The following is a 121,896-nucleotide window of genomic DNA, read 5'->3' as shown; positions in this document are numbered from 1 at the left end:
GCCCTACAAACATGTAAAGCTTCCTATTCATCCAGTCCTGTGCCCTGGTACTCACTTGATGCAAGCTCATAACCCAGTGAGCACTTACTCATTCGGACACTCAGGCCTTTTGAAACGGTGCTGCTCCTTGCTGCACTGTTTCAGACAGCTGTCTAGACTTTCCTGCATGTGGATGAGACTGGCAAAATATTTCCTGGAGAGGATGGGCCAAAATCTCTCTTGGTAGTAGCTCTATCTCCTTTTTTTGGATCACCTCTCCCAGAAATGCTCCTGCACCTCCTGTTCTCATTTGTGACTACAGCTATGATTTGGATTAAAGCTGTTGCAGTTTCTCCCTTATCAGTATATTTCTAAGTCACACAAGTGCATCGCTTTTTGACAGTTTCCGAATAATTTCACTGTTCATTATTCTGCTGTGTAGCTAAAGGCAGGGGAAAATCTCCCAGTACTAGAAGTAATACATTTGTACACACAGTCACTGAGTTGTGCATGCAAACAAGGTGACTGGCAGCCTAAATAACACCTGCGTTTGCTAGCACTTATGGTACAGCATCGACAGATTTGCACGTGGTAGGCAGTGTTAACAGCCCTCCTATATTTCCTGAGGCGTGGGAGAGACCATTCTCTAAATAATACTAGCCAAAAGAAACAGAAACCAGGAAAAATGCAAAGCCTGTTTGGTATGTTGGCATGAATTCAAATGCTGTTAGGAGAAAAATCCCAGCACTTCAAAGGTAAAAGCTTTCAATTTTAATTCAAAAAGCAGCTTCCCAATTCAAATCCATGGCAGACATCAAATACACTGCTGATTAGGCAAGTAAGTATGTAACTCTTCCTCCCAGGAGTGTCACTGGCTTGAAGTGAAGCACTGAAGGTCATTATCCATTATTCACAAGAGGAAAATTACGTATTTATTCCCTTGCAGCTCAAATAAATGCTGCACATTTATTGTGCACAGATGGGCCCTATTTAGGGTAACACCCCACCTTGCCAAGATAAGGTTGCTAGATGCTCTCAGGCCTGGTCCTATACACAGCAGTGGTATCAAGCCCCTTCCCACAGCTTTAAGCACTTGTTCCCTCCCCAGTGGCCTGTTCCAGCTGCTTGCCTGCCAAGGGTTCTGTTCACCCTTATACTGTGGGACCAAAATGATGGCTTACCTCAGCTGCAGATGGAGCTTGGCTGGCGCCAGGGGGTTTCTGACCTGAGCAGCCATCACTGTGCCAGGCAGAAGACAGCCAAGAGCGCAGGTTAGCAAGCGTCCTCTTCCCCCATCTCCTAAGGAAGGTGTGGAGTAAGGTAGATACAAAATGGAACCGTGTCCCCCTGGCTTTGAGGCATGCAGGATGTGATCTGCTGAACTGCATCTGATTTGCAAGTACTGCTCTGGTTTTGCAGATGTAATACATGTGATAGAAAACTATTCCATCTACTTCGGGTCAGTCTCCCCAAAAAATGTGTATGTTTCATTAATTATAGCTATTGCTGAACTCAGCAAGCAATTGCATAGTACTAACTCTGTTGCTGCTTTTAAACCTTTTCGATAAGCTGAAGTCCGTTCAACCCATTCTAAATTGCAGATCCTCCAGGCATGAGCCCCAGTGACAAGCACATAAGATTATCAGGACAAAATTCAGCTTTCAGTATGTCTTGTTTATTGCAAAACCTAACAATTGCTCTCTTAAATGAATTGGAAAATAAACTTTCAAGCCTGTTCTGGTCCTTATACACGGTAACTGCTGCTGTAATTATGTCTTTAGAAACTGTAAACTCACTGGCAATACTGACTTGCACTCTGAGGGCTTTCATATTGACTATTTAAGTGGCTCATTGGTTCAGTTTACCTTCAACTCTTTAAGCTAATAAAGTAACACAGCTGGGCTGAGATAACGTAAGGTTTATAAAAGCTCAGTCAAAATTAATTTCTGGACCTTAACAGGTATAGAGGCTATGATCTAAGTGTAGATATATTTATATAAATAATATATAGGTATATTTAGCTTTGTTTGTATTAGGACATAAGTTCCATCTATTTTTCGTATCTTGTCTGTGTAATTTACAACACAGGAGATGGCCAAGCTGTAGTATAATGTGTAAATCATGGCATACCATTATTTTGGCAGTAAAGCTGGCAGCAGTTGCACAGTCAGCTTCCACCCATGCCTTCCCAGCTATTTACACTGGAGCTGGCAATGCTGGAGTTGTTGAGCTGCAGACAAGCAGCTACACAAAGTGGGTAAGGATCCGTGAGAACCAGTGAACAGAGCTTGTGCAGATTACAGGGCCTGTATTACAGAATCACAGAATCCCAAGGGTTGGAAGGGACCTCAAAAGATCATCTAGTCCAACCCCCCTGCAAGAGCAGGGTAACCTACAGTACATCACACAGGAACTTGTCCAGGCGGGCCTTGAATATCTCCAGTGTAGGAGACTCCACAACCCCCCTGGGCAACCTGTTCCAGTGCTCTGTCACTCTTACAGTAAAGAAGTTCTTCCTGATGTTAACGTGGAACTTCCTATGTTCCAGTTTACACCCATTGCCCCTTGTCCTATCACTGGATATCACTGAAAAAAGCCTAGCTCCATCATCCTGACACCTACCCTTCACATATTTGTAAACATTGATGAGGTCACCCCTCAGTCTCCTCTTTTGCAGACTAAAGAGACCCAGCTCCCTCAGCCTCTCCTCATAAGGGAGATGTTCCACTCCCTTAATCATCTTTGTGGCTCTGCGCTGGACTCCTTCAAGCAATTCCCTGTCCTTCTTGAACAGAGGGGCCCAGAACTGGACGCAATATTCCAGATGCGGCCTCACCAAGGCTGAGTAGAGGGGGAGGAGAACCTCTCTTGACCTACTAACCACTCCCTTTCTAATGCACCCTAAGATGCCATTTGCCTTCTTGGCCACAAGAGCACATTGCTGGCTCATGGTCATCCTCCTATCCACCAGGACCCCCAGGTCCCTTTCCCCTTCACTACTTTCCAGCAGGTCAACCCCCAACCTGTACTGGTACATGGGGTTGTTCTTCCCCAGATGCAAGACTCTACACTTGCCCTTGTTAAATTTCATCAAGTTTCTCCCCGCCCAACTCTCCAGCCTGTCCAGGTCTCGCTGAATGGCAGCACAGTCCTCTGGTGTGTCAGCCACTCCTCCCAGTTTTGTGTCATCAGCAAACTTGCTGAGGGTGCACTCAGTTCCCTCATCCAGGTCATTGATGAAAATATTAAACAGCACCGGTCCCAGCACCGACCCCTGAGGAACTCCACTAGTCACAGACCTCCAGCTAGATTCTGCGCCATTGACCACAACTCTCTGCCTTCTTCCTTTCAACCAGTTCTCGATCCACCTCACTACTTGATCATCAAGCCCACACTTCCTTAGCTTATCTATGAGGATGCTGTGGGAGACAGTATCAAATGCCTTACTGAAATCAAGAAAAACTACATCTACCGCTCTACCATCATCCCTCCACCTAGTCACTTCCTCATAGAAGGCTATAAGGTTGGTCATACATGACTTCCCCCTCATAAAACCATGTTGGCTGTTCTTAATGACCCCCTCATCCTTGATATGCCTAGTGATGGAGTCAAGAATAAGTTGTTCCATCATCTTTCCAGGGATGGAGGTAAGGCTGACCGGTCTATAATTACCCGGGTCCTCCTTCTTGCCCTTCTTATAGATTGGTGTGACCTTTGCCATCCGCCAATCCTCAGGCACCTCGCCCGTTTCCCACGACTTACCAAAGATGATGGAAAGTGGCCTAGCAATGACCTCCGCCAGCTCCCTCAGCACCCGTGGGTGCATTCCATCCGGACCCATCGATTTACAGATGTCCAGTTTGCATAGCTGATCCCTAACCCAATCCTCATCTACCAAAGCAAACTCCTCCTTTGTCCTGACTCCTTCTGGGGCTATAGAAATCCGGGGCCCTCGGGGACAGTCTGCAGGAGTAAAGACAGAGGCAAAGAAGGCATTCAGCACCTCTGCCTTCTTTATATCCTCTGTCTCCAGGGTACCCACTTCGTTCAGCAGTGGGCCTATATTGCCTCTTGTTTTAGTTTTATTTGCTATGTATTTGAAGAAGCCCTTTCTATTGTCTTTAACCCGACTAGCAAGATTGAGTTCCAAGGAGGCCTTAGCTGTCCTAATTGCCTCCCTACATCCTCTAACAACTGTCCTATATTCCTCCCAAGCGGCCAGCCCCTCCTTCCATAATCCATAGATTCTCCTTTTCCACTTGAGTTTGCCCAGCAGCTCCTTGTTTAACCACGCCGGTCTCCTAGATCCCTTACTTGACTTCCTACTCATTGGGACGCTCCGATCCTGAGCTTGGAAGAAGCGGTCCTTGAATGCTAACCAACTATCTTGAGCCCCTTTACCGCCTAGTACACTTTCCCATGAGACTTCCCTTAGCAGTTGACTGAAGAGGCCAAAGTTGGCCCTTCGGAATTCCAGAACTGTGGCTTTGCTAGGTATTCTATTCCTCCCACACAGGATCCTAAACTCCACCATCTCATGGTCACTGCAGCCAAGGCTGCCATTGACCGTCACCACTTCGACCAAACCCTCCTTGTTGGCGAGTACTAAATCTAGCAGCGCTGCTCCCCTAGTTGGTACGTCCACCATTTGCATTAAGAAATTATCATCAATGCACTCGAGGAACCTCCTAGACTGTGAATGACTGGCTGTGTGAGTCTTCCAGCAAATATCGGGGTAATTAAAGTCCCCCACGACGACTAAGGCATGTAGTCGCGAGGCTACTTCCAGTTGCCTGTAGAAAGCCTCATCAACTCCTTCGTCCTGATCAGGAGGTCTGTAATAGACCCCCACAACTGTATCACCCGTGCCAGTCAGCCCCTTGATTCGTACCCACAGACATTCCACTTGCTCCTCATCCGACCCCGGACAGAACTCAATACATTCTAGTTGCTCTCTCACGTAAAGAGCAACTCCACCACCTCGCTTCGCTGACCTATCTTTCCTAAAAAGGACATAGCCATCCATGACCACATTCCAGTCATGTGAACTGTCCCACCATGTCTCTGTAATCGCCACTAGATCATAACCTTTAGCCCGCACACAGACTTCTAACTCCTCCTGTTTATTCCCCATGCTGCGTGCATTGGTGTACAGGCATTTCAGGGAGCCAGTCCTAGTACTCTTTTTCCCCTGCGGGACAGGGTCTAAAGAGCTATCCTTTCCCACAAGTGAAACAAGAGATTGATAGTCCTCCTTAGCCCGCCATCCTTCAATCCCTAGCATGTTCCTCTTGGGCTTGTCCCCAACAGGCCCAGTTAAATCCCCTCCCCCCTTCCTAACTAGTTTAAAGCCCTGTCAATAAGCCCTGCTAACTCCTGCCCCAAAACCCTTTTTTTTCTCTGGGACTGGTGTATCCCGCCTGTCACCAGCAAACCAGGTGTCCCATACAGCAGCCCGTGACTGAAAAACCCAAACCCCTGCCTTTGGCACCAGTCACGTAGCCATACATTAACCTGCAGAGTCTTCTTATATATCCCTTCACCCTCGCTTGCAACAGGTATGGAGGCAAACACCACTTGCGCTCCAGACCCTTTAACCAGCCGTCCCAGGGCCCTGTAGTCTCTCTTCATTGCCCTTACGTTCCTCGTAATAATTTCGTCACTGCCAACCTGAAAAACCAGCAGTGGGTAGTAGTCAGACGGCTGCACCAGTTCAGAGAGCTTCTTTTTAACATCTCTAATCCGAGCCCCAGGCAGGCAGCAGACCTCCCTGTGGGGTGGATCCGGTCGACAAATGGGCCCTTCTGTTCCCCTCAGAAGGGAGTCACCCACCACAATTACTCTTCTTTTCTTCTTGGTTGGAGAAGTTCTGAGGTATGTGGGTGAGTGACTAGCCCTGGGTGACTCACAAGATAGATTTGCCTCACCATCTCCATTCACCTGGCCCTGAATTTCCAAGACCTCGTACCTGTTATTCAAGGGCAACTGGGAGGGAGGAAGGGATTGTGAGGGTTTTCGCTTACCTCTCCGAGGAGGAACCTCCCTCCATCCATCCTTGTCCATTAAGCTCTCTCCTTCTGTCTGATGGTAGGAGGGAAGGGGATCCATAGCTTGTTGAACCACTTCCCTCTGCCCTTGCCTTAGGGTGTGGTTCCACCAATCTATTTCACTTTCACACTCTCTAATGGCTCTCAACCTTTCTACCTCCTCCCTCAGTTCAGCCACCTGCCCGAGCAGGTCATTTATTTGCTCACAGCGAACACAAGCAGTGTCACTGGCTCCCTCCAATACAAGTGCCAGGCTCAGGCATTCGCTGCAGCCAGAGACCTGCACAGCTGCATGTCTGCAGGAAGGCTCAGTCTGGATACCCACATTGGTACTCACTGCAGCTTCTGTATTTCTCCTCAGTATTTAATTTCTGGCGGAAATGATGCTGAGCATGCAGTCAAAACCAGCAAATCCCCTGGGAAGCTGAAGATACTCAGTTTAGTAGTTTTGGGCTGAATCTGAAGACAGCGCATGTAGCTCAATAGAGAACAATGTCTAGGGGGCTTCATGCTAGTGTGGACTAGTTGTGTCTGTGGGAGGTGAAAGTAGGGACCACAGCTGTAGGTAGTGCTCAAAAACTGTTCGCTAAATGGAGAGCGTGTGGCATTAAGTACCACATGCCCAGAGAAACCCTCTAAGAAAACAAAGAGCTTTGCTGCAATACAGGGAATGAGCTGGATCTATGAGGTGTCACCATGGCTATTACTCAAGAGACCCTGGTCACTTCTTTTCACCCCATCCTAGGAACCATGAAAAGCAACAATTTCCTCCCAGCCACAGAACACAAGAAATCAGTATTTAACAGTCTTCAGGTCTAGGATGCCACTAGACAGATCCCTCATTTTATATAGACCAGAAACTTGTGACAGTCATTTCCCTCTGCCATCTGAAATACTTGATAAGCTGACTGAATTTCTTTATTAACAGCACTAGTGGAAATTAAATTTCTCCTTCTCAGCAGCTGTGTTGGGGAAAGGATGTGGCAAGCCTCAGACTAGGCTGGCCTGCCCCTATTCATGTGTATTCATGTGGTCCCACCTGTGCAAATCCAGGACTTAACCCTGCAACTGCAGGTGAATAATGGGGGTTGAAGCCTGACCTGGTCTGCTTCGCACAATCATTTTAATATATTTTAGGCTTTTTCTAACATATATTCAGGCTACTCTACCAAAAAGGTTCAAAAAGCCTTTATGTACATATGTGCAGCAAAACTGCAAAGGTGAAACGCCTGATCTTACGGCATCCCTTTAACAGCAGGAGAGGAAAAATCTGATGTTTATAAAGTAAAAGACTAGTTTCACTGAACGCTTTGTCCCCTCTCCCAGGAATTACTAGGCAGCAGCAGTCAGGCAGGGTCCATGTCCACTGGAAACAAGCTGCACGCTCTTGTTAAACTGCAACAACTTTGGAAAAGACCTCTTTTCCAAACCAGGGTGGGCTCAGTTTGATGTAACTTTATTGGGTATCATCTCTGACACTTTCCCTTGAATGTGTACTTACTGAAAATGAGGTGTTTTCTCATGCTGCTGAGGAATACAGAAATGAGAACAACAGAAGAAAGCCATGTCATGATACATCATGGTAACACTTTACACCACAAGGAATAGAAGCAATATCTTCCGCATTTGCTTTCCAATTTCTAAATAGTGATGGTTTCTTATCTGGCAGTTAAGTAGTCATTACTCTTTTGAGAAAAAGTCCATACAGTAGGCAATCACGATTGAAGGAAAGGGAGAACTTAAAAATACGTACGTACACAAAGACAAGAAACATGTCAACACCACTTTACCACTTTTGTAGTTTATTGTGGAACTGAGTTTGTTTCTTTTACATCAAATATCCTCAATGGAAGAGGGGATATTGCACACAAATATCATAAAAGCACTACATATTACTTTCACTGAAACTAATTTTCTACTTTAGATATGACTGGATAGAATAGAAGTGATGCAAGATTATAAGACATAATACCATACACAGCTGCAGACTGACACAAATACCATTCAGAACAAGAGAGAGGAGGTGTGTGATGTGCTTCTCAGCCAGCAACAAGACTGTTTCTTTCCATAGTTTGGAAGACAATGGCTGCATGCAAATGCGTGAAAGCTTGTTTCAGATTTTCTCTTTTACGGTTGTAAATACAGCCCAGTCTTGAAGAGGTAGCTCCTGCCATCCGGAGCTCCTAGCTAGTCTAGAGCAGAGAAGCTGCTTTTTTAATTCCTTTTTTTTTTTTTTTTTCATTTTCTATATTTTTATGCGATTGTTTTATTTAGTTACTTTTTTTTTAGATTTTTTTTGTAAAGTCTTAACAAACAGACTTTTTTCTTTTTTTTTTTTTAAATTTTAAATAACAAACATTTTTAAACCTGGTGAATAATATAATTGTATTCTAAGAAATGCTTAACCCTAGTTCCTTTTAGTGTTTTGTTCAATTAAGTGAAAAGATGAAAGCTTACAGTTTCTTTCAAGTGTAAACATTATACTTTATGCTTTTCTAATAAATCCAGACCAACAAAATTACTATTTCTCTCAAAACATCATTACTGAGCAAGAATCTCTGGTGACAGATGAACAAAGAGAAGCGTAAGACAGTAATGCCCCAAATGCACAGTAAGCACTCATTGGAGCTAACTGGCTTGTGGTGGGAGCAATTGAAAATTCCATTAACTAATTGATTAAATCTTAGTAAATGAGTACTGGAACTCTCCTAAAATGTGTAAGCTATTATAGACGATTAAAGAAAAGAACATTCATATACACAGTTATCTCCACTCATCACAGTATGTAAAGTAAAAGAAAAAGAAAAATCAAAAGTAATTTCTATGAAAGATGGGGTGAAAATAGAGGTCAATGAAGTCAGGCCCACCACAGGACCTTAAAAAGGCATGCAAGAGAGGCCCTGTCCAAGTTCAGGAGTGGGGTGGGATCTCCAAAGTTAGTTATTTATTGTATTATATGAAGCAGTATAGTGATAGCATAACAATCATGACTGGGGATGCTCTTATGGGTAATACCACCATTTAAGTGGAGTGTTCTGTACACTCAGATATTGAATCTTTATAATTAGAGTAATCAATAACAAACCATGCTCCTAGAAATCTGTGCTGATCAACAGCACTCATCTTTAATGTACACGGTACATTTTGATGACTGCTACACTAAACTAACTGTGTAGTACTAGACTAGCACAGGTAGGTTAGTTTCACAGGCAGGAAAGGAGCAAGAGGAGCTAATGGAGGAGTTCATTGCTGTGTTGCACCCAGGTGCCATTGCTACTTGAAAAGGAATGGATGGAACAGGCATTACAATACCTCAGAATAGCCAGACTGGGGTTTTAATATTTTTGTAGCAGCAAAAAAGTGAATGTAATTTTTAGATAAGCTGTAACTGTCTAATTATTATTATTATTAAATTAAAACAAATGCTTGAGCCATCACAAACTTGCTTGGGGAGACTTAAGGCTTGATTCTGATTTCATTTGCAGTAGGACCAAATGACTGTAACTTCCCTGACTGTAGAGAAATTGCTCCTGGTTCACAGGAGTAAGTATCGTAAGTGAGATCTTTCTCAGGACCACTTCTGTACTTAAAACAGATTTTCTACCAAAGCAGAGATACAAACTGTTTCAGATATTGTGAGAAAAATCAGAAAATCTGTTCCCACCCTCTCAAAAAGTTTGAAATCTAACCTACATAAGAAAGTAGACAAAGCAGAAAGAATTGTAGAAATAGTACAACTATTCTGCCAAACACTTTGCCTATAACTTTGTAAACTACATATTACAAAAGCAATTTTAAGTGAATGATTATGAGCCCAGCAAACATGCTTGTTTTCACAACACATTTCCATCTGCCTTTTGTGCCATAGTCATTCCCTATTATTCTTAACGACTTAAAAGGTATAGCAATAAATAAAACAGCATTGCTAGAGATACCTAAAAAAAAGAGAAGACATGAAAAAGAAATCAAAACCCCCAACAACTGACAAACAGTAATTCACAGCATTAAATGGGCCTCAGGAGCCCACATAACGAGGACCCTAAAGCAGTATTTAAAAAACCCTCATAAAAGTTAGGAGTGCAAACTTATACCTATTAAACAAAAATATCCTAACAATGTAAAATTGAAATAAATTATAAGTAAAGAAAACAAAATGAGGTCATAGTTCACTACATTGTGAAACTTAATGCCAGTCTATATACAGACCAGCATATATCCCCATTCTGGAGGCTTATAAGCCTTCTTTAAATTCAGATTTGCAAACCTGCAACAATGTAACAAGATTTTTTTTTAATTGGGGTAAAATTTCTGAGACTAGAAAATCCAAACTGTCTTAAATTACTGAACAGTGATGCTGTTCCTCTGCAATCAGTGTAGAGAAGGAAAGGAAGGGCAAAGGGAAAGAGAAGCAAAAAAAGGGAATTGAAGGTAAGGTAAGGGAAGGGAAGGGAAGGGAAGGGAAAGGTAACAGAAGACGAAGGGAAGAGGAAATGAGAAGAAAGGATCAAGGAAGGAAAGAGGAGAGGAGAGGAGAGGAGAGGAGAGGAGAGGAGAGGAGAGGAGAGGAGAGGAGAGGAGAGGAGAGGAGAGGAGAGGAGAGGAGAGGAGAGGAGAGGAGAGGAGAGGAGAGGAGAGGAGAGGAGAGGAGAGGAGAGGAGAGAAAGAGTGACTTATTTATTTTAGCTTATTGCTTATTCTATCTTTTTCAAGATCTTGCGAGGGTTGAGAATGTAGGTTACACCCTTGTATTAGGCAATCAGCTTTTCAAATTCCATTTTCTGTCATCATCAATAGACTAATTTTACTACCAGGGTGCCCTTCCATCCTCCCCATCCCCCAAAAGGTATTGGCAGTTGATTATTTTCAATAAATTTTACCTCAATATCCATTCTCACTAGAACCTTAAATAACTTCATTCCTTACAAAACTACTAAAAAACTGCCTTCACCTGAAAATTTTTTGTTTGCATTTTCCTGTAAATGAAAACGCTTGTTAAAAATTCATCTATTAAAAATTTTGCAGCACTAAAAAAAAGGTTTCTGTACATTTGTTCCCGTATTCATTTTTAAATCAAACTAATAAAATAAGACAAAGGAAGGCTGAATACTGTACAGGTTCACAGGTAACCCTTTTCATCATTCTGAATGTTTCACTAAGTTTTGTAACTCTGATACTGGACACCACTTCAATCTTGCTTCGATAGTGCAAAAGAAGCTTTCCGGAAAAAGCTTGTCTTGTTGAGCTGTCCAGGTGCACCAAGGAAGCATTCACACAACTAACATATGTAATTCATAGCACCAAGCCATTTGACCAGTCAGATGGGTTTCTAGTACCACACATGCATGCTCACACTTCTTTACTGGTGTAACTATGATCCTATACAGATGTTTTATAAATTTTCTGTCTCAGCATTAAAAAATAAGTGCATCAAGTTTCTTTGTACATTCAAGTCACTTTCTAAGGCAAATTGTCTACTGTATGTACCGCTTTGGTATTTTGCTTCAGTTAATCGACAGTGGGCATGGGTGTTCAAGCATGTGGACTGGTCAATTCTGGCTGGAGTGAGTGGACTATCACCGGGAACATGCCTCAGACCATCAATTCTGCATGTTGAAAGAAGGGTTTTAGGCTTCTGGGTAGGGTGCACACTTGCGTGCGTATTTGGTTTATGATTGTTATGGTATGTCAGTATGCAGAGTTCAAATTAAAGTGGAAAACTGCTGATGATTATTTAGGTTGTACATCCCTTCCTAGCCATATTCTGTTTCTTTTTAATTTCAAGCTAACGTAATTCTGTAAAAAAGGATCCCCTTGCAATAGCTAAGATAGATAGATTGATACAAATTTAAAACTTTCTTTTCATGTGAGAGCATAAGCAGACTGCAGCAAGCGATACATCTATTGCCATGAGACTAATGTAGATCTAATTATTTATTATTTTCTCCTCCTACCCCTCTCTCTCTTTCTCTCTCTTTGTGTTTCTCTAGAGGGCAAATGCCTCTACCTGGCAGAAGTCAGTTGGGGTTGCTAGTGCATGGTTTCCAAACGTTCAGCAGAGATGAAACTGGATCTGTATTTTTGCAGTAATTTGAACCCTACTATGGGAATACTGTTATTTCCCTTAGCAATCAGCAAAGACTGAAAAACATTAGTGACTTGCATCACTGTGACACAGTATAGCATTTGGCAGGTATATAGTTCAGCAGTTGAAATAGTTGGGTTGAATTTCTAGAAAAAGTGTTTTCAAACGGACGAATTTCTGGAACCAAAGTTTAATCTTGTGTTGTATGTTCTCGTTCTTACAGTTCAATCTTGCATGCGGGAAAAGATTCATCTTGCATAACGACAGTGCTGCTGCTTGCCAAAACCATGATGTTGAGGTCCTGCTGTTTCTCATGGGTCTCCTGGTACCATTCGCGCATCACTTCTGAGTCATGGGTTGGGATTAAGGTCACCTGCAATAGAAAATAGGAGAAATCCTGAGGAATGGACAACAGAAACAGCTGATAAAAATATCTTTGTAAGAAGACCCAGGCCACAAGCATGTTTCCTTTTTAAAAAGAGCGGGTCTTTATGCAGTAAATACTTGGATAAACAGATGGATAAAAAGAAATAAATGAATATGTCAGTAAGGTAAAATGACTGCAAAGAAGTAGTTGCTTTTCTAAAATGCTGAGATGCAGCTTTCCAGAGAAATAGCAGTCTGTAGTCTGTAATCTGATACCTCTTCAGATTACAGCCAAATATTTTCTTTATTTCTTGATGGAAAGGCACATGAAGTTTCCAAGTGTATGTGACTGCATATGAACCACAAAACATTCACTTTTCTTTCCTACTTACAAACTCCAGCATTTCCAGCCTTGGATCATATACAGAATAGTAACATGATGAAAGAGCCAAATGGCCTATAAACCACCTCCCAGCTGTTTTATTCACTAGGAGCCAGTCAGAAAGGCCACTAATGGGGGAGCAGCTGAGAGCAGGGCAGTGCAGCTCTGTGCCTCACTTGAGTGTCCCCCCCCATCATCAGTGAAATGAGGTAGCCCAGGCTGGGGACCCCATTCCTTTGCAGCCACTATCTACTCCAGAGGTGCTCTAGCTTCTCGTAGCTGCTTCACAGAGAAGGTTAAATTTCCAGGTAGAGATACAAGTGAAAAGCCTACCTGTATGTTGCTCTCCCACTGTGCCTTGCCCTCCAGCAGGGAGTCCAGAACAGCCCTGCTTGGTTCCTCAGCTGCAGAATCGTTCCCGCTCACCACATAGTAGGATGACCGTACCCTCTTGAAAAACTCAACATCGACATTCTTGCTGTTGCTGTGGTTGGGAATGTACACCAGATCCAAATACACTGGAGGTCCTGGAGGCACTGCTGTGGATTTTGCCACCTTGGTATTCCCAGGTCCTTTAGAAAGCAAATAACAAAAGACTATGTCTCAGGCTGGTTAAAAACATGCCTTTATTAATTATAGTTGTAACAGCTGAGATGAAATGTGTTCAATTAGAGCATTACCCTCTCACATCTAATGACATGTTTCAACTTTGTTGTACTTGAATTACCACTGAAATGTAATGGGAGGAAAAACCTGGAAACCTGCAACTATATAATACAATAAAACCCCACTACTATGTAACAATAAATTGATTGGACAGTTCCCAGTAATACACTACTATAATCCAACAATTACTACACAAGGCTGTGATTACTGAATTGCCATTCAATAAATGGTGGTATTACTTTCCAGGCTAAGAAGTATAACTTTTTTCAAAGTTAAAGGTATGCACAATTATAAAACCTAGGGTCATAAAGGGAGCCATGCAGATCTGAAGCAGTCCCAGCATTTGGGGTATCAGCGCACAGCAAGATGTAGTAGCTGTTGATGTGCTCAGGCTGCCTTACAGGTGCATCAGGAAGCTACTACACATGAGCAGAAAGAGGGTCAAAGAGGCATTTGGCAGGACCAACAAACTCGTATTTCAGGGAACTGAAAACAAGTGTTTGCTTGCTGAATCCTCATTTACATACACAAATTAGCCGCCTATCACAAAAAGCAAGGAGGAAGCATGTTTCTGCTGCTGTACATAGCACTCTTTCTAAGAAGACCTTTGGTCGAAAGGAGGTTCAAAGTTTAAGCACATTAAAAATACTACTCCCCAAAACAAGCAGCTTTTGCTATGAAATGGATCATGATGTGAACTGAAAATCAGAATTTCATTGATAATTTAATCCAGACGACCACCATCTATGTTCTATTAGCTTCTCATGTTGCTACAGAGGATGAAGCTTGGTCAACAGCTGTCTGAGCAATACGTTATATTTAGGGTCACACACTGTAAAGCCAGTAAAGTCCATTAGACTTGTCTAGCATGTTCTGCTGTTCATTGTAGGGCAATATGTCAAATAAACATAATGATGGAATCGGTTGCCCAAGGAGGTTGTGAGTGCTCCATCCCTGGCAGTGTTCAAGGCCAGGTTGGATGAAGCCTTGTGTTGGATGGTTCAGTGAGAGGTGTCCTTGTCCATGGCAGGGGGGGTGGAACTAGATGATCTTGAGGTCCCTTCCAACCCTAACTATTCTATGATTCTATGATTCTATTATACGATAAAATTTACAAAATTTGAGTTTTTACTATTAGTTATGCTAAGAAATCTTTTATCATCTTTTATCTTTAAAAATCTGTGATGTGTCTTTCTGATTTGTGGATACCAACACTGCATAAAATATTAGATGCTACATTTTACACTTAAATATCATTAATCTAATAGAACCTTGTCTTCTAGTTTGGCATATACATGGGAACTATACTTTAAGGAAGAAGAATCTTATGTAAAGTGAAAGTGCTGGAAAAATGTACAGCACAAGGAACTATATTGCTGCTTTGAAACACATCTACTAACAGAGACATGCAAGTGATGGTGTAAGAAAGGAACAGCAGACCACTTGCTCAAATGGGGAAGCTGAAGACAGTTGAATGTTGGTTTGTTTGTACTGAATCCTAGACCCGCTCCTTGTAAAATAGCTTTCAACAGAACATTAGCCTTGACAACAGCAAAATCAAAGTATTCTCCAAACACTCTCTAACAAGACCTGCCGGAAAAAAACGATTAGCAAAATGCCTCCTTCAGTAATCTAACTCATATTTTGCTGCTATTTTAGAATACACAACAGTCATTCAAAATAACATTAACATTCTGTATGTTTAGTCATCACTGACAGTGTAAGACCTTAAATGGATTATGGGATGTACATGCTTGGTTCACTGGAAGTGCTGTTACTACTCTTATAATTTTTTAAACACTATTTAAAAATTAATCCCGCAAAGCAATAAGAGCATCCAATGGCAAATAGTACCTTTGGCACTCCACAATATTAAATTGCATTAATGTATGTTAAGAGAAATGTGCCTGCTTTTTTCTTAAAATGTATAAATTGGTTCATTTTGATACTGACTTCTCTTCACCTACAAAAGTGGTACTTCTTATTCTATTAGTTGCTTACCAGTTTAGACAGCTACTACTAAGTTCTTTATATTTTATGTACTGTTTGAGCCAGCTAACACATGGAGTTTTTTAAACTACAACAGTTAAAATTTGTGAATTTCATGCGTTTAAATGGGGCCTTTACACCTTGACTTTCTTTGGGAATTTGCTACAAACCACATTATCAACTGATATAAAGGCAAACTAACTTCACTGCAACAGCAAAGGAAATCTTAACACTAGGAAACTGCTGTCTTTACCTGTGGTTGCAGTCTTTGCTGACTTGGATACTGATGTATTTGCTGCATTCTTGGTGTCTTTGTCTTTTTCTTCCACTCTAGACTTTACTTCTGGGTTAGAGATATTTTTGGTTGCCTTCTCCACAGACTCCTTCTTTTTTGGAGAAGCTGTTTTGGAAATTTTGTCTAACGAATCTTTTATAGCTGGCTTTGGTGAAGCCACTTGTTTTGATTTACCATCACTTTTCTTAACAGGAGAAGATGACTTGGTCTTAGTACCCTGCTTTTTTGTCTTCGTCTTTTCTTTAAGATCCTTCTTCAAAGGTTTACCTAAATTCTGATCAACAGGCAGAGCTTCTGGATCAACCATGGAGACATCAGGGTGCCTAGGGGAAGGGCTGCGATCCTGCATTGGGACAGGTGGTGGGTCAATGTGTTTGTATGTAATCGTCTTGTCCGTCGGAATGGTTTCTGACTCATCTTCCGAGTCAATGTTAGCATCCGCAGTAATGGAAGGACATTCCTCAGTCTCAGGGGGAACATCTGAATCTGTCTGTGATGGTGCAGACTCGCTCACAGACGTGGGAGGGGTTTCATCACACTGCCGCCCTTGCTGCTTCCCCCCAGAAGGCGGCTGAGCTCCCCCAGACTGAGTTAATGGCTTGTCTTGATCTTGAGACTGTTCTTCACTTGCAAACCACTCAAGGGGGTTTGGGTTGATGAAGGAGGGTGAAAGTTCAGTCTTGGGATGTTTGTATTCACAAGAGGACACAAGGCATAGGTCAACATCTTGACGGGATTCTGCTACAGATTTTCCTGGAGTGAAACGTGCGCTTTCTTCATAGGAATAGCTAGTAGTTTCAGGTGACCTGGTGGCTCTCCCGGTTGTCTCAAATGAGTAATCTGTGGCTTCAGGTGAACTGGAGGCTTTCACAGTTGTCTCATAGGAGTAAGTCATCGCCTCTGGTGACCTGGTGGTTCTCCCAGTTGTCTCATAGCGGTAGCTAATGGCTTCTGGCGATTTAGTTACTGTTTTCCCTGTTGTCTCATAGGAGTAATCCGTACTATCAGGTGATCTGGTGGCTTTCCCATTTCTCTCATAGGAATAATCTGTGACCTCAGGTGATTTGGTGGTTTTCTCAATTGTCTCATAGGAATAATCTGTGTCCCCAGGTGATTTGGTGGTTTTCCCGATTGTCTCATAGGAATAATCTGTGTCGCCAGGTGACCTGGTGGTTTTCCCAGTCATCTCATAGGAATAATCTGTGTCGCCAGGTGACCTGGTGGTTTTCCCAGTCATCTCATAGGAATAATCTGTGTCCCCAGGTGACCTGGTGGTTTTCCCAGTCGTCTCGTAAGAATAATCTGTGGCCTCGGTTGACCTGATATTTTTTGCAATTATCTCGTAGGAATAATCTGTGGCCTCAGGTGACTTAGTAGTTTTCTCAGTTGTCTCATAGGAATAATCTGTGCCCTGAATTGATCTAGTAGGTTTTCCAGCTGCCTCATAGGTGTAGCTAATATCCCCTGGTGACCTAGTAGTTTTCTCTGTGGCCTCATAAGAATAGCTAAGTTCTTCTGGTGACCTGCTTTTGTCTGAATCTTCTTTTTCTGGGCTGAGTAAAGGCTCTGGACTGTGCTTTGTTAGGGGTTCCTGGTAACCAAATGCTTTGCCAGGAGACACCTGCAGTGACAATAAAGGCGCGTGACTGGCTGACGCTGCTTCTGCAATTGCAGGAGGTGAATCTGGAAAAGTAGGAGAGAACAGAGGAGAAGATTCCCTTGGAGTTAATGGAGATAGGTCAGACTTTGGTGACAGCTTTTCTCCTAGGCTCTGCACCTTTTCTGAGGTAAAAGAAGAATGTAGTGACATATCTCTAGGTGGAACAGCACCTGAAAAAGTTTCCTCTGGCAGTGGTGAAGCTACCTGGGAAGGTGTATGAGCTGATGAAGTTGAGGATGAAGCTTCAATTTGAGAAACTGAAATGATTTCTGAAATATCTTTCTCCTGAGAGTAAGATGACTGCTCCACAGGAGAAATCTTCCGTGCAAAAGTAGGCTCCTGTATATCTGAAGGGCTATAATCTACCTCTGTTGGTCCATTTTCAGATATGTGGTGTACACTAGTGCCTAAAGTTGGGTATTCTGGAGATTGCCTACTAAAGTCCATTGCTAAAGACTGCTCAGGGGACTCCTGACCGAATTCTACTGACATAGTTGACTGCTCAGGAGATCTGTGGTCACGCACTGGTGTTCTTGATTTTGCAGTTTTAGGTGAGAAATCTGGTGGAGAAATCGACATGGGCCTTGGGCACTCTTCCTTAGATGGAGACATTTCTGTTTCCTGAAAAGTTGTTGGTGTTTGTACAACTGACACTGAAAGGGAATCATCAACTTCGGTAGAGTGAGGAGATCCAACCTCAGCATGCAAAGAAGGAGATACATCATCTGTAGTTGGTTCTGGAAATGAACTAGTAGCAACAGATGCTGTAGAGACAGAAGCTACTCCTTCTATATGGGAATAGGTGTCTTCTGCTACAACTTCATCAACAGGAGTTGCAGACTTGTCAGAAACAGTGCCTTCAGAAATTGACATTTTGGTATCTTCTTTTAAAGAACCGAACTGACTGATATCTATTTGAGTAGGTGAGAGATCACCCGCCAACTTGCGCTCATCCAGGACCAGGGAAGACTGGGAGCTGCTGGGTTCTGTATCCTCCATTTTCCTTTCTAGGCTGAATCCTTCTCTAATTACCATAAACTCCATGCTTTTTTCATCTTGTTTTTCTTGGAAAAGGCCCACGGAGCTGGCTTCAGAACCTGGGCTCATCTGAACTGGTGATTTTTCTTTTTCAGATTTCCCCTCAGAAAGACTTCCATAATCTCTGGTGGGAGACTTTAAATCAGCACTCAAAAATGTATCATAACTGGTCTCTGAACCTATCAGTGGCGGACTCCGCAGAGGGGAGAGAACTTTCTCAATGGGAGATTCTGAATCTGGTACAGGCTCATCCATAGGGCTTATTCTGGGTCTTGCAGACTCATCTTTGACTTCACTGAATTCAAAGCAGACAGGAGCTTCTGTTGACTTTTCACTGGTTTCAGATGGAAGCTGACTGGACTTCTCATCAGTGGGAGACTGATAATAAGGTGTGTGGCCAGCACTACCAGCAGCAGACTGTGAGGGAGATGCTACTTCTAATGTTTTCTCTTCAGGGCTTGCACAGTGCTCTTCAGGAACTTCTTGATGTACGTCAGGCAATGTAGCAGTGGGGACAGGCTCAGATGAGACCTTGATCTCATTAGGAGTGAGTGAAAAGTTCACACTGCGTTCACTCAATGGTGTTTTGGCAACGGGTGATGGAGGGGACAAACTGTCAACTGGACTCTTTGCTGGACTACGTTTTCCACTAAGGTCTTCTTGATAGGGTTCTTTGATTTCTAGTTTGGTAGTGCCTTGGATTTCACTTTCTTTTTGCCGGTATACATCCTGGAATACAGATTTGCAGAATTTGTCCTCCTCTAATGAAGAAGGTGGAGAGATAGTGGATGCCGAGGCATTATAGTCTTTACCTTCTGTGGCCTCTGTTTTGGATCCTTCAGATAAACCATTATTAGCATCTGGAAGTGGAGAAAGTTTAGGTCTGCCAAACTCTTGAGAGTACAGTGATGTCTCATACTTGGTAATATTCACATACTCCTGAGAAGGTGATTCACTTTCCTCATTGTTAGTTTCATCACTCATGACATCTCGGGGTGTTGACATTTCATCCATTGGAGTTGGCTCACTGGATATTTCAATGGTAGACTGTGTGTAACCTGAAGTAGCAGTGAATTCCTCAGGTTGATCTTCTCTATTTTCTTCATCAGAAACAGTAGCTTCACTTTCTGAACCACCAGGTAATGTCTCATCATGGATGGAAGAGGCTGGTTCAACTGCTGGAGACTGGGGCTCTGAGCGTTTTGTCGGTGTAATTATGAGTAGGCCATATTTATCTTCAATTTCACCAGCTTCTGCAGCTTTGTCTACCACAGCCATCACATAATCTTCTTCAGCTTCTATTTTTTCAGTTTCTTCTTCATCTCTGATGTCTTCTGCTTTGTCTTCCTCATCTTCTTCAATCTCTTCAGTTTCTGCCTTTTCTATTGCTTCTTCTCTGTCTTCCTCAGCACGTTCATCTGATGCCTCATAATATGCCTTTTCAATATACTTTTCATCTTTAATGTTAGCATCTGCCTCAGCCATTATTTCTTCAAGTTTTCTTGGCTCCTCCATATATGGTCTTGTGGTGTCCAGTGATGTCTTTTCTTCTTCATTTTCTCGTTCTTCAGCTTCTTCTGTCTCTGCCTTTTCCTCATAATCTCCTGCTTCGGATGATTCTTCCAAGCCAGTTCCCTCATCTTCAAACTTTTCGTTGTCATCAACTCTGTTCTTTTCCACAGGCTCCAGCTCTTCAGGTGTCTGTTCAAGCTCACCCTCAGCCTCTGTGGTCGTTATGCCTTCATCAGAGGACTCAGCAGGTCCTTCATGATCTAATTTTTCTTTTTGTACTTCCAAGCCCTCTTTTTGTACAGTGCCAGTGAGTGTCAGTTCATCCTTTATAAGTACAGCTTGAGGTTTTGTTCCTTGTTTTGTTTCTACTTCTTCAGCTTTTAATTCCTCAAAATCCTTTGTTAAATCCTCCGGTGAGGACATAAGGGATCTCTCTGCTTCAAGTTCCTTTCCACTGGTGGCTATTTCTGCAGTTGCTACAGCTGCTACAGTTGTGGCAGCGACTCCAACTGCTGCAAGGGCAGCCTGTGCTCCACTGACTTTGATTTCCTTCTTCACAGTCTTAACTTTTCCTTTTTCCTTTGGCTTTCCAGCAGGCGCTGCTTCTTTTTTAGCAGGTTCCTCCTTCTTTTGCAGTTTAGGCTTTGCTGCTGGCTTTTTGGCTTCAGCTGAAATAGTGGCTGTCTTCTTTGTTTCTTTAGGAACCTTTTTGATGTCCTTTTTGGTTTCTTTTTCTTCCTTCTTAATTTCCTTCTTCTCTTCTTTTTTAGCCTCTTTTTTAACTTCCTTTGGTGGGGCTTCTTTCTTTACTTCCTTCTTAGTTTCCTTCTTCTCTTCTTTTTTCACCTCTTTTTTAACTTCTTTCTTGATCTCTTCTTTTTTGTGTTTTTCCTCTTTTTTGATGGGTGTTTTCTCCTCTTTCTTAGAAACCTCTTTCTTTGGTTTTTCTTTTTCCTCTTTCTTTTCTTCAGGTTTTGCTTTGACTTCCTTTTTAACTGGCTTCTCCTTAGACACTTTTGGTTTTACATCTGTAGTTTGTTTTTCAGGAGTTTCAGATTTTATTAATTGTTCTTCTTTACTTGTTATGTCTTTTTCTGCCACTATAGGTTTGGTCTCCACTTTTGCTGGTTTCTCTTTTTTAACTGAGACTTTTTCTTTGCTTTCCAACTTCTGAGGCTTTTCTGGTGCTGGACTAGGTTTCGCAGGCTCTGGTGCTTCTTCTTTAGATTCTTTTCTGACAGGCTTGCTTGGTGGTGTCTTTGCAGCAGGCTTGAGACTCTCCTTGCTGTCTGTTCGTTGTTTCAACTTTCCTTGTTTCATAGCCCCAGTAGCAATGTTTCCAGTTAGGTCTTTTTGTGTAACTGTTGGTTGTTTAAGGAAGTCCAGGTGTTTGAGTTTTTCTAGTCCTTCTAGAATATTATATTGGGTGCTGTTTCCAGGAAACAGAACTCGGATTATTTTTTCTGCAGGATTAGCTGGATGCCACACAATCAAGGATGAGACAGAGGTGAAGTAGGATAACGGAATGTCTAGTTCTTGGCCATTTGGTAGCAGGAATTCAGCTTTATCTCTGTTACTACCACTCCACTGCTGCATAAAATATTGCATCTCTTTGCTATTTTTGACGGGATTAAGGACATACATCTCAAGCTTGCCGACTCCCATTTTCTGAAATAAAATGATGGGGTCAATGGTATTTCCCATATTTCTGTGAAGAGGTTCTGGTTTCATAGACAATTTATTTAAGTACTGGAGAGTAAAACAAGCTTCTTCTACACTCCTTTTTACTCTGAAGTTAGGATCCAGGTTCTTCAGGTTCTCAGGTACATTAAGGAACACAACTCCTAAATCAGGTGAGATCAGATTTTTCATCCAGTCACTGTTGGTAGTAGACCCTTGTGACTGTTCCTCTTCTAGTTCAGCTATCTTTCGCTGAAGCATGCTATTGATTCCTGGCAGATTATCATCTCCAATGTGAGTGAGCAGAATGGAATCTACCCTGTCCAAGTGCCGGATAAGTTTCCAAAAGCATGATTTTCTTTCAGAACCTCCATTGATGAGCATGTTGAATCCATTCACTGCAAACAATGCAGAGTCTCCTCTTCCTCCTGGGAAAATGTAACAGCAGGGTTTGGAGAGTTTCAAGAAGCCTCCTGAGGTTGGAGGCTCCAAAATGTCAAAAGGCGATGGCACTTCTACTGATTCTGACAGATACTCTGTGAATTCAGAAAGTCCTTCCATTTCAGGCAATATGGAAGATGAGTTGAGTTTAATGTTAATGAAGTCTTGAAGGTTGTGTCTGTCAAGATTGGAATTTTTCCAGTCTCCTTCCTCAGGGCAGAAAAGAGTTAGGCTGGCTTTATTGGCTGGGTGTGTGGTGCTCAATAATTCACCAATCTAGGGTTATAAAACAAAAACACAAGAAGATGCATATAAATCAATCTTTTTTTTTTATGATAATTAAAGTCAGAATGTAATATTTCCTGATCAGATAGATGAAAACTTTTTCATTGCTTCTGCACTGGTGAGTACCCATTCTGGAAGCTAAAGGAAGCTGTTACCACACTTATTTTACTATTGCGTTTTTATTAAATACCAAGAAGAACCTTATTCCTGATTCCTACAGCCCAAAAGACAACAGTACCCCAAGGTTCCCCCTTCCCTCCTCTACCCTTTACAAAAGGTTGGTACAAGATTTGACATGAAGAGGCTATGACGACTATAAGGCTAATGCTGCCCAAGATGCCACTGTCTCTACAACTGGCTCATGAGTCTTCCTGCTGCCCCAGTCCCCCTAGAAAAGCCAACAAATATATAAGGGACAAAGCACATCCTCATATCAGGCAGAGAGTAAGGAGAGGAAGCCAGTGTCCTTCCCGGGGCAGCTGTCTTCCTCACCCCTGCTCTCATGGGATATATTCCACTGCACCATCGTTACTGCAATCTTTTTCTGCAGGCTGGCTCCTGAAAAGCCAGCAGCACTCCCACAACAGCACAACTGACTGCAGGAGAGCTTTCAGGAGCACCGCGAAATGAGTTATGCTTCAGAAATGAAAACAGTTACAAGTTTTGTGTTTCAGAGACCATGAGGCACAGGGCCAAAGAAAGAGCCAGGAAAAAATCGTTAGGATTAAAAACGCTCTTGTCATCATTTTGATTTTAAGCTCATGGACCACAAAAGTTGAAGCCTAGAATAACTCCATTAATTTTGACAGTATTTGATAACATACTGGTACCAAAATAAGCTGCTGAAATAAAGGCACAGAAAATAAGTTCTATGCCATAGTATGAAGAGCTGTTTCTGTTCCAGTCTGAGCTAAAAACCAATATTTGATGGTCCCTGATTAGCAGATGAACAAACATGAAAAAGTGTGACATACTTTACACTTTCTCCCAGTTCCAACTTTCTTTTGATTTTTTTATTTTATTTTTTTTAATGACAATTAGGGTAAATGTTGCCCATTTCTGCTCTATTTGCTCTTAACAAAGAGACCACCAAAATCATGTAAACTTCTTTTTTAAAGAAGTAATTCAGACATAGTAAGGCTATATGTCAGTGCAAAATATGCCAGCACTTCATCATGCAGAATAACACAACCTTCTCTGCAGAGAAGTAAGATGTAAGAACAGATTTCATAAAGATGATAGAGATTATGTTACAGCTGAGTAATCTGAAATTCCTGGACCACAGGCTGAATCAGCAGAAGAAATGAATATATAAAAATTTAATTATGTTTGATTGCATTAGACCTCTTCAGGTTTTCGTGTGTGTATGACCCCCTTTCTTCGTGCTATATAATTTATTTTCAGCATTTAAAAATAAGTAAAACTCAAAAAAGATGCAGTGGCTGTTATCCAAAGAAAAATAATCCAGCCAATACCTAAGTAAAGCAGATTTTCTATCTTCCTTTGTCAGCCCTACTCAGTATCCAAACCATTTGACAGGAATATAAATAAATCTCACCAGTATGTCAGATGTGGCTTTGTCTGAAAAGGAGCAATGGAAAAAAAACAAGCAAAACAAAATAAAAAAAAAGAATGCTGAAAAGGATGAAAGATAAGGAAAATAGGAGAACCATTTCTATTGTTTATCGCAGAAATAAGAGAAAGGGGCAGTACAGACCACAGGCCTGAAATAGGTCTAGAATCTCAAGAATACTCCTTATGCTATGTCTCTGATTATCAGGGAGAGACAAAAGTAGTAAATGATCACTTCCTTTGGATAAACAAATCTGAGTCTGTTGCACACATATGTAGATAACTTGAGTACAGACTGTTTCTCATTTTCTGGGCAAATTTTCTGGCTAGATTAAAAAAACATCGTAATACACTAGGCTAATAAATATACTGGGCCAAGGTTTGGGCTTGATCCTCTCCAGTTCATATTGTATCATACTTGGATTTCTGCTTCATACTCCTAAATTCTAATTCTCTTTGCTCCTAAGAGTTGGCACTCATAATGCAGTGTTAAGCTACAGATAGCATAGGACAATGAAAATTTGGAGAAAAATTATTCCAGACATAGATCATATCAGTTAGGAATAGCAAGTTCTGGAATACCTCAGATATGACCTCAATGGATTTGCATTTCAAATGGTGACACCAAGGATATCTACAGTTCAACTGCTTACGCTATTTGATAACACAAAGGAAACCACTGATCATTTTTTTCTAGCCCTATTTTCTAACCTTTTTCCCCATTCATAGACAACCTGAAATTTTCCTGGTAATGGGACCCTTCTTTAAAAAATGTCACATGCACAGACTGCAGTATGGTAAATGCAACCTTTCTTTGCCTTTGTGAAACCTTGTAGAAGCAGTGAGAGCCCAAGGCTTCAGAAGCAAAAAGCTGGAAGCCGACACTTTCAATGAGCCACGCCAGCTGGCTGTTGAGCCTGCTGCCAGCCACAGAGATGGCCAAGTGAGCCTTACTCATAGTCGAAAGGGAGTATGCCCTGTGTACCCACCATTGCAGCAAACCCTTGGTAGCAGAAATGCATTGCCAATCACCGCCTCTCTGCTTTCCAGGCAACAGTTTAATTTCCTAATGATAATGGTAAGATTTGCCCCTAGGTTTTGCATATAGTCATAAAGTAGTAATGTGTTGCTAACTAATCAGAGATGCAAGGAGCTTGGGTTTGGAACTTCTTAAGAAAATAACTAACTCAGCATACTGCTAGTGAATTTCAGGCGTCATGCATATTTCAGAGAGCAGGAACCCAGCTCTTTCTTTAACCTACAACCATACACTGAACAAAGAGGCTTTAAGAACAGGATCAAATGAATACAATAAGGTCATGTTGGAGCTATGCAAACTTGACTTTTTCAGCACTGAACTTTCAAATTTCATTCCACCGACACGCACCTAATGAATTTTGGAAACTAAATTCCTAGGGATGCAGCCATATAGTTTATTTAAATATATACTTATGCAGCAGCCAAATTAAGTGTGACAGCTTGTTTACTATGGTTTCCTCCCCTGTGGGAGCTTTCAGACACAGTACATTAAGCAAGACAGCAAAACAACAAGTCATGAAACAAACAGCAGTAAGTACTGGCATACTTTATACGTATCTTTCTGGTACGTAAAAATCACAAGATTTACTGGCCAAATATTTAACACTACTATAAAGAACCCAAGCAGATAGATCATGAAAAAAACCTGACAGTTATTCCTACAGACAGCCTCTATCTTATTTAATGTCACCTATTACTTAGCTGCCACCAAGAAAGAACCTGGTGTCAATCTGCCTGCTGTGTATGTGCACCTTAGATAAATAAAAAGTATATTTTAAACACAACACTGTCTCCTTCCATTGTCCAAAGGTTTCTTGATTTTATGGTTTTGGAATTTATAGTGTAATTTCCCAAATTAAAATTTAATTATTTTGGTAAGCAATTTACATCAAATCTAAAGTCAATTAACAAAATGTTTTGAAAGAGAGCCTATACTGAAGAGTAAAGAGCATCAGGATCAGGCTGACAATGATAGCTCTACCAACACAGAGGGCCATTTTTAATCTTCTAGAAACCTCTGCCACCACATGACAATGCGCGGAAGACACTTTTCTGAACACACCTCTTGATCTGTGAAGATCTCAATGAAGTTCTGGAAGGAGAAGGACCCTGACTGAAGAATGAGTTCTCCTGTGTTTTCAAAGCATTGTCCGGTCAGTACAAGGAGCTTGTGTCTTGCAGCATCTGTGATCATTAGGCGCACCTAAAGTGAAAGAGAGAAATACATCAATAATGGGAGTTACCACGTGTTTCTATATTCTACTGAGAATGCGCAGGTCTTCTCTCCTAACTTAAACCATATTTTGCACCAGGATCTCCCAGGACTGTTGAAACAAATTATAGTACTGTTTACGAAAGACAAGTAAAAGAAAGGTGCAAAATGGAAAGAAGGAAGAAGAAGAAACAATTTGAGAGGAGGTCTGATGAATAAACCAAAGTAATGACATGGAAAAGAAGAGCAAAGAGCAGAACAGAATAAAATCTGAATAAACCCCCCCAAACTTTTTCCATAAAAAAAGCATATTCCTTGTATAACTCAGTGAATCTTAATAGCACTGTCAGAACAGCCATACCAAGTAAACTGTATCCCATGTGTTAATGAGGGTCAACCACATGTGTCAGACTCAGTTTTTGGAAGGCTGCTTTTCTTTTCCCAGAGTACGGCATTACTTGACTTTCAGCTGTGAAAACATCACTAAAAAGTAACAGCCACAAATCACACATAAGAGTGTCATATGTAGGCTGTCTTCCTGTTGTAGAAAGGTAAGGGACAATTCTGCTATCACAAATTTGAACTTTAAGCACCCATACACAGTCACATGCACCATTTACATCTCGTGATGGACTGACTATGAACACTGTAAGTTTTAAAGTGTGTCAACCCAAGACCTTTTTCAATATACAGGAGTAAATTAAGTGGATGTCTGACAGCACAAATGAGCTTGCTACTGCGAAATAAATGTCTTATGCATTTCAAAATAACTATTTTAAAGCTCATTACTTTACTTGAGCCTCACTACAGCTCTAATAATTCCTGTTTCCACCCTAGAAGGAGATTTACTTGCATGCTAACAGAAATCCATATATTCAGTATATTTCTTTTGGCTGAACAAAACCTAAGTTTAAGAACAAAACTAATCAAAACCTGTGTAAGATTCCGTATTGTTGAGTAAATTTTTGCAAATTCTTTGGAAGTCTTGTCCAACACTGAAAAATCAATTCAGCCTACAGTAAGGGATGAATTTCAAGTGCACGAATTCCTCTGTTTAAGGAGGAATTAAGTTAAACCAGAATTGTGATTCCAGAGCAAGGCTATCCACGTACTAAATCAGATGAGCAGAGTCCATGTGGAGCAACTCCACATCGTATTGCACCCAAGCTTCATCTCCATGGAGAAGACATAATCACCTCGGTTCTTGTATTCTGTCAGATATTTATATTGATTGTTAAGCAATCACTTCTGCTAAATAATTCCTGCTTATACCAGCAAGGCTGAGCCAGAAAAGCTTGACCTGAATCTCTCCTGAACAACTCATGTTTTCAGTGCAAGTAGAAAAGAGACACTGAACAGTAACTACATGAAAGAAGATCCCAACTCCACTACATTTTCTTTGTTATATTATTAAATAAGTGATACTGAGCATCAGAAAGTTCCTTGAATAAAACACAGAGCTAATGGTGGTCTGTCGCTAACTGCATTAAATAATGCTAAATTCAGCAATATTCTTGCTGGATGGAGTATATCCATTTTATTTCAGACAAAAATACAGATAAGTGCAGACGGCTGATGTGTGTTACTCAAATCTTGTCTGCTTTAGCTGTATTAAAACCATAAAAGAACTGCCTTCCTCTTCCATGTTTTCTCTTGTTGCTGGCAGTGGTGCTGGACAGTCTGCCAACTTCTGTGTAAACTCACCAGGTTTTCCAACAACGGAATTATTTCCTGACTTGTGAATCACTGATAAGTGACTGTCACGTAGCTTCCCTTTAACCTATTTTGTAAATCGATGATTAAATACATTCTGCAGAGCTAGCAAACTATGGCAACAAAAAGAGTAAATAAATGCTAATAGATTACAGAGCATAATGTATGACACACAGGGAAGACCTTCAAGAGACACATAAATTCTGTGTCTGGGTATAACCAAGGCTTCCCGAAGGAATGGGTGTAAACTGGAGCATAGGAAGTTCCACGTTAACATCAGGAAGAACTTCTTTACTGTAAGAGTGACAGAGCACTGGAACAGGTTGCCCAGGGGGGTTGTGGAGTCTCCTACACTGGAGATATTCAAGGCCCGCCTGGACAAGTTCCTGTGTGATGTACTGTAGGTTACCCTGCTCTTGCAGGGGGGTTGGACTAGATGATCTTTTTAGGTCCCTTCCAACCCTTGGGATTCTGTGATTCTGTGATTCTGTGACTACCAGAAGTTTGTCTCCTGATTTCAAGACTGCTGATTTCTGAAGAAATACTGCAAGGTGATGATTCTGTTCAGCTCCACCTGAACAGAATTTGCTTGAAGTCCCAAACTGTTTGAAGGAAGCAGACAGTAAGATGTAGGCTCAGTTAAAATGGATGTAAAGATGAAGGGTGAACAGACAGGAGTGTTAGCTGATCAACAGTTTCCCAGACTAACAGTACAGTTGCAGGAGGGTTTGAGCAACAGAATGGGGACTTCTTAGGAAGGAAGTAACTTTTCATGGGGGTTTCAGAAACTTGTTTTCTTTGGGAAACTACAGAATCTCTCTCTTTGTGCCTCTCTTCTGGGAGGTATTTTGGCATTTGATTTGAATATGACAGGAGCTGTGGGCAGGGCCACGCTCTAACTACCAGTATGGCTATTGCCAGGCAGATTAGCAGGAATTTCTTTTAATGTCATCTTTGATTTTCCTGAATAGAAAGATTCAAGTCCTCTTGTGGTGAAGTCTGAGCTCCATGGTAGATCAGTGTCCCCAGGTACAACCTGGAAATATCTTGATATATGAAACTAAGTTTTATATTTGCCATAATGAGCAAAGCATGACTATTAGAATCATAGAATAGTTAGAGTTGGAGAGGACCTTAAGATCATGTAGTTCCAACCACTCTGCCATGGGCAGGGACATTCCAACCTCCAATTTAATTCTTCTGCCTCTTTCTTACAGTCTTTTTCTGGCTTGTGTTCAGTTAGCATCTCACTTAGCCAGCCAAGGTAAATCTCAGCTTGTAACTTCTGGCTGTAACCAGTTTGGCCAGATGAAGGTGAAGAAAAGATTGCCTCCCACAGTCTAGCAAGAGGAGATTAACAGTAACCTAGCCAAACATCTTCCAGAGCCCAAAGAGTAAAGAAGTCATTAATGGGCCTCATACTGTGCTGTTCTATATGGTCATCCATCAAAGGTATGACAAGCAACAGCAACAACAGCAAGAGAAAATTGATTTCCCTACTTTGTCTGTTCTTTTGGCTCTTCCCTCCTCCACACAATCACATCGCAGCTTTTTACTCTGAATGTCTGAGTCTATTAAGAGGTGCTATCCAGCTGCTCCTCATCAAGTACCTCTAAAGGCTTATAAGAGATTTTCAAGCATAGGGGTTTTTTTAGTAAATAAGCTGCCATTAACTAAGGTGAATTACTTATTCCAACTTAAACAACTGCAGAAATTTCATTTCAGAGTACTTCTTCCTTTCTTTTATTTTTCAACCATCACTGAAGGCTGGTAACAAAATAGATTTTTCATTATGTACTACAAGCACAGCTGCTTCATTTCCCAACAGAAATGGTACTATGACAGTGCTCTCCAGCACAGGCTGGCAATGCAATTATCCCTGTTCTTTCAACCTTCAGTCTCACTAGCTAAATCTGTCAATTTTGTTTTTGAGCTATGTGCCCCTTTCTTTGACTCTACTCTAATGAACTCTAGTGAGTTCATAAGGAATTCATATGGAATACCTCTTCTGAGTACTCTCCAGAGTCTGTCGATCATGCCACATGCTTTTTGAAGGACAGATAGATCAACCTAGAATCATCACCACATAGCTGATAATTCTTCTTAAAGACCTAAATTTGTCTCAGGGTACTTTCAGGAACTTTCTTCATGTGTAAAATAGGCATCCCAAGCTACCAAACAATAAAGGAATAGAAGAAAAGTAGATACAGTTTCACTACAACTGCTTTCACTTAAGAAGGGAATTTGGTGCACTATGAAATAATGAATACTGAGATCAGAGTTGTGTTTCTGTCCTATGCCTCTGACGTTTTGTCAGGAGTCTGGAAAAACAGGGAGAAAATCTAAGGGTGACTGACGTTTTTTGCGGCTTTTGCTCCAAACATGTTCTTTCATCCACAGTCAGGACCTACTTTTACTCTGCTAAGACTCTGAAAGACGTATTGGGGTTTGCCAGTCACGAAGCTGCAAGGCAGTAACTGATACCCAAGAATACATCTCTTTCTCTGCTCTGATCCTGTCCACTCCATGGATTTTTTACGACCCATGCAATTAATATTTCTGACTTACCTCAGTACTAACTGCTTCATCTGAGGGATTGATCAGGACTACAGTTTCTAAGACATCACTTCTGTGGTGAAGAATCTTCTGACCTGCAAGAACAAAGAGAAAGGAAAAAACAAGTAAAGAAATGTAATTCGACCAGTATGGTTTAAACCAGTACTTCCCATGAGCTTGTTGTACATCCTGTTCTGTGATGGCTCTCTGGTCGCCCAGAGCTTTGCACGCTGGCCACCACAGCTGCTGTACAGCTTATGTCTTCAGAAACACCTGTGTCTTGTGGTCCTGTGAGCCAGAAACACCACTATGGGAAATTCAAGGTAATGAAAACCAACTGGCAACTGCACCAAGCCCTGTTTCTTCCTCCTGGCTGGGGGAGTCCCTGTAACTCACCGTGGTCTCACAGAGCTGGTGTGGCCAGGGACTGGAGTAACCATCACCAGCCGAGCATCTGGCCCTGTATTTTCACATATATACACCACAGATATAGCTGAGATTACACAGTCCTGTAACATGCCCAGGTGACTTTAACTGAGATTTTCCAGCAACTATCAGTGGCTTAGCTGCAGCAGCAGGAAATGTGCTGCACGCTTCCCTGGCAAGAAGCAAAGTGAATATTTGGGCTCTATACTGCTCTGCCACTATGGCTGATGAGCACAATCTGTGAGACAAGCAAAGGAGCCCAGGGTGTCCTTGCTGCCCACCACAACCAGTGCCATCCCGCATGACACTCTGTGCTCCATGTCATACACTGTGGTTGTGCTCCTGAACCAAGCATACCCCATGCAGAACTCAGGTCCCTGGCCGCACCAGACAAACCAGGTGATAGCCAGGACCCACCCTGCCAAAACTCCCCTTTCAGCCCTCAGTTAATACCGATTGACATGAGGATGCTGTGAGAAATTGTGTGTGATGGTGGTCAGACACTTGCCATGCTGCCCTGCTTCATCTTCCTCCTGCTTACAAAAACCGTGGCAAGCAATGTTAGGCAACAAGAGTGAACGGGTGTACAAATAACAGCTAGTTCCTGAATGAATAACGTCTGGACAAGACTGGTGCAGCCTCGCAGCCCACTGGCTTTCATACTTAGCAGTCTGTCTCCGTATTTAATAGTGATATTCATCTGACTGGGAGTGGATGCCAGGAAAACACAACAGAACCCTTGACATTTTTTTTTTCTTATGTAAATTGGCAAGTTCTTATCGGGGTCTCTTTCTGTGAGAACTGCAGTGAGATTAATTAGCAGCCACACTGTCATTCAGAAATCCAGACTGGTAATTAGAACAAAAAAACCATAAGAGCTGTCCCTTCTGAGCAAACCACTCGGTGCCATATTAACTAATTAAAATAAATAATTACGCTTAAAGGGACGCACAAGGGACACAGAACAAGTCACCTATTTGCCAGCTTCAAAATACTCCCCTGTAAAAGAAACATAAAATGACAAAGCTGAGAACAGGCACGCTGAAAGGATCTCTGCATTCCTGGGAGCACCAGGCGGCTGGGGCAGCCTGAGAGGGTGGGCAGCCAGCCTTTCCCACACCGCCTGGGTGCTGCCCCAGCAGTGAGCCTGCCTGCACCAGCGATGCCCTCCTCCTTGCCCTGCCTGCACCCTTCCTGCCTTCCTCCTCCTTGCCCACTAACCTCACTGTGTGCTGTGTCCTTTGCTGTTGCTCTGGGGAAGGTCTGCATTTATATTAAGAGCTTAGAATCAATTGATAGAAAATGAAGGAGAAGGAAAAAAACCCTAAATGTTCTCAAGTAAAACGTGAGATGGGGTTGTCGGTTACTCTTTTATGCATGACAGTGCCCAGAGACTTGTATGTAATAATCTAATTTGTTTTAAGAAACACAATTTTCTTAACATCTTTTTTTTTTTTTTCTTGTTATATATACTGCATTGAAAGAAGGAGAAAGACTGTCTATTACAAACGGGGAGGAGGGCAGGTCTCCCACTGCAGCTTCCAGTTCTGGCATTATCATCTGTAATTCAATTTATTTTTTGTAGCTCTGCTTCCTTGCCTAACAGGAATGCATATATAAGGCTACATTCAATAAAGCATCCAGATGGTTCTGTTACCACAGACTCCTTTAGAAGATGCTCTGTGATCTGATATTTTAGTTATTCTGCAGATTTCCCTCAAGAGATTAGGCAGAGTTTATTGAATCTAGTCTTTACCCTTGGTAAGGAAACAAAAGAAATTGCCACCCTTTAGTTTCCACAGAGATTTCTCCCTTAACATTTGGTGACAGAGAGCACACATTTTGCTTCAGGCCAGACTAAGCTTCATACATGATTAGACATTAACACATTAAACACAGGTAAAAAAGAAATGCAATTAGCCACATGCAAGCTCGACAAAGATGCTGTGTCCACTTTGAAGCACCCACTTTGGATTTCACTTAAGCTGCTCCAAGGTGTGTAGCAGCAAGAGATTTGACCTGAGGAGTTGCACCTCCTGCTGACCAGCACCAGCGGTGGTCACTTACATCCTATTCACCCATGAGTCAGACACCCAGCCAGTCTCAAGGTGCATGGCTTCATGCACCTTGAGACTGATTTCCAGGGGCAAGCATAGAGGTCTGCACCCTATACACTGCGCTTGCTCAGAGCTGCATGTGTGACTGCCTCCCTCTTTGATGCCTCAGCATCAGCATCAGCATGTGTTACTGCTTATCACACAGCTTGGGGGGACCTGGTGCTCGCAAGGGTGAGTCACTATGAGGGCTCCCACCCCATGTGAAACTGGAGAAGTTTATGGCTACTTGCTGATATCAACAACATGGCTGCTGACACCTGCAAACCGTTGATATCCCATGTCACTACTTGGGAAATAAAAACATGCATCTTTAAAAAAATTATGTACAGTTTTGTAAGAATGACACAGGCTTACTGCCCCCCGTGATCCCTTGAGACACTCCGATACAGTGAAGGGAAGTCTCCCATGGGAACAGTTTTATCAAACACGCAAACTGTCAGAGTGTGAGAGCAGAAACCAGCGACAGCATTTCACAAACTGGAAAAAGACTGTGACTAACTAAATTACAGGTGGAGAGGGAGAATCTGAGACTTGTGTAGAAGATCCGTGGTTACTTTATATTGACTTTACTGGATTTTTGCAGCCCATCAGTACACATTTGACAAGATACTTCTGAGAGTGTCAGAGGAAGGAAGGAATGAAGAAACGTCCAGGTTGCACAGAAGTGGCTGGGTGAACAGGTTTTACCTGCTTACTGATTCTAGAAAGCAAGTCAAAGTCTCACCTAAAGACTTCCAGAAAAGAATATTAATCTTGTCTGGAAGAAATCAAATATCTGCACATACTTGATTTTATTAAGTAAAGCTTTACAGTAAAACCAGATATGAATAAAGAGTTTTTGCAGCTGTTTGATTCAGAACCAGAGCAGAGAGGAGAAGTAAACAGTGTATGACAATTGCTTAAAGGGAAATTTCCATATGTATCATCTGAGTTCCTATGGCCATAGGATACTATTGCTCCACAACTCAGCCAAATATCAATGGCAGTTATAGTAGTACTATTAAGATGGGGATGGTGTTACTAACATTTCCTAGGGAAGTGACTGAACAGACTTCTAATTTACATAGTTGATCTTTACAAGCCAATCAAGCAGCATGATCATGGGGCCCACTTTTAACAATGTTTATGTTACATTTACGCAAACACAAAATGTAATGGCAAAGGAAAGCATTTTTTCTTTCGGGAAAAAAAAAGGGGGCTTTTTGCCTAGCCAACAGTAATGAAATAACCCATAAATTTTAGATAATTTCAAACTCCTAATTGTTTCACCTACTTTTTCAAGTGGGGACTTAAGATTTATCTTCCAAAACAGACATGTTAACCTTGTGTTCAGCAGGGTTACTGATGTTATCAACAGAGAATCCGGAGTTCTGGATTAGTGATTATTTGATGGTTGCTATTTCTTATACTTACCAAATAAATCTATTTTTCCTTGTTTTCAACACAAAGATCAACAGGCATAAGTTGTCAAATGATGCTATAATTGTGACCAGCCCCCAGACCTCCCCACTGTCAACCTGGAGGCACTAAATTACAATGATTCCAGACCAAGGAGAAAGGATCAGGATTCACTTTTACAGATTATCAATTATCTGAAGAAATCTTGCATAAATGATAAGGAGCACTCCATCCCCTTCACCTTCTCTGTTGAGACAGGGCCACCAGAGAACATTAAGTTTCCTTGACATAAACTACAAGCTGGACAAATAGGCAAGAGTACAGCATTAAACAAGGTAGTGAGTTTTACGGAGTTGCCAAAGCAAATTCTTATGTAAGAATCTGCAGTTCTTTATCTGCAAGTAAGAAGAAAATTATTTGCAGACTTGATGGAGAAATGGCTGTATAATGATCAGGCACTGAACTACAAGCGCTGAACTTCAGAAAACCTCTTCTAGAAAGCCCTGAAAGTGATGCCAGCAGCTGCAGAGGCTGATCAGTCAGTCTTCTAAATAGCTGACACGATGCAGAGTGCGTAACACAGGCATAACTCCATTTACGTCAGAGAAGACAGATTCACTGCCTCCGGTGCTTAATTCAGCCCAATGACTTCTTAAATCTAAGCTGGGTGCAAGGAAGATATAGTCATTTTTCCAGCAAGAACTCTCATATATGTACAAATAATAGAGTACTTTACACATTTCTGGGTGAAAATAAAATCCATATACCTACTAGGATGCTGAGTTAGTGTGACAGCTGTGAAGAAAAAGTCAGCTCTACTAACATTGCTGAGCCCTCTGATGGGGACAAAGATTTGAAAGAGTGACACTGACTGCAAGGAGTTACTGTTTTACTTGTGACTATTTAAACCTGCCTCCTCTGAACACAATGGTTAGTTCAAATTCATATCTAATGTTAGATGTTTTTTATAAGAATTATGTCTCAAAGTTAGATTAATCTTTCTTGCATCTGATCTGCTGAAATACTGAACTGTGTTGTGACGCTGCAGGAGGCATAAATCTGTGTTTTATCTTCTCCTTTCATAAATGGAATTCATATTCAAGTTTCATATGCTTCAGCTGCAGCCTGGTGATTGTTAAATGTTTTTCCTACTCACATTTGACTTGAAAAAATTTATTAACTACAAGTCCTGAGAGGCAATGTTGTGCATGTTGTAATTTAGGATTTTTAAGCTCACGTTTATTTAATGAAATAAGGCTTGCATATATTTCATTTCAGCTGTTGGACAAGTTCCTATCTGTCAGGTCTCGTTTGAGTTTCTACTTCCAGGTAATAAGAGAGCCCTGAAAGTGGAAGGCTAAACAGAAGATAATGATGCAGCCTGGACAGTAACTGCAAGACTCAACCTCTATTTATTGTACACTAACCCAGTCAACTAATTGTTGCTCAGGACTGTGAGGGAAAGCAAGCTGACCTGTCTGCATGAATATTCATAGCTGAATTCATATTTTCTGCCTCAAACTTTAATCTCTAATACTGGCAGGCTTATGAACAGAGTGTGCTAGGAGCTGCTGCAAGAACTACAGGTATTCATAGGGGACTTCGCCCCTCTGTTGACCCATTCCATTCAAATCTCCTGAGGTAAATTTAAGGCATTAAATCATGTTTCCACACACCCTGTTTATCAATAGATTAATGGTATCAACTTTTCACACTAAATATTGATTTCTTGCACTATTTGCCAACTTCATGTGACATCTAATTTGTTTTCAAAACACAGCCATTTATCAAATGGAAACAAACTGCTGGCCTTTCACTCCCATCTGTTACTGACAGGGGCAAATTATTACCCTCAGCTGTCACTCCTCACCTTCAGAAACAATAGTTTTTGCCTAATTCTTGATGTTTTACAATTTCAGGGCTCTCTGAAAGACTGATAAAGTATTGCAAATCTCTTCAGAACAAAGCAGTCCTAAAAAAAATACTCTGAAAAAAAAGTTGAAGCAAATCAGTCTGAAGCACACTGACAATGAAAGTTTGTATGCTGTATTTTAATGCCTACTGAAATAGGTTTGTCTCCAGAAAAAGCAGATATGCCACAAAAACTGAACAAAGTACCCCAGGGATTTTCTTATCAATTTCACTGAGACTCTGGACAGGAGTGAAAGTTAATCTAAGATTGCTGAAGTCCTCAATAAAATCAAACGGAACAAGAAGACACCTGCTGTTTATGTACTCAACTTGCAACAACAGTGGAATCCAATGCTTCTGACAAATGGGTTCACCCTTGACTTGGCTTAAGTAAAAAATACATGTAGCAGTCACACAACAGCACCGATCTGTTCAATGAGTTCAGCTACAAGTTACTGGTATTGAGAATTAAAATTCACTACCAACAGGGAAAAGTCAAGCCTCTTCTTGAAGTGAGTTAGTGTCTTTAATTACTGGAATACTTCTTTGATCAGAAAACCAACCTTCCTCATCCATCCTGCTATAATCAATTATTCCCAATACCTAAGATTTCATACTTTTGGGGGAACTACCCAATATCCTAACCAGTTGCTGTGCAGATAGTGGGTCCCTGGCAGCAGTCTTTGCTTTCCCATTTGATGCCTAATTGTTGCTGTAGTCAGGCATGCCTGTCCCTGAACTCTGCTGTTTCTGTCTTTTCTTGACCTGTGTCGTTTGCAATCCACATGGTAGACCAAGCTCAAATCCCAGAAGCCTTGTCTGTCGCTGTTTGGCAGCACTGCAATTTCAGTGAGTGGGTGGCAAACAAAGGACATAAATCTGAACTGGCACAGCTGGAATTACACATTGCAGACAGGTGAGTGCAGCTTTATTACCCTGCACTAAGATTTGATTTCCTGTTGCAGGAGTTATAGGAAGTAAATAAAAAAAAAAAAACCAAACCCAAAAATGTGTTGATAGAGCAGAGCAATTTAATATCTGGTCAGAAAGAGATGGAAGAGTGATGGCTGTTTACTAGAGGGCCATCATGCCTTGCTCAATAGCATGGCTGTAAGTCAGTGTGGGTTTGAGAAGCCAACACCCCATCCTTGTCCCCATGGGACACCCCAGTGTCTGACATGGGCTTTCCCCTATAATTATTCACCCAAAGTCACCATCTCCCTCAGGATTCACCCTTCCAACCTTGAAATAACAGGCTTCAGAGAAAGCTAGAAGACTGCTGCACTCATCAATATGGAAATATTCGTATGTGCCTATATGTCTTATCCTTCAATTGTTTTGCCCTTAAAACCTTTTTATATAAATTGTATAATCTTTTCCATTATTTTCAAGGCAATATGTAGCACTTGCTAATGCTCCATATATTAAAAAAAAAAAAACCCACAAACAAACTTAGGATCTTCCTTCAAAATATTCGTAATTATGAATGGCTTCCTCAAATGCTATTTTAAATCTTGTTTAGGAACATTTCCACATATTGGTTTTATAGATTAAAACTCTGCGTACACTGTGGTCTCTGAACAACTACTTTCACAATGAAGTTTATCTTTAGAACACATGTGAAAGGTGTGAAAAGGTTTTAACCCCATAAATAGAAACAGGGAAACAATATCCAAGGTCATACAGAAACATATACCTGAATCTTTAGAGACCAAACAGAATGCTGCAGCTACACAACCTTTTTGTTGTGAAAGGTAGATCACTGTGTTGTGCATTAAAAAACACTGAATACTTAAAAAGCAATGGATAATGGGTTATTGTTTCTTTTGACTGCTTCCCAGAGCTAAAGTTCTTCTATAAACCACTTGCCTGGCTATTTAAAAAATCATAGAAATTTGTCCTATATAGGCAAAAGCAAAGCAACTTAATCTTTTCCTCTCTTAGTTTTTGTATTTCATAAACTTAAGACAAGCAAGTAGGCAAATATGAGACTCACTGTAAGCACTCGTCTTGAGTTACACATCTCTGTTACAAGTAGTAATCTTCAAAAGCTGTTAACAGCAAGTTAGCAAATCGATGTTGTGTATACTATGGTCAGACCTGTATGTTTAGGCTTTAATCTTCTCATTGTCTCACATTAACCTCTTGCCTACCCTTAAGTCTTAAATGCATAGAAAATGGCAAGGGCATCTGTATGATACACTGCAGAACTGATCCATGGACCTGGAGCTTTAATTTTCATCTGCACAGCACATTGCCCTGGTACTGCATAGAAAATGGCAGCCAACAGGCACAAACAACGGGAGACTGCAGTGATGCAGAGCTGACTCATCAGTCCTGAAGGTCAGTGGAAGTCCTCGTCTGAGCCTGCGTTTGGGAGTGTTACTAACCAGGAAAAAGTAAGAGAGCTGCACAACCTTAGCCCTTCCAGAAAGAATTTTCTGTTTAGAGAGAAAGAAATTTTTCCTTTTACCACTGGAAAACACCTCAGACCCAGAAACTAATCATGAACAGAACAGACCATTTCTCGCTATAATTTGTTTGCAATAGTCCCCACAATGTGGTATTTTAACTTCGCACAGAAGAAAAGGAATCTCTTTCACATCCTAACTCAGTGTTAACTGTCAAATAGCCAAACACAATCTTATTTGGAAAAAATACTGCTTCTTTCTCAATACGTCTGTGGCTTATTACTCACAGTCCACTCTTTATCGAACACTACCATGTACCGTAATTCACAAGATGAGTTAGAAGCTTCAGTGTTCCTTTGCTATACCAAGTGCCAAGTATATTCACATTACAAACAAAACCATTTACTGGGCTGTTAGAGATGCTAAGCAAATTTGTGCATCAAGGGAAAAGTGCTTGGGACTTCTTCCAAGGGCTGCTTTTTATGGAAAACAAATATCAGATTTGTTTTGATCTTAATTACAACAAAATACGATTGTGTCAGTCTGCATTAAATGACAGTTTCTAACTCAAATCCAAGTGCATTCCATAGGAAAACTGCCACTGAGATCAGTGAGGAATAGAAAAGGTTTTCTGTTTACTTTGTGGTGTTCTATGATGTGACTACAGAACTGATGGAAAAGGGAAGAGCTACAGACATCATCTACCTGGACTTGTGCAAAGCTTTCGACACCGTCCCACACAACATCCTTGTCTCTAAATTGGAGAGACATCAATTTGATAGGTGGACCACTCAGTGGATAAAGAACTGGCTGGATGGCCGCACGCAGAGTTGTGGCCAACAGCTCAAAGTCCAGCTGGAGATGGGTAATGAGTGGTGTCCCTCAGGGGTCAGTGTTGGGACGAATCCTGTTCAACATCTTTGTTGGATACATGGACAGTGGGATTGGGTGCGCCCTCAACAAGTTTCCCACGTCACCACACTGGAGGGAAGGGATGTCACACACAGGGACATTGAAACAGTTGAGATGTGGGCAAGTACCAACCTCATGAAGTTCAACCAAGCCAAGTGCAAGGTCCTGTACATAGGTCGGGACAATCCCAGGCACAGCTACAGACTGGGCAAAGAAGAGATTCAAAGCAGCCCTGCGGAGAAGGACCTGGGGGTGTTGGTTGATGAGAAAATGAACATGAGCCGGCTGCAGTGCGCGCTCGCAGCCCAGAAAGCCAACCGTATCCTGGGCTGCATCAAAAGGAGCGTGACCAGCAGGTCGAAGGAGGTGATCCTGCCCCTCTGCTCTGCTCTCGTGAGACCTCACCTGGAGTATTGTGTGCAGTTCTGGTGTCCTCAACATAAAAAGGACATGGAACTGCTGGAACAAGTCCAGAGGAGGGCCACGAGGATGATCAGGGACTGGAGCACCTCCTGTATGAAGACAGGCTGAGAAAGTTGGGGCTGTTCAGCCTGGAGAAGAGAAGGCTGCGTGGAGACCTCATAGCAGCCTTTCAGTATCTGGAGGGGGCCTATAAGGATGCTGGGGAGGGACTCTTCATCATGTACTGTAGCAACAGGAGAAGGGGTAATGGGCTTAAACAGGCGAAGCTCAGATTAGATACATGGAAGTTCTTTACTCTGAGGGTGGTGAGGCACTGGGCATAGGCTGCCCAAACAGGTGGTAAATTTTCATCCCTGTGTTCAAAGCCAGGTTGGACAGAGCCTTGGGCAACATGGTTTAGTGTGAGGTGTTCCTGCCCATGACAGGGGGTTGGAACTTGATAATCTTAAGGTCCTTTTCAACCCTAACTATTCTATGATTCTATGATTATAAATATCTGATGTTGAAAAGAAGATAGGGAACATCAGCATCATGTTTGTTCTTAATGGAATTTAAGCAAGTAGCCAAGATCATTCCTGTGTTTGAAAGAAAAACAAAAGCAACCTCCGTTAAATGTACTTTACTCCTTTTCAAATGTTGCCATTGCTAAAACTTCCTTTTTTACATCTTTTTATTTTACTTTCCTGTGCTGCAGTGTTGGCTGTACCATTCTGCAATCACCATCCTGACTCAAGAGCAGACTCTGAAGGTTGCTCAGAGGTTTTTTCTTTTCTCTGCAGCACACTGTGCAGATGCTTCCTTGCACTTCACCACAGCTTCCACCTTCATATGGCAAGTGGAGCAAAGCATCATCAGGGAAAAGCTGATGTAAATGCAAAATGTGTAACAAAGGGATAAATACTGCAGTGACTATTTCAGGAAAAAATATTTCCGTAGTATGCCTTTTTATTTCAAAGACATCACTACTTGAATGCATTTTTAGTGTTTTACTCCCTCCTTTCAGGAGCAAGTCTCTCGATTTTGATAATATCAAAAAGTCTCTGTTAAAGTTTCCAATCTGCCACAGCCTACCTGCTAGTGGGTTTTCATCACTGTGGCAGCTGAAGTAGAAACAAAGCCCCAGTTAAAATCCTCTGGGAGATATTTCTGATCTTGAGGTCACTACTGCTTATGCAACTTACTTTTAACTTCATCTGCCATTTTTGTCAGAAGTCAGACAAGTCAATACAACCTACGAGAGTTTCACACATGGGGAATGCATTCTTTTCCTCGAGCACATTTTCTTTGACATGTATTTATTAAAGTTTCTCAGTTTATATATAATTTTTATCCTTCCTCCTAGTTCAAATCAGAGGAGGATTTCACTGTCTTGGCAGCCTATGAATAATGAACGACAGATCTGTTTGCAAGCATGAAGGGCTGATGCAGGGAGCCTTGCACTGCAGGTTAGACAATTTTGCTGGATATAAAATTATTTAAGGTTGAATCTTCATACAGTCTGGTAATGAATAAGTTTTCTTGTGGAAAAAACCCACAGTTTATAACCTATCCTTGATAGTTGCACTGTAACATTTATTTTTCATATATATATATATACATACATACATAAAAATTCCTAGTTGTTTACCAAAATAATGTCTTAAACATGATCTACCTCGAATTTCAAACACTGTGAAGTTCTTTCACAAATAACGTCACAGCTTTATTACTGTTTCCCGAACAAATCACACAATAATAACAGCTGTATTACAGTGGAAAAGTTGAATTTTTTAGTATTTGGGTTTACTTTTGTGTGGTTTAGAAACTTGTCATTCTGTTAAGCGTATTATTGCTATCAACTAATGTACCAGCTGCAGAATATCCCCGAGCCTCTGCAACCACTGCAAAAGCTAACACGATGCTCTATTTGCAAGCCTTTAATGAGAACTAGGTTTAAGCTTTTCCCCTGGCAACCATCTGGCTTCCCAGCTCCATGGGACAACTTGCCCAAAGCTTTTATTTTGCTTTACGTATAGTCAGTGAAAAAAGCCATGACAATAAGCAGTGTTGCTAATCAATTTCTGGATGTGAATTCCTTGTCCTATCCTAGCAGCAACTGCTTTCCCCGTCTGAAAGAGCAGAGCAATTGTTCTGCCTGAAGACAGAGATCTTGCTCTGCCAAGAGCAAATCACTTGAAAACCTGAAAACACCTTCATCCTCTGATTCTTTACTGGATGTGTGTAATTCTCCACCGTGATGCAAACTGCAAATGTAATATGAAATCAATTGCCTCTGCATGCAATACAAGCAAGTACTATTAATTAATTACAGGTTTTATAAAGAAGAAAATGAGAAGGCGCACCTGCCAGCTAGATGTTTCAACACAAAGGGAAGATTCATTTCTGGAATTAAAACAAGCCATAAATAGTCCCCCCAGTCTTTGGCCTTTAATTTTCTGATGATGCGCTTAAGTACAACCAATGTGACTACATTATGAGACTGAAAAAGTCAATTTTTTCTATAATAAATACGTCAAAACAGGAAAATAGGAAGAGAGGGAAGAAATGAAAAGTGTCTTCAGGAAATACACATTCATATCCAAATATTATCTCAAAAAGTTGATGTTTTTTAATATTTAAATGCTGAAATGTAACAAAGCTTTACCCTATTTAGTGGTGGAAACTGTAGTATCAAAAAACAATGTATGAAGAACAAACAGTGATAGCTCATGTCCACTGATCCAAGAAAAAAAAATTACTCAGCAACAAAAGTCAAAGGGCTTGGATATCAGCAATCAATGGACCAGCAAGAGTGAAAGCAAAAGCTGGTCCTCCAAATAATGAAGTGGGCAGACTCCAGAGGCCAATCAAGAGTCTAGCTTGGATTATTCTCTTTTTTGTTTGTTTACTCGCCCTGGACACTCTCCCTGCACCAGTTTCTGTATGGAAAATTAAGAGATAAACAGATGTAGTTCTGAAAGCACCTGTTTTGATCTTCAAGTGTTTGAGTTACCATTTCTGATGCCTTTTCATACTTCCAGGCATTGTCCATGGAAGACACAGGTGCCCCCAGAAATAGTTCAGGCAGCCTCTCAGTTGAGGAGCAGACGGTTACTTCTGCTGACCCACAATGGGAAGATCCTTTCCGCTTACACAACCACAGCAAGTTTTTGAAGGAGGGCACAGAATTTGCACCTGCACATGCAGATTTGTATAGTTAAATCATTTCCTCCTGATGCGGAGAACTCTGTCGTCTCCAATGAAATAAACATCCACCAAACTCCCAGACAGTTCACCACAATGCTCGGTACACAGTACTAAAGAAAAAGCTCACCCTGTCATGGAAAGGAAAAACATTTAATTAAATATGAGCTCTGTCTCAGGTTCTGCCTCTTACAGCTAAGCCTTCTTACCTTTTCATAAATCTTCATTGTTATTTTGGAACCTCTAATCACCCTTTATGCCTTTAAAATACAAATCTCTGGAAATACTTAATGTCTCCCAGTGGTAATAGTCAATACAATTTTGGCCTGGTCCTTTGTGAAATTGTGAGAAAACTTTAGCATACCATGATTACTTAAACTTTAAGGTCCATTCTTTCTTTCATGTGCATGCTTAACTCCTATTAATACCGATGAGAGTTATGTGCATACTACAATGAAAGATTAAACTCTTTATTGTTTAAGAGGTGGTGATCAGCCCTGTGCTGCTTCAGGGAAAAACCTCAAGGATATTGCAAGTACTATGGGGAGTTAATCTCATTACACACTACTAATAGCATTTGTGGCAGTGTTTGCTTCTTAAATCAACCATAGGTGACCACATGGTGCCCTGTAACTGGAAAGCTGTTTCTATAACACATGCACAGACCAGGCTCTGCTTAGAAGATTAGTCTGTAAGCTGCTATGAATCTATCTCCTGACACTTTCTCCCCCACTGAGAACAACATGTGTTTTTATTTTCAGTTTGAGGATTTGTAACTCAACAATAGGGTATTTTTAATTAATTTTTAACTACACAAATCCTTAATTTTTTTTTTTTTTTTTTTGTTAAGCATCATGAATTCAAATACAAAGGTGTTTAGTTAGGAATGAATATATTGTGACGCTTTTCAAACAGGCTTGTCTTCTTGAGTTATCATAATGATCAGCTCCACCTAGTACTTTCCAAATGTAAAATTGCTGCAGGGTTGATTTTAATTTAAGACTGCAATCAGAGAAAATAAGGACACCTGCAAAAGATAAACTAGTAAATAGAAAACCACATGAGCTGTCTCTTTTATCAGTCAGCATTGTCTTGTCTATAGAAGCTGTCCATGCTATTCTTAAATATACAGAAATATTTTTAACTAGGTTGACTTGGTGCATAGCAATTAAATCAGCAGAGTCATGTTGACTTAAACCAGCTAGTGACCTAACCGACAAATCAGTTTTATTGTAGATTTGAACAGAAAGGCCACCAATCACTAAGCAACTGTTTGCTGGCAAAAACTGAAAAATTAAAGCTGGTTTTATCATACAGATTTCATTGTGCTGTGGAAAAAAAATACCATCTGAAATCTAGAAATTTACAAAAATCAAACTTAAGAGACTTTTTCACACTAGGCTCAGTACTAGAATTAATTCCTCTGGCTTGCCTCCAAGGAGAATGGTGATCAACATTTTTTAAACAAATTTCTTTTTCTAGTTACTTTCAGCAATTGACACCAAGTAGCCTCCAGCAATAGATTGCCAAGAGGAGACCTGACAGACAGTTAGAGAAAGTGCACTGACATATCTCAAAACTGAATTGTAGAGATATGTGGCAGAATATTATTAATAGAGCTGATGAGTCAATATGGACATTGAGAAGTGAGGGCTGCAATTAAAATGGAAACACTGAAGAAAGAAATGTATGGTACTTTTATTTTGTAAGATTTAAAAGATGTCTTCTATCTATACTCCATCTGGGAATTTCATTATGATTGACACCGATAATTTATTGCAAGTGGTAGCTTCTGAGCAATACTGGGTGGATCCTATAGATGTAAAGTTTCTGTTTAAATCATGGGATCTAGAACATTTCAGATTATTAAGAGAACCAATCCACTCTCATTTATAAAGATGGCCCCTTCAAGTCTGTGGACCCTATCCCCAGCAGGCTCCATGCTTTGTGCACTGATTGCTCCTGGAAACATACTCTGGAAGACCTCAAGTAGGAAGGCTTTTACGTGTAGCCCCAAGGGTCATACTGTTGAAATTATCTTCATGCTGTGTTTCCCCAAGATAAAACAATTGGAGAACACAAGAGCCAGAAAACAAGCAAACAAAAAAAACAAACAGAAAACCACCAGGTACTGGGACTTTCTTAAAAGAAGGTGTTATGCAGAAAATCTGGATAACAGGGAAAAAAATCTCAGCCCTCACATAAATGAGAATGAGGGATTGTGGTAAATTCAGTAGATAAAGAAATATTTTGTCGCAATTTTGTAAGTATAAATCATTTCTCAACAACCAACATCTTCATTTTGGTCTAGTTAGTCCCAAAAATTCCTGTAGGGAATTTTTGCCCCCAAAATTCTGCAGAATCTGCGGCAAAAGTGGGAATTCTATAGCATTTGGCAAGACCCCCTAAATATCTCAATAATCCTTAACAGCATGCCCTTGAACAAGCTAACACAAGAGGAGGCCTACTCCAAGATATCCTGAAGAAGACACCTGGAAATATCAAGAGAAAAATATTTTCCTGATTCAGATACGACAGTGTAATGTTGTATGTTGTCTAAGAACAGACATGTACATGGTAAATCAAGAAAGTCAAGTCCAAAAGTAGCATTAGGACCATCAAGTGCTGTACAAATTCAGGTTGCATATACCTCAAGCCACATCTGTCTTACAGTAAACAGTATGCACCAGGTCTGCACATGTAGCAGGAAGCAAGGCAACATCACCTTTGCACAAAAGGTGAGATTTCACTGTGTTCTTCTAAGAAAAAGTGCATTCTGTATTGCCTGCATTTCTTAACTTAGAGATGATTTCTGGAAACCTCCTCTTCCATGAACAGTCATTGCATAGTTTTGGGGTTTTCTGTAATTTTCAGTTGATACATAAAATTACTCTCTTACTCAACTTGTAGCCCACACAGGATGAGCTCTGCATCCCACGCTCCTCATTACTACACTGTCCCAGCTAGACTGATGAAAATCTCACCAAATCTCAAGAACCATGTACCTTCCTCATTTGAAACAGAAGTGGTACAACACAACACTGAAATAGATTTTTAGGCACCTGGAAAAAATAAACACCCACAACAAGAGCTGTTGGTTGCAGTGGCTTTCCCCACAGAAGCCTAGGAGTGTCAGTTGAATCCCATATTCTGGTGCTCAATTTTTACTAGGTCATTGGGCAAAAGCAATTAATTTTTTATGAACGTTTCAGGAAAAACTGGGTGTGGCTACTGGCAGGTATGGGGTGATTGCATCTTTACATACAGAGGTTATTTATTCTTTGCACATAGCTAAGGAAGACCAAAAGAAAAACATATAGGTTTATCCTTACACTGAGACTACACTGCTGGGAACATTCAGCACTTACTCTCAATTGAAGGAGAGAAACAGAGGAAGACACATTTACTGATGTGCAAGGCAAGGGGGGTGGTTCGGGGGGGGGCTCGGTAGAAACCACAGTCACCCTCAAAAAGAACAAGTATCACCCAGACATGAGAGGGCCTTGTCACTACCTCAAGATTGTTCAAACTGAGGATCTGTGACATTGCATCCCAGTTTTAGGACCTATCCTCTGCAAAGGATGGTCACTGGGTTTGTCTGACACCAGAGAGATTTGCCAAGGTGGGTAAATTTGCTTTCCCACCACTTCCAGGAAAAAACCTGGTGGGTCAGAACCATGTTTTCCAGTGCTTTAGGAAACCACTAACGGGGTAGGAATAAATCAGATTTAGATTTTGAAACAACATCTCTACTCCCCTTCCTAGCATCCCTTACTTCCTAGCTTGAAGGTCTCAGTAAGATTCCTAATTTCCAACAGATCTCCTTTGCCCTGTTTTCCCCAAATACTGTGATGTGCTTTTGTTTTTAACTTAGAAGACAACAAAGCATGGGCTAGAGTCCAATCAAATTCTAAGCACATTGTCTGGTATGAATATTTGACCATGACACTAATATTTCACATGTTCATCAATAAAACACTCATAATAATAGCTACAATTGAGAGAAATATTTCCTTTTCTATATGCCAAAGAATGAAAAAAAAAAAAAAAAAAAGAAAAAGTCAAAGAATCCCATGGAAACTGGAACATTCATTTGGAAACTGTCTTTGGCTTGGTTGCTATAAAACAATAACACAAGTTCTTTGGCACAGCTCTCCCTGTATACAGATTTAATCTATTTGTTGTTAGCAAATATTAGCTGTTGATATGCAACTGTAAACACATCTCTGCTGTTCCCTCAGATCAAAGCATGTGGACTTACATTTTATGGATGTATCATCAAGTCATAGCATGTTTGCTGTCATTTCAACATATTTATAAAATATCCCATGCCACACTCCTTTGAATGCTAAAAATTGCTTTCATGATTTGCTTAGAGATACTATGGATTCATCTGGCATTATAATATTTCATTTAATGAATGAAGCTCTCAGAAGCACTTCATAACATTCAATTAAGTCAGACCAGACAGTTCTTAAAAATATCAAGGGTTCATTTATATCTTCAGAGTATGTGTCAGTTTTCAAGCTACATCAGCTGTATTTGCAAACTATATTTGGGAGAAGAATATATTCATGAGCATAAAATCAGTTAGTAGGTCTGACTTGAAGCTTTAATTACAGTGATACAGTTCGGTCCATCCTGTATCAGAATTTCTTTACCGCCACTTCTGTATGCTAGCATTCCTATATACCAACATGCCTATAAGACAGTGCTTCATTCTCATTTCTGTAAAAGTTGATACAGGCCAACGCTAATATGCCCACTTTCGCTATCCACTCCAAATATCTGAGCACTTGTCACCCTACCATTGTCAGACTTATTATATATGTGCTAGTCTATACCCACATACATACTCACAGTTACTACAGCACTGTAATTCTAACCTCTAAGGAAAGTATCTATTGTCTTAGCATCAGATAATGCATTGAACAATAGGTTCCTTTCAATTACGGATTGCAGCACACCTTCGCAGTTTGTACTGCAATAAATTCTAGACCTTTCCAAACCATGAAAGATCTTAATTCTGCCTCTGAAAAGCTTAATACCAGAGTCTGCCTCTTTCCTTTTGTAAAACCAAGATCTGAACACCAGTCAGAGGAATTGCCACCACTCAGGTGCAGTCCGGCAGCTTGCAAGGATCTGTCTTCACTGGACAAATACAGTGCTGGCTATTTGCAGTTCCTGGTGCCTCAGAAGGAAAGAGGAAAGCAGTAGGAAATCAGATCCCCTGGGAAGATTTGGCTTTTTTACCTTACAATGAGGCTGAGCTGGCCTCTCACCTTGCACCATGGAATTTGATTTCCTTTGCACCACCAGCATCACAAAATTTTGAATGTTTGTGCTAATTAATTGTAAAACCTTCCTCCTTTCTTCACTTGTCCCTTTCTCCACTTGTCCTATATCTCCTTTGTCTTTTTTTTTTCCTGTGATTTTCAGGAGCAAAACATCTTGTGAGAAGTATGTGAAATGACACAAACATGCAATACAAACAAGTAACACAAAAGCAGCACGTACTGCTCCTATTAGGTGCATGGAGGGAGTACATGTGTCTAAGACATCTTCTGGCTGCAGTTTCCCTAGTAGATTGGAGGTGGGCAGTCCAGCATATCAGGACATGGCTGTCACTGCTGCTTACAACCTGAATAAGTGCCCATACCTCAGCTGTGCAGACCTTCCTCCTTCACCCCGCTCCCTGAACAGACTGAGGACAGAAAGGCTTTGTAAGAATCAGTGTCCCTGATAATAGTTTTACAGTGCCTGGAAAACACAACAATGCTTTTCTGGTCATATTTTTTAAATGGAACTGAATTGTTCCACCATGTTCAGTTTGAAAATTGTGAGGTCAGAAAAATGAACATAAGATTTGAAATATTTCACTTATATATGAGAAATCATTAAGGAAAACCACATTTGAAGAGAACATGAATTTTATTGAAAAGGTATTTTCAATTAAAATATGCTTAACTAAAATCTTTGAAGAGCTTTGCAATCTTTATTTTTACTGAAAGATACCAAAATTCTACTTTTGGTTTCCTTTCAGCACTCCTTCCAGCTTAGCTCCCTAGCTCCTGGGAGCGCTTGCTTGCTTTATTCCTGGCAAAACCCCTCCAGGCCACAGGGACTGGGGCTTAGTCCCTGTGTGCCACATTTACATTTGGAGCGAGTGCCATGTTTCACAGCTGCAGCTGTTGGCCTATCATCGTTTCTGCCATTATTTGCATTTCAAACAGAATCAATGGAAGCAGTGAACTACAAAATCAATCGAAGTTTTTCATAGAAAACAATTGCCTTTTATTAATCTGACTCATCTGCTAAAGTACTAAATCACGGAAAACTTGGTAAGATTGCACAATCCCTAATGCTGAGTATCATTTCAGGTGAGATGAACAGTATTTTTGTGTCAAAAACTAAAATAAAAAAAAAAAATCTTCTACAGATGGTAGTAACCGAATTTTCAATAGGTAGTCACCTCTGTTGTCCATCTTAAACAGATTAAAATACAATTCCAAAATCAGTGCAATACAAACGAAACTAAGGCTTAATAATTCTTCCTCTTTTTTCTCTCAAGTATCTTATGCTGCTCTATCAAATAGTCTGCGTTTCCTGGCTGGCATTTTGATTTAGATTGAGTCCTATCTCACCACTATTCCCATGCTCTTCATATCATTTCTCACTTGCAAATTTGAAAACTTGCTTTGGAGACTAGTGTCACATGTAACAGAGTAACTGCAGGCAGTGCTACAAATCAAGATTCTAGACAAAAAATTGAAATAGACAAAAAAATAAAATACAAAATAAAAAAGGCAGCAAAGTCATAGAGAAGCTACAACATCCCTACACAAACTCCATGGACACTGCCTTATAACAGTGGTTGAACACAACCCCAATTTTTATGCTCCACTGGGGCATGCCAGCACTTCTACAAGATGTTCGTACTGTGCTAGCATGTCTGCAAGAAAGCAGATATGTGGGGAGTAGAATGAAGAGCACTCTGACATCTTTACCACAGCTAACCACTCCAGCCATTCCTGCTGTAAAGGGAGCATTCACTCCTGCTCCTCCCAACAGCCTGGAGTGTAATTTAAAACTATTTTCTCCCCTACTTCTGAACAGCACTGTCACCCACTCCCAATTCTACCTTCAAACGATATGCATCATTGCCTCCAGCTACTGAAGAATGTTTCTGACAAAAAAATAACCCTATTCCCTGGGGAGGGAGGTAGTGGGCGAGCACAAAGATTTGAAATAACCACACTGAGCCTGTGGCTATGACATCAGACCTCTTAAGCTGATAGCTGGGACACTAATGGCAAGAGTACTTTATTTTTTAATGGACCTCTGGGTTCCTCAGTGCACCCTCTGTGTGAATTGTCAGACATTATTCCTCCCCTCAACTCTCTTTTTCTTTTTTCCACTCTTCAGAGTTGAGACAGGCCTAGACAAACCACCTTTGCAAAGCAGTGGCGGCATCAAGGTTACTATTCTGCCTTTTAATCCTTGATGAAAAATATTCAAAGGATAGCTAGATCCTGCAGGGACTCATCTCATCTCTTCGTAGATGTCAGAACGTGCTTACAGCTGTGGTCACTCAGACACAAAACCAAGGTCCTGTCCACAAAGCATGTCTTGACATCTTGCGGAATAGTTTGTGTGTCACAACTGAATTCCCACCATGAAGTGGGTTTTTGTTTCCACCTGCTTAGTTTCTCCCGGTCTAACACATTTTAGGTTTTGTTATAATTTTCTGGGTGCTGTTAATAAAGCCATCACACATTTTGCTCTACAGCTGCTCTTCAAAAAAGTCAATGTCTGTTTACTATTTGTATTTCTGTTTGTCAAGCTTTTTAATGAACATTTTGGAAATACTTTATTTTACAACTAGCTGCGCACAAGGCTCTTTCTTTGTTCCAGATACAGCTATTGTGCATGATGTGTAAGAAAAATAACATAAGTACTATGGAATATAAGACACTGTTCTTCTGTACAGAGATAATTTGACTGCGTAGATTTCTCATGCACCATCTATCATAGATGCTGGAAAGAGAAGAAACATCCTAAATTACACAGAGTAAGGGCTGATCCAGCCGGCCTTCAGATAACAGAACTTTTTCCACTGACTTCAGTTGGAGTTGAACAAACTCACTAAAGAGTGATTAAAAACAACAGTCTACAAAATATGTTTTACAATAGGATTTTTCACTTGCTAATTAACAATTTCAAGAAAACTTAATGTTTTATGAATTATTACAGTCACCATGCACCACAGTGCGAATTTCCCCATGGCTTTAAGAATAAGTGAATTGTGACTTGGTTCATGGTTTAATATTGTGTACTCAAACATAAATTATTCATCCTCTCTCATATAGCTCTATATCCCATCTGCAAGTTACATGGAAATTACTCTCCCAGCTCAGATTCCGCCTAGTGTAAATTCGCATAGCAACAGTGAATTCACAGTCACCCTGCATTTAGCATGTGCTTAGCAATAGGCTTAGCAACAATTCTACTTGGGAATGTCTTTGGTAATTAAACAGCTCCTTCAGGTGAGTTTTGGCACATATGCGTGCAGCAGTGGTCCCAGCATAATCTCTCTAGCTTGTCTACCAGGTGGATGAAGAGCTGTGCTAAACTACCAAGAAAAATCACCATCTCAGTATAATGCTTAAAACCAACTTAAATGCATTTGTCTAATTTTACTAATTTAGCTCCAAGCATCTGCAGATACGTGTGTCCTTTTCTATTTTCTCATTCAAGCTTTTCTCAACAAAATCAGACTAAGAAGGAAAATAAGAAGACAAAAAGAGTTTACAAAACTCCACACTTCAAAGTGGCATTTTTTAAATGTCTGTAAAAAGATTATGTTAAAACATAAGGAAGGGCTTAAGTCTTTGAAGGACAGGATCCAGCCAAATCTGTAAGTCCACTGAATGAGTCACGCGAGTATGAAGTTCAGAATTAGACCCAACTGTATAGTATCATAGTTATTGTGACACTAAGGTTGTTCTAAAGATTTCAGAAGACAATTTCTTGCTTTCCCATCTATTCATGCCATGTATTACCTTTTAATTATTTCTTACAGTAACTTTTAAAATGTGTATTTTAGAAACACATTTGGGAAGGTGGTAACTGGTTTACATCACTGTTAACTCTCACATTGGCCTATTTCTCTAAGTGTACGTGCAAATAACCACACAGATTGCCACGGTTCTTTGGTTCACAAAGAAAGAGTACCTTCTAGTTTATGTTCTCTTTTGCTGTTGAAGACAAGTTCTATCATATCAGATACTTATCCAGTGTCAACTTAAGGACAAGTGAAAGTTGAAAAATTATTTCTCTCCCACCTCGTATGTCTGATTTTATTCATGCCTGTCTTTTGTGATCCCCTGTTGTACAGCACACGTCTTATCAACTGACACAAAAATAAATGCATAATAAATATTCTGCAAGACCAGATAACAGAGTTTGCTAAATATAAACAAACTGCCTCGTCAGACTTCTACCTTTGTCCTTAAGGGTAAATACTGTTGTCTCAAGCACTGACATCTTTCAATTTCTTGCAGTGCCGTCTCAAGTGCAACTAGCAACTAGTAATCACCCTAGTTCTCAGATGCCTTGAGTGTCAACAGAGAAAAAAGGCAACAATTCTTATACAAAGCTATTTTGAAATCAACTTTCACAACTGGAGTACTGCAATGGATGGCTAATAAAGTCCTCAGAAGGGATAAGCAAGAAAGGAGAGGCAGTGGGGTAGTCCCGTATGTTAGGGAGAGTTTTGATTGTTTAGAGATTAACGGCAATGATACGGTTGAGTGTTTATGGGTAAGAATTAGGGGGAAGGCCAACAAGGCAGACGCTGGGTTCATGTTGGGATCATGGTGGGTGTCACCCAACCAGGATGGAGAGGCAGACAGAATATTCTGTAAGTAGCTGGGGGAATTCTCACGGTCACCAGCTTTCGTTCTCATGAGCGACTTCAACTTCCCAGATGTCTGCTGGAAATGCAACTCAGCAGACAGGAAACAGTCTGGGAGGTTCCTGGAGTGTGGGGAAGAGAAATTCCTGACCCAGCTGGTGAGGGAGCTGCCTAGAGAAGGTGCCCCACAGGACCTGTTGTGAACAGAGAAACACCTGTGGGCGATGTGATGGTTGGAGGCTGGTTTGGGCATAGTGATCACTAAATGGTAGAGTTTTAATTCTTCAGGCAGTAAGGAGGGTAAAGGAAAGATTTAAAAATTTATTAAGTGTTCTCTTGAAAGAAGGCTTGAGTCTTTTATACTGTTATCTCACACCCACTGTGTATCATATTATTGCATGATTCCTCTAAAAAATCCTGACTACTTTTATAATATTACATGAAATAATTTAGTAGACTTGCAGGCAGACCTATCATGAGGTACTGTATGCTCTACTTTCTGTGTAGAGTAGGAACAAGTATAAGACAATGTCTGGATATATGGCTATTTAGGTGAAGTGGTCTAGCAAAGAAAGTTGACAAAAAGAGATACAACCATAATGTAATTTCCTGACAAAAATAGTCTTCTTGCACTTTCTCCTGGGATCTGGGTATATTTCAGAATTCATCTAACAGTATAAGAACTTTTGTAGTATACCTGTCGAAGCTAGGTTGTAACATCATTAGAGGAATGGCCCCGGAGTATAGATACAAAAAGACACTTTCAGTTGATGTTTTTTTTTTTTTTCATAAGCAACTGTTTCTGAGTGCCTTATAATTTGATTACTGTAGTTCACTTCCCGTAGGAAAAAAAAGCAGGGAAAGATAAAAGTCTATTGTATCCTTTTTAAATGAGTAATGAAAGCTTACAAAATCACTAGGGTTTATTTACATTTCTAGTGCCCAAACTGGTTTTGTTTCTTCTGCAAATAAAGAAAAAAACCAAACACTCACTTAAAATTATCTCCCTCGGCTTAAAAATTTCCTGTGAATCATCTGGTTCTGGCCTTTATAATAATCTGGTTGTCTTTTATGAAAGTTCTGTATTTCCTATTCCGACAGACTTACAGTATAACTAGGTAGGAAACCCACAAAGGAAGTGGAGCAACATAAGGAACATACAAAACAGGCCAACGAAGTGTTGAGAGAAGGTAACACAGAAAGAGAGCATTGCAGACTGGCAATCCTTATCATGGAAGAGAACTGTTTTGGCAACTGCCAGAAAGATCTGAGCCTGGGAGAATCAGGGTTTTCCAAGAGGTCAGTCACGCACTGTAGGCCCAGGGTCCTTGACTCCTGCATCAAGAACAAGGGCACACCTAGATGGTCCTTGTGGGGGAATCAACTCCCCTCCCTCTGTATGCCTTCATTTCTGATAGTGTGCATTATGTTGTTTACATAGTCATATGTGCCATACAACTGATGTGACATTATCAGTTGTCTGTATCTACAGACATAATAGATTGTAGCAGCACTAGCTAGTCATATCTGATAATATATGGACTATACTGAGTTCCTGTGATATTAATGACAATTCACTTAGCCTTCTTTCTACAGAAATTCAGGTTGTAAGTCTGTTTAAATGAGGCACAAAGGGAAGGCCTCGCTTCCCATCTCTTATTTTTCATTAAAGAGGACAGGAAAGAAAAATTAATGCTAAGATCATTTTTCAAGAAGTCTTTGAAATGTCAGCTTTGGCTTTTACATCATTTATGTAAGTTATACATACACATATAAACTGCTAACTATTTATGCAGAGTAAGCATTCCTGTGCAAGATAAGTAGTAGCATGTATGATCTTCCACTTGGGGAGTTATTCCCCATTTCTGCATTTTATTACTTTGTTAACAAATGCAGATTTCTTGGTAATTAAACCAGCCATTTAAAGTTCTGAAGTATGTAAACATGACAAGATTTGTTGAAATTTATCCCCAGTTATCAGGTTAGTACAGCATAAGTTAGCAAAGGAATGTGATAATTAGAAAACACACAACTATAAAGAAACACAGAAATGAATTATCTCTCCCCTTGAATATTATTATGCTGACAACTGGTCTGAACAGGTTGTCCAACTAGTGAAGAGCCACTCACATACTAATATTTTAAAGTTTTAAGCTTTATAAGAATTTTCCTTTAGTACATATTAAACTGAAAACTGTGTTTGAAGAGCACCTGTAACATGGAATATGTACTACACTGATTTTTTTCCATGGGAACACAAAAGCAATTTTCAGGTCTGAATTTCAGTATCGGCTAGTAATAAGTATTTCCTCCAAGGGGAAAATTATGTTACTTTGGAAACAGAAAGATTGCCCTTGAACTCATATATAAGGGTTAACAGGCTTTTTAAATGTCTAGATTCAACGTATCTTTTTTTAAATAGCTTTTTCAAGTAATAGTAAGATTAAGACAATATTAGTTATTTTGGAGTTTGATAAAACCAACAAAACATTTTCCTTAGTAAGGAATAAAGCCTGCTCAGTGAGTCTCTAAGTAATACCGAGGAAAAGTTACCTCTAGGCTCCCTCATCACCTGCTTCTCTTCTTCTTCTCAGTCAGCATTAGCACAGGTCTTTTCTAGGACTGGCTGCAAGGTGGATAAATGTACCAAGTCTTTCACTTTGTGGTGTTCTTGTTTCGAAAGTTATCTCAAAACAAAACTGGAACAAGAAAAATATCCAAGCCTTCTCTATAACATCCAGAATGATTCTGGAGATCTTTTCTTGCAGTCTTACCTGGACTATGCTAAATCAGAAATGCAGGAAAGCAGTGGGCAAACTTGGCTCTTATTTTAAAGCCTGTGTCAACTTTGGCTTCTTTGATCTGAATATATCACTGAGAGATCAAGAAACCGGCTGGCAGCTGTGAAAACTGAGGAGTGTCTGACCAACCCTATCTTAGGTAATTGGACATTCTCATTAAGTGCTTGAGCCTGGCAGAAGATACGACCGGGTACCACAAGAGGTCTGAGCAGACCACAGCCCCTGCCGCATGGGGAAGTGACTGGTAGGGAGAAGGGATGCGCCAGAAAGAGCACAGTAAATGGCAGAAAAGGGAGCAAAAAATCCATCTCTCTCTTCAGGGTTTCTGCTAGCAGCAGCCACCAAAAAAAAAAAAAAAAAAAAAAAAGATATTGACAGTGGTTTGACAGGAAAATATTGGAAAACTGGACATAAGCAAATCTAAAGGAATTTGAAGACATTCTTTTAGCCCAAGTATTAGTGAAAGATACAACAGTATATTTCTGCCATTTTATTCTTTTATAGCCATGAGGCACATCCAGAGACTTCATAGAAGGTGAGTAAAAGCCTTCCAGTCTCTCTGTTTACCAGTGATGTTTCCCTTGATATATTCCTTGATATATTGCTCAGTCCCTATTGTTCCTCCCCTGAGAGCTGCTGTCACTAACCGATCACTCCTCCTGTCCCTTAGACAACAGTATCTGCAGCCGTCGAGAAGCTGTGCTAGTGCTGATCTATTAATCATCTGTCAGACAACACTCACACAGGCAATTCCATTAGCAATATCTATCTCAATGACAAAGTACGGCTTTTATGTGTCTGGGTTCCAACCACATAAATTTAAGTGTTGTGCTGGGCCTCTTTCTTTTGACAACGGAAATCACTGACCTAGCGCAAGTTGTGCTTATTATCCATTTTCTCTCAATCAGATGGGTTGAGAGAAATTTTGCCACAAAAAATGGCCTGTATCCTTTGCTGATAAGCATACTGTTTTGGCTGAACTAAGAGAAATAGTAACAAAGATTCAGCTTTCCACATAAAGGAAAAAAAGAAGTTAAAAAAATTGATCTTTGAAATCTGAACCTGTATTTTAAAAGGTTAATCTCAAAATTAGGTTGAGAATATTGGAAAAAAACCCTTGCAAGCTGTAGGAGCTCTATACTTTACATTATTGTTGTTTAAATGAGAAAAGTAATCCAGTGAAAATTAAATGAGCAATTTTCATGTGAATGCCTTTGGGCAATATTATGATTCACAGTACAAAGTGTCATGTTGCTTCATAATAAATTGATCTGAACAAGGTAGTAAATAACTACTGCCTTTATAATGAAGAAAATATTTTGCACTATCAGTGTTTCTGAAACAGGCTGGCTGAACCGAGTTTTTTCCCTAAATACATAGCCGCAGGTTAAATGCTCCAACATTTTCCAGTGGTAGCATCTATCCTGCTATACTTTGGCAGCAGGCAAAATAACCCTGATTAAATGAATCAGTGTCTTCAGCTGTTGTGCTCATTATCAGCCCTCTAACACTGTATGTTCTGAAGACATATCCTGAAGTGCAATAATGGTAGGCATTGGCTCATTAGCAAGTATGATCAACATGGGTTATCAAAAGCATTTTTCATGCATAACAAATAGAGCAAATTACTAAAACAATAAAAGAAATATCTAAGATCTACAGCAGGTCGATCTACATGATGTAATATTTAATTAACATAATTAGAAACAGATTTATAACTTAATTCTGTCTAAATGAGACCATAGATACTCTGCGGCTTCCGGCAGAAAGGTTGTGCCCTGGCTGGCAGAATGTCAGGTGAAATTAGACTATAAAATGAAGAAAATGCTATTTTAGATGTGATACATTCCTTTTAGTGCATCACACTAAGCACACAGGCTGTGTAATTACAGACACTCATGAATTGTACTTCATTAGAATGACAAAGTGTCAGCATTAGTGAGACATTTAACCCACCTGGTATTCAATGAACACAACTCAAGTACACTTTTAGGTTCATCATCAGCATTTAAAAAAACCACCCAAAAATGCAGGGGAATGCTTATGGAACATGAAGCCAATATAGCTGCATTTCCCCCCCAGAGATTAAAATAACTGTTTGATATATTTTCTCTTTTGGGGGACGAGAAATCCCGTGAGTTTTAGCATTTACTCTTGGCGAAGAAATGTAAAGGCTGCCATTAGATTCCATTGGAAGCTCCCACTGTCTTGCATGACAGACAGAGTCTCACAATTTTATTTTTTTTTTCCATATGAACTGTGATAAGTGTGGCACACTTAATTTTCTGAGGGAATTACACTGAGAGGAGAACTCATACTAGACGTTAGCAACTGACATGCCTGATGCTAGTTCTAAGTTGTGCAAGCGCACAAGTATTCTTTCCTAAATTAAGAAAAAACTGCATGCCTGTTGAGAACAGCATAAATAGTAACAAGCGATACACAAATAAATAAAATATTTAATAAATATTTGAACAAATAAATAACGTTGTGGTTGACCTGCCTTCACTGAGATCAAGAGCAAAATTCTGACAGATTTCAAAAAATTTCAGATACAACACTTTTTTTGCTACAAATTCAGTCTAAATTTGAAGAAAAGGGAGATTCATTTATGCAGAACTAGCCAAATCAGCTGTATTTGACAGTTTGAGAATTTGGTAGTTGTGATCTTTATTGCATTTTTTTGAGATGGCTGCACTTAGCAGGTCTATAGAAGGGCAACAAAGCTGGTGAAGGGTCTGGAGCACAAGTGTGATGAGGAGTGGCTGAGGGAACTGGCGTTGTTTAGTCTGGAGAAAAGAAAGCTCAGGGGAACCTTATCGCTCTCTACAACTACCTGAAAGGAGGTTTTAGTGAGGTGGGGGTTGGTCTCTTCTCCCAAGTAACAAGTGATAGGACAAGAGGTAATGGCCTGAAGCTGTGCCAGGGGAGGTTTACTAGGAAAACTTTCTTCACAGAGAGGGTGCTCAGGCATTGGAACAGGCTGCCCAGGACAGTGGTGGAATCACCGTCCCTGCAAGTGTTCAGAAAATATGTAGATGAAGCCCTCAGTGGTATGGTTTAGTGGTGATCTTGGCAGTCCTGGGTAATGGTTGGACTTGATGATCTGAAAGGTCTTTTCCAGCCTAGCTGATTCTATAGTTTTCTATATAGTTTTCTATAGAATCTATAGATTTCTACAGTGATTCTATGATTTTGCAAAGTTACATTACTGTGTAGTTCATAAGACATTAACCTCAAAAATTGAATTTAAAAACATAGGAATCTTTATAATATATAGTATTTTAAATATATATTACATAACATGAGTAGCAAATTCAACCATGTAAATAAATCCAAATTACATAAAACTCAGAGAAATGTTTGTTTTCTGTACAGGTCCTTTGCGAATCCTCACAACTGAGCAGATCTTGCGTATTGTTCCAACATGCTCCCTAGGGGAAAACTGCTTCCCTTGCACAAAACACTAGGATTAATTTGAGGGGGGAACAGGAGGAGAAATAAGGAAAAAATAAGATTGACAATGACCTGACCATGCAAGCTCATCACGTGGCAGTTCCTGGATGGCCACCGTAAATCTGGCTAGTTACATGAGCATTTAGAAGACTAGACCGCTTCATACTCATCTTTCACATCAAATTTGGATAACCAGGATAAATGTTATGGAATTAAGCTATCCAAAGTTCCTCCCAGCATGACAGCCGTATATTCCTCACAGTTACATATTTCTGCTAGGCTTGATCATTTTTAGCCAATGCCTTGGTGCTTTTTATATCCTCTCTTATACTCTACACTGCTGCAAGGGATGGGCAGCTGTCCCTGAACCCAACTCCCTTTATCAAACCTACATATCAGAGGAGAACAGCAAGGCACAGGAACACAGCTGAAACTAGAGAGAGTGCACGGTCTGTCAGCATTAATCCTTTTTAGTATTCTGCTTCACACCAGAGAGGATTTAATTGTTTCTTAAATGACTCTAGGGCCTCTGAATGAGCAAACCTGTCTAACAGAGCAGACATTTATTTGAAAGAATCTTTGTAATAAATACTGATCTATCGTATCTGTAGATCATTCTGGAGACACAGCAATCTCTCCTTGCCTAATTAAACTATGCTAATATGAAAATGCAGGCTAGCCCCATAAGGTACAACTGATCTGGAGTGTGGAAATGCCTGGAAGTCACAAGCTCTGGGAAGAGAGGCTGGGAAGCACACAAACTCCGCCTGCATGCTAATGAACTCCACCAGATCATAATCCATACAGATGCAATTTATATTCTCTTCCATAACTTCATCCTCAAAGTCTTCTAATTAACCCTCAGCCATGAGATAAGCATGGTGCAGAGGTGGGGATGGCACAGCAGAAGTGACAAAAGGCAAAAGACTCCTCCTTGACACTTCTCTTCCCCAGGGTTTGAAGGTTGTGTCACTCACTAAGAAGGGTAATCAAAATGTCATTTACTTCATCCCCCCATAGTATTTTAACTTCTACGCTGTAAGCATCCTAGATTTAGGACCAGCAAGAACGTTTTAGTAATTAGAAAGCACACATTTGCACAGACACGCGGCTGCACTTAGAAACATTTCACTCCCACTTGACATGGAGCTTTGTTAGACATGGCTGACAATATTTCACCAGCTTGGCTTAAGATTTGCACAAGCACTCAGCTTCCTATAGATGTCTAGGTCTAATGAAAGTCAGCTGATTTATTGCCAATGCCAGCACCGCCCAGCTCACAAGGAAGCCGTAGAAGAGAATTGCTGGGTTTTATTTCAAGTGGTGCCACAGCAACCCAGCAGTGCTGCATTCAATTTTATGTAGAAACCAGCTCCCCGCAAACATTTCCCTCCAACACTTTATAAATGGGATCTACAAATTGCAATTCTTCAACAGCAGTTCAATGCTGCCCTAACACATAACAGGGTAGATCTGGTGGGACCCTTATGTTTTCAGTAATATTACTCATAATTTACAAGCGTTAAAAGCAAAATTTGTCAAAGTGTCATAGCAATCACAATTAAAGATAAATTCCTGACTACGTTTTTGGTTATTTGAGAGGTTTTGTTTGTTGTTTGTGTTGGGTTTTTTTATGTAAGTGGTAAAAGAGGGCTGCTCCCAGCAGCCTTTAGAGCCCTAGTACTTTGCCCACAGTCAACTCAGCTGAAAACCATTTGAATTCCATCTACCAGTATTTGCGTATATCAAAAGTATTTTGTCCATAGAGATATGTGCGGGTATTCAGCTTCATAAAATCGTGATCACGTGTGGTTTTTTTTAAACACAACTCAGATCTGAAGGAGTTACACAAATTGGTGAATGGCTAATCTCAGCTTTTCATCTTTGGTGTTATTTTCAAATCAAGTTGAGTGATCCCTGTAGTAATTACTTTCTAACATCTGGCTGGTAGCGTATTTGAAGAGAGTTGGTAGCCTCATTTTGAATTCTAATGAAGATCGCACTGCATAAATCACTGATACTAGGTTCCCTACTGGCACACTTTGCAGAGCAGTCCCTAAAGGGAAACTGAAGCAAGACAAAAAAAACCAAAAAATCAATGTCATTACATCCCTGCAACTGAATAATCCGTATCAAGGACTGTCCACAGCATCTAAGTGTGACTGCTACAGTCAGTCTTTATGTATTGGAGGGGAAAAGTTAAGGACCAAACTTCAGGTCTCTTGATTCGGGATGTATCACGTGTTCTACAGTCACTTAGAAAGCCATAAGGTTGGGTTTTGTTTTCTATCCATAAAAAAGGCAAAAGGCCACACAGCGAATAGACTTGTATGAACAAGTATTTTTAGACAGACAATACTGAAATGCTTTGTCGAACTATATGCTACTATATGCTACTATATGCTAGTATATGCTGTTAGGAATATTCTGTATTCCTAACAGACAGTTATAGCTTAGACTGAGACAGGGAAAAACATGTGAGATACATTAAACCTCATAAGTGAATTGGAGTCTACTTGCATAGATCTCAGGTCTTTTATTCTACCCTGTGCTTTAAATTCAACATGGGAGAGGACGCACTGCTGCACTTCTTGGTGTGGTTATATTGCAGCTTCAAAAGAGGGGAAGCTCAGGTCTGTTAGAGACTGCAAATCTGTATACATGATCTGTAAGGCTGATTTCCTCAGCTGTATCTACAGTGTGTGTTAATTTATGCACAAACATAGCTGCATATATAGGGGTCTTGCTTTTCCCCCTGCTGGCTCTGCAGAGTTAATGTAAAGTTAAGCATTTTCATAAATAATCACTATCTGTGGTCTTCTAACTGAGAGACCTCTCACCTGCATGAGCTATGCTTTGTTTTTCCTCTGTTGACTATAAGATTTGAAGTTTGACAAGCACATTTACAGTTGTAAATGAACTTCTTCCTTCATCCTTCACAGTCAACAGAGATGCATTTTCTGAAATTTAAACTCTGAGCAAGTTGTCAGAGCAAAATAGAAAACATATGTCTCACATTAAGTACTACAGCCTAAAAACAGCACAGAAGTTTGTATGCGCTCATTTACTGCACAGTATGAGTACGGGCATTGAGAATGCCATCTACTGGCAAAAAAAAGCACAAGGGAGCATAATTCTATGGCAGACGACTTCCAGAAAAGGGAAAGGGTAAGAAAACATGTTAGTTTGTTTGGGGTTTGTTTGGGTTTTGGTGGTTTGCTTTTTTTTTTTTTCTTTTTTGATTGCTCATTTCAAAGTGTTTTTTAAACCGAGTATGCTGAAATTTATGTAGAAACTTTGATGGAAATGAGTTTTGAACCTGAAGTATATTATCATAGCTTAACTTTGTACTGGAAGAGGACAATGTTTGATAGTAGTAACAATTTAAAAGATATTAGAGATAATGATAAAATATGAATAGAGCCACGACACTGAGATTGCTTGCACTGTCCTATGGTTCCTCTTATTTTACAGGATTTCAAAAATGATTCTCAAGAGTTCTTTAAAAGTTTGGTGGAAATATTCAGTCTAAACCTTTGAGACTAAAATCTGAAAAAGCATCAGACTCAGCAGTGAATCTGTTTGTTGTTGTGCCGTCAGCTATAGCAACCATGTTTCCAAGCTCTACACAGCCAATTTGTGATTTGATTGCAAATAGTCATCTCAGTGTTAACTCCACTTACAAATTAGTAACTGTTGTCATAGTACTGTGGCAAGGCAGATTCAGATAAGCTACATCGCTGCTGGTTTGAAAATCTTTTTTCTCCCCCAATGATTATTGATAAGATTTTTTATTGTGTCCGTGCCACACCTAGCCAACATCATTGGTTAGTCTAGGTTACCTAGGTTATATAACGAAAACCAGTAGGTCTAACATGGACCTAATACTCTCTGGGAGTGTCCCATCTTTGCAAGTAAGTCACAGACATGGAATAGCACAAGGAGTAACCTTTGGTGGGGTCCAGCAAGGTCTTTGGTTTAAATCTAATTCAATCATTGCCTAGGTTAAAGTAACAATCACTGACAAAGAGACAGCAATCTGCTCAAAAGGAAGAGCAACAGAAAAGCTTGAAGTGCCAGAAGCAGCCTCCAGCATACTTAATACCAGGGGAAGCCAGAGCTATTTAAAGGGAAAACTACATAACATCATTTCTGAGCGGAGCCTTCTCTGACCACAGCTTTTTCTGAACTCGTCTCTCAAAAAAGTACACATTCCTTTATTGTTAGCTGTGGTGTGGCTCCAAGAAAGGCAGCAAGCCTGGAAGTGCCAGTACTGGCAAGACGCCACTCACATTTTATCACTTAACTACAGTGGCTTACTGCAACATATAGGAAGTCTGTAGGAGGAACAGCATTGGGGAAAAGAAGAAAAAAGTACGTGTAATCTAGGATGAGCAAAGGCTTCTCTGTAGTCTTGAAAACATCTGCTAATATCAAGCCTCAGCATTGCACTCATTTTAGGGAAGCAGAAGGAAAGACACAATGTTTAAAATAAGCTAAAGAAACAAAAAGATAAATCAAGAAAATGGGAAAAATAGTCTTGGACATCAGTGTCACAGATTAAAGCCTGTACGCTTTGTACATGCAAAACATGCCCTTGCAGACATACCAAAGCTGCGTCTGAAACATGGCAATGGAGTCTGCCAGCTCAGAGCTGTGGTGAACCTAAATACTGATGTGATGAGATCTCCTGATGGTCTTTTGAGAGGCCCATCACTGATGAGATCATTCTGCTCCCAGGGAGTGAAGTCTGGAACTGCACCTGCCATGGGTAGTGGTACCAGCTCATCTGGAGCTGGTAGATAGCTCTACATAGGGATGCCTTGCACCACAACTCTTTCACTTCCAATAGCAAAAAAAAGCTTTCAAAGTGCCCCTTCTCTCAAAGTCATCCCTGCTTGCTCGTGACTACAAGACAAGAAGGGAAAAACTGCTACTATGCCAGGACCTGAACATTGCTCTGGGCTGAACATGGAACACTATCTACTACCCCCCTGGAAAGCAGCAGGCATTGTGTTGAAAACTCGTTAGATTCTCAGAGCCCAAAAAGCACAGGAGGACAGTTAATTTCATAGATTCCAGGATGCCTCCAACATTTTCAGGGAAAAACACTCAAGTTAGAAATGGACTGATAGTTAGATTGGCATCAACTCTGCAAATACCTGACGTGCTCTGTGAAACTAAAAAATAGTAGAAGACATCTAAAATACAGCAAATCTTTAAGTCTCTTCCAGATTCTCTGCAAAAAAAAATGATTCCTTGGCCTAGAATTTGCTTTCAGTTTAAACCAATTTAACCACAAAGGGAGCACACAGGCCCCGAGACGATCCAGAAGTCAAAACTGCACCTTTTTATGTAAGTATGGCTCTAATGCACAATGGCATCATACTGTTCAATGGACTCAATAGTAAGCCTATACTGTTTAAGGAAACCTGAATGCTTTGCATCTTCTCCTTCCTGTGATGACTGTCTAGAAATGGTTGTGGAGGACCCACATCTATTACCATAGCCCAGTAAGCAGGTTTCCCCCACTCAACAGCTCCTCTTAACAAATTAATACTATCAGATCCTGCTATTCAACTCAGAATGAGAATGTTGCCAAAGTCTTCCTCCACATGATAATCCTCTACCTGATATACGATGACATTATCCCACCAAAACTAGAGAGAAATTGTAATTCTGGTTGTAATTACAGCCTTTAATAGGTATAGAGGGTAGTTAGGTGCAGAGCAACTATTCCCACTAGGGATGGTTCAGGAATATGATTGCTGCAGTCAAACTATTTATGCAGTTGAGACACTGTTATGATCAAAAGGGTCCACCTTTATTTTTAGAATCAATCACTTAAATAATACACCATCTCTATTTGGATTTCTTTTTGATGACTTCCATGTCTTCCATGTGTTACGTTGAAAGGTGTTATGTTTTTCATTTGATCCAGCAATATAAGTTGCAGGACACACACACAAAAAAAAAAACCAAACAAACAAAAAAAAAAAAAAACCAAAGCCACACTATTTCAAGTTTCTGTATATATAGTGGATTGAAATGTAAAAAGAATAGTATTCTGTAATACAATTATTAAAGAAGTGGTCAGGAAGATTAAAATTTATGAGGTTGCTAGGAAACATTAAACGTATAAAAACCTAATTAGTATTGAAAAATATTTAAATCTTCCAATTCCAATGAACTTTTACAATCTGAGCTTTGCAGCTAGTGATGGTAAGTTTTAAAAATTCAGTAGTGTTAGACAAATGATTATGAGTAATGCCATTAAATCATTAGCTTGCGACAAGCATTAAATCCTATCCAGAGATACTCTTGAAGACATTGCCTACCACATCGACTTAAAGTACTGGTCACATATGAAATAATCCTTTATTAATTTTTTTCAGCTTGTCTAAACCCCATGCAGGATCTGAAAGACCAAAGGCACAGCCTGAGGTTCAGAAACCATGCTGGATGGCCATAATACCCATGCCAGGATATGCACTGAACGTTTCAAAGCCCCAAGATCTGAAGCAAGCCTGCTCTAGCTGGGTTCACTTCTCAAGGTTCTGTCAGACTTCATCCCATATTTATTTCCCAGTTCAATGATGGTGCCAGCAAAAAATGACTTAAACATAAAAAGATGAAAGCTAGGCTTCCTTCTCCTCTGTTTTAATTTTTAACTAGTCTGTTTTGTCTGTCCCAAGTGTCTGGGACAGTTTTCATGACACCAATTTCATCACACCTACAGTGAACCAGGGAACTCCAGTCCTTCCCTAATAAATCTTTAAAAGCAGCAGAAATTCCAGGCAATTAAAAAAAAATAAGTCTTGGCAAAGTTAAGAAAAACTGACACCTGAGAAAAAGGTTGTCGATGACAACCAGAAAGTAGATGAAAAAGTGGCAATGATGTTCTGGTTACACATTTATTATAAATCCATGATGGAAGAGATGAGAGTTAAGTCACCTGTAAATAGTAATGGGCAAATATTGTTTAAGTCTTCAGTTTCAAATGTCCCACACAGACAAAATATTAGGAAAGAAAGCTTGAAGTATCATAAGAGACAAATTAAGAATTAGAATTCCATAAGGGTTTGTTAAGTAACCTTTAACAAAATAACCTTGGGAATATACCATTATGTATGCTGAATTAAAGAAGAATGGGGATTCTGATTTCATAACAGAGTTGAAATTCTATCATTATCCACAGCTAACTTAATCTCATACCTCTGGTAGCTGCCTCACACAGGCCAAAAGCTTGTTCTCATAAAATAGGGGCTATTCTAAGGCCACTGAAGTTATTGTATGTACTTGTGATGCAAGGCATTTAAAAATATCCTCTCAGTCATTTTGCTGATTCATGCTAACACCTTAGCATCAGCAGGTACTGGTGTTTTGGCAGCAATGTAAATTCATGCTAATTTTCTTCGAGATCACTCCTAAAGAAGCAGAAATGGAAGTCAGTGCTAGAATGATTGTCACATAAGCACAACAATTTATTCACTGAAGAAAAAGTCATTTATTAGCCCATCTCTGGAATTTTGATTAGTACTAAGAAAGGAAAGCTTTGACAATTCATGTATCCTAACATGTAGGCTGTTGCACTGTAACTCTTTCCTGAGCCACCAAAATCCTAATATATCCCACAAAAAAAGCTGGCAAGTGGATGAGAGCTGGATGTGTGCCTCCAAACCAACTGTTGCCTGCAAGGACATGGGAGATCCCCAGCCTTGCTCTGCTGGGCAGCCCCAACACTACAGCCTTGAACTGATGGCAGCAGCACCCTGTGGGGATACCATTCACTGTCGCAGCAGCCTGAGTCAGCTCAATTCCCTGTTCAAGTCTTATTCTGCCTCCATTTTCTTTCTTTGAAGGCATGAATACTTCAAGACAGAAAACAATTCTGGTAAACAACTAAAATTAACTTCTCCAGTGAGCTAAAGTGACTCCTCTCAATAGCTATTTCAACTATCATAGTCTCTAATAGCTGAAGAATTACATTTATAGGCTGTCCCTAAATGCATATAGCAGACTACTTCAGATTTTATGTGAATTGAACTCCAAGGCAGTTAATGATGGTGCTCCGACAGCAGCTGAGAAATGCAGCCTGGACTTCTTGGATCTTTTTCTTTCATTTTAACTGATAGATTTTGCTCAAAAAGCTATTTCCCCTTTACTTCACAAATTTTGATGGACTGATTTCCAGTGGGACAGCAGTAAGTCCATGCCCTTTAGGGTTTTATCAGCAACTTCACAAGCTCACAGTGCAAACTACTAGGTGGGATATTAACTGGGTTTGGATCTTGGGTGAGCCTTAACGAAAAGAATTCTCAGATCCAAAAATTCTCCACAGGATACTAGCAGTTCTAAACAGTAACTTTTGAAATGGGAACTGCCAGAATGAAAACTGGCTTTTTGGGGGTCATGACCATGTCAGAGAACAAAAACCTTCTTTAGGATGCCTGAAGTAGGTAAGCCCACTGCTGCTGCAGATGTAGGTGGCTGCCGAGGGGACACCAAACATGTTTTGTATTTTGCCAAGGTCCCCCCTGGCCACAGGCAGGCTGGAGGAAATAAAGTCTTGGGCACAGGTAAAGAAGGACTCAAGACAGTACAGTCACCAACTGCTGACTTAGGGGCATCAGGAGACCTCCTGGTACTGCTCAGATAGGAAACGTGTCTTCAACAGATAGATGTTCTTCGTAACAACAGGACAAAGTAGTCACAGTGCGCTGTTTAGGAGGTATCTCTTAGAAAGTAACTACCAAATAGCTATTTAAATAAATAACTACAAATAACTACCAAACAGCTATTTAAATAAAGTAGATTTAGTCTAGGCAAGGGCTTGAATACACACCAATGCAACAGTCAAGTGGCCCCAGGAGGAAGCTGAAGGACAAAACAGCAGGTGTCTTGCAGAAAGGCCCTCAACAGCTTCACCCTCCTCTACCCCAAAACCCATTTACTTGGTCTTTTATGAAGCTGCTTTATGCAGCTGAAACTTTAATTAAGAAAAGATTGGTAGGTACAGCTGCAGCTTCAGATACAGCTGCAGTTTCAACAGAGCTCTTCCCAAGTCTCCACTTGCTCTGCCTCTCCATCCAACACACAGTTCCTTTTCCACCATGCACGTTACAACTCATTGTTTGAATCTTTATCCTTGTGATATTAACATAAGATGGAAGTTATGAGTACATGGCAGAGAACAGAGGCAAGCACTGGAGTACCCATTTTAAGTCATGTTGCTAGTTGTCGTGGCAACCAGCTAATAATCTCTGTTACTCATTTTTTCCCACCAGCACCCAACTTTTCTGCAAAATGTGGTATTATTAAGGAGTCTGCTAACTCAGCTGCTTTACAAGGTATCAGAAAAAAACTGCTGGCATTTCCATTCTGAATCTCATTTTTCAGGAATTACAAGTCATCCGTAAGCTGCCCAGCAGCTGAATATAAGATGCATAAACACCACTGTGACAATCCATTCCCTTGAAAAGATCACAAAAGGAGTGCTGGGGTGCTCCCTGCAGTATCAATATGTACACTATTTTTCACTACACGGGGAGAAAGATTAGACCTTAAATTCCTCAACTGAAAAAACATAAATGCTTTGACAGATATTCTCTCACATGCTTCTCTTTTGACACTGCAGGCACATGGCATGGGGACAGGCTTGGTCCCAGTTCCTCCAAGCTTCCTCTTTGAGAAATCATCCTACTCTTCGCATTGCTGCTGTGCATATCCTTGAGCTACTCTGAGAAGCATACAAGCATGTACTGAGCCAGCACTGCAATTACCATAATTAAACATCATAATCAAACAGGTTTCAGTCAGCAGTCAGACCTAACTATACAAGGAGCTCAGCAGACATACTAGATGACTAACCTTTCTTCAAGAGCAAACTGTCCCTATCTTTGTAAGTTGCACAAAGAGTTCATTCTCAAAGGACTGTGAAAAAGGCTGCTTAATTACATCCCACAGACTACCCCATCACCTTGGATGAATACTTGCCTTGGACAAAAAGTCACCTAGTTACCTAAATGCTGCAGAATTTCTGAGTTTGGAACCATAAGGGAATACTTACTCGCAATCATCTCTTTTGTACAAACATTGACCATTTCACTGCTTATTCAACATTTGGGTGTTGTAACAGAAGTCAAACATTCTAAGGTTTTATTAATGGCATCAAAACACCCTTCTCCCTGTCAAACATTAGAGATGATCAAGGGAGCCTCATGCAGATTCAACATCAGAGAATCACAAAAAGAAACCAAAACAGATGATCCTCTGATCTGGGCAATGGGATTCTGGAGGTGGGCTTCCCCACAGAATTTTAGACAAGAAATTGGTCAAGAAGACTAGCTTTTTTCCTGATCTTCCCTCTATCCAAGTTTCAGGCTCCCTTGATGCTTTTTCAACATGGATGTTGGCAGTTTATTGTTTGAAGATTGAGCAGTGGTAAAAAACACATTCATTATTGCTTGTCACAGAGATGTTGATGAATCCCAGTCTCACGCAATTAAGCTGTAATTCAACACAATGACTAAACAGGCAAGTCTAGACAAACAAAAAAAAAAAAAAGATCAAACCAACATACAGTTCCTAGAGAAAAAATCCTGGAGGATTCTACAGTCATTCTGTTGAAAAAAGGTATTCATAGCCTTATTTTATTTACCATATGAAAGTTGAGTATTTGTTTCATTTTAATTCAAGCAATGATGTTAGGATGTACCATCAAAACAAGACATGCTGGAATATTTGACAAAGGAGAAGCTCAGGATCTTTTTTTTTTCTCCGTAAAGTTTAAGTAAAACACATACATGTTAAAAATGGAATGCATTGCATCTTGCTTTCCTTACAGATACATTCTGCTAATTTGACTTATCATTATCTACCTTCTCTGTAAAACAAAGCAACTAATGTCACTGAGAAGTTGAATTGGCTTCATGACATGTCAAGTGAAATGAAAAATATGTATACTAGGCTTGAGTTCACTTCCATGTCTATCAGGAGCTACATCCCTTAACTAAATCTTCACACTGTGTATTGTTATATTGGCTCTGTCGGTTTTCAAAAAAGGAGAACTGTAGAGTTTTTGGGGATTTTTTTTTCTTACCTCTGGCAATGTTTTACTCACTAAAGATACAGGAAGATATGGCAAAATCTGCTGTGATCTATGCTGAAACAGGAAGAATTAGTTACACAAAACATTTTGGCACATTATGCAAAACCATTAGGTCAATGCTGTCATGGTAGGGGAACATCAGGATCTCATTATCAACAGTGTATAATAACTGACCCCAAGAATATGACATAGTAGCATAATACAGCATTTCATAGCCCCTTTTCACCACAGTTAAGTACTATCTTCAGGAGCATCTGAATACTCAATGATGAGTTACAATACTCATCAGTACCAGGTTGTACTAGTACTGTGCACGTGGCCACAATGATTTCAGTGAAAACAACCTCTGCTCCTTTGAGCAGGTTATACGTTTTTAAGTGAAAAATGTGATCAACTCCACCTATGCTCACTCAGCATTTATGTTGAAGTAATGAGATGTTAGAAAACTTACCAAACACTTGATTCCCATGCAACCAGAACACAGTCAATTTTACACTTCACAAAATTGATTTTTTTTTTTTTGTTTGTTTTGCTTTATTGTATGAATCCTCCAAAGGAAGGATAGGCTTCAAGAAAAGGCAGCAAAAGAAAATTAGTCTTATGAGCCCCGTAAATTTCTCATTTCCTCCTACAAGCCAAAGAAAGTTCCTGTGAGTCAAGGTAGGCCCTCCACCCCTCAGCTACTCACAAATGAAAGTGGACCATACAATTCCTAAGTATTTATTAATTCAATAGTTACAGAAAGAAACCAAACCAAAACAAAACAAACAAAACCAACAAAAAACAAAACCAAACCAAACCCGACTAACATTTGTCAAACACATCCCAAAAACTCACCTCGAACTTCAGGAGAGAATCGAGCTGAATGGCGAGACACAAAAAGTTTCAGTTCTTGGTCCAAGTTGCATTCAACCAAGTTTGTGTCCCATGATCGGATTCCTAAAATTCAAAATACAACGCATACTGTTTTTGCAGTGATTCTGCATTTGCATTCATGCTATTTGCATATTTTTAAATTGCAAAATCAGCTTCTCTCCCCTTCAAGGCTCATAGCTTTTTTTTTTTTGAAAGTGCTGAGTGCTCAGAAGGAACACTCTGGACAGGAATCAGTCACAAGCAAGAGGAATCTGCCTTCCAAAGGGTGACCATCTTCACTGCCCCATCTTAGGACTGCTTGTCCCAACATCCTAGTAGCCACATGATGTCCCTGACTTCACTTTAAAATAGCAATACACAAAACTGATTTACAAAACTGAAAGAGTGGACCACTTGAAGGACTCTTAAATCATATAGCAGGACCACTGTGCTTGTTCCTCTGAGAAAAAAAAAAAAAGACATCATCACCTAGAATGTTGCAAATTAATATTTAAATGCAAAGCATTAAATTGCTGACTTCCTCATTTGAAAGCTTTGAAGCATCCAATATTTTAAATTAAAATTTAAGTAATCTTTTATTTATGAAGTATTAAAATTCTGGTTTTGAGAGTTAAAAATGCTATGCTTGATCTTCTTTCTTTTAAAAAACTATACAGAACATCTCTATTATCTGTTCCCCCCCAGCTACTTAGAAAGTTAAATATATGACGCATGATCAAAAAAGGATTGAAATCTGACTAGAGAAAAAAAAACAAAACTTTGCAGCCAAAAGACAAATTTATTATTCTTTCCACAAGATTTTGATGACCAAAAAAAAAAAAAATCAAAAAACCCCAAACCCAACCCACACAACCTCCCCCAACAAAACAAAAGGGCAATTCTCAATAATTTTCTTGTTTTGAAATTGTTCTGAAAAACCCAGTTTTGAAAAATAGTGAGCAGGCAGTTGCAGTACAGCTAAGTCCAGGCACTGCTATAATTCTGAACACCAACATTATATTTTTTCCTAAAGGAATATCATTAGACTTAGACAAATTAGGTGGCAAACACAGAAGTGACTGTGGGTGAGGAAGTGTCTGGTAGCCCCTCCCTGCATGCCTGACCATGCCTTTGCATGAAATTGTTGAGTTAAATTACTTTGAGGGTTGATGTGGAGACACTTGAAGAGGTGTACATCCATCCCCTCGCCATGAGGCTTTACATTCTCTTTCAAGGCAGCAGAAATGTCAAGACTCTCACTGGCTGAAGCCATGATGTAGGGTTGAAGGATGAGCAGGAGAAAGAAGAGAAAGAAGAGAAACCAGCTCTGCAGTGCCATTGCAGCTCTGGATAGGTTCTCCATGCAAGTAAGAACATCTACATTTCAAGAGCCTGAAGCCTCTTCGGAAAGAATTCATGCAGGGCTTTTTGTTGTCAGCATCCCAGTCCAGTTAGGAGCATGATTACTACTGAAATATGCTACCAGTTATTTAGTAACTGCCATTTGTAACTTTAAATAAATTTGGAAATACAGTATTGCCTGTTTCATAATCACTCAAGAGAAAAATATCTGAGCCATAACCAGCCACCTCCACTTCCTGACTGATGCATCATTGTTCTGAGGCATAAGCTGCAAGTCTTTTCTGTAAGTCTCCTTGTTCTCATTTCTCAAAAATATCTTGGCCATATGGTGCATTTCTGGGGCGTAGTTTTGGCAGACAAATACAGCTCAGCAGGCTTTAATGTTTTCCAGGTGTTGGAATATTTGAGAGCAAGAAAGTAAAGATGACATAATACCATGCATGTATAGTGCATATGAGAACTGTGACTAGTAAACCAACATCAATCTTGAAGCTGACGTACATTGAATGAATGAGTGCTGGACTTCAAGAAGCTTGAAGATAAGCAGCTCACTAGTCTGACAGCAAGCTTGTGCAGGGAGACTACAAAGCCTTCTGGAGGTCAGTTAAGCAACAGGAACTATGATTCAGCAATGCTGCTAATTATAGGGCATGTCCACCATCCCTAGATGCTTTTGTCTTGAATCCAAATTTGCTGTAGGGATAAGATTTGGAGAAGGAGTAGTAAAGACTGCTGAGAGAGGAGATGCCCAAAATACAGAACGCAAAATAAATAGTAGGAAAAAAAAATAAAAATCCTAGACATTCCAGGCACAAAGTAGCCCTAAAAGCTGAAACTGGGATTTGGGTAGAATATTCCAAATCTGCAGCTGCGTGATTCAGCAGTCTAGATGCAAAGGTTATGCATGTATATTATAAAAGAGCTTAATGTATTTATATACATTATATAATCACATCAGGTTTGGGTAGAACGGGCGTAAATCTGGAACCAAAATCCAAGGTCAATCCAATGATGTAGATCATTAACAGCATAGACATAACTATGGAAGCATGGCTGAATTGGAGCTATTGCTTTCTTTCTGCAGTCTTAGGAATGTAATGCCAATAGGCATAGGACTAATCAGACAGCAGGCAGGGCACACCCAGTAGCATCTGCCATATTAGGGGAAAACTCTTGAAGCTTTCTCTTCACTTCCCCCTTCTTTTTTGGTGAATGATGGGTGAGAGGACTGCCTCCTTAGCAAAGTCACAACCCAAATGTAATTACTGAAAATGCATCTTGCCACACCATTCCTTCTTCATGATCTATTAAGAGGTGACTCTGCATTCCAGCAGGTTGTGTAGCATCACGCCACTGATGTGTTATCAGCAGATGTTTTGACACGTTGCTCTGCAGTTTGGCGCATGAATCCACAATTTCCAGTGATGGTACTCAGCAGATGTACCAGAGAAGACAGTGAGGCAGAGCTATCTAGAACCCAAAATGCATTTAAGGCTCTGTGGAGAACAAAGGTTGAAAGAAGCATTTTCTTCTGAACTACAGCACACTTTCCAAAGAAAGAGAGATTAGTTGAGCCCCTATTTGGCTCACAGGCTGAGCTTCAGACTCCAAGTGTACTCATCCAGAACAATGTGCCTCAAAATCTGATCAAGGGTTTTTTTTTCCTAGCAGGCAAAATCTCAAATCAGATCCTCTGACACTAGGAGGAGCAAGGTGACTTCTAATCCAAAAAGATGACTAAAAAGACCAGAGCGTTCCTTCTGAACATCTAAAACTATAAGATGCTTAGTGGCAGGAGATAGCAGCAGAGCTATGCAGCAACAACTGTACAATAGAAGCTTCAAGAAGAGACTGGAGAGCATTTCTTCAGAGGAAGAATGACTTGTATCTTGAGGAGAGAAGTTTTATCCATTTGCTTTATAATTTTTAATAATTTTATGAAAATGCAGCCAATTCACTTCTGGCACAACCGAAAATTAGATAGAATTAGAAGGTGCAATGCTGAAGAGACTCTGAATGACAAAGCATCTGCCTCAGTAATTCTCCCTAGGAGACAATGGTAGCAATAAAGATGAACAGGTCACAGTGAAGCTGGTCAGCTGTGATGAAGAAGCCCTTTACCACAAATAGTCACGAAAAAGAAACAAGACAAATAGCAAACAAAAGCAACAATGCTTGAGAAAGCAACAATAGAGACAAATGAAGTCCTAGCTGGACTGCTGAACCACACCTACATGACAAGGCTGATACCAGTTCTCGGTTACAGGGTCTCTTCCTCCCTGTAACAATGGCAGGTTTCTGAAATCTTCGTTTTCACCAGCCCAGAACAAAAATATTTTATACAAAATCAGGTACCAATTGGGTTTAACAAACTATAGGGTCCGGTGATAATTTTCTTTGTGCTTCATACCACTAGTACTGCAACGGGGCTTCTCCCCCCCACTCCACACCCCACAACTCCCCCCCCCCCAAGTACACCGCAATCTATTGTATTAGAAACCACACTGAGAACTTATAAAACTGTCTTTTCACTTATCATATCTTCCCGTATTGCCGTCTTAAGAAAAGGACAGATGAACAGCGAGTCAAAGTATCCGGTAACCGGACAATAACGAGGCTGAGCACTCAGGTGTTAGCCGTGTTACCCATATGGTTTTTCTTTATTGAAATGTATGTATGCTTTTATAAAGCTCGGGTCCTGGAAGATCCTCCAGCCAAGAGAAGTCTCACCGCCCAAAGTTGGACACAAAGGCGCGGCCGCGCTCTCACTCGGGCAGCCTTTGCCGCCGAGAGGGAAAACGCCCCTAATGCCGCCGGTCTGGTTTGCCGGCGGGGGTCCGCGATTGCGGGCAGCAGCACCGCAGCCCCAGCCCAGCCCAGCCCAGCCCAGCCCGTCCCGTCCCGCCCCATCCATGCCATCCCCAGCCGCGCTCGCCGCCCTTTGTCCGCTCCGGGCTGCCATAGGGACCGCAGTGCGGACCGCGCCACGCCCACCCGCCCGCGTCTCCGGGCGGATGGGATCGGCGGCAGCAGCGGGCTGCCGCCCCTGCCCCTCCACCCGACAATGGCGGGGGGACCGCTGCCATCAGCCCAGTGCGGGTCCCCGCGAGGGCGGCGGCGGAGCGGGGCCCTGCCCGCGGCCGTTCTCCGCAGCGTCCGCGCCCCACCGGGGAAGGATGGAGCCGGGAGAGAGGGGTTCTGCGGCGGGACCCGCGGAATAAAGAGCCGGAGACCGCGGCTTGGCGGCTGGCGTGTCCGTGCCTTGCGGGGGTCGGTGGGGTGTGGGGCGAGCCCCGGGCGCGGCCAAGGAGGGGGAAGCGCTGGCAGGGGGGGTGCCGCGGCGCTGCCTGCGGCGTGACCGCTCCCCGCCGCCTCACCTCGGTCGATGTTGGCGATAGCCCGCCGCAGGTGCTCCTCGGTCACCAGCTCTCCGATGACCACCAGCAGGTAGAACTTGCTGTCGAGGAAGCGGTGGGAGAGGCTGGGCGAGGGAGAGGTGGGGTTGGGTATGCTGCAGGAGGGCTCCGAGTCCACTTCCACCACTACGGTGGCCATCGCCTCCGCCCCGCGGCTCCGGGGCGCTGAGAGGAGAAGGCGGCTCCGCAGGCGGCAGGGAACGAGTGAGGGTGGGTGGGGAGGCGGCGGCGCTTTTATACGGAGACGGTGCAGGGCAGGGACCTGGCGAGGAGGAGGAGGAGGAGGAAGGGGGGGGGGGGAGCCGGCGCATCCCCGCGCCGCCGCCGCGTTTCCAGCATCCACAGCTGATGTCATCTGCGGCAAATCCTGCCCGCGGCGGCCCCCGGAAGCAGGAAGGACGCGGGGGGCGAACAACGCCCCGAGGGGATGCCGCGGGGTGCCCGGCTGGAACAGGACCCGCGCCCCTAGACTGTCCCTCGTCCTTTGCTCTCGCCACGTCCCGGGCGTCCGCCTGCCGGGCTGATCACCGCAGTGTCTGGCTCTGCTGCCTCGGCTCCCGGGGTCGTCCGGCGGTCCCAGCCCCGAGGAGCAGCAGGTGATGCTCTGCCAAACCTGGGAGGCTCGCCGGGAAAGCCGGCACAGGGGCTGCAGCTGCACCACTGGCGCCGACGGGGGAAAAAGCAGTTCCACTGGCCAAGTCTGTGGGGCCTGTCTCCTGCATCGAACTGTAGCATAGTTGAGCCATATTCTGCGCCCCTTCCCCCCCAGATATTCTTGCTACCTTTTTATATTTGAAAGCAGTTCACTTACTAAGATGCTTCAAACATAGCCTTTCTGCACATATTCAAGGCTCATTGTTATATGACTTGGAGCAGAAAAGCACAGGTTGTGGAGAAACTGCTGAAACCCATCTCTTAAAGCTCCAGGAGTTCAAAGGGCTAATTTTGACCAGGCTCAAGCAACTCCAGGGAGCAATGGTATTGGAAAGCACCTGCAATGACAAAAACAAAGGTTTCATTCCTCTCCACTTAGAAGTTAGACATCTGCTCCCCAATAATCACTGAGACCCATTCTAGAGATAAACTCAACCATTTCCTGTTTTATCCTCTCCAAAATGAGATAGAGCGGTCAGATCAATCAGCCTTTCTGAGATGTTCCTCACGTTACTGACAGAAGCAAGGCACTAGTTTACACTAAGCCTCTTATTTGTTATGGCTGAAGTGATGTGGGAGAAATCTCACTGTGACCTAGGAAAGGATATAAACTTTTATAGCCTGTTTTTTAAGATAACCTCTGTCCCTGACTGAGAAGACACTTCCTTTGTGTGCAGCTCCTTCCAGTACTGACTGCTCAAATTCACAGCCGGCTGCTCAGAAACATGGAGTGCTTGCCTGGATGAACCAATACATCAGTCCTGTTTCTTAGCATATGTACTTTGTTCTAGGACATACTGGATTCATTCTAATTAACATGCATTTCAGGTTGTCAATACTGCTATTTGTCTCACTTGCCTGGAGGCACCCACGATGACTGAAATGTCATTGTTGTAGGTGCTGGTCCATAGCGTTTCATCAACCTATAGCACCTAGTTTTTTTAATACAAATAGTTCCTCTGCATAAATGCAAATAAAAACACTGAGAACCTTGGCTACTATGTCATGGTGTGTTTGGATGTTGCATTCAAAGTAGACTGTTTTTCTGAGCTGCTGTTAGTCTGAAGGTTGGGTGCAGGCAAGTATTTTTGTAGCCACGTCAGGTGGCTGAGATGACATGGTGGTAAAGAGCAATGGTGCTCGTTCTTCACTAGAGCTGTAACTGCTGATGAAACAAATGCAATGGCATGGGTGCAGAACTAGCAGCAGTTCTTCCAAAGTTCACAAGGTATTCATACTGTTGCTTTTTGGGTACCCCTGCTCGTCTGAGCCCAGCTGTGAATTTGGTGTTTCCTTGCTGATCCTGGCAGTTTGCATGGGCTAGTATAGATGTCTACCTAGAAATAGTGTCCAACCCCTGTGGCCATGTCCTATATGACCCCCACCCTAATACTGTATTCAAATTACACATAATTTCAAGACTTGCCACATAGTATCCACTGGAGAAAGCCAGCTTTTGGCTGCAATCACTGCAATATGTAGCTTTGGGATACGCCTTTCTTTTCGTCGCCAACAAGAACAGCTGGTCTCTGGAGCAGGGAAGGGGCTTGCCAAAGGGGCTTGCTAACTATTTGCAGAACAGACCAGTTCCTGGACATGAAGGTAAAACAATTACTTGCCTCACAAACACATCAGGTTAAATGCATTACTCTGAGACATATACAACAGTACAAAAAAAAAAAAAAAATCATTGTGTTTGTTTTTTAGCACTCTATTTAAGAAAAATACAAGATACACATAACTGGAAAAATGCCTGTGAATGTGAAAAGAGGTGAAAAGAATGAGTTTTATCAACAAAGAAGATTCTTACATACAGCTAGGCAATACAGGTATGTTTGAAGTAGCCTGCTGATGTAGTCCTCTATATTGTGACATAAAGTAATACGCAGCTAGAACATGATATGATAAACGGTGAATTTTTACAGTCAAACTGTCTTGTGATGGGAGATGTGTCATTCAAACCCTAAGGACATGAGGCTGCCTTTAGAAGAAAATGGTCTTGTGCTGAGCCTTTTAAGGGATGTAGACTTCTGCACTCATCTATTCAAAAGCATATGCTACTTCATCTGAGATGGAAGTTGGACAGGAAAAGATGCTTTAACCTCCTGGATATGTCTCTAAGGAAGCTGCAGGTTCCCAGCTCTGTGGTCAGGGTTCGTTCTGTGACTTGCTTTGTCAGTACTGCACTCAGGTAGTTTTGTTTGTCATCATCCTTCCCTATCTGGAAACCCATTTATATGCTGTAATATGGAGCATACCAACAGATGCACTGCTGAACAAAATGTGGACATGTACTGTACAAAGCTGACTCAGTGCCATGTGACTCTTACTGTTCAAAAGTGATACCAGCTTCCTAGCTGCAGCCGCATCACACAGATAAGCCACTTCAACAGAAGAAACACCAAAACTCAAGTGGACTGTGGAATATGGCTTGCTCTTTTAAACAGACAATGATTGATACCCACTGGTGCGTGGCTTTTGTTTGCTTTGGTTTTGTTCCTTTCGGACATACTGTCGAATATCAAATTGGTGTTCCCGAACTGAATACAGAGGAACATTACATGCAAAGCTGTATTTTTCTCGCAGAGCTGGAATTTTTTTGAGTAAACAGTCAGTTTTAAATTAAGTGCTTGAAGTCTAAAACTAGAACAGTCTTCTTGGTAGTATGTGCTGTTTGTTACCCACTAATATTCAGGGCTTATCCAACTCCTCTCTTCAGGTTTTAAATGAGGTTTCATTTATACACAAACCCTTAGGCTGGCCCCTTCATCTGAGAACAAATGTCACATATCCATGTGCATTAATTACTTAAGAACCTTACTGAAAGTGAGGTGGCTCAGAAGACTGTCTTCACTGAGAGAAACACCATTCTGAGGACTGCACAATGGGTCATTAAGCAAGTTCCTAAAGTGGGTAGCTTTTCATAAGAAAAGGCAGTTAAGGCCTAATGTATTTTGGAGATGAAGCTGTGCCAGCCAATACCAGAGGTGACAAAATCTCAGAATCAGGTCATCTATCCTAGAAGTCATCTATCCTAGTCACTCTGCTCAAGCAGGGCCACCTAAAGTAGGTTACCAAGAGCTGTGTTTAGTTCCTATAGAAAAGGGGGAGTTAAAAAAAATTAAAAAAAAAAAAAAAAGGCGAGGAAAGCAACGCTATTGCTTTTAAAAGTAACATTTTCTCTCACTTTCAACTTTCTCTCTTGAAGCGAGAGAAGTATAACACCAAGTAACATTTTGTATTAGCTCCAAGTGGAAAAAGTTAATTATTTTTTATCAAAGTAATTTTCCTCTTTCTGTTCAGTGGCAGAAGAAGTTATAAGTAAAAATAGGAAAAATACTTTTTTTTTAACTTCAGTGAGAAATGAAAAGGAAAAGCATTTCCTCTTGACTATTAGAAAAGGCAAATCAGAAATTAATAATTTTGAATAAACTTCTCTATGAAGAAACACATAGTTTTGCATAAAAATAAAATGATTGCTTCTCCACTGTTGGAGAGATGATAAAGCAGTGTTAAGTAATGAGATCCTGTTTGCTAATTAGAATGAACCTTGAAATTCAGCTATAAATGACAGTAAAAACATTGAAAGCAATGACACCCATTGTACCGCAAAGCCGCAAGGACAGTTGAAACAGTAGTAGCAGCAAAAATAATGGTAAGACAATGTGAACTCTATGATTCTACCTGGAACAGGTTTCCCAAGGAAGCTGTGAATGCTCCATCCCTGGCAGTGCTCAAGGCCAGGTTGGATGGAATCTTGGGTGACGTAGTTTGCTGTGTGGTGTCCCTGTCCATGGCAGGTGGATTGGAACTAGATGATCTTAGAGTCTTTCCAACCCTAACTATTCTATGATTCTATGAATATGCAACAGGCGGTAGTTTTGAGCTTTCTTTGAGCGGTTTGAACCCCCTCTGAACAAGAGAGACAAGAATGATCTATTGATAATGGCATGTACTTTGCAGGTTTCAGGTGAGTTTTTCAAGTTTTTAATTCTTGCAGAAAGACTGGAACATACAGAACTACTGCTACTAGCACACCAACCTGAGGAGCCCTGCAGTCAAGAGGCTCAAGACATTTCATTTCAAACCTCTTTTAGAGCTCCGTCTTGACTTAAGGAGAGTGCAAATCAAGCCACAGGTTTTGAATTACTATATATACACTAATCTGGGGGGCAGCTGGAAGCTGAGAGTTCTCACAAGGTGATGCTGGCTGCTGTAGCACCTATGTTCAGTTTGTCTGCAGGCAGCCTGAAACCTGCCTGCCCAGGCAGTACACCGTGTCCACAGCCCAACTGGAAGACGATCAGCTGTCTTGTATGTCAGGTGTTAGTCCCATAACTCACTGCAAGCATCTAGAATATATAGAATATATAATATATAGAATATAGAAAAATATTGATGTGCTGTCAGTCACACACTGCTCCATCCTACCCACTCTGATGGGAAAAGGACATGGAGATGCTGTAAAGCAAAGGGCACCTGTTTTTGTTCCCCCCCCCCGGCTGAATCATTTAAAGCTGCTTCTGGGAACTGAACAGCGAGTAGATACTCTATGTGATATTCTTATCTAGCTTTAAGACATGTCTTAAAATACTTTGCAGAAGTTGCCTAATACTACCAGCTCTGCAGAATTTAAACCCAATTATTATTTTACAAGGGTCCATTCTCATGTTCTCTTGAGTACGCTACTGTAGAAAAGGCATATTGCTACTGCATAGATAATAGGAAGCAAAAAGTCCAGACAAGCATTATTTCATACAGTGCACTAACAGGCTTCTGAACATGGGAAGCTCCTGGATCCCCCTGTTGCAGAGGTCAAGCAGACCATGGTTTTGCACTGGGAACAGCCCAGCTCTTCAAGGCCACGCAGTTTCACATATTTCATAGCTGTGACCAGGGTAATGCCTCCTTTTGCACCCTTGCCAGGCTTTTTTTTTTGTGCATGCAAACTACATTCCTACAAGGGTCTTGATGGGGCCTTTCATTCTAGCTCTTTTTCAGAGACCATGGATTTCACCTAAATATTTGCAGTAAGTTACAATTAAATGTGGCCTATTCCTGTAAGAGTAACTTGTGACTCTGGTATTGACTGAAGAGGTTTTGGTCATTCTACTGATGCACTGTTTAGTCTTACTGACACAATAGCCCAGTTCTTTAACCATTTTGACTACACCAAAAACTCCTGCATTTGTATCAAACTCGATACTCTTACAGAATAAACAGTAGAAATGTTCATTGTACATGTCTCTCAAAACATGACATTTTTTCATTAAGAGCACCTACAAGACTGACCATCAGCTTCCTTTCCACTTTCTTGCACTTTCTTTTGTTGCTTAATAGCACTATTACTATTGGTACAATTTTGCAGCATCATTCTGGCTCTTTTTTTTTTCCTTTTTTTTCCTTCCCTTTGGTTTTTGATTATTCTTTATCTGTTTGCTCCATGCAGTCCAATAGGCTGATACAAACTAAAGATGATTTAAGGATGTTTCTTCTGTGATCTTTTCTTTCTTTCTGCTTTATCTGCTCTTTAAAAGTCATTCCTAATCATCAGTGTTTTGCAATAGGTTGGGATGTGCTGACTAAGGCTCGCAATGCAGAATTCAGTGGATGCCCCAACTGGAGACCAGGTAGCAGAGCTGCCCAGAGAAAGCATCAAGCTGAGCATTTTGGCAAAGGGGCCTTGGTTCAGGAGGGGGCAGAGACCACCACCACTGTGCATTTTCATATACCGGGTGTCACTGTCAGTGTTTGCTTTACACTAATGGGAATCTCTATTGGTCCCACCACAGCAGTGCCCCAAGAATCCTTGTGGAGCTGGCATCATGACATGGGAAAGACAAGGCTCTGCTATGATTTATCCCTCAAAATTGTCCTGATTTTTGTCAAGTATCCTGTTTGCCAGGTGTTGCATGATGTCACGAATTGAAACAAACATTAAACCTGGTGCCTTCTCTTCCTTCCTGTTCTCCTCAGGAGAATCAGTGTCTCAGGTGTGGGATGGGAATTCATCATTTGGGGAAAAAGAGGGGAAGAGAGTTGATTCTGCAACCCTGCAAAATCAAAGAGTAACTCAAGGTGGGCATTGGCCAAAAAAGTCACTTCATCCCCTCAGACAAGCAGAATACTTTCTTGCAGCAGTGGTCGTCTGTGCATACAGTTAGGACCTCTGGCATTCCCTGACTCTCAAGATCCCTGCAAAAGCTTTCATTTCTCCTCTGGGCTGTTATGGAAGGTAACAAATACTGACAGCACGCATCAATGGCCTCCGGGGTTTTAAGACTGAGCAAGCAACTTGTTATGATTTTAATTTAATTTCAGCCATTATCAAATTTATCTGCTTTTCTGTGGAGGTGCAGGTTACCACAGCTGATTGACCACAGACTAGATTTTCTGAGTTGTGTGTTACAGCTCCTGAAAGAGCACCTGAAGATTCCCGTGCCCACAGAGACTGCACTGAAACCCCTGTTGTAATAAACAGGGTTGTTTGTACAAAGCAGGGCCAGAGCATCATGTCACAGGATTGCTATGCACCATGCTGCTCTTCTTTTCAATCAATGCCAACATGCTCTGGTGCCAAGTCCAAAAGCCAATGGGATGCTCCCATGAGTAAGCATTTTCCAGACTGAATGCATTATGATGTCTCTGAACTCCATGTCTTTGAGGAGAAATTTCTCCAGATTTTTTGCAGACCCCTGCCTTCCTCTTATGTCTGCATTGTGTCACTGGTAACTTGGCCTGTTCGTCCGCTATTGCGGTTGGACAGGTGCTATTGCACCAGCAGCAAGTGCACAAGAACTAATCAGGGGCATCTAACCTAGCTCCAATTTGATGTTGCCCTGCCTTCTGACTAGGGGCAGCCGATAGAATTTTTGTTTCATTAGAATTGTTTTCCAGTGGCTTCTACACAAATTTCCATTTAAAAGCTTTTCTAAAGCTTTGTTTTGTTTTGCTTTTTCTCTTCCTGAGCATGAGCAGGAAAACATACACCAGAATCTAATAAATGCTGAAAGCCAAGCTGGGTTATTTTGGGCTGATGCATCCACAGTGATACTTTGCACTGAGAATTTAATTATCAGTTCTTTTGATGATAAATAAACCAGGATAAAATCCAGCTCATCTTCCAAGAGCTGAATTTGTTCTCTGCTGCTAAGGCAGTAAAGAATTATAAAATCTTATTTTAGTGAGGATAGTAAGCTTAGGTTATTCTGAAAGAGTGAGAGAAGACCACCTGCCAAGGGGAACAATGTATTTTACATTTGTCACACAGATGTATTTACATTAAGTCATGTATTTGACCTTCACCATTCTCCTGTGTTTGCAGTTTTAAACTGTGGATTTGCTTGGTTTTAGAAAGATGTCTGAAGTACACAGGAGCAAAGGTAGGTGTAAGTTCCTAGAGAACAGAAAAAACAAAGATGTTTCTTCTCTGGATTTCTGTTTACATTCATTTTCTTCTGCTCAATTTCCTACACTTATATTTTGCTTTTAAGTAATTTTCTGCTAATGTTATTCAGTTGTTGTTTGGGCTTTTTTGTTTGTTTCTTACCTTAAGCACATATGCTTTTGATGTCATTGATTAAAAAGTCAGGGTGTCCTGGTTCAGTTTAAACCACGACACAGGGATGTGTTGTCATTTTGCAAATGAGTGAAGGTGAGTTTTCGTAACATAAAATGATCATTCTCTTTTTGCTTTCCTTTTCACTGTCTCCTATCCTGAGGGGTCTCCTCATCTACTCTCCAGATACATTTTAAGCATGCTGTGGTAATATTCACAAGGGAGTTTATTATATCAGAGTTTATCATTCTCAAAGAATTTAAGACCCAGGCACACTGAAGAAAAGTCTCCTGTAAACTGGGTTTTGTTTGGATTTTTTTTTCCCCCACTAGGATAAAACGTAAGAGACTGAAAAGTTCACTGTGAAGGGGTAATAGTATATCTAGTACAATGCAGTAGTATGGCTTTCTTTGTACTTGTGATATAATGCCTCTGACTTAGTATAACCTCAGTATGCAGTACGCCCAGTTTACTGAAATTGTGGAAGATGATAATAATTAAGCAATAAGACATGACAAGTAGTATTTTATTAGCTATCCCAAAATGCTTAGGTGAGTTGCTAGGCATAGGGCCAAATGCTTTGAACCACCTGGAATAGTTATTTTTACACATATTGTGGATAGTGGTAGAGGACGATCTGATTTCCTTGCAGCTGTGCAGTTATCACATCCTAATCATCCTGGTAAGAGCTCATCTGCTTGGTAACCAGACTGATACTGACTTCAGTAATAATGATTAGGGTTGCAGATTCCTGCTGGTTTAATGGCTGATAGTGTAAACACATGGCCCCGGTCATAACAGTAGGCCCTTAGTCCACAAGCAGAACCCCAAAATGCAGCTGTGGGTGTTATTGTAAGCTGGGACTGACTGCAGGTGTTTCAGGTTTAGAGAAAGGGCCAGAAAAAAGCAGCATCCTTGGCTGAATGTAGGGTAAGCCTATGGAATAAGCTGTGTATAAGCCACATGATTTAAATGCGTGTTCAACATTTCACAGGGACTGTAACAATGTGTAAATTTACATGAACAGATTATGGTCTTCTTCTTTGAAACACTTAGGATTTTTGTATTCAATTGACCTAGCCTTTCCTAAGAAGTTACACTTCCAGAAAATAGGGTTTCCTCAATACGTACACTTTGTCCTCTGATGTCCAATATAATAAAATATTGTCATTTTCAAATTTGTTTATGCACCTTCCCAAGCCTTAGCTCACACTGGATCCAATCTAGGGCATAATGAAATCACTAGGAAAAAAAAAAACCCACTTTTTTTTTTTTTGAGGCCCATTTGTTTTACAGCTTCAGGGTTGTATCATTTCTGTAGTCCAGACCACAGTAACTGCACCTCTCGTCTTCACTGCAGCCTTAATAACACAATGGTCCATCCTTGTGCATTACTACTTATGCTGCATACGTACGTTCTGGGTAACTTTCACATCAGGATTTCCCAACAACAGGCATTACAGGCTAAGTCTGAAAACTGCACAGCGAATATTCGGAACAGTCACGCTCTCTAGGAAAGACACCAAACTTGTGTTTCCAGGTTAGGAAGGAAATCTCTGTCTGTTCCCTGTATTGTCAGGGGATGTTGAGATGCTTGAGCCTAACTGTGGTTCTGTGAGCAGCAATCCATGGGAGCACCTCTTTCCTCTGCTCGTCGCAGTGGGGACTGAGGATGCTGAACCTTCCCATTCAGCTCAGCCAAAATGAATGAACGCTTTGTCATTTGTTAGTGACCTCATTGCTGTGTGTCACCTAAACTTAACTGTCCAAATAAAAAGGTAGCTAATGAAATGACTGGAGATGAACCTCTGATTTTGCTTCTTGAAATATTCGTTGACCGCCAGGATGCCCTGAGGAGAGGAACATTGAGATATACTTTAGAAGAAAGAAAGCTCATTTACTTTGCCTTTTTTCCCCTGTGTTCATGTCATATTGGTAGATGCTGACCCATAACCTCATCCCATAATATTGATTTGGGTTTGTTCTCACTGGATATCATGTGGTTCTCTAGCAACACACAGAGATGGCAGCCATTCTGTAACGCAGGTCATTCTGTAAAAGGTTTGTTTTCCATCAAACAAATTTCACTGGTACCAAAACTGAAATTTAATTAAGTAGTGGAGAGTTCCTCACATGTGCAAACAACAACTGAAGAATTCATTACTGTATTCATCTTTCTTCAATAAAAATTCCTTCCCTCAGATATACCAGCACTGCACTTCAGTTCTTCCTGTTTTCAAGGTGGGATCTGCATCACCACTCTGTCAAATCATTACAGTGCATAGAACAACCAGAGTAGTAAGAAAGGTTACTTAAGTCTCACTTGCAGTGAGGCAGTCAAGGAGTTGAAGTGAGCTGTACAAGAACTCCCCTGCCCTCCATTCTGTTGACCATACTGTAAGATGAGCAAGACAAGCCTTCTAACTAAGGTCTCTGATATAAATTCATACACTTAATATGCACTGAACAGTATGCAAATTATGCTGGATTTCTATAGATCCTTGTCTTAGAGCATGAAAGACAAAATTAGTCCAGATCCAGAAGAGAAGAAACACACTCTGCCATGCGTTTTCACTTTCTTAATGAAAAAATCTTGATAGGACTTCACTAAGCTTTCAGCTTTCACCAGATCTGTATAATGAACCAGTGAGTCACAGTACAAAATCATTAATAATGCCATTAGTCAGATGCTTGCAAGTACTGTCCAATAAGGTGTTTGAAAGAAGATTGATTTTCTGTTCTTAATAAATGAAAGGCCTATAAGCAGTTTTGCCTTGAATGCTGCTTCTGGAACATCATTTTGTGCTACTTTTTCTATGCTTTAGAATGCAAATTCAGTATACGCATTAACACAAAATTCTATGCACCAGTTACAAACAAGGACTATTTTCTTTAAAAATATTTCTAATTGAAATTGGAATGGAGATGTTTTATAAATTAGCAGGGTTCATGGTGAGGCAAAAAGCTGCAACTCATCTTCTTCTCCTCTTTACAACGTTACCCCATCAGAAAACCCATCGTGCTGTTTTCCCATTTTTATGCTAAGTGCTAAATGAGAGCAGTGATCACCCTTACCCAGGAGGCCTGACTGGGTCCAGTATTGACGTTATTCCCTTTGTGAGTCAGTGGCTGATGGTGAATATGGTAGATTCCTTAAAACAATGTATTGATCAACCCAATGATAGGAACAGAGCAGGATATAAAAGAAGCAGAAAGCTTCTAGACAAGCTGTCTAATTCCTGAAAGAGCTTCCAAACAACTCTTGCAAATTAGTAGTTTTTTGCAAAGTTTTGTCTTGCTGGTTTTCTTCTCCTTACCCCACAGTTCACCACCTGTTTCCTGAACTTCACAAAAGGTCAAGCCAGGCCCTTTGGATCAGCTGTTCAGCAAACAATTTTTGAGCAAATTCCCCAGAGTTTGTGGTAAGGTCTTTCATCCTCATTGCATCATTCTTCTTCATTATTTCTATCCTGAGAGTCCTGCTGGCTACTCCTAATACAGTTACATATTCAAAAGACACAATATAATGTTAATACGTTACAGACTGTACATACAAAGTTTAACTCATATCCAGTCTCAGGCTAATAGGGCTGTATTCAGGCACAGTGAAAAACACTCAAGCAGTGTGATTGTATTTCCTGGGAATATTTCACCTGGTTTATGTAAGGTTTTATGTTCCAGGCACATTGTCCTCATCTCTCTTCAGTCCTAGGACCCCAGAGCCAGATGGGGCCAACCTTACTGATTAGCCTGTTGTCCCCTGGGCCCGCTCACACAGTCCTCAATGAGGAAGGAGCCAGCATCTTTGTGAAGAGACAGCTCCTGGCTGCAACCTCAACTTGACACCTGCTCCCTGCTCTAAGCTTCATTCAATGAGGAAAATGGTGAGTGTCAGCAAACACAAGTGTGTGTGCGCAGGGGAGATTTACTGCGCTTTTGTGCAATGTAAAAAAGACCATGTTTTCTGAAAATATTTCTATGAAGTGATGCAAGATAGGACTGTGTCAAACTCTGGGAGCATGAGAGCAGAGATTTTCAAAGGTGTGTTCCTGAAGCTAGAGACCCGTAACTGTATTTAAAGCATAATCTAATTTCATAGAATGATGGAATCAGAGAATGGTTTGACTTGTAAGGGATCTTAAAGACATTTAGTTCCAACCCCCTGCCATGGACAGGGAAACCTTTCACTAGACCAGGTTGCTCGAAGTCCCATCCAGCCTTGCCTTCAACATTAGGGACAGGGCATCCAAAACTTCTCTGGACAGCCCGTGCCAGTGCCTCACCACACACATAATGAAGAATTTCTTCCTAATATCTAATCAAAATCTACCCTCTTTCAGTATTTTTAAGTGGAATTTCTCCACTGGGTTCCTATAGCCAAAATCTTACTGGAGCCACCTTTAAAAAAAATTAGAAAATCCTGGCTGTACTTAGGCCAACACATATTTCAGTTATAGACACTGAAAGCAGGAAAGACCAGGCATCTAACATATATCAGTGCCAACACTGCTGTATCCCTGATTATATTCTCTAATCCTTTTTGCCCTTAGAGTAAAAATACTGTGTACGTCTACCATTAATGTTTAAATGAACATGGACTAAGTACCTGATCAACAATAGGTATGCCATAGATCCATAGAAGAATGTATAGTAAATTCAGATTTTTTTCATGAATGAAATTGCTACAGTACTGAGCTGGAAAAACTGGCTGCTCATGCTTTGTTTGGGTGTATTTTTCTCAGGGCCAAAAAACCCCTCAAAACCTGGTTGAATGGCCAAGCCCAAAATATGGTGGCAAAAGGTGTTATATACGGCTGGTATCTGGTCACAAGTGATGCTCCCAAGGGCTCAGTACTGGGACCGGTTCTGTTTAGTATCTTTATCAACGATCTGGATGAGGGAATTGAGTGCACCCTCCGTAAATTTGCAGACAAAACCAAGCTGGGTGGGAGTGTTGATCTGCTGAAGAATAGGAAGTCTCTGCAGAGGGATCTGGACAGGCTGGATAAATGGGCTGTGGCCAGTGGTATGAGGCTCAACAAGGCAAAGTGCTGGGTCCTGCACGTGGGCCACAACAACCCCATGCAGTGCTCCAGGCTTGGGGAAGAGTGGCTGGAAAGCCGCTCATGGAAAAGGACCTGGGGGTGATGATTGATGGAGCTGAACATGAACCAGCTTGTGCCCAGGCAGCCAAGAAGGCCAATAGCACCCTGGCCTGTATCAGCAACAGTGGCCAGCAAGACCAGGGCAGTGATCATTCCCCTGTACTTGGCACTGGTGAGGCTGCACCTCAAATCCCGTGTTCAGTTCTGGGCCTCTCATTGCAAGAGAGACATTGAGGTGCTGGAGCGGGTCCAGAGAAGGGCAACAAAGATGGGGAAGTGTCTGGAGCACAAGTGTGATGAGGAGCAGCTGAGGGGAGTGTTTAATCTGGGTAACAGAAAGCTCAGGGGGGACCTTATCACTCTACAGCTACCTGAAAGGAGGCTCCCAAGTTACAAGTGATATGACAAAAGGAAATGGCCTTAAGTTGCACAGAAGGAAGTTTAGATTGGGTATTAGGGAAAATGTCTTCACCTAAAGGGTTGTCAAGCATTGGAACAGGCTGCCCAAGGAAGTGGTTGAGTCACCATCCCTGGTGGTATTTAAAAGATGTGTAGATGTGGCACTTAGGGACATGGTTTAATGGTGGGCTTGGCAATGTTAACGATTCAGCTTGATCTTAAAGGTCTTTTCCAACCTACATGTTTCCAGGATTCTATGTTCCCAGCAATGGAACAGGTCGTGTCCGCGGGGTTTTTTGCATCTGCAGTGTTTCGGGAACGTGACTCAACTTTCTTCAAGATATTAATTAGAACTGCATACTTCAATAAGAATTTTTGAAAGTAAACTTTTTTCACTGATTTTGACCTTTCGTGTACTTAGCTTTTATTGCTTTTTAGTTCTAAGCATCTAGAAAAAAAGACATACACCTTTCAGCACCTTAAGTCTTCAGATGACACACTATGAAAGCTGGAAAGGTTTTTAAAATTTCTAACTTAAAAACAGCCCACATATAAGAAAAATTTTGTTTCCAAACATTGAGTTAAATGAGGCTTAAATATCATCAAAATATTGTTTCGATCTTTAGAGCTAGAATTGGTAATAAGGATATTCCATCCATAGACAGTATTTGGTAACCTCCATAACTATACCAGTATTTTATGTCTAGAGTTTATTGACTTGCTTTCCCACCAGCTCATTAAATGATTTTTTTTCTTGAGAGGAAACACATCATCTGAAAAACAAGCTCACTACTTGCTTTAAATTTTCCTGTTCACATGACCAGCTCCTTGAGTGTCAACTAGTCTACAGTAGAGCAGCACATAGGGTAGTAGGTTTCTGCTTAAAGTAAATGGGCAAACAGTTTGATTACAGACATGTTACTGTACTCAGCAGAGCATTAGATAACAGATCTTGTCTTATGGAGTTAAAACAGGCATATTTGCTGCACTAGGAAAACATTCTCTCACCCAGATCAAAAGAATTTTAAAACTATTATGAGATTTTAAAAAAGAAACTTTTTATTTTTGTTGTGTGTGTTTGCTTGTTTGTTTAATTTGCCTTTGGAAACCCATAGGTCTTGTTTGTAAGCTTTTCTTAAAAGTGATGTAAGCTAGAAACTGCTGTTAAAGGAAAGCAGAGTCGCATGTTCACAGGGCATGAAAAGAAGGCAAGCACTTTCCTTTACAAGATGCTAAATATTCCAAGAAGGATGATGTCAGCCCCTATTGGCACCTTTTGCCTCTTTTATTACAATCCCGCTACAATGAGCCCCGCTTTGCTTGCTGTGTTTTCTGTGGTACTGACACCTGAGTATGCATACTGAGTCCAGCCAAGAGTTACACATAGAGCTGAGCAGGATACAACCACAGGCTAGTCACAGATTACTGCCAACAGTGTATAATAATGACATACAAGAGCCTTTTTTTGAAACAGGGGTGCTAATTTGTCTCCCTTTACACTGCTACTAATACTTATAATATGGGCAAGAACATTTGCAACATTGTTCACTCTGTCAAACTTGGCTGAAACCCATCCAGGAGTCACAAGGAGGAGAAAGGAGGGAAGCTGGCAGACAGACAGGTGTGATCACACCAGTCCCGCACCATTCAAAACCCAGCCGGAAACACAGCTCAAATTCCTGAAGTCTCTGCAATTTGATGTAACACAGAAGAGAATTCATAACATGCAATAGTAATTTTCGTTGCCTGTCTGAGGGGCAGACCAGTTTAGATGGCCATCTAACAATGGCTGCTCTTGCGTAGGCCTTGATCAGGTGGATTACAGCAGAGGGACCAGCTGGGAACACAAGACACCATTTGATTCGTTACCTGTGACCATATGCTCTGTTGGTTTGCTTGGATTGTACTCAATGTAGTACTTACGAAAATAATCACTTGCACCGCCCCCCCCCCCCCCAAAAAAAAAAGAAGAAAAAGAAAAAGAAAATCACCCCAGCATAACTGTGATCGATAATTGGGCTGCAGTTAAAGTAGCTGAGTGTTGCAGGAGAGTTGTGAGCCCATACACAGGTTGCGGAAGTACAGTATTACCTTGTCAGTTAAATCAATCTTTTGAAAGAAAAAAAAAGTCAAGCAGAGCTGACATTCCACTTTGGGAAATCAGCAACCTGCAAAACAGTTAACAAGGACAGCATCTGGGTGTGTATTTACATGTCGTATAAACCTTCCCTCTTAGAGAAATATTTTGGCAGACTTTATTCATGCAAGTTGCTGACTGCAGTGGCACAGGGCATCACCTCTGTAGTAACACCGCCACCAAAGGCTTGAGAACTGTGCTTCCAAGAGCAGAGCTGCACAACATAAGTGGAAATATCACAGATCTCCTTTTCCCAGCTTTAGCCCCGCCCTAAGTAGCTAAGATGCCTCTTGCTTCCCAGGCAGCTTGGAAGAAAAGTAGACTGTGACTACACTGCTGCCAGCCCAATGTGGCTTCTACTTGTTATCAAAACAGTCAGCATGGTGGGTAACACGGGAGAACACAGACAAACAGAGAACCCCCCTGGTTTAGGTTTTCATTTGCTACTGTAAACCCAAGGAAAAGTTCAACCCATGAAGTTTTGCATTAAGCTTAAATGTGGAATGGAGTAGAGAAAAAGAAGACAAGTGAGTATTTTCCCACTGTGCTGCTTTCTTTGGTGGTGTGATGGGCTCAGAAGCTGGCTTAAAACCAGAGTTTTGCAGGTGGCTGTAGAATACAAGTGCAGTCTGCACCACCAGGCTCTGAAGAAACTTCCAGTTTGATTGCCCAGAAGCAAGATGCCCTGAAAGGTACTATACCATCAGCAAATGCTGCCAATTGTGCTTCCTCTCTGGAAGTTTCAGGCTTTTAGCCCTAGGACTCCATCCAGCTGGAGGCTCAGCAGTGATGATAAAGCAAAGCTTACAGACAGCTAAGCTAAACGCGGAGCAGTGTTTCTGATGCAGGCAAGGAAGGTTGCTTTTTGCAAACAACCGCACATAAGATTTGCTTTGTATTGTTTGCTTTTCTTGCATTTTATCTGGATCACTGAAATGGGGGAACTAGAGGTTTCTCATGCATACCTTGCTTCAAAAATAGGTTACTATTGCATTCCAGCCTCAGCCTCACACAAAAGAAGGGGTTACATTATACAGTATTTTTATCCTTCACCTGATAAAACCCCTGTCAATATTTTCACTTCTTTCTGCTCTAGCACTTTCTTTCAGTCCTCAGTCTTTATTAGTCCTAACTGCTAGATGAAGGCAATCCTGGAGGGTGACTGAACTCTCTTGCACAGCGCAGGGAATAGTGCCAGAACAGATTGCAAGGAGATTGATGCAGTACAACTCAACTCCCTCCTTCTCTCCTCAAGATAGAAACTGTGCTTTGGAAAACACAAGCTGCCCCACTAGGCATTCTCAGAAGCTGCCCACTGTCTGCTGATTACTGTCAGTATCCATTTATGGCTTGAAAGGTGAAACAAGAAGTCAAGCTTCAGCCTTTTTCTGAGGTACAATAGAGTGAATCACTGTTTTTGTAGTCTTAAAAAATATAAATAGTTGATGAGCTACAGACTACCATTATCTCCCAGTCCCTTTTCCTGCACTATATTTATCACACAGGGACAAACCTAAGATCCATCTCCATACGAAGATCACATATCCCCCCTCATTAAGTGAGCTGTTAAGGTAAATGCATCTCTGTGAACCCTAGGTGATAATTAAATTGACAATATCCTTTACTTTGAATGAAAAAAAGGCTTCGAAATGATTTAGAGATTTTCTCCTGCAAGCCAATTTCTTCAGTCCTTTCCCTTGTATTTTTCAAATGTCATAATTTTCAATGCTGTTAGTTTAACTCACCGTCAGCAAAAAAACACTGAGAAGTGCTACAAAAATGGTAAATTTTATCACTTCCACCAGGGTGTTGAAGGGATCTGAGACTGGACAAGTAGCCCCTGGGTCACCGCTGAACACAGCAGTGTGTCATGTTGACAAAATAGAGGTAAGGGTAACTTTAACAGTAAGGTCACCAGTAAGTGTGAGAACAGAAGTATCACATTCAGAGCAATGCAGCAATCTTAGATGACAATGAATTTGCTGAAATTTTGAGGAAAGACTAAAGATTACTCAATTAAAAAAACTTTTTTCTTTCTCCTTTCTTATTGTTTAATTAAGTGTAGTTTTTTCTAAAGCCAAACTTGGCTAAAGGAATTTTTGAGAAAGCTCTTTCAAGGAGCTTATAGCTCTCTCATAGTCACCAGCAGATGGGTATTTTCTGTTTATTCCAACACATGGGGAAAATAAAGCAATCCTGACATTATGGTCACCATAGAAAGAAGCCCGTCTGGTAATTCAAACTACATGGGTTTTGACAAGGAACGTACACAGAGCATGATAGTAAATTTTGTTGCTTGTTTGCTCTATAGCTGCAATTCTCATGCTTTATTGCACTACTTCACTGAAAATTGTTTGCTCTCTAATTTTCAACAGTCCCCAGTTGCACTAGAAATTCTGGACAACACTGTTGTTATTCCATGAAACCCTGCATTATGCATCTTCACAGCTCACACATGCTTTTAGTCTGAATGGCTTTATTTAGATTATTGCAGCTAGCACAGAAAGAATCATTATAACATCTTCTCGACAAAGCACACAGCCTGTACAATGCAGACAACAATATCGCTCTTGGACTACCTCACAAGGAACAGGCCCAAGACGGCATATGAACCTTACTCTATACATAATGAGGCACTGGACAGTTTTGATATCGCATGGTTTCACATGCTACTAAGCAGCAATAAAGAATATTCCAGCTGAATTCATGGATTACATTCAACCTCCCACCCCGCCTCGACTAAAAAATTTCAAATCTATGCACTCTCAAAAATTAATAATTACATAAAGCCACCCCTTCACTTAGGGATATTCTATATGTTTGGGGACAGATATCTCTCTTTGATGATGCTCCTGTAGCCTTTTGAATTGAATGGATAACCAAGGGCAAATTCTACCAGAATGAATATGAGAACAAGAGCAGACATTAAGTAAGAGCCATACAACCTTTTTTTATATATTGTTACGGACACTTTCACCTGCAAAAAAGAATGAGTAATATCTTTAACTCTGATCCTACTTTTTCCTAATCAAAGCATCCTGATGAATCAACTTCTAGCTAAGAATGAAGTTTAGTCAAATAACAGCTTTGAGATTCTGAAACAGTTCTTGCAGGTGTGGATAAGTACAGGTATCGTTGATGACCAGCACTATCCCAAGGTCCATTAGTGAAAATAAAAGCAGTGCCATGGTGATCAGTGAAATTATTTTCCTTCAGATGAAAATAGTTTGCAGGGGCATTGCAAAGTGACATTAACTGAAATGTTTCATTATGATATAAATGACCAGAAAGGTTTATACATTGTTTCAAATGCATGTTTGTTCATTTCTATTTTCCTGTGTGATACCCAATGTATACCTTTATAGTCGCTTGCGCAAGTACTGTATTTGGTAGTCAGGACACATGATATCCAAAATAGTGATTCATTAGCTTACCTCTCACTGTAGGCATCTGAAACTGGAAAAAACATAGAATCATAGAATTATTGAGGATGAAAGAGACCTTTAAGAACAGCAAGACAAACTGTTAACCTAAAAGTTGTCAAGTTCACTGCTGAACCATGTTCCTAAATTCTTCAACCACTTCCCTGGGCAGCCTGTTCCAGTGCTTGATAACCCCTTTGTGAAGAAATTTTCCTAATATCCAGAACTGAACACGGGATTTGAGGTGCAGCCTCACCAGTGCCAAGTACAGGGGGATGATCACTGCCCTGGTCCTGCTGGCCACACTGTGACACAGGTCAGGATGCTGTTGGCCTTCTTGGATGCCTGGGCAAAAGCTGGCTCGTGTTCAGCTCCATCAATCAGCACTCCCAGGTCCTTTTCCACCAAGCAGCTTTCCAGCCACTCGCTCCCAAGCCTGGAGCATTTCATGGGGTTGTTGTGGCCCACGTGCAGGACCAGCACTTTGCCTTGTTGAGCCTCATGCTATTGGCCAAAACCCGTTGATCCAGCCTGCCCAGATCCCTCTGCAGAGACACAGCAGATCAACATTCCCATCCACACTTGGTGTCATCTGTAAACTCACTGTAAACTCACTTGATCCCCCTGTCTATATCATTGATAAAGATAGTAAACAGAACTGGCCCCAGTACTGAGCCCTGGGGTACACCACTAGTGACCAGCTGCCAACCGGATTTACTCCATTCAACACCACTGCTTGGGCTCAGCCATCCGGCCAGTTTTATACCCAATGAAGAGTACACCCATCCAAGCCATGAGCATCCAGTTTCTGCAGAACGCTGTGAGAAATGGTATCAAAGTCTGTACGAAAGTCTAGAAAGACGACATCCACAGCCTTTCCATCATCCACTACCCGGGTCACTTTGTCACATGAGATCAGGTCGGTCAAGCAGGACCTGACTTTCAGAAACCCATGCTGACAGGGACTGATCACCAGGTTGTCCTGTACGTGTCACTGATGGCACTCAGGGTGATCTGCTCCATTACTTTCCCTGGCATCGAGGTCAAACTGACAGGCCTGTAGTTTCCCAGGTTCTCCTTCCAGCCTTTCGTATAGCTGGGGGTCACATTTCCAATCTCCAGTCAACTGGGACCTCCCTGATTACTCAGGACTGCTGATAAATGGTGGAAAGCACCTTGGTGAGCACTTCTGACAGCTCCCTCAGCACCCTTGGGTGGATCCCACGTGGTTGCATAGACTTGTATGTGTCTAAGTCATGTAGTAGGTCAATAACCATTTCTCCTTGGATTATGGGAGCTTCATTCTGCTCCCTGTCCCTGCCTCCCACCTCAGGGGGCTAGGAACTCAGGTAACAACTGGTCTTACTATTAAAGCCAGAGGCAAAGAAGGCATTAAGTACCTCACCCTCTTTCTCATCCATTGCCCTGCATCCAATAAAGGATAGAAATTCTCCTTAGAATTCATTTTGTTGCTAAGGTATTTATAGAATAGAACATAGAATTTATATTACAGCAGTAATATAAATATAGTAGAAATAGTCTATTTCTTCTTTTGCCAAGACTGCATTTACTAAATGAGCGATATGCTGTAAGTATCATTTGCCTTCATTTAGATCCATCATATTCATTATTCCCTCACTTCCACAGAAACAAAAAAATAATAAGATATGCTGGTGATGGTTGAGCTAAGATGTGCTTTATGGCTGTCTGCATGCTTTCTACGCTTGTACAACAGCACTTAACATAAAAAAAGTATATAAAAAAGTGGCATAAAGTTTACTTTGTGTAAGTATAGGTTTGTAACACAAAACAATGCTCTAAGATCCCATAGTATGTTTTTTGCCAGCTCCCCTTCAATTTGCAGTTCGGGTGATGTTGGAGCTATTGGACGGATGTCATCAGTGTAACTCTGAAAACGACTATCCAGACCATTTTGATCTTGTTCTCTATCAGTTTAATGATATCCCAGGAGGCTGATGATGGGCTTTCTTATGGTTGTGGCATGTCGCTCCTTGCAATTTTGATTTTTATACCCTGCAGTCATAAGCTTATGATCTAAAGTCCTGGAAAGGAACACTTCCATACTCTTGCTTTTGTAAGCCCTCTTTTTTTTCTTCCGTTTTAAGATAGATAGAATAATGTCCTTTGCTTTGTGATTTTACTCGCATTTTTGCATGTTATTTAGCACTTTCTTTCATACATGCACAGGAACTAATGTTTGTGGTGCTTGTTAATTCCTAACAAATACCACACAGATGTGGTGAAGACTCACTGTTCATTTGTAATGATAACCTTGAACATCTCTTTATGAGACCTTGTTATTTGTTCTTTTTCCTTATTTCTTTCATCATTACCTTTTGGACTTTGCTCTCCTTTACTCAGAAGTAGCCCATTAACACAGACTCTTCAATGGTATGATTCCATACCAGTGTAGCAAAGACTTTAACTTGATTTGCCAACACCTAGACATCTTCATTTCACTGGGGTCCGCACTCCTGCCTCAGCTGGCAATGCTGAGAATGCAGTAATAATAAAAATGTTAGATGCATACAAAGATACTCCTATATAAATAAGAGATATCATTCGACAGCCAGAATGGAAAATCATGCTGTCTTTTACTGAAATTGGTGTTTACCATTCATATTTAATGCATAAGGGATAGAAAATTAAGGGGGTTTTGACGCTACAACTGGCAAAAGGAAAAAGAAAAACTACAAAGGAGTGGTACTTTCTGTCAAAGCACAGACCTATACTTCATATCACAGTAGTGACATGCTGATTCACAGCGGCTACAGCCTATGTACCATGCTTCTGGATTAAAGTAATAGAAAATAAATTAAATGTTTGGGTTCCAAAATATTGGCCAGATATTTTATTTATTTATTTATGTACAAAAAACTTGCTTTTTGGCGAATGCAGGAGGAGGCTGGAGGGCATTTGGCTAAACCAGAACGAAACACCAGGAGCAGAATTACAGAGCAGTCTTTCTTCTGTCAGAAAAAACATTGCTACTGTCTTATTATCCAGAGCCAATCGCATCAGCATGAGACTCAGCACTGCTTTCAAAAGACATTGCACTGATCTATACTAATTTATTAATCCCATCCCTTGAGCAGACATTATTTAATTTCATACACAGACAAAATTTATTAGCAGTCAGATCAGAAAATTCATTAAGGTATCATGATGCTGTTGGGTTTGATGCTAATATTTACATCACTTACCAGACTCTTATTCATGAAGTAAGAAACAGTGCAGAATAGCATCCACTTTATGATGCTATTCCAAGACTACATTTTGCTGCCAGAAGTGGTTCAGCAAAGCTTAGGATACAGGAAAGAGAAAACCCGTCTGCTAGGACTCTTAAAAAGGGGGTCTCAAGGGCTGTAAAGTGACTTAGAATTGTCTGAAGTGCTGACTCATTCCCTGCTCTTCAGACAAGAATGACTTTTTGAACCACCATGCAAGATAACACACATTTAGCTGTCTGCTATGTTAAAATCTCTTCTTTGGTAAGGAGTCTTTTCAACTCACTGCCATCTCATCTCCAGTCATACCCCCCTCCAAGAAAACCCCAACAGTTTGGAGGTTGCCCCACAGCAAGTGCCTAGCTTTTACTCTGGCTCTAGTGTCACCTGCAGCAGGCAGGGCCAATGAGCCTGTAATGGGTAAATCAGCTTAGCCTGACATGCTACCCAGAACCAGTGCTCTTGCTGAGAATGTCACAGAGTGGCTCTGTGTAGGTACGGAGGTCCTGTCAGAGGTACCTGACATCACACATGTGCAAAACCTGGGTGCAAGGCCATAGGATCAATGAGAACGGCACTGCTGCTTTTAAGGTTAAGCAATAGTTTAGAAGCATGTAACCAACAATCACTAGGTGATAGCTGGTAAATAAATGAGCACACTGTGCTGTCAGATTCTCATTGCCATGCGTTAACATCAAAGCCAGTGGAGGTTTTCTGGATTCGTTCTGGTAGAAATGAGATCAGCATCCTGCCTGCTGATGTGAAGCTACTGTAAATATAGGAAAGAATAACATATTAAGATGAAATGTGCTCCATCCTTTTATGCATAGTTTGATTGACTTCAAAGTGATTTCTTCATAGCATAGAAACCATCTCATTTAAAAAAAAAGGAAAAAAGTTAGAAGCAAGCTCATTTGTTTGTATGTTGTATGTAGTATACTAACTCAAATAGTTTCAGTGCTGTTTTAAAGATACGAAAAACAGCAGTCCTATATGTACTTTTTTCCCATTGCTCATTGATCTTCTATATTAGACACATTTTATCCTGTAGCCTTCCACAGATACCCTTTCTCCCTGCCCTCTGAGTAGCTGTGTGCCTGATGTCAGGCATGTCATTTGTTCTACAGGATGAGGAGGAAGAGGTATGGAAATGTGCTCTGTGTTACTCCACAGTCATGCAACTAGCCCCACACACACCTGGGGGCACCCCGCTGCCCATTCGCCTTCCATTCATCCCGCAGCTGCAGCCAACAGTCTTTCTTCCCCAATGTGATCCCCTCTGAAGCTGCACCAGTGGCAACAGCAGATCATTGGGCATGTGTATCTGGTGATGCCTGATGCATGGTATATTGTGGGCTGTGTGGATGCACCCCTGAGGAGCCAACAGGAGTTTGGAAGTCTAACACCTCCAAGCAGTGCTTTTCTGGGTTTTTGGGACACATGGCTGGACGCTGCCCAGTTCCCAGCATAGTGTGTATACGACACCCAGTGTCCTGGCAAATCTCAGATGCAGCAGAGAATCCATCCCCCAGAAAACTGCCAAGTAGCTGGGAATAAAAGTTCACAGTGAAGTTCACCCTACTTGCATAGCCATACTGAACTCATAAACTTCTTAATTTCCCAGTCTTCAATAAAGTCTGACAGGATAAAGGAAGGTACAGTTTCTGTATGTAGGAAAAAAGCACACTGTGATACTCAGAGCAAAGACACACTCACACCTATGTCACAAACCTTTGCTTACTCTCCACCTGGCTAGAAGTATACTGTTTCCCTGAGGAAAAAAAAAAGAAAAAAAATATATATTTAATTATTCAGTTCTGCTTCATCTACCCTCAGGAATACTTTATCATTATTATTGTTATTCACTTGTGTTACATCATTATCCTCTAGCCAAAATCCAGGGTGAAGAGTTTGGTGTTGTGTGCTGCTGAAATATGAAAGAAAACAACAGTGGCTACTTCAGACAGACGAAAGTGTACTATTTTTGGCTCAATCCTGGCTCTTTCTACAAAAGTATGAACTATGCAGTATTTAAGGCCAATGTTTTCCTACCAATAATGGAATTAAACAATTGCCCCAAACAAATAGATGCATGAGGAGGAGGATAAAGCAGGGATAACCTGAGCATGTGTTCATGTAGATTAGCTGTGCTCACCATCTGCCTCCTCCTAAACTGCATGTTCAATATAGCACTGGGTTTCACAAAGGGGTGTGAATATTCTTGATGCATTTGGCTGAAATGGCTGTTTCCTGTACAATAGTTTGCTAATGATACACCTTCCTCGTCATCATGATGGCTGCCTTTCAGCCACGCTAAAAATATGCACTGTATATTTGCACTGTGGTTCTTTGTATATAATACGTATATGCTACATAGCAAGACTAATATATATATACATGTTCTATCTCTGCACACATGCACAAATATAGACACACACATATTTCTCTTTATATGTGCATTTACACATTAGATTTCTGTATGATGAACAGTCTTTCAAAGGTACATTAGAAGTGTATACCTGGATATTCATGGAAGAAAGGAAGCAATAGAAATCCAAATGCAGCACATTAATTTTAATTATCATAATAAATATCTTATTTGCAGGGAAAGTGCCCTTTTTATAGAATCAATGGAAAATTACAGGTCTTGATGTATTTCATGCACGAGTTGCTTATTCAGCTTTGTATCAGAAGGAAACAAACATATTGACTAACTGCTCTTAACATTTGAAAGATACTGCTTAAAATAAACCAGTGGTTAAAAATGTCAGGGATGACGTAATTTTCATTCTTATGGCTACAGTTCCTCGTTACAACCTTTGGACCTGGACTAAAAGTGCTTTTCTTGAAGGAGCTGAATCCATGGCTTCTTGGGCTGTTGGTTTCTAGAAGAAAGGGTTTTTCCTACTCTGAAGAGCCAGCTCATGTCTCAATCACCCCTGCCTACCGTTATAAAGGCTATTCTCTTCCAGGCACAGAGAAGCAACCTCTAAGGTCTGAAATACGAATGAGCAGGAAGGGTCAGAGGCCGTAATAGGGTCTCCCAGCCCTTCAGATACCAAACTCGGTAGCCCAGGCTTGCTTCAAATTGAATGGCCTGATCAGCAGTGAAAGTGGATTACCTTCAAATGCACATGATATCCCAGCTCTCCATTGGCATTCTTGTAGCTTCAGGGCTTTTGTAAGCAAACATGATGCTTTGCTATGAGCTTTGAAGGCAAAACATAGAGCTGAATAAATCAGGCCCCATACATTTATTACTACATTTCAGAAATGGCCCCATTTATATGTTCGACTGTTAATTTACACTCCACAGAACCCTTCTGGCTTCACAAGGGTTCCGCAAAATGTAATGACACAAACATACTGCTTCCAGTTTCTCTCAGCTGTAAACAATCGAGGCTATCTTGCAGCTAACGTTATTATTTCTCCAAGGTATGCCTCCATGGCCCCAAAAATCTCGTTTAAAAGCCAGGGTGGGACAAAATATTAAGATCTGAAAGACTGCAGGGGACAAAATTCCTGCACAGGCCCATGTGGATTTTGGGCAAGTACTGGGAACTGATCCCTTTGTTCATTGCTTACCAAGAGGAGAAAAACAAGAATCCATTGCTTGTGTATAAATACATAGATGATAAAGTGGAGGAGCGAAAACAGGACACCTCATCTACTCCAGCAGTCTCCTATAAGGCCTATGACTGCAGAAAAGCCTCAGGTTTGGGTTTTGTAAATGCCACCTTCCCCATCTCTGCTGCTTTTTTTTCTGGTTTGCTGTGTTTGAATCTCACTTTGGTCAATCCATCTTTCATATCCATCAATGCTGTTTTCCTCTCTTCCCCCTTTTCTCTTTCCTAACTAGACATTTCCAAGATGCTTTGGCTTTGTCATTTTTCTTTATTTTTGCTGTTTGGGTTTTGGTTTTTTTTAACAGCCTTAGACACTGTCTACACTCTCATTTCCAATGACTATTTCTTTCGTGTTTACTGTAGGGAGAAGGTGAGCACAAAAAACATTTGTAATGAATGAGGGACTTTGAAAATTGATCAAACTTCTCTTTTTCTTTTTTAATGATTAGTTTGACATTAGTCTAACTGATATCTAGTTTAATAAAGCTGATGTCTGCTTGCTGAACACAGGAGGACACTTACTAATAAGAGGACATTTAAATAATCAGCAACAGAGCCATGTTGATGAAAACACGAGGCTTCAGGTCATGGTGGATCTGTAATGGTATTACACCTGCAATTCTAGCGCACCGCGTGAGAGGAACACCTGAGCTCTACAAAATCAGCTAATCAGGGAGGCCCTACTTGCATGGAACAAAAAATAATCAACAGATAAATAGCATCTCAAGACAAGCTTCAAAAACAGATTAATGAAAAGGGAGTATCTTAGCCTGTTGCTGCAGCCTTTTCCAAGGTAAGGGCATTGTACTGTAGGACTTCGGAGGAGACACTGCCCAAGCAGCTGTAAGCACATTGCCTGGATTCAGTGATGAGGTAAGGAGTCCAATTGCCTTCCCTGACCTCTAAAGTTTTCTCAGGTACTCTCCCTCACTAATTTCAAAAGCACTGTACTTGAACTTTCAATTTTCTGGGTTTTTTTCTCATCAATATATTTACTGTCACCTCCCTGAATCTTTGGAGACTCTTGGGTTTGCTTGCTTTCTGTTATTGGAGAGTCTTAAAACTGAAGATTACGTACTTCAGAGAGTATCCATCACAAAGATCTATTAAAAGACAGGAGCAGGATTTGAATCCCAACATGCTTAAAGTTGCTTGATAGCAAAAATTTCTGGTTTTTCCATTTCTGATATATTTTGGGATGCTGCCACCTGCCTCAAAGCCCTTGGCTACTTGCCATCATCCCGAAAGGGGAACTGCCACAAAAGTCAATGGGAGATTAGCATAACACTCAGTGACAGTTTTGGCATGTTGCATCTCTAATACTGAATTTGCTTGAAGGTTCATAAGACTTAATCACCGTTCATATCAACCTCTGCAGTTCTTTATAGTCATCACATCAAGTTATCTCCAGACTTTTGCCACTTCTGCCTACTTTAAGATTCTATTTTCAGTACTAGTTTTTAAACTCCTGCCTCTAAAACCAAATGTGAAACATACAGGCGTTATTTTTGCATGCAACTGGATATTCATTCATTCAAATTCATACATTCATTGTTAGAGACTTTCTAGTTAGCCTTTGCACACATACAGAAATTATACTTCTGAAAGCAGAAATAAAAGAAGGTTCAGCATATGTACATGTGAATTCAAATGTCAGTTTAAATCTCACTGGCATTTTGACTTTTACCACTCATCAACTCAAATTCAGAGGCTGGAATGTGTAAAAATAAGAAGAGGAGGAGGTTCTGTTTTAATCCAAAATATGAGCAACAAATGACACTACAGAAATTGGGCAATCATTTAAGAACCAAGAGAGTGAAGCTATTTCAGATTTATTTTGGATGAAAGCACAAAGTGTTACTAATCCCAGCTGAAACAGTAGACACAATAACCATTTATTTGGAGACATGAAACTGAAAATTTGCAAGCAATATTTTACAAACCCAGGACAATTAATAATTCTACACTAAACTGTTGCAACTGAGTCCAAATACATCATAGAGTGTAACCTTTAATAGGCAGCAAATAACCTCTAGAACAAACACTAAATAAACTCTAAACTTGGCAAGTGAGTGACCCTTATCAAAATTGGAGCCACTAACCAGGATCTCCACCAGAACCTTTCAGCTGTCATCTGTGGGCTACTCCTGGGAAACCGGAATAAGAAAAGCGAGGACATAGATACACACACAGAGTAACACACATATATGTGAATTTTCCTGGGGGAAATGCCCCTCCAGCACAAAGCAGCAACAAATGAAAGCAGACCTGGCCCTGCAGAGAGTGTCCTGCAAGCCCATTTCTAGCTCACTACTTATTACCCTACATGATTTCAACTTTACTTTTACAAAGGTCTTTGCTACATCTTGCTGTCTGATTTGCCTCACTGTTGAAAGTGACCACGGAAAAAAAATAGGTGTCTGATGCCTTTCACTGTCACTGGCAGCATGGAGATGAAAGATGCCCTTTGTAAACAAGAACCCCTGCTTGCTGCAATTCCAAACCATCAGGGCAAAACAGAGGCTGACAAGCTTATGACTCTTTCTCTTAGTTACAGTTTTGTCAGTATTTTGTTAGCTGAAATGCTGTTTTTCTAGCTCTGTTACTGGGCTTGACTCCAATATTTACATTGCATTACCAATATCTGCCGTATATTGTTTCTGTCACAGTGTTTCAGACAGCATACATTTTCATTTTATAGCTCTCCTGCTCCCCTTTAACTTACGACCTTTACAGAAGATGAACACATTTGTCTGCAGACTGTCAGGCGAAAGGGTTGAATCGCAGGCTTGGCATCTGCAAAATGCTTTGTAATCCACAGCAGCTGTATCAGGAAAGCAGTGATGGAAGACCATAAACTGTCCTGAGATTAGCAGTTTATTCTGGAGGATCCTAACTTTCCATTGGAAGGCCAAGCACATTTCACTCACTGAAATGAAAACAAACGCCTGTTGGGAACGGACATCTTCTTGCTTCCCTAACACATTTCTTTGTTGAACTTTTCAGTATTTTGAAAGCATTAATGCTCTTTTCTTCGTATCTTTAATGCTCATGCAGCTCATAGTCCTCCTCAGTAGATTGCAGGTATTTGCACAAAGGGTTTCAGAAGCTGAACGGGGACTCTGGAACTCAGCAGTGTTTGGCAACAAGGACAAGACTGCAGTACCAAGGTATCACACGTCACAAAACAGAGGCAAAAGGGTATTTTCCTTTTGTTTCAACAATTCATTAAACACCAGACACTCAGGATCTGTCATCTGTATTATTTCCCAGCAACCTTGAGGATGTTTTCAGTTTAAGAAATACATACGTTTTCTGTTCAGAGCAGGTTGAGCTCAGCAACAGTGGTCCTGGCAAGGGAAAGGGTTTGTAGCACTCTTACCAGCAGGAGGATGAGGTGGGTATAAGACTGCTTGTGTATGTAAGCTGTTGCTGCAGATATTGCCCTAGAACAAGCCTCTTCACAACCAGACTTGAAGCTAAAGAAGTTCTACCTGAGAGCACCATTTACAGGACCGCGCTGTTTCCCAGGGTTTTAGGTGGAAATCAACAGTGGATGAAGTAACCTGTGTAGGGCAACCACAGGTTAAGCCAATCTCCTGCCTGCTGCCCCTCTGCACCACTGGTAATGCTCTGGAAGCATGTAGTGGCAAGGCCACATGCAGTTGCCCTTATCACAGGCTACGGATGGATATCTTTGTTCCTCTGCATGCAGCTGAATGGAAATCTTGTGGCAGATTCTGCTGACTGGGCACAGCCTTTGAAGTGGCAAAAGGGCTGGAACATGAAAGATGGGCAATGACATCAGTGCTACACATCTTCTCTTATTTACATGGCTACTGAGCTGGTGCTTAGGCTCTCTTGCTAGCTGTGTGCCAAGTATTGACAACTCCTACAGTAATGACCTTGGCACTGGTCAGAACAATAGCATCTTTACTGAACCTGAAGTTTTGGAGTTGGAGGGCTTTAAGATTTTGTAATAGGTATGTTTTAATATGTTTCTGAAAAAAAAAATTAGAAAAAAGAAGAAATCAAGAACCACAATGAAGAAGTTGATGGTGGCATTTATGTATGGTCCATGCAACCAAGAGTCAAGTCTGCATCCTAGTAAAACATGCAATTCATGCCTACCAGAGTATGTGAGACCTAGAGCAATACCAGTTCTTAAAGTTTAAGCTGGGGTGGGAGAGGGAGCAGTAGTGGGGAGAGGGGTGAGAGTGGGAGGTGTCACTTGATGCCACAATCTTGAAGAGATATTCAAAATGTGGATACCCATTAATATGGAAAGGAAGAGGTTAAAAAACCCAAAATAAACTCAGAGAACACTGCTCAACCATTTATTGATCACACATGATTGTTCAGGCAAATCCATCTGATATGAGATGCTGTGGAGGGTTATCATATTCCTATATTGCAGTATTTCCTATTGCAGTACATTTATTTTTATGGCTGTAATAGGGCAACCTGTTGAAATAAAAAATTGAACTAAAAACTGTATGGAGCCCTCAGGACTGTTCTGGCTGTTCATATAAGTTCTCATTTGCCTCAGTAAGCTACCTCAGGCAATGGTCTAATCTAAACATCGCTCATTCCCCAAACCAAACCAAACCAAACCAAACCAAATCAAAACACCAAACCAAAACCACCCCAAACCATACTAGATAATCATGATATAACTTGCCTTAAAGGGACATGTATTTTTGCCTCTCAGAGCTTGAGATACAGCCTTGAGGACTAAGGGAAATCTAGTAGTGACCTAGACAAGTCACCTAGGCTGGCCAATTGGCAAAGAAGGATTGAGATCTCAGTAGCAGGGTAGCAGAGAGCATTTCTTTTTTAAAAATATAATAACAATAATAATAATAATAATAATAATAATAATAAAAGCAAAACCAAAAACAAACCTGTGTATTCACCTGCATGGAAAATTCATCCTCAGAACTCAGCTGTGCTATTAGGGCCAATGGTTCTTTTCCCTTAGAAAACTGTGCAGGCTTTTTCTGGCAGTGCATGAAAGAAATGAGATGCTTGGATGCTTGGGGTGTTTTGTTTCTTTTAAAGGTTTCTTTAAATTTTATTGCCGTTTTTTCTAAAAATTTTATTTGCAGTTAAACAAGATTATTTGTAGGCTGTGGCATTTGTGATCTTCTTCCTGAAGTCTCAAATAGCTGTATCACCTCATAGCAAAATTAAGCTTCATCTACCAAAGCATATTTATTGTCCCTTGCTCTACTACTGAAATATCTAACCTTGTCTTCTCTCCCTTTTTTGGTCAGTGCATAAACAATCTGCTTCTGGGCAAGCTTATATTGATCTAAAAAGCCATCATAAATTTTCCAGGTTCAGATTTAAGTTGCATTAACTGGAAAAGGCAGATCACTGTAAAATGCAGTAGTCTCAAGAATCAATAAATCTTGCAGTTGGAACGGAAGAGGGTTTTCAGCACCTCCCCCCATCTCCTACCACCCTCTTAAGAGGGAAACAGAACATCATGCCATGCCCTAGGAATGGTCACAAACTGAGTCCTCGTAGCACCTGCCAGCATTGTTTTTTCCCATGGTAGCAGCATCCACATTCTGGTTACTGAATTCAGCACAGCTGCAGGAGCAAGAGAAGGGGCTGGAGTTGGCAAATTAATTCAAGTAGTGTTGACATTGCATTTCAGCCTTACCAGTCATCTTGCTGCCTTAATAGAACTGAGGTGTGCTAGGCCTGCATCAATCACTTGCCCAATCTCCTTTTGCATTCCCCTTCTTATTAGGGTTGAGTGTTAAATTTTAATGATGCATGTCAGTGTTTTTTAATTTAATTCCCAGAAAGGATTTTTTTTTCTTGCAAACGTCCTTCAGATATGAAGAACAACAGAGTGCCATTTTGAATTTTGTCTTCTTCCTGTATATTTTTTCATGGTAAAATCACTACTGTGGACATGTGGTTACGACAAACTCATTGCAAGACATGTTGCTGCATTAGACTTGGTGCTGGCTGTTTTGTCATGGACAGCTGGTCACAGAAATTTCATCCCATGCAGCATTTATTCCTGGGCATGGATCTATTTCCAGCACATGGAGATGAAGTTTCACTACAGTCACAACAGCTACTAGAATTCTGCAGCTTTGCACACTACAGAGGATTCAGGCAAAGACATTCTTCATGTGGCCAGTGCAGCCAGAGTATCCTGGATAAATGAGAAATGATAGAAAAAAATACTGTCCTTCCAGAGAGATGCTCAGGGTGAAATCATCAGTTCAGGTGTCTGAACCCTGCTTTTTGCTACAGAGTAAGTTTTTAATCATGATTCTCAAAGCCACTTGTCTTTTATTCTTAACACAAGGAAAATGACAGATCTCTACTGGTGCTATAGGCAAGAAGTGTTACCTATTTAATTCCTGATACTTCGAAACCTAGTCTCAGTGACTTTAGAAGTGGCTCCGTGAACACTGGCCTCTAATAATCAGGGTAATTGCTTAGAAATCTTACTCCATGTATTCCTTTGCAAACCCTATAATAGGCACCTACCCATGAAGAATAATACATTTCTTTTGACAACTGAAAAGCAATGTCTGATTTTACTCTTGGTTGCCTTTATCACCTGGGCATAGTACAGTCCCAGCAAGTATTAATTGAGCATTAACAGCAGCTGAGCAGTGACACAATTAACTCATGCTAACTGGTAGTCTGGTGCGACTTGCTTACCCTTCCTCCAGCTATCCCAGTGATGCCTGTACAGGAGGAAGGATCCCTGCATCTAACGGCTTTGACATTTTAATGGCCAGTAGGTCACACTGCCCTGTACGTCCTGCCATCACCATTTTCTCCCATATGTGCAAGTGGTCAGTCTGACAGGGCAATGAAAAAGAATGGACTGTTGGAATAGTATCACAAATCTTGGGATGGAGACAAAGCAGCTGGCTTGCAGCACCCCAATAGGGTGAGTGGGATGCCCTCTGTCTACATGGGAGCATTGTCTTTTTTAAAAAAAGCTCTGGCCTCAGCTTTACCAAACTAAGACCATCTTGGGCTGCCTCAGTTTCCCTTGATTTACTGTTAGAATATTCTCATGTGTTTTTCAATGAATGAATAATCTCATTTCGGGTCTGTTTGCTTTAAGCCACTATTTTCAGCCTTGGTTTTATTTCTAGTACCTGCGTTATTTTTCAAATCAAATTCATCCCTCTTTAAGTTTTCTGTTTAATTGACAGCTGCTCACTAAAACCAGGTAACAGATGCACCTATCAAATCTGTTTATTTCTGCGGGGGAAAAAAAATCAATACCAGCTTTTGCATTAGTTGAAAAAGAATCACAAAATTGTGGGGACAGGCTGGCACCTCTGGAGATTCTCTAGTCCCACCCATTGCCCCAGGGTCAGGGGCAGCAAGCTGACTTGGAGCATGTCCAGTTAGGTTTTTCATATCTCCAACAATACAGAAGGTATTAACAATATTGATTCACTGTTAAGAAAGCCAGCTGACTCTGGCTCTCTGTAGATACTTTCTAACTTCCTTGCTAATTGAGTGTGTAAACAATTTTTGGAAGTAGTATCAGCTGAGACAAATGATATTTCATTAACGGTGTGGAAATTCCCTCGTTTGATACCAGGATATTTCCAGCTACTGCCTCTTTCCATCTAGTCTAAAACAAATACCTCTTTCTTGTTTGGAACACAACAGTTTTGTGGACAGAGCATTTTAATCACTTGCATGATGCAAATGTCACTGCAAGCAGAGTTTCTTATAATACTGGGTATTTCTTTAATACCAGATGTATCAGATTTTCTTGTAATACTTTAGGAAACATAACTGTGGGACATCTTTGGGTACCTGTAGGTTGGGTCTGTGTGCTACTTCCTACACTCCCACTGGTGGGCTAGTCACAACTTTTGGTTCCATATTTCCTTTGCACTCACAACCACTTGCATCTCAGATTTTGGTTCAGGCTACTCTTTGCAACAAGTAAGATTTTGCTGAAGTGGGAGGTTTTAGAGCAGTGAGTGCCTCCTACCTCTTATCAGTTTATCATTTGATGACCCTCAGGCTCCAGGCTCCTCCTTGTGACATACAACATGGCACAGGAGTTATCTCAGAGGGGCCCCACTGCTCACCTGCAACTCAGGGAAGTGCTGTTTTAATGAACGCTTCTCCCCTCACCAGATATACATCAGTCAAGACCGTGTATACAACCTTCTCCTGCCCTTGCCTGAAGCCAGCACTGCCTGTTTCACATCCATCTGACAAGCCTGTAAGGTCACTGCAATGTTATTACCCCTCTGTGAAGGGACATATTTGCTCAGGGAACCCACAAAGGTGCATTCGGTAAGTTGAAAAATCCTGTTACCATTTTTATTTCTTCTGATTTCAGCTGATGACAAAACCTTGCTATCAATTCAAAACTCAGTCCTGCAACATGAACACAAGCACGCTTTCATTCAAAGTGAGCACTTCTACTTGTGAAATGAAGCATGAAAAAGGTGAAAATGCAGTGGGCAGGCATTACCTGGGGTTGAATGAAGCAGACCTTAGACCTGGGGAGATGTAAGGGTTTAAAGTTGCCAGTGCTCCTCCCCTATGTGTTAGAAATCTGTAGATGCATTTGTCATCAGCCCAGCAAGGCTCAAATAGGAAGAGAAAAACTAGCACAGTCCACTGCTGTCCTGGGCACCAGTGGATGACAGAGCACTACGCTGTGCTAGAGGGACTTGGGCGGAGGCTAGGGGAGGAAACAAGCTGGGAAACCCAACTGTTTACAGGCGCAGAAACTGCTGAAGCAGCAGCTCACTCCCATGTCGCGGACAACGTGGGGCTGCAGAGCTGTCGGATGAGTGACAGCAGCAAGTTCTGTCACTGCTCGTCTCCTGAGAAGACTGGATGCATACAGGAAGGTGATTTCTGAAGAGGTCATTGCTGCTTCACACAAAAGCCTGACTGCGCATCTTGAAAAAAATGCAAGGTCTCTCCAGGCTCCTTTCCAGCATGCATGTAAATCTCACAAACACATCTGTGCTCAAGCAAAATCAGCTGAAGTGACAAATGCTTCCATAAATCACAGGCTTCTTCTTTAGAGTATTCATTTATAATCTATAAACAAACCGTGGCAGGCAGTAAACTAACAGACTTTGGTATGAAATTATTTATATTCTTTTAACACCTTTACAATGACAATACATAAGTCACAAAGGTGATGTGGATGGCATTTCAGTTGCAACAAACTAGTTAATGCTAACTAGTTATAACAAACTAGTTAATGCTAACAGTAATGCTGAAATTATTGTAGGGCTAGATTTTCAAAGCCAACTTGAATTACCTTGATTCTGATCCCATGAAAAGAAATGGGGCCAGCTCTGATAAATACTGAGAATCCCACCCATGAACACTATTTTTTGTATCCATGAAGTGTATTCCCTTCTAAGAAGGTAATAAGCCGTTCTGGTGTAAAGCTTCTTATGTCAGCCTAACTTTGGACCCTGACCTATGTTCTGCTACATCATTGAGAATACTGCAGCTCAGACCAGGCAGCACAGACTGCTTCTGGTTGGCCAAGATTCAAGGATCTGTTCAAGGTCTCAGAGAATGTCTGTGGCAGAGTCGGTATTAAAATCATCTTTTTTAATGTCTGGAGCAGTGCTGTAATTTTTACCAGCTTGTTACCCTTCCTTTAGTATTTATGTGTGGACACTGTGTTCATTTATGGTGCTTCTTTACAAGTGCGTCTAGAGTTGTCTAGCTGGATTTGTCATAGATGCAGAAGCAAGATACTGCATCAGGCTGAAAAATTACTGAGACCATAATCTCACCCACAATTCAATCTCCTCACTTTAAGGGCAGTTAAAATATACCTTGATAGCACTTTATTTTTTTAAATTAAAGCATTATCTAAGTGCATTGTATATTAAAAGCACCAACAATTTTGATAATCCTTCTGTTGCCAAAAATTCACCCTTCGGCATCCCTTTTTCCTTTTCAAAGCTTTTATGTTACTCTGTATTACAATATTAATATATCGAAAATAGAATTGTCCTTCCAAAGGCACAGCAAAGCTACTCAATTTTAGCACCAGAACATCATCCAGCAGCAATAAAACTAATTACCACAAGAACATTTCACAGTCATCGTGCTAACTTGTTTTTTAAAGTACCACTAGAAAAGGTATGCATGTATTTGGCTATTCCTTGAAATAGACTCTCTTCTTTTGTGCTTATTTCCAATAATTATTGGTACAATTTCCCCTTTTCCTACGCCACCTACAGAAAGAGCAAATTTTGAATTCACAGGTTTGATAACAAAAACCCCCTCTCTAAACAGAATTATTTCCAAGCTTTTGATCACAAGCCATATCCATTCAGAAACGGCATGAAACCCAAAACAGAGCAACACTGTGTGATTAATAATCTAGTCAATGTGCCTTCAGTCTTAAGCACTGAATTCTCACAGCAAAATGTTTGCCATAAATCCAGAGTTCAGGAAGAATGGGGAAATTTCACTGAGAAACTCAAGGATAGGAAATCAGGATTGTCTCACCACCATTCTGTAAGAAGGAGAGCTGAAACAAATCAAGTCATGCACTGCTGAATTATTTACTCAGAACTAGCCAGGACATATTGGGAGCAATATTGCTTTAGAGGTGAAGTTAAGCTCAATGTTACTGCAGCCTCTGCTGTCAGGTAAGTCATATTTCTTTAGACACCAAGTGGTTCAGGCTTTTTTCCCCATGACTAAAGTGCTTATATTCACTTCTTGTCAGTCACCCACAGGGCATTGTCTGGCAGCTCTTGAAGCATTGAGTGACAATGTCAAGGGGAACATTACTAATATAGTAGGAGCAGCCACAAGGGGAAATAACTAAACTTCTGCTGAGCCCATCTCTGGTTCGTTGTTCTCTAGGAATTGGTGCTCAACAAGGCATTTATAAAAATCAGCTGTAAACTTACAGCAGGAATCAAGCATGTGATTTCACCCAGTGTTCTACCATAAAGTGCTCATATCACAGAGCCGAAGTGTTGCTGTTAAATCCCTATCAACTAAAAGTAGGGCAAAGATGTTGGAAGAGAACAAAGGCTTTCAAGTGGGAAAAAAAACCCAGCTTTTCTTTTTCCTTGAAACTACCAGCTTGTGTCTCTCCCCCAAGGTCTCTAACTGTGCTCTGTGCCCCACCAATGAACAGCACAGAGGTTTTCAGGAAGCCCAAGTGCAACGCTGTGCTTTCTGTTAATGCTCTTTACACTACTCTTCATGGCGATTTGCCTTCAAGGGCAGAGGCTGCAGTGCCCCCGAGGTAGGGGTGGCATGCCCGGCAGGCAGCGATCCCACTGATGGTCCTGCTGGATCCAATCAAATGCCGGACCACAAGCCAGAAGCTGGTTCAGCTAGCTGACTGATTTTCTGTTCTCCACACCACTGCTGAGCTGTTTCTGAAGCCTCCCCCTCTTTTCCATCTTGCAACAAAGGCTCTTTCATGGGGAGGGGCATTTCCAATTCAAGGGCAGAAAATCTGTGTATTCAGTATTTTGGGGGGATGGGGAGGAGGGAAATAATTACACCACCTCAGACAGTCACTCTGGTTTTGTCTGACTGCTTAGCCAGCTTTCAAAGGAAAACAACTAGTCACTATAGAAACTGCCATATCATATGGTTGCTTATGCGGCCTCTAAGAAATGGAATATCTTTTTAATGAGACATTTGTACTTCTTCCTTTTTTTTTCCTGTCTTTAGGAAACACTCCATAGTAAACAGCTCTATTGTGAGGGTTCGTGTGTTGGTTTGGGTTTTGAGGTTTTTTGTCTTTTTGCTGCTGTTGGTTTTTTTTTTTTTTTTTTTTTGCTTTGTTTTAATCATTATTTCTTTAGGCTTTCTTTTTCACCATTGAATGGAGGACAATATACAAGGCTTTATCTGGAAATTCATTTTCACAAATGATAAATGAACAATCACATCAGACTGCTTGAGCTTCACTGTAGCAGCAACATGAGTTCTTTAGACTGTGAAAGAACTCACATTGCAGGATGGCTATAAACAAAAGCCAACAGCTGTATTTAAATAGGCAATCCGCAGCTTATTGAAGAGAGGTGAAGAGACCACATACATGAAAGTCCAGCAGGTCCCAGCCTGATGACCAGTAATTCAATACTAAATGTCTAGAGAAAAAAAAGCCCTAGCTGTTCATTGAATTATAGATAATTGAGCTGTTGCATAAAATAAGACCTTGCAAAAAGCACTGATACATGCAAAATACCTAGAGTCCGTGAAGTTCTCAGTAAATACATTAAGAAAAACACGGTACATGAAACTTCCCACACATCATTCACCTTTAAACCATGGTGACCTATTTCTATTTTATTATCGTCATCACAATAAAGCTGAGAAGATATAAATCATTCAATGGCACAAACCCATTGAACTTTCCCTTTGTTCAAATGCTCACCTCTCAGTACCCAGGTCTTGTTTTTCTTTTATTTCTTCCCACTGAAAGGATGGAGGACTTTTGGCTGAAGTATGTGGTGCCTGGAGTCCCTTTTTTCCCACAGTGAAGACCTTTTATTCTGTCAGGTGTTTCTTAGGACATTTGCATGAATAAAAGCATAATGTATTCAGAGGTGCAGGATTATTTCACAAAACACTCTGGATGCTTTCCACTCCTTCAGCACAGCCCCCAGATCAAAACAACCTCTTCCATCAACCCCAGCCTTCTCCCTCAGCCCCAATATCCTCCTGCTCCATCACACAGAGTCAAGCATACTTGCTCATCCTCAGATGATACTGTCCCCTGTTTATCTTTGCCAGCTGCTCTCCACCTTGAAAACCTCAGTATGCCAGCTGCTCTTCTTGCCTCAAACCAGGCTTTTGCCTTCTAGCTCTGCTAGATGTACCAAGCCTTTATTTCTAGTAAAACTTTCAGGCTGCCCTCTGCACCTGCCTGGAGAAGGCATGCCTGGGGTTGGGCCAGGCACTTGATACCCACACTGGGGGGCCAGAAGGCAGAGGGGACAAAAATAACCACCCCTCCTGGCTCCAGCTACCTGGGTGGCAGCAGTCCCAGAAGAGGGGCAAGCACCTCAGATCAGTAGGTATAAAACCAAACAAACCCATCAACCCACCCCACACAGCTGTCAACAGCTGGCCTGATTTGTATTTCTGTCCTGCAGAGACGCAAGCCTGGCAAGCTTGCATTTCTATGTTCATCTTTTTCTTACAGCCACTGCAGCTCTCACTCTGCTGCTACCAAACCCAAGAAGGGCTTTTGGGGTTTTCGTTTCTCTGTTTTTGATTTGGTTTTAATTTTGGTGGGGTTTTTTTGTAGGGTTTTTTGTTTGTTTGTTTGTTTGTGCTTGGGTTTTTGGTTTTGGGTGGGGTTTTTTGGGGTTTTTTTGTTTGTTTGTTTTTTTGAGGTTCTTTTTTCTTAAGCGTGCCTTCACAACATAATCTGTCGTTTAACTCCTGGAAAATTACTGTTAATCAGCTACATGGGACTGGCTGTGGTCTGAAGACTAGAATGAACTATGAAGTTCTGGATCTCTACCAAGCATTACTTCAGCAGAGTTTTCAGTCCAGTTTTGAGTCAGACACTGGATAAACCCTACCCATCAGTATAAACTTGGCCAGAAGATACTTTTGTGTATCAGCTTGGCAAACCCATATTCAGAAGTCTGCCTCCTGCTAGATCTCCAAGTTACAAAGGCAAAAGATAAATAGAGGTATTTCTGGTGGGCCAAAGGAGTCTGTTCACAGTCCAGTGCTATTTGATGTATTTACTTCTAGATGATAGCAAAGAAACAGCTGAAAAAGTTGGAAGATGAGACAGAATTGTAGAATAGTGAGTAGATCAGGTCATGACTACTGTCATATCTGTGTCCCAATGGTAAGGCAACTTCACATCAATATATCACATTATGTTGATAGACACGTAGAAGTGAAGGCTGTAAGACACACAAATACAGTCATAGTTTGGAAAGCCAGAATTCAAAAAGGTTGAGAGTCAAACGGATTAATACACTAACCCTGCCCTGCCAGCCTGCCTAGCAAAGTAGGTAAAAACACAGGGACCACAATGACCAGAAGAAGCAGGGAGGGGTTACCCTATACCTATACATGGCATTTGTACAGCCACTATGGAATCCCACACCTCTGCTGGGAGCCTCCATGGTGAACACATTGCAGCACTGTAAAGGGCTTGGAGGAAAACAAGAAAAACAATGGGAGGTCAGGAAAAACTTTGCCAAGCAAGCAGAGTCTGGTCAATTTAGCCGAGGGAAGGTTACAATGTGACTTGCTCCCTGTCTGGGATTAGTTGCATGTAGAGGTGATTACTACTGGCAGAAAGCTTTTCAGCAGGCAGCGATTTAACAAGATCAAATGGCTAGAAGTAGAAGCCAGCTGAATTCATACTAAAAAAAAAAAAAAAAGGGCTCCTGTTTAGAAATCAGTAAATGTAATTAATCAACAGAGCAATTTTCTAGGCCAGTGCTCTCACCTCAGTGTTTTAAATCAAAACTCCCTGTTTTCTCTAAAGATGTGCCAGGATTTAAGCTCTAGAGGTAGGAATAGCTCAGTTAACTGCTATGGCCTAGTTACAAAACCATGACAGCAGTAGCTGCAAGTCTGGAGTTAAAGGTCCATGTAACACCTCTGTCTCCAAGAGAGGCCAGTGCAGACAGCCAGGGAGGGCTGTGAGAGGGGCCAGGCACAGCACAGTGCTTCCACGGGACACGTGCCTCATTCCCTGTGGCTGGCAGAGACAGGTAACAGCCTGAGGAGAGCTGCACATCCTTGGGGCAACCTGTTAGCCTCTGTTGCACCACAAGAATTGACGTGGCGACCTTCCTGCTGGAAACCAGGACAGACAGTTAACACATGTGCCACCAGGAGAAAGACCAAACCAGCAAGCCTATGAAAAGCATCCAAAGGCAGTGAGAGGTCTGGCAAAGAGAACTCTCCCTGCTGGTGCCTCGGGCCAAGGACATTGCACAGCTCATCCACTTCCCTCCTCCACTGAGGCCACCTGCCCCCATGGTCAGCAGCTGCTGCTGTGGTCCTTGAGCCCTTATCACTGTCCTTCTTCTTCCCAGTTTTTTTCCTTTTGTCCACATCTCTTAGTGATGTGCAGTGTGATGAAGGTTCCAGTATGCAAATGCTTAAGCACAACCTGTCCGTGTTACGTGGCCACCAGGACTGAGTGGTTGCCTGTTAGATAAAGCTGCATGCCATCAAGAAGCTAGAGTGTTTCCAATGGGAGTCTTCCCAGCAGAGACTTCTGGCAAGGTGAGAGCTTAGCACAGGGCTTCTGGAATGCCTAACATGACAAATGCCATGAAAATACATAAAAAGTTAAAAACTAGAAATTCTCCAGTTCTGTAAAAAAAAAAGAAAAAAAAAAAAAAAAAAGGAAACCCCCAGCCCCTTGCCCCCACCCCTAAAAAAAACCCAATACATTAAAAAAGTCCCCCAAAACACGAAAACCCACATAAAAGAAAAGGGGTTTCAAAGTAAGAGCTATGTGAGAAAAGAAAGGTTAGCTTTAACAAGAAAACAAAGGGGGAAGCAGGCTTCCAGTAAAAGAAATTGGGTGCTATAGATAGCCAGAAGACTGCAGCAGTTGCCAGAACTACTGACGTGGTCACACACCATACCTGAGAGACATTGCAGCTGAGTGTTTTACTGCATTAACAAAGCTGAATGTTTGCACTGTCACTATATAAATGCATCAGCTCTTCAGGGCAAAGACTGCCTGCATGTAAATAGGAAACACTGCTGGGACTCAGTGATGAACTAGAGTAACAAAATGTTCTGCTCAGCTCCCAAAAGAACAGGTAGCCACCAGAGAGCTGTCTAGAAAACCTCTGCTCATTCATCATTATTTCTTGCAAAATGTTGTCAGAAAAAAATTGCCCCTCTCTTAGGAAGGAGGGCATTTTACCTTCCTTTTGCAATTGGCAGCAATTTGTCTTTGTTTCAGAAATGCATCATATAAGACTATAAATCTCAGTGACCAGACCATAAACTTGTGCTTTTCTGTACAGCTGACCACCAGTCCTTGCAGGAGCAGAGGCTACTGATCTGCACATTCAAAGCTGGATGGCATTTGCAGAAGACTCTTTCACTTACAACCCCACTGTGGTAAATCCCAGGGGGTTTGTTAGCTCAGCTCCTTGGGTCATCTCCATGTCTGCTCGAGTGGCCCGTGCTGCAGTCAGCAGCTGAGAAACAGCAACCTCAACTATTTGCATCCCTGCAGGAGTTTTTTTTTTTTTTAAGCCATGCAGCGTCCTTCAGTAATCAAAAGATGGGTGGCCCTGTTTCTTGTAATCAGGACTCTTATGATAAAGCAGGATGCTTTCTATAGACAGATGACAGGAGGCACTTTATAATACAATTTCTGTTTCCTTTCACTGGGCATGGAGGCTTTTAATGCAGGCAGTAGTCCACAGGGATTTCCTTGCCTGTCTCCTTGGTGAGGCAGGTGCTGTTTACCATGCTCACCCTCCCTTGGGATTCTTTCTGAAGGAAAATAGCTCTGCAGCATCTTGAACAAAGCCAGCAGGCAACAGACATGTTGATGAGGATACGAGCACGTGATTCTCTTCTCTCTTATCATTTTGAGAGATGTTTTGGCTGAATCTAGCAAGTTGCAGTTTATAGATAGCCACAGCTGCTTCCAACAGGTTTCCCTAATCGCGCTTCATGTCAGAACCTGAGTTGTGCCAATTGCCACAAAAGTAGCTTCTGTGGGTTTATGAGGCTGCACCCTTGATAGCTTCATGAGTGTTTCTCTTTTTAATAGTAAACTCTCTTCACCCCAGTGTAACAGCAGTTAGAGCCTTACCTCCTCTGTGCACGCTGGGTTTGAGAAAAAAGTTTTGATTCTGTCGGGAGCACAGGATTTCCCATTTGGCAATTTGTATATTTTCATTTTACAGTCAATCAGTGCAAAATTCCTGATTGGGTATCCTGTAAGTTCAGCTTCTTGAGAAGAATATAAACCTTATATCCTCCAGTTTACACAATTGTTGGTTTAATGCTTGGTATGTTTTATATTTGTATGTCTGAGGGGCAGTTCAGCTAATAGCAGCTCCTGGTACTGTGCACATAGTAAAATGTACCTGTATTCAAAAAGCAGAGCTCTTTAAGGGAGAATTATTTCCATTTTCTACTGAAGCAAACTTTGTTGCAGAAACCTTTCTTACTAAGAAGTCTTCAAACAGTTTTTAATAGACTTTTAAAACATAAGTGTTTGGAAATAGAGAAAACTCCAACATGCCTGATAGGGTGTCCCACATAGCCCTGCTCAGTTGGGTTACAAAGCATCTCACTGATACTGAGGAAAAACTTACCAAGAATAATTTCTGAACGTTTCATTCAGGTATCAGCTATTATTTATTTTTGTCCTTTGAAAAAACCTTGAAACAAAAACTTTCTCTCTGGAAACTTACACTTCAGGTTGAGGAAACATCAAGACAAAGCAGGTATAGAATTAAAAGAAAATTATTGCATAGGAAGTGCTGTACCAGGTTAACCGGTCTTCATCTCTTTTTGTGTCCCATCACTGGCAGCTGCCAAAAGCCAGTACTTGGGGTAGGACAGAGCAAGTGTGTTGTGAAGCTGCCCCAGCAGCAGCTTGCAGCCCAGGATGGGCAGGGCAGCTGGGCTTGTAATTAGCAGCTCCTAATGGCTTTTGCTTTGGGAAGCTCAGTGCCTCTTACACCACTGGGGGATTTTAGCACCTACTGTATCCTGTGCCAGGAGTTCTCTGGCTCAGCTGCAGGGCATGTGAAAATCTATGTCCCTGTGGCACAACACAGGATGGAAAAAGCATTGAGCTGTTGTTCCTCTCCCTACATGTCCACAGCTGTTGGGTGTCTGCAGGGCCTTCTCACCTCCACCCTGTCAGCTCCTTTCCAAGGCAAACCCCTCAGATTCCTTGGGCAGAGACTGTGACTGCTCCTCCCAGCATCACAGAACAAAAGGGGTTCCCTATGCAGCGTCACAGATCTCATCTCTCGCATCACACCCCCTCTAGCACAGTGCCCATCATGGTGCTAATTAGCCCATAGCAGTATTAGCCAGGTCTGAAAGACCAGCATACTGTAAATTGAGTTCTAGTTCTGATCCTTGAGTTAACCTTTAATTAAAAATAAGCAGAAAACAACATCTCTCAACAAATTGCACCAGACAAAACACAAAAGTCTGGTTGGCCTAGTAAAAATTAAGGGTTAAGAAGCAGTGATAAACAGAAGTAAGGAGAGCAGATGCTGGTTTTATGGTCACCAGCTCTTAGTTTACAGTCAGAAGATATCAAAAGGAATATGGCAGTATCTCCTCAAGTCTGTCACTTTTACTGTAAAAGGTAAAAACAGTAACTACAGTTCAACCAATAGATCAAGAGGAAACAAATGCATTTCAGTGGGTGAGTGAAAAGAGTAACATGGAGCACTTCAAAAAATACTACTGACATTAATAGAAAGACATGAGTTAGCAGTTTAGCAACAGACAAGGGAGTCAGCAGCTCCTGATCTCCAGCCCCAGCCTCCTCTGTGGGCTTTGGCAAGCCAAACTAGGTATTGATCAGAGGCATTTAGAAGACTCTGCCATTTCAGTGCTTTCTACGTAAATCAACAAGTTTTAGCAATATCCCTCATGCACTTTCAGTTGTTTCTGGCACATATTCGTTTTGTGTAAGAACATCAGACCACTTCGATGGGCATTTTTGGAATATTGGTTGTTTCAGTTTTGGTCACGAGGAGCATTATTAGTTCCTTGGCAGTTCTGCTGTTGCTGTTAGAGAGAAAAACAGAAAATTAACAAATATGAATCTGTCATTATTTGGAGACTGTGTCATGCTCAAGAGATAACATTACTCATTACCTTCCCTGATACACGCTCATGAAAATTTATCCATGTTTCTAAACCACAGCAGAGATGACAAATACAGTTCAGTTTGTGACTGGTTGATTTACTTCACATCTGCTGTAAAGGAGATGTCACAGGGTAGGGGACAAGCAACAGGTCTTATGCATCTCCCAGACTTCCCTGTAGTATTTGCAAGGCTGGGTGGACCACAGGCCTGAACCCACAGCTCTGGTGGAGTTAACCCTCACTAGCTCACCAGCTGGGTTGACATGACAGATCTCAGCTTGACCTCACCCTCATGCCATCTTTGACTGGAAGCTTGTAGCTATATTTTATTCAAAAGACTCACTCCAGATACCCAGGCAAACAATACAGGGCGAAGGGCTGAACATGCAGCTCATCACCCAGCTGCACATTCTTACCACTTGCTTTAAGTGCAAGGTGGCTTACATCTTCCACAGGGCAAGCCATTACATGTGTCTGTAACCACTAAGTATCTCTGAGGTTTGTATTAATTTCTCAAAGTGTCTATTTATAGCCGAAAAATAATCTCTGTATTTTTAGAGGCACATTTGCTGGACCTTTTTAGTGACAGCAGTCAGAGCCAAAATAGCCGTACCCTCAAAAAGACAGGGAGTTTTTTCCATACCCTTCAACCAAGACAGTATTTTTTGCACATATCAAAATCCCATCTTAAGGGTA

The 121,896-nt window shown here is 41.1% G+C and overlaps 1 protein-coding gene across 1 annotated transcript; it reads right to left on the bottom strand.

Moving 5' to 3' along the window:
* Nucleotides 1–7,811: 7,811 nt before the first annotated feature.
* MAP1B (microtubule associated protein 1B) lies at nucleotides 7,812–76,372 on the bottom strand. Its single transcript, XM_065662543.1, has 7 exons — nucleotides 76,173–76,372; nucleotides 71,416–71,517; nucleotides 30,527–30,609; nucleotides 26,096–26,236; nucleotides 15,765–22,413; nucleotides 13,190–13,428; nucleotides 7,812–12,481 (listed from the first exon to the last, which is right to left on the bottom strand). Exons 1-7 carry the CDS (start codon nucleotides 76,348–76,350, stop codon nucleotides 12,326–12,328), a joined length of 7,548 nt encoding a protein of 2,515 aa, XP_065518615.1. The 5' UTR covers nucleotides 76,351–76,372; the 3' UTR covers nucleotides 7,812–12,325.
* Nucleotides 76,373–121,896: the final 45,524 nt, after the last annotated feature.

Source organism: Lathamus discolor, chromosome Z (genome assembly GCF_037157495.1).
Source record: "Lathamus discolor isolate bLatDis1 chromosome Z, bLatDis1.hap1, whole genome shotgun sequence".
NCBI lineage: Eukaryota > Metazoa > Chordata > Aves > Psittaciformes > Psittacidae > Lathamus > Lathamus discolor.
The sequence above is the reverse complement of the archived record's forward strand: the minus strand, read 5'-3'. Positions and strand labels throughout refer to the sequence as shown.

Coding starts and splice junctions, on each gene's coding strand:
- MAP1B (XM_065662543.1), bottom strand. CDS start 76,350: ATGGCCACCGTAGTGGTGGAAGTGGACTCGGAGCCCTCCTGCAGCATA. Junction 71,518..76,172: donor TATCGCCAACATCGACCGAG/GTGAGGCGGCGG, acceptor TTTGAATTTTAG/GAATCCGATCATGGGACACA. Junction 13,429..15,764: donor AGCAAAGACTGCAACCACAG/GTAAAGACAGCA, acceptor TGCTTTCTAAAG/GACCTGGGAATACCAAGGTG.